The sequence below is a fragment of the Sarcophilus harrisii genome, chromosome 1 (assembly GCF_902635505.1).
Source record: "Sarcophilus harrisii chromosome 1, mSarHar1.11, whole genome shotgun sequence".
Taxonomy (NCBI): domain Eukaryota; kingdom Metazoa; phylum Chordata; class Mammalia; order Dasyuromorphia; family Dasyuridae; genus Sarcophilus; species Sarcophilus harrisii.
In genome coordinates, this window is record NC_045426.1 from 89,832,193 (window position 1) to 89,956,252 (window position 124,060).

The 124,060-nt window shown below is 40.9% G+C and overlaps 1 protein-coding gene across 1 annotated transcript; it reads left to right on the top strand.

The window, feature by feature from the left end:
* The first annotated feature begins 57,611 nt into the window (after window positions 1-57,611).
* On the top strand, window positions 57,612-117,533 carry PTH1R (parathyroid hormone 1 receptor). Its single transcript, XM_023497997.2, has 15 exons — window positions 57,612-57,753; window positions 59,679-59,786; window positions 85,832-85,934; window positions 89,952-90,074; window positions 93,733-93,843; window positions 94,956-95,074; window positions 99,428-99,522; window positions 105,130-105,316; window positions 105,744-105,897; window positions 110,023-110,083; window positions 110,395-110,461; window positions 113,355-113,449; window positions 113,645-113,786; window positions 116,658-116,699; window positions 117,363-117,533. Exons 2-15 carry the CDS (start codon window positions 59,712-59,714, stop codon window positions 117,531-117,533), a joined length of 1,545 nt encoding a protein of 514 aa, XP_023353765.2. The 5' UTR covers window positions 57,612-57,753; window positions 59,679-59,711.
* The last annotated feature ends 6,527 nt before the right edge of the window (window positions 117,534-124,060 follow it).

The following is a 124,060-nucleotide window of genomic DNA, read 5'->3' on the forward strand; positions in this document are numbered from 1 at the left end:
GCTATCTGAATGCAGAGAGAGAATTATGGAGACTGACTATGGATCCAAGCATAGTATTTTCACCTTGTTGTTATTGTTGTTGTTGTTTACTTATTTGCTTGTTTTCTTTCTCATATTTTTCCCCTTTTGTTTTGATTGTTCTTGAACAGCATGATGAATATAGAAATATGTTTAGAAGCATTTCACATGTTTAAGCTATATTGAATTGCTTGATATCTTGGGGAGAGGGAAGGAGGAGAGAGAGGGGAAAAAACTGAAACACAAAGTTTTCCAAGGGTGAATGTTGAAAACCCTTGCATGTATTTAGAAAAATAAAATGCTATTTTTAAAAAATAAAAAGAATTGCCTTGCTGAAGTGAGAGACTCATTGAGACTAGATAACAATTCTTTATGATAGATTCCCATCAACACAACTATGTAACTTCTAATACAGTTCAGTGGCACATGACTAGGAACAGAGGAGAAAGATGGAGGAGGTAAATCAGTGTTAGAGTTCAGCAAGGTATGAGTGGTAATCAACAGGAGAAGAAGTAAGGAATTTGAGAATAGAGAATGGTCTAAAGTTGAAGTAGGTATATATAGGGCCAAAAATGTCAAGGGCAAAAACTGAGACAAGAGTAGGAATGATGGCCTCAGAGAATACTAAGCTATGATAGATATGATAAGAACCAAAAAATGGGCTTAGGAAGAGTAAGGTATAGGAAAATATGTAATGGTATAAGGTTATAGCTGGATAGAGGAATTTAATATTGCTTGTTCATGGAAGTAGAAGCTCTATGGGGCAATGGTGAGCTCAATGATGTGACCACTCCTGTGTATAGTTAAGGTAGAGTGAAGGTTAAAGTGAAAGGAAGTAAGGAAGCTTGGTGAGTCTGGAGTATTTGGAAGGACATCAACATATAGAATAACGTCACAAAGTAAAAGGGTAGAGTTTGGGTTGGAAATGAAGCCTGTGAGCCAGATACTGAGCTTGAAGAAAGGGGACTACTAGAGGATAGGAAGGCAATCTGTTTTGCCACTAGACTTTGACAAATTTAAAAGAAAGTAAGGCATTAAAATCCAATTTATGGGAAAATCATGATATCACCTTCCTGATGTCATGGGGTCTCTTCAAGAATTTAAGGTTGAACAATAACAAGGAGATAATTTTCACCAGGTCCTAGATAAGGTAATCCTCTGAAGAGACTTTGTAGTATGATAACATCAGAGATATGTCTGAAAAAGACCTCTTCCAGTGTGTTGGGGCCAAGACAAGTCAAGTCAAGAAATATTTATTACATAACTGCTAAATGCCAAGACAAGGCAAGTCAAGACTGCTAAGTGCCAGGCACTGTGTTCAACACTGGGGACCCAAAGAAAGGCAAAAACACAGTCGCTGCCCTTGAGGAGTTTACAATGTAATGGGGAAGACAATGTGGAAACAACTGTGTATAAATAGGATATATACAGGATAAATTGGATGTATTCTTGGAGTGACAGCACTAGCATTAAGGACAGAAAATATATCCATTGCTAGAAAGGATAGTCATGGATATAATGTCTTCTAGCAGAGACCCATCAGGGTCTCCATAAATTACACAAAATGGAAATAGCTGGAGTAGAAGTCTTAAATACTTTAAAGGCAGCTTGTCAATTATAGAAAGGAAGTCCCAGAGATCACAATGGAAGAGATGAGTAGCGCTGGATTCAGGACTGGTAATAGTAGGGCTGACTTGGGTAGGTAGGAGAACTAGAGAAATGATAGTAAAAGTGTAGCCTTGATAGCTGGGGATTCTGTATCACATGGACTGGAAGAGGAAGGAGTTTGCTCACCATAGAAAAGGAATAGAGAACTTTTGACTGATGATTTAACTCTTTTATTATCCTTTTTTAACAATAGCTTTTTATTTTTCTCCCTTCCCCCACCCCTCCCTTACACATCAAATAATCCAATATATGTTAAACAGGTGCAATTCTTCTTTCACAATTATGCTGCACAAGAAAAATCAGATCAAAAGAGAGAAAATGAGAAATAAAACAACATGGAAGCAAACAACAACAAAAAAGGTGAAAATACTATGTCATGGTCCACATTCAGTCCCCACAATCCTTTCTCTGGGTACAAATGGCTCTCTTCATTACAAGATCATTGGAACTGGCCTGAATCCCCTCGTTGAAAAGAGCCACACCCATCAGAGTTGATCATCACATAATCTTGTTTTTGCTATGTACAATATTCTCTTGGTCCTGCTCATTTCACTCAACATCAGTTCATGTAAGTCTCCCCTTCTGAAATCATACTGTTGGTCATTTCTTACAGAACAATTGTATTCTATAACATTCATATACCATAATTTATTCGGCCATTCCCCAGCTGATGGGCAGCCACTCAGTTTCCAGTTTCTAGCCACTACAAAAAGGGCTGCCACAAACATTTTTGCACAGGTTCATTTCCCTTTTTAATGATCTCTTTGAGGATACAGACCCAGTAGAGACTCTGCTGCATGAAAGGATATGCACAGATTGATAGCCCTTTGGGCATAGTTCCAAATTGTTTGGAGATTCCATTCTTGAGAATCTTAGCATTGGAAGAAGGTATTGTAAAGTTCAAGAGAAGAGACTGAGTTTGGGGTCTGGGGTCCTTCCTGAAAGTGAAGGGAAAAGAAGGGATGGGAGGAAGGGGAGAGAAGAAACAGAAGACAATAGAGGAGAGAGGAAGGAAAGGAGAAAGAACCCTGAACTTGGAATAAGGTGACTCATTTAACTGAATTTAGAGTAAGAAGGCAGGTTGAGTCATTAGCTGTGTAATTGATCTTGGCAAGACATTTTTCCATCTCTAAACATCAGCTTCCTCATCTGTAAAGTAGATATTGTCATACTTGCAGTACTTACCTATCACAGGGTGGCTGTAAGGAAAGTACTTCAGAAGAATAAAATACCATAGCATTGGTAGCTATCACACTAATTATTTGGAAGGAAAGTAATGGGACCCCCATGCTTTGGAGCTAGGGATAAGAGAAGGGGGCTGCCAGCCTCTATTTTCAACCTCCCCCTGGGAGCACTGGGAAGGGATTGCTGATTTTCTAATTTATAGCCCTGAGCTGGGCCAAAATAAATGTTTCCCTTCCCTAAAGTTGGTGGAGGAGGGGAATGGGGCTTGGTAATCCCCCACTCAACCCACATCAAGGGCTTGGGAGCCCCAGCTCAGCCCAAGATAGAGTGGAGACTGAGCACTGGGGAAGGAGTGCTGGGGCTCCCCTGTCCCTATCCCCTGCAATGGCTAGGTGGGATTTGGGCTGGGCCCCAACCTCAGTTACATCTTTCCATACCCTTGGAGTTCAGTCCAATGGCCTGGCTTTCTGCCAGTGTCCTTGTTCACCTCCTCTTACAGAGGCCATGGAATATCTGATCTTCATCACAGTCTGTAGAGCTAGAGAGACCCTGAGGACCATCTCAACCAATTCCTCCCATTTTACAGATGTAGAAACTAAGGTCCAGAGAGTAGAAGCAATGTGTCCAAAGTTACCCAGCTAATAAATGGAAGAGCAGGGACTCAAACCCAACCCCAGCCCCATTTCTGCTTATAACACTGATTTGTCCTCATTATGTTTGGGTTTCAAAAGAAATGTTCTGAGGATTAGACTAGGGTCCCTCCTTCCATGAGTCTCCAGTCTGAAGAGAGAAATGTGGCTCCTGCCTTCAGAGACATAAACCACACTCAAGGGCTAGTATTCAGAGATGGAGTCAGAACAGGGGCTGCCCTGGAGGTTTCAGCGTCAGTCTAAAGTAACTGGCCAAGTTCTTCCCATTCTCTGAAGTTCAGATGCCTCACCTGTAAAGTGAATGGATTGGATCATTTACCTCTGTTTATTTGCTTCTGACATTCTTTGTTGTTTATTCTCAAGTACTTTCCAGTTCTAATACTTCATATTCTAGATTCCAAGGTTCTTAATTCTCCTAGCTCTCATATCTTATGTTCTAAGATTCCCTCCTTTTCCTACATTTTAAGCTTGCTTCCAGCTCTTTCATGCTATGTTCTAGGGGCTAATGTCCTTTGTAGAGCTACGGTTCCATGAAGGAGATAGACTTTGGAGGAAAGGAAAATGCCCCAATGGTCCAGTTGGGCTATAGTGGGAAACCAAGGAAAGAGGGCTGACTGGGTTCGTTGAGGGGGGTGGGGAGAAGGTATTATTCTTTCTTTGCTCTCATTTCCCCCAGTAATTCTAGTTCTGACCTCCTGGAGAGAAAGCTGGTATTGTTCTCTCCACTCAAATGAGCCTTCTGTGGTTATGTTCAGGCTGAGCTGGAAAATCGATTTGGAATAAATAAGTGAGCTCCCCAGGGTGGGAATAAATCATGAGCTTCTAGGATCTCACTGTGGGTTGCCCCTAACTTTAGCCTCAACTGAAACTTGAATGTCTTCCAGGGCTAAGGAAAAGATGGGAAATTATGGAGAAGCACCAAGAATTGATGTCCTGGGATGAGTTTGGTGATCTTTGACCAGAAGTTGTTCTATTCCCCTATTGAGCAACCTCAGTCTATACCACCTCCCTTAATTGTCAGTAAAGGGAAAGGGAGAGAAAATGGAAGTAGAAAGGGAAGACAAGACAAGAAAAATAAGACTGAGGCTGAATTGTCCTTGAGTTAGACAGTAGCTATATCTCCAGAAGGCTCCAATGCCCATCTGAAGGTACATCTTTACAAAGTGAAGGATATTCCTATCAGCAAATCCCATTAGCGCATGAGCATGGACCAGTTTGTCATTTTGGAAGAGGGAACCAAGCCCTAAGAAAAAGACAACCATTCCTCTTTTAATAATCATTTCTCTTCCAACCAAGAGTTGGTTAAGGAAACATTTCATCTGTTAGGGCAGCCCTTTTCAAAGTAGAATGCCATGGACCCTTGGCAGAATCCAACACTCTTTCAAGGCTCCACAAGATCTAAACTTAATCTTCATAATGATATTGATGTTTTCATTCCCAATCCAATAGATATTGATAAATACAACTCATATAAACAAAAGTTCTTTGGAGGGTCCTCAATAATTTTTAAAAATCTTAAAAGAGTCCTGAGACCAAAAAGTTTTGGGATATATAGCCTTGCCCTCAGGGAGCCCTCATTCTGAGCAGGGAGAGCAGGTCAAACAGGAAAAAGAGAGAAAGATAGTATACAATTTGAAAGAAATGTCAGGATGTAGTAAAGCAGGTAAAATGTACTTTTTTTTCTTAGGGAGGGGGAGAGAGGAGGATAGCTTCCTGAGAATATGTAGGACTTCTCAAAAGTTAGTCTTTAAAGAGTGAGCTTAGGGCCCACTGTATGGGATGGGCAAATAATGATGACAGCAAGATAAGAGGAAGTAAGGGGTACTTGAAGACAATGAAAGGCAGCTACCTGGGGTTGGGGGTAAGAGGATGTGGCAAGGGAATTGCTGGCCTCAGCAGTACTGCATGGTGAAAAGAAAACTTTAAGTGGATTTGGAATCATCAGACATGAGTCCGAATAGCATTTGGTCACTTAGCTGTAATTTAATGTGTCTGGCTCTCAGCTTCCCTATCTGTAAAATGAAAGAGTTAGACTCGATTAATTCTAAAGTTCCTTCTGATTCTAAATTTAGGAAAGGATTCTATTACTAGTCTGTACCCAATCATCTGCCTTGCCTCAGACCAATCTAGAATCAGGCCAACTTGGGTTCATATCCCACTTCAGATACTTATTGGCTGTGGGAATCTAGGCAGGTCACTTAACCTTGGTGCCTCAGTGTCCTCATCTGTAAAAATGGGAATAATCAAAGTACCTACCTCCCAGGTTTGTAAAGATTGAAAGATAAAAACAATTTTCTCCCCACTAATTGTACATATGGGGAAACTGATAGAAAGGACTTGAACAAGTGTCAGCAGAAGGACTTGAACTCAGTTCTCCTGAGTCGAGTACAATTAGAGAAACAAAATGTACTAGTAGATGGTGTTGGGGGTGAGGGAAGCATTCCCCGGGAGCTGTAGGACCTCTTCTGTAAAAAGGGAATAATAACCCCTGCCCTGTTGTGAGGAAGTGAGTTGTAAATTGTTAAGTGCCAGAGAAACAGGAGCTATTATTATTATTACAGACTGCTGGCCCCAGCATGGCATCTGTCTCACCAGAGGCTTGTTCACCTCCCTCCTCATTCCCTAACCCTGGCTTCCACCCCCCACTCCCCATGCTAGAACTGACTCCTCCCCAAACCTGTCTAATTTTAGCTCTCCTGTCCCCCCCCCTTCCCACACACACTCTCCGGAAGGGGGGAGTGCAGGAATTCCGGAACCGCTTTGGAAAGCTGGGAGGAATGTCATAAATCAGAGAATGTTAAAGTAGAGAGGGACTTCAGAGAGAAGGAGCCTGTCACAGCCAAAGAGGTGCTACAATGAGGCCTGAGAGTCAGCCAAGCCAGGCTTGTGCTTTGCCAATGACTGATTCACAGAGTGACCAGGAGCAAGGGGTGGATGGCCCCATTCTGAATCTCAGTTTCCCCATTTGTCAAATTAATAGATTGAACTAGTTAGGTCCCTTCCAGGGCCTAGAAGACTAGTCTATGGAAAAGCCTTGGTATAGGAAATACAGTGAGTCCCAGTTTACCCTCAGTTGTGTCACTTTTACCCTTGTTGGGACTCAATTTTCCCATCTGTATAATAGGGGCAGAAGCAACTCAATAATCTTTACAGTCTATGACTCTATGATCTATTCCCACTTTAAGTAACTTGATCAAAGGTGCACAGTGAGTTAAAGGCAGAGGCAAGATCTCTATCCTTCTTAGCTAGGATTCTGACAATGGGAAACAGGCTTTCTCATTCCTCCTCTCCCTCTAGATTCCCTCCGGGATCTCCTTGTTCCAACAGCCTTCTTTGTTCTCAACTTCTAAGTCACTTTCTGGATGAAGGAGAAAAAGGGAAAGTGTTAGGGAGAGACAGATGTAACCAACCCTTGAAAAATCCCTCAAAGTTCTTGGTCATCAGACCATGGGGAACTTCCTTGAAAAGCAAACTAACCAACAGAGAAATAGAGCATGTGGCCAACATTAAAGTGTGTTATGGTACAATGAAGACTAGAGCCTGAGAATCTAGGCTCAAATCCTGGCTCTTCAACTAGTTTGCTTCTTGACTTAAAGCAAGACCCTTTTTCTCTCAAGACCTCAATTTCCTTCCATATAGAATGAAACTATTAGAATTCATAGAAATATGGTTTTTGAGGTCCCTCCGAACTTTTGAATCTGATGCCAAACATTTCAAGATCCCTTTCAGCTCTTGCATCCTAAGGCACATTGCCTCCTAAAAGCGAGAGGAACTAAGTAGTGTCAGAAGGTCTGCTTCTTCGACCCAGCCTGGTTCCAGCACGCAAGCTTGCCTTCTGGAAAGTGGGTGAACCATTCTGAATTTCCGTTTCTTTACCTAGAAAATGGGCTTTCTTACACTAGCCCTCTCTGTTCAGCAAATTCCTTGGGTCCGTATTGCTCAGGAAGGACTAAGGAGGTCAGACAGAGTCTAGAAGCAAAGAATCAACTTTTACAGCTGCCTTCAGAAAAGATACTACAGGGATGGAAGGCAGACGAAAAGAGCAATAATGGCCTATTCTATCCTTTCTAGGGCTGGCTAGGTTGAGATTGGGGTGCAGTACTTTGCAAGGAGGGAGCCCTAGGCAGGCTATAAATCCCTAGCTACTTTGGGCTATAATAAGCAGCTGTCCTGTTTTCCCTGGAGCTCTTCATAGTTTGTCCTGACGTAGCCCCCTGCTCCACCCTGCTCCAATCTTGTCCTGTCACCCATCCTGTCATTCAAGTCACCATCCATGGGCACTTCCATTTTCTTCAAAGCACGATTGGACTCACCAGGAAACTGAGCTGAGATTTACAGAATTCTAATCCTGGCTTAATTGCCTAATTCACCCTGACCTTTAGCAATCCACTCTTCTTTGACCCTCTCTCTCTGGTCAGAGCCCCAGTTCTAGGCTCAGAGGACTTGTGTTCAAGTCCCAGCTCTTGCCTTTATGACACTGAATCTCTCTGGACCTGAATTTCTTCACTTGTCAAATGAAGGGATTCAATTAGAATATCTTTATGGCCGTTATCTACCTCTACAATCTCTCCTACCCCAAATTCTATGATACTCTTTCATTCTCACTATATTTTGCCCCAATTTAAGCTCATAGGGCTGCCAGCAAGAGAAACAAGACTCAGGGAGGCTGGGTAGCTCCTCTGAGGACCCACAGCACCCCAGGGGCCCACTATTCTATTCTCTGTTCTAGGCATCCCTCTCATTCTGAGATCTCCATGGCCCCATTCTCCTTACTCCACCTCCTGAGATCAGTAGGTATACCCCAGAGGCAGCCAAGGACAAGAATCTTGCCAATTCTGCTCCCTCTCTCGTCCCTCCTCACCCCACTCTATCCCCTCCTCTCCAAACCACAGGACCCAACCTGACGGCTGAATAGCCAGCCCAGGGTTCTCTGCTGTGTCCGATATTTTGAGCTTAAGAAAACTTTCCAGCAGGGCCAGAGCTCTTAAAGGTTATAAATAGCAGCATCCCGAAGGGGCGTAGGAAACGCGTGGCAAAGGATGCTGTGGGGGGTGGATCTGGGCTGCTTGGCCCTGCTTCCCTCCCACTATTCTGTTCACCTAGGGTACCCATTTGGCTGTGGGGGGGAATTTTAAAATGAGCCAGGAAATCACACCCCTGCCTGCAAGGAGTCTGGGAAACAGGCCCTCTCCTTGTCCTGCTAACATTTTCAGCAAGATGAACAGAATGGCTTGGGGAGATGAGAGCTCTGGATCTCTTTGGCCCCTAAACTGCACCAAAAAAAAAAGGCATGCTCCCAAGTGTGGAAATCAAGCTTTAATCTGTTTGCATCAAAGATTTTTTCTTCTATACCCTCTCCTCAACACTATTTCCTTCTCTTAGAGCCTTCATGTATCTAGCCTGGCTGACCACTGATACTCATCCTATCCCAAAATTATAACATGAATTATATCAGACCCAAAGAACATAAAATATCACAATTGATGGGGACAGGGAAAGGAATTAGAGATGGATCTTAGAACATAATAAATATCAAGAATTTTCTATATCGTCCAAACCCTTTCATTTTATAGATGGGTAAATTGAGACCCAAAAAGAGAAAAATGAGTTTATCCAAATCATACAAGCAGTGAGTTTCAAAGCTGGGACCTGAACTTCCAAGCCTCCTGATTCTCATTATTCCTTCCACTACACCAGGTTGTATCCCCTCCTCCCTTCTCCTCAGACAACTTGGCTCTCCTTCTCCTTCTCTCTTGGAAAGAGAATGATGAACTGTCATTCCTACTGAGGTGAAAATGGCTAAATATGCCAGGGATAGTCTGCCATTGAGAAGGTAGCCAAAGAGATTTCCAGCATGACAGAAGAGAAACTGGCCTTCTCTTCTTATAAACAAGATGTCCCCATTTTGCCATTAATCTATGTACAAAACCAACAGGTCATCCCTGATTGTCCTTCATCTTTTATGCTGAGTCATATTGGTTCTACCTATACAGAGCCTCTCAAATCCATCTCCTTCTTTTTCTTTTTTTAAAAAAAAATTTATAATAGCTTTTTACTTTCAAAATATCTGCAAAAACAAGATAATTGTATAAATATGTGTACATATATTGGATTTGACATATATTTTAACATATTTAACATTATTAGATTACCTGCCATTTAGGGGAAGGAGTGAGGGGAAGGAGGGGAAAATTTGGAACACAATATACACAATACCTCTACTACAACTCTTATTAACTGTGTGACCCTAAACAAGTCACTTTGCTAAAATATTAAAAAAAAAAATAAACTGCCTCAGTTTCCCCATCTGTAAAATAGGATCATAACAGCCCAGCAGATGTTATGCAAAAGGTGCTTAACAAGCCTCAAAGCATTTTTTTTCATTTTAGACTACTTCTTTCAAGGTGAGGCTCAAATATCACCTCTTACAAAAAGCTTTTCCAAATTCCTGTAAATGTTAGTGTTTTCTCCCCTCAAACTACCTCGTATTTATTTAGGATGGCAGGATCTGAGACAAAAAGTTAGAAGGGAGCTTTATGGTCATCAAGTCATGGAATGTTCTTAGGATCGTACACCTAGAGCTAGAAACAACCTCAGAATTCAAGACCCTCATTTCATAGAAGAGGAGACCAAGTCCAGAGAGGGTCATTGAATTCACCAAGACATTTGTCGTTCAGTCGTTTTTCAGCTGCACCTGACTCTTCGCCACTCCATTTAGAGTTTTCTTGGTCAAGACAATAGAGTAGTTGGCCATTTACTTCTCCATCCCATTTTACAGAGGAGAAAACTGAGGCAGTGTGACTTGCCTAGGATTGCACAGTTAGTAAGTGCCTGAGGCTGGATTTGAACTCCTGAAGATGAATCTTTTATGCACTACAGTGTCTCCTACCTGCCCTGCTCAAAGATAGACAGGTGGAATTCGAACCCTGTCCTCTAATTGCTAAATCAGTCATCTTTGAGGAAATTGGATTCTTGGGGGGTTAAGTGGCCAAGACTGCAGAGCTCAGAAATAATAGAGCTGGGATGCAAACCCTTGTCCCCTGCCTGAAAATAGTGTATCCCTCCAGGAGAACATAAACTCTGTAAAAGCAGGGATTGCCCTAGTAGTCTGTGTCCCTGTGGCTTGTACAGACAGCGTGGTGTCAAGTCCATAGAAAGTCAGTTTCAAAGTCAGAAAGACCCGAATTCAAGTCCTGTTTCTGTCCCATAATGATTCTGTGATCCTGGGCAAATCACTCAACCCCTTGTGTTCTAGGTAACTTTCTGAAACCATAAAGAAGTTGAAAGTAAGATGTTAACTAGAAATGGTAGAGAATTTCCTGTGGCGATTAAATCAGAGTCCACTCTCTCTCCCTAGCTCCAGTGGATAGTCCAGTGCCCTGTGCAGAAGACAGCAATATGAGCTGGAACTGATGTGATACCCAGTCCTTCCTCTGAGGCACCCTATCCAACAGGATGTTGGTTTGGGGTTTCCAATCTCATTCCTAGGGTGAGCTAGCCCCCTCCCACCCAGCCCATTGGGAGCAAAGAATAAAAAGAAAAGTAATTTCCCTGAGTCTTGGCAGTCCCAACGATTTCTTGCAACATCTGGGTTGGTTTTGAATGCTGTCCAGAGTGACCACCCCAAGTCCAGGATAGAACATTTCATTTGGGCCTCAGACTTAGATTATAGGCTTCAGAGCTGGAAAGGACATTAGAGATCATGTCATCTAGTCCCCTCATTTGTCCTTTTCAAGGCAAAAGAATTTAATGCAATAGCATGGTAAGAAAAGCATAAATAAGGCATTTCTTCCATAAACTCAGGGTACGCTTTCCCATAAATATTCATGTCTTTATAGGAAAAATTGGGTAAACTTAGGGGATACAAATGGAAAGGTATCCCATATAGAACGTATACGGCTAGAGTATATAAGTGTGAGACATAATGTAAAGAACATGTGACTAGGACCCATATGGAGAGGCAAGTCACGGCTCTGTTACTGAAGATCTGGTGAAGTTACACAGCTGCTCCTGCCAGGTCCTTCCTGGTCCTCCCTGTCTCCAGATTGTCTTCCCTACCAGATGAGGTTCAGAGACAGTCCTTCTCCTCTCTCTGTTTGCCCAGGGGAAGCACAGTGCCTGGCACATAATAGCTGCTTAATTAGTGCTTTTATTAATAAATAATTATTATAATATTAGATAATATTTATATTATATGTAATAATATTCAAATATAAATAAATAATAATTAATTAAGTGATGCTTATTGACTGACACAGACTCTACAGTAAGCTGCTTCATCAGATACTTCTCTAAATTCATTGTGTCCACTCCAAGAAAGTCTCCACAGGACATAGGGCATGAGACTTTAAAGTTTCTTTCTGTTCTATCTTCTGGTTTCAGTGGGTCTTCAGTGCTGGACAAAAGAATGGATTCTGCATTGCTCTTTTTGTTCAAAGGTTGTCCTTTTATAACTCTTTTAGAAAAGTAGTGACTCCCAACATAGACGCCTCATGTTATAAATGAAGAAATTCAGGATCCAGAGATAGAGGGAAAGGGTCCTTCAGAGGGTCACACAAGTAGTGAGAGCAGAGTTTTTATTCAAATCCACGGTTTCTTTCCAATATCATGCTTTATCTCTGAACTGCTCTGCCATAAGGTGGGCCTCAGAACCGAGGGAAGAGAGGACATTATCCAGAGAGTCAAATTACTGATGTTCCCACCTTAATAGTACAGAGCTCATAGGGTCTCTCTGTGCCTCTCTCTGTGTGTCTCTCTCTTTCTCCGTCTCTGTCTCTGTCTCTCTATCTCCCTCTCTGTCTCTGACTTTCTTTCTCTCTTGCACTCCAACTCTTTCTTCTCTTCCTCCCCCCCCCCCCACACACAAATGTCCCTCCTCTTGGCCTTCAACTGGTCTGAGGAGGGTCAATAGTCTGTCCCTTCACAGAGTCTCAGGTCTGCAGGAGTCTGGAGAATAGAGAACACACATATACCTATGCTCACACCTAGGACCCAGGGATATGTGAGTGGCTTAGGGACCCCTCTGAGCTATACACTAATTAATGCTGATTGAAGTGTCCAGAGCCCTGCAGAGTTATAATCAACCGAGTCTTCCTAAAAGATATGTGACTTCATCAAAGTTTTGAGGGGGATGGGAAAGACAAATATGGGAAACTGGGAGCCACTTCAGAGCACAGGAACAGAGAGGTGAACCAGAACTAGAGTGGAATATGGAATTTATTATGGGACATAAGCATGGCCAAGCAGAAAGCTCTCTGACTATGAATCAGGTTTAATCCTGACCTAGATACTTCCTTGCTGGGTGATTCAGGGCAAATCACATAACCTCTCTAAATTTATTTTTTCCTTTTCTAAATAAAGACTATAATCCTTGTGTTATTTACTTCTCCGGGTTGTTAGTAGGAAAACATTTTTCAGACATTATAGTATTATGGAAATCTATCTGTAAATATATATTTTATTTCCACAGGCTTTCTATCCCCTCTCCTTCAGGCCTACCAGGTTCTTCTCTTCCTAATTTATGTATTCTTTTTGCTTCTTCTTTCTTACTTTCCTTTCTTCCTTCCTTCTTTTCTTCCTTCTTTCCTTCCTTCCTTCCTTCTTTTCTTCCTTCTTTCCTTACTTCCTTCCTTCTTTCCTTCCTTCCTTCCTTCCTTCTTTTCTTCCTTCTTTCCTTCCTTCTTTCTTACTTTCCTTCCTTCCTTCCTTCTTTCTTACTTTCCTTCTTTCCTTCCTTCTTTCTTACCTTCCTTCCTTCCTTCCTTTCTGTCTGGTAAATTTGGCTTTTTTAATTAGAGTTCTCTTAAAACAAGATACATCTGCACAAAATCCCACTAAACAATAAAAAGTCAGAATTAAAGTTTGATCCAATGAAAACTATCCGACATTTCTTTCAAAGCACATATGGAAACCCAGGATGTTCAGTGTCTGGCACTTGCATATTGATGCCCTTACTTTTCTTAGGAAAGTTTCATGAGTTACCAAGGATGGGAAAACTTGTTCCTTGATGGCCAAACTTTTAAGGAAGATTCTCTGTATATTTAGATACAGGTGGATGAAAAGTCCATCACTGACCCATACTCAAAGTCTTTCCGAACCTGGTAAATGATGTCACAGTTTTCAATCTACTGGAAGAGCTAAGGATTATTTTTACACCATGGTGAGATATTGGAGAAGAATTGCAAGAAAAAACATGGCCAAGAGCTCACTTGTCCTTCAAGGTAAACACTTTGGAAGCTGCTGAATAAGCACTCCCCTTTCTCACCTGGCAGGCCTAAAGGGAAGCAGGTACTTTGAGCTGTGTTCCCAAACCTTCCTGCTATTGAAGGTATTAAGAGGTCCCTCCCAAAATGAAGGGAAAAGGAGAGGTCCTAAAGGTAAAAGATCTTTGCTGGCTGTCACGACTTTATCCAGATCCTAGACATGACCATCTGACTCTGTGAGGACAACTTGGTCTTTGCCATCTTAGGACCATAGGGACCTTCCATCCTGCTGAATCTTCTATATATGTTGTCTTCTCCATTTCAAATGTGAGTTCTTTGAGAGCATGGCTTGTCTTTCCTATTTGTATCTCAAAAATTTAACATGGCGAAAGCATCTAATAAGTGCCTTTTCTATTCATTCATTCATACATACAGAACTTGTACTATCGTAGCAATTAGTAATGATACCTACTATGGTTAAAAAGGTCTAGATCTTCAACCTCAGGTGAAGTGCCTTCTGTCTAGCTATGGGGGTCACCTTAGTCATCCTCATCCTTTTAGAAACCTACCAACCAGGAAATGTCTCTAGAAGGCTACTGTCCAATTCTCAAACTCAGGAAAGCAAGCTATGAAATGGGAAGGGCCTGGGAAAACCATTCTTAGGCTCTCTCCTCTAGGGTCTAGTGAAAACATGTCCACTGCTGCCATGTGCTTCTGCAGGAGCTATAACAATGGACCAGTTTCTGCCTTATCTTGGGCAATGAAAACCTACTCTCAGGAACTTTAATCAGACCCACAATTCTCAGAAAAGAGGAAACAGGAAGTGAGAAGGAATACAGGAACTTGAAGGTTCACTTCTCAGGCAACTTAAGCTTGGCTTGGGTTTTTTCTAACTATCATTAACTAGTTGTTCAAAGTGGGAAGCAGGAAACTGAGGGAGAAATCAGCTTTTCCCTCTACCCAGAATGAAAGTCTACTGTTACCTTTAGGAAAAATTGACTGAACTGTTATCTTGGATAAAGTATTCCCTGTTTTCCACCCCTGCCCCCAGCTAAAAATGATCTCATTCTGCACAAATGACCCTACAACACTTTGCCTTTATCATTCTTTTGACCATCATTCCCTACCTTATATAATGCAAATTTGTGAGTGTGCCTTATTCTTCTCCCCATTGGCTCCTTAAGTTTTCCGAAGGCAGAAAGCCTCTATTGATTTTTCTTTTCCATTTTTATGTTATTGACAATCCACAAAGGATCTGGCACATAGTAACGATTTAATGAATATTTGTTGTATTGAATTTAACTGAAAATAACAATAGTTTGGGAGTCAGAAGAACCAGGCTTGAACCTTAGCTGTGCCACTGAATGGCTGGGTAACCTAGGGGTTATTTTTCCCTCTCAGTTTCTTCACCAAAATGAAAGAATTGGTCTAGATGACCCTCAAACTCTTAAAATCAAAGAACTATCCATGAACTATAAAGTGAAGTAGATTGATTTGGAGTTGAATTGTTGACAAAGGCCTTATTACCAAGATGCAGGATCCACACCCACGCGCCAGCCACTGTCTCGGGATCCCTTTACCCAGGAGCCCTTCTCCCAGGGATGCCTTCTTCTCAAACTCCTTGGAGGCAAAGATCGGCCTTTCTGTGGGGCAGACCACCCACTCCCCACTCATGACTGCTCCCGATGTTGGACGGTGAGTGATCTTTGCAGTTGTTGCTGTTAACCCCCTCACCAAACAATCAGTCCCTGAAACAAGATCTCTTAGTTACTTCCATCTGGATTTGACTATCATTGTTGCCGTTAAATCATTTTTCAGACATGAGAATGTCTTTATGATTCCATTTGGGGTTTTATTGGAAAAAATACTGAAGCAGGTTCACTATTTCCTTCTGCAGTTAATTTACAGATAAGGAAACTGAGGCAAACAGAGTGGAGTGACATGTCCAGAGTTACACAGCTAGGAAGTGACAGGCTGGATATGAATTCAGATTTCCCTCCCTTGACTATCATACAATTGTTTTTCTTCTATGTAGCAAACCTAAACATTCTTTCCACAGGATCAGAGAATCAGAGAATTCAGAGCTAAAAGGGATCATCCAGATCTCTTCTCTAATGTCTTTACTTTATCAGTGAGAAAAATGAAGCTCATGTAGGATAAATGGCTTACTTTAAATAATTACCACAACAAATTCAAACCCCCTGACACCAAACCCAGTGGCTCTTGTCACAACACTAGATATAAATTATAATTATTGGAAAACACAATATGATAAAGATGATACAGTCACTGAGCATATCTATCTTATCAAGATTATAATATTGAGGACTATGGGATCATAGACTGGATTTGGAATGGGGAATCATGGGTTCAGTCCTGGCTCTCCCACTTCCTAGTTATGTGCGTCTGGACAACTTATTTTTCTTCTCTATAGTTTCTACATCTGCAAAATAGGGGTAAAAATTTTCATGCCACATTCCTACTGGGATGGTTATTAAGAAAAGTCCTTTATAAACTTAAGGCTCTATAGAAATATGAACTCCATTGATGAGAATAAAAAATGGTGGGAAAGTTTATTTTCAAGCTTGTTTTCCCTGCAAATCAATCTTTAAAAAAAACATGAAATTAGCCACGATTTTTAACTTAGAATCCACAAGTTATAGGCTATAAGGTTCTAAATATGGCACTGCCTCTCTACCTCCTTCCTGGAGCCATGCCTTCCCCTCCCTGCTTCAGGACAGTCCAGACAGGGGTCTATACTGGGTCCTTCCTGTCCCCTCTAACCTAAACCAAAGGGGTGTGTGTGTGTGTGTGTGTGTGTGTTGGGGGCAGGGGAGACGGCTGTCCTTGGGTAAACCAGCATTTCAGGAATCTTTCCCAAGCTTGGGGAGGGGTTTATAGGGCTTGCCCAGATGAATAGGATCCTTCAGCTTGGGAGAAGGCTAGAGAAGCTATAAACAGGACTAAGTCTGAGCCACGTTTCTCTCTCCCACTTCAGTGGGACCAAGGGACCTGACATACAATTTCCTGGCTCCAGCCCATGTTTGCTCATGTCTCTGCCCTGTCCATCCATCTGTGTGTCCATCTGTCTACTCTCTCGACGCCCACCGCCTTGACTTGTCTTGGGAACTATTAAAACTCCAGCCTTGTGGGGTAAGGCAGACATGCCATTGAGTGGTCAGATGTTTTCGTGGGGTAGAGTCCTGGATTGGGTATTGGAGTTGTGGTAGGGAGGAGGAAATATTTAATCCAGCTCCACCAAAATTGCTTAAGGACTTAATATATTTGAGGCCTTTGGGGGATATAGATAAATAAAATAAAGAGGACACAGGCTCTGCTTCCAAGGTAGAAGAAATAATGAGATGGACTACAGGGGTAGAATGACTGATCTTTTCAGACATGACTCATGTGTTCCAGTGGAAAGAGATAGGCAGGGATAGTGGATGGTGATAAAGATACCTTTTAAAAAAGGAAAAAGAGAAAGAAAAGAACGACAGCAAAACATTTTAAATATGAAGGAGAAAAAGTAAAGAAGGGGACACAAACTGGACAATTTTGTTACTACAATGTAAAATTTCATATATATGAAAGAGTAACAAAATTGCTCTGCATACATAATATGTTTATACATATTAACACGTATAAACATATTGTGTTCACAGTTTTATTTATAATCAGTTTGTTTTTTATAAATTGAAATATTTCCATTTGCTAATAGTTATTAGGCTTAAAATAAATAAAGAAGACAGTGAAAGACACATGCACACGTAACTCTAATACAAAGGAGTGTGAATGCACACCAATGGGAGACATCAGTACAATGAAGTGAATGAGAAATCCAAGGTTGGATTCACATTCAAGATGGAGAAGCTGACTCTGAAGACTGGACTTAGAAGGAAAATAGAAACTGCTTTGTCAGGGAGATCTCAGTTTTCTAATCCAAAAGACAAAAGAAAGACAAAAACTCCTGCTTTCCTCCCTTTGGGTTGTTGTGAGGTTTTAAAGAGATCCTGCAGGAATAAAGGGTGTTGGTCTAGGGAGCTATTCACATCAGCATTATCTTGTCCATCAGTTGCATGATCTCAAATTGAGATCAGATGGTCAATTTTTTATCATTGTTGTTTAGTTGTGTCTGACTCTGTTATCCTATTTGAGATTTTCTTGACAAAGATACTGGAGTGGTTTACCATTTCTTTCTCCAGGTCTTTACAGATGAGAAAACTAAGATAAACAAAATTAAATGACTTGCCCAGGTTCATAACTGGTAACTGAGTAAATAACTGAGGTTAGATTTGAACTCAGAAAGATGAGTCTTCTTGATTCCAAGCCCGACACACTATCCACTGTATCACTAACCATCCCAGTTTTTCATTACAAGGCCTGAATCCCTATCTGATGAAATTATTCCCAAGAGGTGTACCCCAGCACCTATCTCAGAGAATGCAGGGAATCCCTTCTGCTGAAAACTCTGGTTCTCAGTCACTGGAACTCTCAGTGACTGGAAGTGCCTTCAAATGAAATAGATTTGTAGCTGGAAGAAACCCTGAGGTCATCCAACTGCCTTCATTTCACTGATAAGGAAAGAGTGCAAAAATTTTTTTAAAAAGCTTAATGAGCTAAATAACTTACCTAGCTTGAGGTCAGGGGTGATTTGAAGCCAGCTCTTGCTGACTCCAAGGCCAGTAATCTATTCCCTGCACTGTGTTGCATAAGCTTGGAAATGATGTTTTCTAGAGTGTTGAGGGCAGGTCTCTAGTGTCACAGGGAAATCAGGGATCCAATCTAGAAAACTCCTCAGAAAAGAATCCACATCCCCTGAGTCAGTAGAAATCTGGTTAGTTGCCCAACTAAATGGCTGTAGTACAGTACTAGGTGGGCCTCCCAGAAAAAAAAAGTATTATAAAGTTGCAAGACAAGAGCCACCTGCCAGTGGCTGCTGGAGGTCTAACTCAGACTCATAAAATGGATCTCTTCATGTGAGACAATGATAATGATGATGATGATGATGATATAAGGAGACTAAGAGGCAGTTGTGTTCTCTGACCTCTCTCTGTGACGTCCGGATTAGCTCCCTGTTGACCTCAGGATCAGCCAGAGTCAGGATCAGCAAAAGTCCTTGGTCTTTAGGAGGAGAAGTAAATGAGATAGACGAAACTGCCACAAGCTCTTCACCTACCCACCTCCCTTCTCCTAGTCCTCCTCCAAAGTGACTCATCTGGCTTGTCTTACTCCACCCCTAATCTCTCCTACAATTATCTGTATACACCAAAAGATAGAGCCAGTATGGAATAAGGAGAAGGGCCATTTTTTCCAAGCATATGCTAATAGAGTATTGTCCAATAGGTAATTAGCCTTAAGTGCTCAGTTGACTGATTCCAGTGCCCCCAGTTAGAGTTTCAGCCCTTTATATCTCTCCTCTTCTTTTTTGCCTCCAATTTATTTCATTCCCAATCCAAAAGGAACATCTGCAAAGGCTGCTTTGTAATTCCTTCAAGTTTATGATTCACAACTGTGGAGGCTCTGGGAGAACTGACCTGCCCCTTCACCTAAGCACAATCCTTAACAATGTAGTATAACTATTTCAAAGTCTGACTCTTTTTATACAGCAAAATAACTGTTTGGACATGCATACATATATTGTATTTAACTTATACTTTAACATATTTAACATATATTAGTCTATCTGCCATCTGGGGGAGGAGATGGGGAGAAGAAGGGAAAAAGTTGAAACAAAAGGATTTACAACTTTAAATGCTGAAAAATTACCTATGCATATATCTTGTAAATAAAAAGCTATAATAATAATAAAAAAGGAGAAAAAAAACAATGTAGTATAGCAGTAAGAGGTCCATTTTAATATTTGTGTAAAGCCTGATGGTAGGGAATGCTGAAATCATACATTGAGAATGATTTCAAAGCCAGACGGGAAGGATGGAGGCAAATGCCAACTTTCTTAACCATTATCTGAATGGTTAACCTCCATGTTTCTTAGCCTTTCCAGCTCTGATACTCTATGTTCCCATGCAAGTTTAAACTCTAATACTCCTTGTTCTATAATCTAAGATCTCTCCTAGTTCTGGGATCCTATTATTTCTCTATTATGATTCCTCTTGACTCCCCTAGTGATCATTTGCTTTCTGCCATGCCCCTCGTAGTCCTTCCCCCTCCAGGATGAACTTTTCTAGAGCCTGTCCTATTTTGTCTCCCGAATCCAGGGAAGCAGAAAACCCCATCTGGTCCCCCATGGCTGCCAAATTCTCCAAACCCTGGGAAGCAGCCAATCTGTCATAATACCCCCACAGCTCCATGCTCTCTTTAACTGTAATCTGTTAACTGCTATATACTCCCCACCCCATGCCTGTTTTTACCTTTGAGTTATTGTTTACTATGGCCTAAGGCCATCTAGTCAGTTCTGGCCCTGCCAGAAAAGCATCCCTCAATTATCCATTAGTGATTTGTGGACTGCCTCATTTACTAGCCCTCTGGAAGATATCAGCATAATTACATATTGGCATAATTGTTCAACAAATTTATCAGTGACTTGGAGGGGGGAAAATTGTGCAGGTTTATCTGATTTGTAGTTAACCCAAAGTTGTGGAGGTCCTGGAAAACATAGATTCCAAAACGTTCTGGTTCCAGAGCTGAAAGATTTGGATTTAAACCCTTCTCTTCTTCCTCCTCCAAAATGCCTTTGTGATCTTGGACAAATCACTTAAAACACATAGGTCTCCATTTCCTTATTAATAAAGTGAGAAGTTGGTCTAAGCGACCTTATTGTTCCGGATCTAAGATAATGAAATCTTTTAGAAATAATTGCAAAGTGCTCTAATTATATTTTTAAATCAGCTATACAATTATAAGTAGGGAGAAGTAAGGCTAGATAGCATTTCATATAAAAAGGACTAAAGGCTCAATGCAAGTCTGAATATAATATAGGCACAAAAAATCTAACAGAAGCATAGAATTGGAATTTACTCCAACTCCAGTTAAATAACACTTGTTGGAACCATATTTTAAGAAAGACATCAACAATTGTTGGAAGAGAAATCTTAGCAGTCACATCTTCTGCCCTATAAGTTCTCAATCTTACCTTCCTTCCTCAGACAGGTAAAGCATTTACATGCCTCCTGTAGCTCAACCTCAGCAAGGACAGACAAGTTAATATGGTGGCCAATCTGATGGAGAAGAATGATAGCTAATAATAGGCAACTACTCAGGGAAGGGGAGCAGACAGAGAGTTTAAGATGAAGGGGCGAAAATTAACATAAGAAGGGGGTCTTCTTTAAGTTCAATGGGAACTATGCCCTTTGTCTTGGGGTGGTGGAGAACAAGATTGATGGGTAGACCTAGGTGGACCTTTTCCTATGAAGGAGAAGAAAAGGAAGCCTCAAGCTTCATGGGAAGTTCTGAGTTGCTTACTATTAGGTGACTTTGGGCAAGTCAATTATAACTCTTTGACTTACCATTTTACCCTCTTTAAAATGAGACAGTTGAACTTTTGAGGTTCTTTCCAGCTCTAGATCTGGGCCATGTGACTTGAAACAATTCCTCACCATGGAAGAATGGGGCTAGAATCAGAGGAAAAGGTAAACTATGGGGTACTTGGCCTTCTGTTCACCTACTCTCTTGGCTGTCTTACCTATTGGAGGACACTGAAGTCCATGCTACCTCTCCAACTGACCTGCCTTCAGGCCAAGGGCACCGGTTAGTTCTGGGCTATTGGTCTCACATGCTTCCTGTGGCTGAATATCTCCAGGAATCATTACCACTTGCCCTCCCCCAATCTCCAGGCCTATGGGGACTTTTCTGCCTATAAAATTCAGCTCCAAACCAGTCTTAGGCAGGAGAGGCCAGGCTGCCCTCCTAACCTTCCCCAATGTCTTTTTTTCTATTTTGTTTCTATTCTCAGAATAGAGGTTAATCAATCCCTGAATTCATAATGAGGAAAGAATCAGAAATGACATCAGAAGGGTAGGGTCAGGGCAGGTGTATGCTGGTAACTGTTTAACAACCATCTCCCTGGAAAAGAAGAAATAGGTGGTTCAGATCACACAATTTTTTGTTTAATTTACATTATTAACATTTTCTCTATGATTTTCTCAAGTCTAATCATCAACAAAACATAAATCAGATTCTGATTTGTAGCTTTTGCCAATGACCAAGAACTAAGTGTTCACCTAGATAATTTAACTATTGACTCTCAAGAGCCAGTTCAAGGGATAAAAGGTAGCTGCCAGATTAGAAGGGATCACCTGGCTTTTGTTTAATTTATCATAGACTGTCCAAGCTGGAAGGTTTTTTAGAACACAGAAAATATCATTCAAAAGTGGAAATGACCCTTAGAGATGATCTAGTCCAATATCCCCATTTTATAGATGAAGTAATAGAGGTTCAGCCAAAAGAAGAACTTTATACAACATTATCTAATCCAGGCATCTCAATTTTCAACTGGTTCTGTTTCTTCTGGAAATAGTGGCCCATTTAATTCAATTAGAATTTGAATACCACAGATATTGTAAGATTCATTTCAACAAGTTGATATTAAGTGCCTCCTATGTGTTGTTCTGATGCTAGGAAGGCAAAAGAGGAGAATTAGTCCCTCCTCTGAAGGTAAAGATGGAGAATTAGTCTGGAGAATCATTCTATTTTCAGCTTCAGCAGGAGCCCTTAATTGCTATTTCTTCCTCAAAGAATAAGAAAGTTCTGAAATAATCTTGTCCTAGTAAGATAGGGTAAGTTTCTCGATTTTAGCTCAATTAGAAAAACAAAAACATTAATATACCCTGTCATTGAACTAGCAAGAAAATATTCTTCTCAGCTTTCCCCCACCACCACCTCAATTAGAGGTCTGCTTCTCAAAGCGTTCCCTAAGAGGGGTTTTTCTCTCCAGAAGAGCCTTCATTCCCAAAGACGGAGCTCTTTAGGAAGCAGAGCAGGATTACTCCTGCCCAGCTAATGTTATCAGACTTAATTCTACTTTTTAAATTATATTTCCTGGTCACTAAGGCTTGAGTTTCTGCCAAATAAAATATTCTCTAGTTAGGATTAGAAAATCTTTGTAGCTTCTTGTTTAATTCCTCTTATAGAAACCTGTGTCTGCAACCCATCTGGGAGTGAACCCTGTCAAAGAAACAAAGGGTAGTCTAATCCCTTATCATCTTTGGAGCTCCAACATATTACCTCTACTGTTCAGATAAATCTAAATAAGTTCAAAAGCTAAGCTGGGGGAGTAGGGATGAGGACAAAGGTTATAGTTTCTTACCTAGCCACATTCCTAGCCTCTTATATATAGAACACCAGCAAATTCTTTTCAGATTTTGAGATCTCTTTATGTGAGAGAAACAAGGAGCAAAATCAGGGAATTAGAAATAAGTAGGGTGTGGTAGAGAGAAGGAGGGGGAAAAAAAGAAAATAGGTCTGGCTGAGATGGAGAGGAAGGAGATAGTATCCCCACGTATCCCCACCAATAGTTTCTCTGGACAATTGAATAAATATGGGAAGTGTCAGATGTGGCCCTGAAGAGACTCTCATTTTGATAGGCAGGCAATCAGAGGATGATGGGATGGTGGATTTAGAGATGGAAAGGATTCTCCTCCTTTGTCATGCTGCCTCAATGAGTTGTCTTGTTTCATGAGAGTTTGATGGAAGGCTTCTCAGCTGACCTAAGCCAGGTGTCATCAAGGTAGGTAGCTCTATCTAAGGCTCCAAAAACTGAAAGGTATAAAATACATACCATCCCAGAGGGAGACCAGACTCCAGAGGTCATTTTCTTCAACCCAAACTTCAGTAGAAACCTATAAAATGGAAAGACTGGGACTAGGTCATCTCTAAGTTTCTTTCCATTTCTGAATGATATTTTCTGTGTTCCAAGGGACCTTTCACCTCTGACCATTTACAACTTTTGTCAGTGGGATGGAGATCTTCAAGAGGAGACTGACTGACCCCTTATTGGGGATGTTGTACACTGGAGTCCTACTGGGACCATTCATTGAGGCAGCATGACAAAGAAGGATAGTGCTGGACTTGGAATTAAGAAAATCTAGGTTCAAATGCCGTCTATGTTGCTTATTAATTGAGTTTCTCAGGACAACTCTTTTTCTTCTTATCTTTGCTCTGAGAAGTCAGTGATCTGACTACACACAGATGGCTAATTCTGCTCTCCGGACAGTTGTGTTGGTTAGCAAGTTTCTCCCTACATACATGGAACAAAAATTTACCTTCAGCTTTGATGTCACAGTTCAAGAAGATGAAAAGGGTCTAGAAGAGAGAACCCAGGATGGTGGATGGCCTTGAATCCATGTCATAATAGGATGAGTTGAAAGAATCGGGAATAGTAAAAAGGAGATCCAGAGAGAAAAAAAATGGATGTCTTCAAGTAATTTAAAGGATTCTTAGACCTTTAAAAACAGAAGAAATTGGGGTTTCTTCTGCTTTGCCCCAGAGGACAGAATCAGGAGCAATGTATAGAAGTTGCAAAGAAGCTAATTTAATTTTCATATTAAAAAAACAAACTTCCTAACAATTTGAGCAGTTTACATGTATGAAACAAAAGCTCAGAAAGTGTTAACAAGTTTAGACCTATGGAAAGCAATAGAAAAGAGTAGGCTAGGGAACATCCTTCAAAATCAAAATATTCAGGCTGCTTCAGAGGTGGTAGGCTCCTTCTCACTGAATATCCTTAAGAAGCTTAATGACCACTTGTCAAATGTGTTATGATTCTTATAGGGTGTGAGTTGGACTAGAAGACTGCTCCAAAACCTTCTAATTCCTAAATTTTATGATTCTTCTCTTTGCTCCTGATTCTGTCTTCTGGGATCTACAGAACAAGTCTCTTCCATATAACAGTTCCTCAAATATTTGAATATAGCAATCAGGCCTCTTTTCTATATTAAATATCCTCATTTCCTTGAGATGAAGAGAAGTGTAGTCAATAGAACATTTGACCTGAAGGTAAGAAGACTTGGGCTGAAATCCTGTTTCAAGTTCTCATTAGCTGTGTGACCCTGTGTGACCAACATTTAATCACAATGGATCTTAGTTTCTTCATCTGTAAAATGAAGGTGTTAGATTTAATACTTAATATCTATTCTAACTAAATCTATGATCCTTATAAAATGATCAATCACCCAACAGTTTAATATTCTGGCAACTTTCTCTTGTCCAATTAAGGAACATCTTTAAATATTATTTCTTTATAACTATGCCAAAAAATGCTTCTCTCATAATCCATGTGGACTGGTTTTTATAAGAAGTCAAATGCATGGGAATAAGTATAAAATCAAATTCAACAAATACGTATTAAGTATCTACAACATGTAAAGTGAGGCACCTGGTAGCTCAGTAGATAGAGCACTGGGCCTGGAATCAGGAAGACCTGAATTCAAATCTAGCTTTAGGCACTTGCCGAGCTATGGGACGTGGGCAAGTCATTTAATCTCTGATTGCCTGACAAAATGGATTCATTGGATCCACAGAGAAGGAAATAGCAAATCACTCCAATATCTTTGTCAAGAAAACTCCAAATGGAATCATTAAGGGTTGGAAATCACTTCAAATGACTGAAAAACAAAAGCAAACATGTAAAGGACTATGTCATCTTAGCCAGTCTGAGAGTTGTCCCTACAGAGATAATTTTAAAAAACAATCTATAATTCCATAATATCTCAAAGTTGGTAAGGTACTTTTCTTGCAACAACACTAGGAATATTGTTATTTTCATTTTTCAGATGAGAAAGCTGAGTATAAAAGAGGGAATGTCAATGTCACACAGCAAGTAAGCATCAGATTTAAAATATGAACCTTGGGCTCCTGATGGGTACTGAATTCTTTGGTCTTGACAGCCTTTGAAACAAAAAATATATATATAAAATGGTCCTTCTACTTCTGCAGTAATGGTGACCAAGTAGCAGAAAAGGTAGAGGAGATTCTATGAATCACACCACTTTTAGATTATCTTAATTTGATTTAGTCCTTAACTTGATTTAGTCCTCTAAATGTGAAATCCCTGGCCAATAACCAATGATAAGTAGATATACTGCTGGAAAAACAAAATTGTGTTAACCTTGACATTCTTGCCATAAACAGATGAAAAACCCTGAGTAAAGCAATATTTGACTTATTTCCCAGAGAGAGATGGTGGCCAAATCCAACATTATTACAAATCCATAAAATTTTGTGAAAATGAGTCATGAATGATAATGAACAATATTGTCTTATAAATGAGAGAATTTTTAGCTAAATGGGGTATGGTTCACAAATATTCTTAGGTAGGGAAAACAAAGGAGTCAACAGAGTTGGTTTTTAATATTCCCAAATGAAACAAGAAATATTATTTTATTTGAGATGTGATCATATTATTGTATTCATGATTCAAATTTGAAAAAAATGAAAATAATTGCAGCTTATATGCTGCAACATTCATTGTTGTTGTTGTTTTTTAATTTAATAGCCTTTTATTTACAGGATATATACATGGGTAACTTTACAGCATTAACAATTGCCAAACCTCTTGTTCCAATTTTTCACCTCTTACCCCCCCCCCCTCTCCTAGGCAGGATGACCAGTAGATGTTAAATATATTAAAATATAAATTAGATACACAATAAGTATACCTGACCAAAACGTTATTTTGCTGTAGAAAAAGAATCAGACTCTGAAATATTGTACAATTAGCTTGTGAAGGAAATCAAAAATGCAGGTGTGCATAAATATAGGGATTGGGAATTCAATGTAATGGTTTTTAGTCATCTCCCAGAGTTCTTTCTCTGGGCGGAGCTGGTTCAGTTCATTACTGCTCCACTGGAAATGATTTGGTTGATCTCGTGCAACATTCATTGTAAAGGGTAGCAAAGTAAAGAAATTATATGGGTTACTCAGTAAAGCTCTTCAAATTGAATCAATGTACACTCTGCTATTCAATAATTTTAACACGAAAGTGGAAAAAAGTTGAGAATGGTAAGAAACAAATTGGAAAATTGTTCAGGAAGGAAAGAAGAAGGAGGAGGAGGAGGAGAATGAGGAGGAAGAAGAGGAAGAAGAGGAGAAGGAGACAGAGGAGGAGGAGGAGGAGGAGAAGGAGGGGGAAGAGGAGGAAGAGGAAGAGGAGCAGGAAGAGGAGGACAATAACAACAACTTCTGGATTTGGTTAGCATCAAATGTCACTTCTCTCCCCCCAAAAAATGGATTAAATTTTAATGGACAGAAAAAATACTTGTGATGTGAAAATTAACCATCTATGTGCAGTCAGACCATTGACTTATTAGAGCAAAAAAAAATTTTTTAAAGATATGCTATACAATTAAAACAATGGGATAGGTTGAAAAACCTGGAAATGCTTAGCATGGAGAGCTACTAAAACAATTTAATACTAATTAAATCTAGTAGGAAAAGATGGAGAAAGTCCACTTAAAATTACTACAGAATGCATAAAATATTTGTGGAAGTCTATCTCCCAAAATATACAAAAGAACTTTATAAATACAAGTAAAACTCACTTTATTTACATAAATGAAGACAGGCCTAAATAATTAGAAAAATGTTAATTTCTCATGGGTGAGATGAACCAGTATAATAAAAATTGGCTTACTTTTTGAGGCAAAAAAGATGGCACTCAAAAGTTCACTAGCTATCAAACACTGTGATAAATATTGAAGATACCCTCTCCAAAAAAAAGGCAAAAGATAGTCCCTGCCCTCAAGAAGTTCACAATTTAATGAAGAAGATAATAAACAAATGTATTCAAAAATGATGTGTACAGGATAAATGGGAAATAACTAAGAGACAAAAGATATTGGAATTAAGAGAGATTGGGAAAAACTTCTATAGAATGGAATTTTAATTGGTACTTAATAGAAACCAATAGGGAAAGATGAGGAAGAAAAGTGTTCTAAGTATGGAAGATAGCTAGGGAAAATGCCTAGAGTCAAATGATGGAATATCTTGTTAGTGGAACGGCAAGGAAGCTATTTTATTGGATCAAAGAGTGTATGGTAGGGAGTAAGGTATAAGAGTACTGAAAGTGGGAAAGGGTTAGATTATGAAGTGATTTGAATACCAAGGAAACTATTTTGTATTTGATTTTGAGTGAAATGGTCATCTCTGGGCTTTAGAAGAATCATGTTAGTGGTTGAATGGAGGGTGAATTGGAGTGGGGAGAGACTTGAGGTAGGCAGACCCACCAGCAAGCTATTTCAGTAATGCAGGTATGAAGTGATGAGGGACTGCATCTCAGTGAGAGATGTTGCAAAGGTAAAATCAGAGGATCTTGGCAAATGATTGGAATCCAACACCATTACAAATTCTTTTTTTTTTTAATCTTAGAAGAAGAGTAATAAATGATTATAAACAATGACATCTCATAAAGCAGATAGAAACAATAAAGGACAAAACCAGTTTAAAGAACGTATAATCAGAGACTCAGCTAAGCAAAGTCATCCCAAAGGCATTTAAGGATAAAAATGGAAAGACAACAACTAAACCAAAAAGAGAAAAAAGCTAAAAAGATTACTATGACAAACTTTTTTTCACCATGAAGGAAATGGAACTGACACTTGTACTCTACAATACAGTCCTAGATGTGCTTGTAGGAGAGGTAAAAATAGTACTAAAGAAAACAAAAATGGGAAAAACAATCATATTAAAACAAGTTTATAAAAAGGATATCCATGCTGGAGGTGACGCCTTTGGAGGGTATGGAAGGGTTGATATGCAAGATATCTGAAGATACCAAAGGCATGGAAAAAACTTGGCTGTTATTCCATTGTGTCCAACCTTTTGTGACCCCATTTAGGATTTTCTTGGCACACATACTAGTCATTTGCCATTTGCTTCTCCGGTTCATTTTACAGATGAGGAAACTGAAGAAAACAGGATTAAGTGGCTTGTCCAGAGCTACAGAGTTTCTAAGTGTCTGAGGCTGGATTTGAACTCAGGTCTTCTTGACTCCAGGAATGGTGTCACCTAGTTGCCCAGCAACATTTATGAGGGTTTGAAAGGGCTGGTCTCTGAAGGATAGAAAGATATCAAAGTTATGGGGAAAATCTAAGACTTTGTTAATATTGAAAAAAAAGCAACTGAGAAGACATCACAAACTTCTGACCTACATCGCTACTATCCCATCTATACAAAATTTTTATGAGCATCATCTATATGTAGAGAGCATCTTTACTAAGTGTTTTAGTAAGGAACAAGCAGGCTTCTACGATTCATATTTTTAAATGGACCAGATCTTTTCTATTTTATAATTGACTAAAAGATGAAGAAAATATAGAATTCCAATGTCCGTATTGTTAGTTGACTATGAAAAAGCATTTGAGTCAATAGGGCAAAATACTGATTTAAAAGCTCTTTTCTAGTTCAATTCTTTCCCCTCCATATGTAAAGATTCCTTTAAAAAGATATATATGTATGTATGTGTGTTTATATACATATATATGTAACAATTAAAATAGCTCTGTTCAACAACCCCAAAATCATGAATTATAAGGCAATATATTTATATATAATTATATATTAACTTTTAATTACATTATGAATTATAAAATAGGAAGGCATATATTCATTAAAGATGCTCAACACTATGAGAGTGATAATACACTAAGTGCCTCTACTTGCAGATGACTGCATGCTTACAGAAAGTCCCATGCATGCATGGAAGATAATCTGCAATCATTCAAAATAATTTTGCCTGACGATTCACACAGGAGAGACAAAGTGAATGGATTATGTTCATTGACTAGATTATGGTGTACATTTAAATAGAAAGCCTATAGAATTTGTTCATATGTTTATTCTAGGTTTATTAAAGTGATGGATTAAGTTAGATTATATTCTAGGACAGACAGTAGATAAATAAATCCTAGAGCGTATATTATATTCTAAATTCTACACAGTCAGTATATTATATTCTGGAACAGACAGTAGATAAAGAAATCCTAGAGAACCAACCAAAAAGCTAGTTGAAGTAATTAACAACTTCAGCAAAGTTTCAGGACATGAAATAAACCCATGCAAATCATCAGCATTTCTATATATTACCAACAAAGTCCAAAAGAAAGTGATAGAAAAAAGAAATTTTATTTAAAACAATTGTAGACAATATAAAATACTTTGGAGTCTACTTGCCAAGACCAAACTCAAAAACTAAATAAACACAATTATAAAACATTTTTCACAGAAAAAAAGACAGACTAAATATTTGGAAAAATATTAATTGCTCATAGGGAGACCGAGACAATATAATAAAAGTGACATTTTTACCTAAATTAATTTACTTATTCAGTACCATCCAATCAAATTATCAACAATTATTTTATAGAGCTCAAAAAATAAACTTCATATAGAAAAAGATGGTCAAGAATATCAAGAAAATTAATTTTTTAAAATTGTGAAGAAAGGTGACCTAGTCATGAGATCTGAAAGTACATTAGAAAGTGGTAATCATCAGAGCACTTTGATATTGGCTAAGAAATAGAGTTGTGAATCAGTGGAATACATAAGGGATGCAAGACACAGTAGTAAATGACTCTAATAATCTACTGTTTGATAAACACAAAGATCCAAACTTTTAGAACAAAGATTCACTATTTGTTTAAAAAAAAATTACTGGGAAAACTGGAAAGTGACTTGGCAAAAACCAGGTATAGATCAACATCTCACACAATAAGAAAAGACAAAATCAAAATGGGTATATGATTCAGACATAAAGGGCAACATCATAAGCAAAGTTTTATCTGCCAATTTTGGATAAGGGAAGAATTTAATTTTTTTTGATAGTATTTTATTTTTCCAAATACATGTAAATATAGTTTTCAGCATTTGTTTTTATAAGACGTTGTATTACAAATTTTTCTCCCTTCCTCACTGGCCGTTCCCCTTCCCAAGATAGCAAGCAATTTGACATAGGTTAAACATGTACAATTAAGGGAAGAATTTATGACCAAACAAGAGATGAAAGAGGATCATAGGATATAAAATAGATCATTTTGATTATATCAAATGTAAAAGCTTTTGCATAAACAAAACCAAAGCAGCCAAAATTAAAAGAAAAATGGGAAACTGGGTGGGGGGAGGGAATTATAGCAAATTTTTCTGATAAAGTCCTCATTTCTTAAATATATAGGGAACTGAGTCAAATTTGTGAAATGGTAGTCATGCCCCAATTGATAAATGGTCAACGAATATGAGCAAGCAATTTTCAGAAAAGGAATATTATAAATGTTGGAGGGGAAACGGATTCTGGGAAGATGGCAGAATAGGTTGGTAAATTTCAAGCTCTCCCAATTTTCCCTATCAATAGAACAAATTTATACCTCAGGGAGAACATAGATTGATGAAAAATCTAGAAGACTTGGGTCAGAATAGGAATCCACGATACAACTGGAGAGGATCTGAAGAAATATCAGGGGCAGGATTAGCTCCTGCAAAACGAACTCTTGGTTTCTGATCAGCAGAGAGAGTTGAAGTAAGGCCAGAGTACCATTCCCCCACCCCAAAATTAGAGATGCTTACACTAATACTTCTTTAAAAAAAAAAAAAAAAAGAACCAGCAGAGAAGAAAGAATCTCACCATAGAAACATACATACTATAGGAACAGGGAAGACTGGGGTTCATCTTCTGAGGAGGACACTGAAGTAAAAAAAATCTTCTACCCCAAAGAGTAGAAATGGCTCCCTGCCCAAAGAGAACTTATAATAGAATTCAAAAAAGAATTTAAAAATCAAATGAGAGACTTTGTAGAAAAACTAAAAAAAAATTAAAACCATCCAAGATTATAAAAAAAAATTAATCAACTAGAAAAGGAAATACAGAGTCTCAAAGATGAAAATATCTCTTTGAAAATTAGAATCAACCAAGGGGAAGCCGGTGAAGGTGTGTTAAAGACCACAAAATAACAAAACAGATTATAAAGAATGAAAAAATAGGACCAAAGAATAACTAGAGAATATTATGAAAGGCAAAATGGACAACTTTGATTATATTAAATTAAAAAGGTTTTACACAAACAAAACCAGCAGAAACAAGATGAAAAGGGAAGTACAAAGCTTGGGGGGGGGGGAATTTTTATAGTCAGTGTTTCTGATAAAGGTCTCATTTCTAAAATATATAAAGAACTGCATCAAATTTATCAGAATACAAGTCATTCCCAATTGATAAATGGTCAAAGGATATGAACAGACAATTTTCAGATGATGAAATTAAAGCCATCTCTAATCATGAGAAAAAATGCTCTAATTCACTATTGATTAAAGAAATGCAAATTAAAACAACTCTGAGGTACCATATCATACCTCTCAGATTGGTTAAGATGACAGGAAAGAATAATGATAAATGTTGGTGGAGTTGTGAAATGATCCAACCTTTCTGGAGAAAAATATGAAACTATGCCCAAAGGACTATTAAACTGTGCATATTCTTTGACCCAGCAGTGCCATTACTAAATTAATTTACTTACTATCCCAAGGAAATCTTAAAGGAGGGAAAAAGACCTACATGTACAAAAATGTTTATTTCAGCTTTTTTTTGTAATAGCAAAGAACTGGAAAATGAGTGGATGCCCATAAATTGAGGAATGACTGAATAAGTTGTGGTATATTAAGGGAATGGAATATTATTATTCTATAAAAAAAATGATGAATAAGTTGATTTTAGAAAGCCTGGAAAGATTTACAAGAACTGATGCTGAGCAAAATAAGCAGACCAGGAATACATTGTACATAATAACAGCAAGATTGTGCATGGATCAACTATGAAAGACTTGGCTCTTCTCAGTGTACAATCCCAATAGACTTTGAATAGAAAATGACATCTACATCCAGAGAGAGAACTATGAATATTGAATGTAATAGAAATCAAGATATTTTATGTTCATTTCTTTTTTCTATTTTTTTCCTTGCCTTCAAAATGGATGGGGAGAGATGAGTGGTAGGGAGAGAATTTGGAAATGAAAAAAAAATTTAATGACTTAAAAATATAATAATCTTTTTAAATAAAGAAAGAGTTGAGTCTAAAATTCAAAAAGAATAAATTTCTTTTACAGGAAGCTTTTCTCAATCCCTCTTCATCCTAGTATCTTCTTTCTGTTGCTTATTTCCTATTTAACCTGTCAATAACTTGTTTGTATGCTATCTTCCTAATTAGATTATAAACTTATCAAGAGTAGAAATTGTTTACTGCCTTTCATTTTGGGGGGTTATATATTTTTGTATCCCCGGTACTTACTACAGTACCTGGCACACTAGGAGTTTACACATATTTTTTGCCCTTAAAAAATTGCAATCCCTTCATGATTCCAAGCTTCCCCAAGAAACAAAGGTCTCGCTGTAATCATAAAAGAAAGGAAAGGATCCACAAAATGTTTGTAGCAGCTCTTTTTGTAGTGGCAAGGAATTGGAAATTGAATGAATACCCATCAGTTGGAGAATGGCTGAATAATTATGGCACATTGATGCAATGGAATATTTTTGTTCTATAAGAAATGATGAGCAGGCTTATTTCAGAAAAGTCTAGAAAGACTTACATGAAATGATGCTGAATGAAGTGAGCAGAACCAGGAGAACACTGTACACAGTAACAGCAATGTTATGATCAATTATGATAGATTTGACTCTTCTCGGCAATGCAGTGATTCAAGACAATTCCAATAGACTTTTGGAAAATGGCTTCTGCATCCAGAGAGAGAACTATGGAGACTGAATGTGGATTCACCTTTTTTGTTTGCTTGCTTTTTCTTTCTCATGGTTTTTTTCCCCATTGGTCTGATTTTTCTTGCACAACATAACAGATGTGGAAATGTATTTAAAAGAATTACATATGTTTAATCTATATCAAATTGCTTGCTATCTTGGGAAGAGGGGAGGTAAGGGAAGGGGGAAGAAAATTTTGTAACACAAAGTCTTACACAAATGAATGTTGAAAATTATCTTTCCATGTATTTGGGGGAAAAAATAAAATGCTATTGAGAATCTTTTTTAATTACAACATTCTACTAGTGTCATGTTAATGATTCATAAAATAAAGATACTCCAAAAAATATAAAAATGAATCTCACATAAAGGACAATGGAGAGGCTCATTGTGATCATGAGCATGTTATAGCATATCACCACTGAGGAACACTGAAGAACAGGTGTAAAAGGAGGGAAAGGAGGGAAAAAAGAAGGGAGGGAGAGAGAAAATAATGGAGGGAGGGAGGAAATAATGAAGGGAGGAAGGGAGGGAAGAAAGGAGTGAAAGAGGGAGAGAGGAAGGAGGGAAGAAAGGGAGAGAGGTAAAGAGGAAGGAAGGGCTTCCCTATATAATTTTAGGCCATGAGATCCACTCTTTCTATGAACCTTCTGAAACCTTGTTCTCCCAAATTCAGGATATATGTCAGATTATGCCAATTTACCTTCCCTTTTCTACCACTAATCCAAAAATTCAGTTCTACATTTCAGTCCCCATAGTCCCCATTATTTCTATTCCTAAAATCATTTTATCTTAATTGTTGACATTCAGATCCCTTGTTGGTTCCTAAATCTTTGGAAAGGTTGAATTCCATTCATTCAAGTCATGAAATGGTTGCTAGTTACTCTACTTTTCTTGAAGACAAATAATGGAAGGTGGGAAAGGCAATTTGCAGGGTGTTGTGAGGTAAGACTTAGGATTGTTTTGATTTATATTTCTCTTGTTAATAGTGATTTGGAGTCTTCTTTCATGTGATTATAAATACTTTTCTGTTCTTCTTTTGAGAACTGTTTGTTCATATATTTTGACCATTTATCAATTGGGAAATGGCTATTAATCTTTATACCTATTTATTCACTGTTTATATATCCTGAATATCAAACCCTTATCAGGAATATTTGATACAAAGATTTTTTCCCCATTCAACCACTTCCTTTCTTATCCTAGATACTTTAATCTTGTCTGTACAGAATCTTTTCAGTTTCAAGTAGTCAAAGTGGGGTTTTTTTTGCAATTGCCTTTATTTTTTGTTTGGTAAAGAATACATTTCCTACCCATAAGTATGAGAGGCATATGATCTGTTTCTCTTCTAATATTTTTATAATGCGATCTTAATATGACCCTGACTTTTTTGATAATATCCTTTATCACTTCAAAGGTAATATTTTTTGTTGGTTGTATGAGAAAGACTATTTTTGCCACTATGTCCAACCATTGCCCTTCGGGAAACTCATAACTTTAATTCTATAGAAACTGTTGGGGTATGGATTTGTAGCCATGTAGCCATGGAAGAATAGTTTTATATTCTTTCATTTATTTTCCCAGTTATGTCAAGACAATTTTTAGCACCCATTTTTACAAGATTTTGAATTCCAAATTGTTCTCCTTCCCTTCCTCCTTCCTTTCTTCTTAAAATGGTAGGCAATTTGATAAAGGTTATACATATACTATCATGTAGAATATATTTTCATAATAGTCACAGCTATGAAAGAAGAAACAGATCAAAATGAAAAAACATGCAAAACAATAAAGTAAGTGAAAAAGATTGCTTTGATCTCCATTCAGAGTCCATCAGCTGCATTTTCCTTCATGAGTTCTTTGTATTTGTCCTGGATCATTAATGTTGCTGAGAAGAGCTGAGTCATTCATAGTTGATTACCATACAATATTCCTAAAACTGTATACAATGTTTTCCTAATCTGCTCATTTCACTTTCCTTCAGTTCATAAATCTTTGCAGACTTTTCTGAAATATGCTTGTTCATCATATCTTATTGCACAATAGTATTCCATTACATTCCTATACCACATCTTGTTTAGTCATTCCCCATTTGATGATCATCCCCTCAATTTGCAATATTTTGCTACCACAAAAGGAGTTGCTTTAATTGTACATGTAAGTCTTTTCCTCTATTTTATGATATCTTTGGGATATAGATCTAATAGTGGTATTGCTCGATGATAGGTTAAACACAGTTTGGTTTCCCTTTGGACATAGTTCCAAATGGCTTTCCAGAATAGTTAGACCAGAATAGGTACAGCTCTACCAACAATGCATCAGTGTCCTAGTTTTCCCACATCTCCTCCAACATTTATCTTTATTGTTAAGGAGTTGGTTTTAATTGATTTTAAAGTTTTCTTCCAACTCTGTTATCTGTTGAAATTTTTTAATAGTATTTTAGTTTCCCCCCCCCAAAAAAAAATGCATGTCAAGACAACTTGGAGCATTCACTTTTACAAGATTCTGAGTTTTAAATTTTTCCCTCCTTCCCTTTCCCTCTTCCTAAAATGGCAGGTAATTTGGTACAATTTATATATGTGTTATAGAACATATTTCCATATTAGTCATAGTTGTGTTATAAGGAACAGATCAAAAGGAAACAAAACACAAAAAAAGAATAAAGTAAATGAAAAAGTATGCTTCATTATGAATTCAGAATCCATCAGTTTTTTCTCTAGATGTGGATAACATTTTCCTTTGTGAGATCTTTGTACTTGTCTTGAATTACTGTGTTGCTAATCATTCATAGTTGATCATTACATATGTTTTTGATACTGTATACAATGTTTTTCACTTTGTACCAATTACTACAAGTCTCTCCAGGTTTTTCTGAAATCTACCTGTTCATCATTTGTTTCACCATTTTCTAATTGATGGTCATCCCTTCAGTTTCCAATATTTTACCATCATGAAAAGTGTCCCTATAAATATTTTTGCACCTGTAGGTCCTTTCCTCTTTTCTTATATCTTTTTGGGATACCGACCTAGTAGTGTTATTGCTGGATTAAAAAGTGTGCACAATTTGGCGTAGTTCCAAATTGCTCTACAGAATACTTGAACCAGTTCCCAAATCTGCCAACAGTGAATTATTGTCCCAATTTCTCTACATCCTTGCCACATTTGTTATTTTCCTTTTTTTTTTTTATCATATTAGCCAATCTGATAGATGTAAGGTACTACCTCAGAGCTGTTTTAATTTGCATTTCTCTAATCAAAAGTGATTTAGAGTACTTCTTCATATGCCTATAAATAGCTTTGGTTCTTCATCTGAAAACTGCCTGCTCATTTCCTTTGACCATTTACCAATTGGGGAATGGATTATAGTCTTCTAAATTTAACTTAGTTCTCTATATATTTTAGAAATGAGGCCTTTATCAGAAACACCTGCTGTAAAGGTTTTTCCTCAGCTTTCTGCTTTCCATGGTTGCACTGATTTTGTTTGTGCAAAAGTTGTTTAATATAATCAGAAGTATCTATTTTACATTCTGAAATCTCTCTATCTCTTGTTTGGTCATGAATTCTTCCCTTATCCATAGATTTGACAGATAGACCATTACTTGTTCTTCTAATTTGTTTATGATGTCATCCTTTTATCCAAATTATGTGCCCATTTTGACCTTATCTTGGCATAGGATTTGAGATGTTGGTCTATACCTAATTTGTGCCCTGTTGCTTTCCAGTTTTCCCAATAGTTTTTGTCAAATAGTGCATTCTTATCCCAAAGGTTGAGGCTTTTAGGTTTATCAAACACTGGGTTACTGTGGCCATTTACTATCATGTCTTGTGTAACTAATCTATTTCACTGTTCCATCACTCTATTTTTTTAGCCAGTACCAGATAATTTCAAAGATTACTACTTTATAATAGTTTGAGATCTGGTATTGCTAGGCCACCTTCCTTTGTATTTTTCCCCTTAATTTTCTTGACCTTTTGCTTCTTCAGGTGATTTTTTATTAATTTTTTCTAATCCTTTAAAATAATTTTTGATAGTGTGACTGGTATGGCACTGAATAAGTAAATTAATTTGGATAGGATTGTCATTTTTATTATATTGACTCAGCCTCTCTATAAGCAATTCTATTTCCTTCTATTTCTTTTTTCTTTCATTGCTATAAGTTACATTTCTAGTACTATATTGAATAATGGTGATGATAACGGGCATCTTTGTTTCACTTCTGATCTTACTAGAAAAACTTCTAATATCAATGTTTAAAAAAATGATGGTCTTTTGTTTCAAGGAGAAGTTTAGGAATATTAAAAGCAATCTTCAGTTACCCACATGCAAAGCATTCTGCTCTGTTTCCTAATCAATTCTTGGCCCAGTTCATTGTCCATCTGCAATATCTGTCTAAAATATATGTACTGATGAGCTATGTAATTTAATTCATTTCAACAAGCATTTATTGAGTGCTTATTATATGCCAGACACTAAAGATAGAGAAGTACAACTAAAATATTCCCTGTTTTCAAGGACCTCACATGCTACTGGAGATAAATAGCATGTATAGAGAAAAGTTGATACAAAATATTAAAAAAAAAAAAAAAAAGCAAAGCAATTTCAGGAGGAAGAAGAGTAGTCCTGGCAGGGGAGGAGGGGAGGAGAAAGGGTAAACGGGGTTATCCAGGGGAAGACTCATGTAAGTTATAGCCATTGAACTAAGTCCTGAAAGAAGCTGGAAAATTCCAGAAGCAGCTATAATAAGGGAAAGCATTCCATATCTGGGAAACAGTCCATACAAAGGTATAGGAATAAAATGTGTCATTCTATGTAAAAGAAACAACAAATAAGTCAATTTGACTGGAATGTAAAGTATTTGAGGGGGAGTAATGTGAAATAAGCCTGGAAAGATAAGATGAAGTCAGACTATGGAGGTCTCCACATGTCAAGGAGAGGAGTTTCTAGTCTATCTTAGGAGTGATAGGAAGTCTTTGGAACTTTTGAAGCAAGGAAGTGACGTGATCAAGCTTGTGCTTGAGAAATATCAATTTGACAGCTGAGTTGAGGATAGATAAATTTGGGAAAGGACTTAAATTAGGGAAAACAATTAGGAGGAAATATCAATAGTCCATATGAGAAGAACTGAGGGCCTGAACTAGCTTGGTGGAGGTATCAGAGGAGAGAAGGGCAACAATGTGAGAAATGTTGTAGAGGTATAATTGACAAGACAATAACTGATTAGGTGTGAGATATGAATGAGAATGAAGAATTGATAATGACTCTTTTTTGAATCTAGGTGACTGGAAAGGCTCTGGTGTCCTTGACAGAAATAGAAAAGTTAGGAAAAGGTATGAGTTTTGAGTGGAAGATAATGAGTTACCTTTTAGATTGTATGTTAGTTGCTTATGACACATCTTGACTAATGTCAAAAAGTTTAGAAGAATGCTCCTGTTCTGTATTGTGGATTTATAGAACTTGTTAAAAAAAAAAGTTGAACAGGGTAAGAAAGCATGAATGTATTGCAAAATGTTGTCATCAGCGAAAGTATTCACATCAGTTTCACAGATGCATTGAAATACTGAAGGGTCAAAGTACTAGGCAGGCAGATCAAGAGAATGTTGTAAAAATAGCCTATCCAGATTTCTTTTTAAAAACATTAAACAAAATCTTTCATGATATTCTTGTAAAAAAAAAAGACAAGGAAATATAAGCAATAGTGTAGCTAAATAGGTTCAAAATTTCTTAAATGGCCAGAGCCAAAGAGTTACCTTTAACATCTTGATATCAGCTTGGAAGTAAAATTGCAATGGAGTGCCCCAGATGCCTATCCTAGATTCTATGTTTTATAGCTTTATCAATGGCTTAGACAGGATGCTTAATAATTCATACAATTATTTGTGCTTATAATGATTGTTGTTGAGTCATTTTAGCTGTGTCCAACTCTTCATGACTCCATTTGGGATTTTCTTGGCAAAGGTACTGGAATGGTTTGCCATTTACTTCTCCAACTCATTTTACAGATGGAGGCAACTGAGGCAAAGATAGATAAAAGGTCACACAGTTAATAAGTGTCTGAGACTGGATTTTGAACTCAGGAAAATTAGTTTCCTAACTCCAGGCCCAACATTCTATCTACTGTTTTTTTGTTTTTGTTTTTGTTTTTGATAGTTGAAGTCTTCAAATATTTCTAAGTCTTCATATCTCCAAGATAAATATCCCAAATTGCTTCAATGACTCTTCATATGTCTTGGTCTTTAGGCTCCTCTCTATCCTGATCAAACTAAATTTAATCAGTTCAACAAACATTTAATAAGAGCTTACTGTATGCTAGATATTTAGAATAGGAGAAAAAAGGCATATGGTGGGAGTAACTTATGGATGGGGTTGGGCTAATCATGAGTCATGACAGGACAAAAAGGCAAGAAATTCAAGGGTAGAAAATAATATATTGTTGAATCAGTTAACTTTAGAGTCAAGATTGTAAAAGGAGGCAAGGTAAACCAAAGCAGGGATGAGAGAACAAGGAAAACAGAATGATTGGAGGTAGTAATGAGGACAAAGAAGAAGTTTATGAAGAATTGAGGCAGAAGGCAAGATGGAAGAGCAGGAGGTTGTGATAAGAGAGAGGGATCTCAGAGGTTTATATCACAGAAATGATATCACCATGAGTGATGGTGAGATCAAGGTTTGAGCAGCCCTGTCTGTGGCTGAAATGAAATAAAGATAAAAGTCATAAGAGTAGAGAAATTTAGTGAACTTGGAGATCAGGGTATTTGAAGGGACATTAATATGCATACTGAAGTCTCTTCTTATAAGGGCAAAGGATGTGAACCAAATCCTAAATTCCTTGAGAAAGAAAAGGAAACAAAAAAAGCCATAGACGATGGTAACTAGGCTTTAGATGCACTGAGAGAAATGAATGGAGTAAATTTCAAAGGAGAGGACAGTTGTTTAGTGATAGGAACATTAGGAAAGTTCAGAAGTAGCAGTAAAAACGTAAGGACTATGTCTACTCACTTTCCAGTGTCGATGCATTAGGAATTATAAAAAAGGCATGCTCTCAAGAGAAATATAAAAAAGATAAAAAGAAAAGAACTCTTGAGAATTTTATTTCTGTTATGGGTATGTATAAAGAGTATATGTATAATTTGATTTTACTGTTATAATATAAAAAAGAAACTAGAGGTGGAAAGGGGATTGTACTGGAAAAAAGGGAAAGTGGAAGTAAAATTAGGAAAATTACATCTCAGGAAGAGGGAAAGTCTATTATAAATGAGGGAAAGAAGGGAGGAGGATGAACAGTGTATGAATCTTACTCTCATCAGATTTGCTTAAGAGAAAATATTAGATATATTTGGTTTCACCGAGAAACTTCTCTCACCTTATAGAAAAGTGTAAAGGGAAAGGTGAAAAGGGAAGGGGTAGGCTAAATAGAAGGGAAAACAGAAATAGTAAGGGGAAAGTATAAGAAATGGGGAGAGACGCTAAAGGGGGAGGGCTGCTTGAGGCAAGTGGTGCTTATAAGTAAAACACTGGGGAGGAGGGAAAGAAAAAAATGAAAGAGAACAGTATAATTTGGGATTAATAAAATGGCAGGAAATACAGAATTAATAGTTTTAATGTGAATGTGAATGTGAATGTGAATGGAGTGAACTCTCCCATAAAGTGGAAGCTAATAGCAGACTGGATTAAAAGCCAGAATCCTACAATATGTTGTTTTTAAGAAATGCATTTAAAGCAGAGCAATACATACAGAGTAAAGGTAAAAGAATAGAGCAAAATCTATTATGCCTCGGATGAAGTTAAAAAAAAAAAAAAGCAGGAGTAGCCATCCTGATTTCAGATCAAGCAAAAGCAAACATTGATCTAATTAAAAAAGATAAGGAAGGAAACTATGTCTTACTAAATGGTACCATAGATAATAAAGCAATAGCAATACTAAACATACATGCATCAAGTGGTTTAGCATGGAAATTCCTAAAGGAGAAGTTAAGAGAGCTGCAAGAAGAAACTATAACAGTGGGAGATCTCAACCTTGCTATGTCAAAACTAGATAAATCAAACCACAAAATAAATAAGAAAGAAGTCAAAGATGTAAAAAGAAGACTAGAAAAGTTAGGTATGATAGATCTTTGGAGAAAACTGAATGGAGACAGAAAGGAGTACACTTTCTTCTCGGCAGTTCATGGAACCTCATGGTTCCTACGAGGAACCTATAAGGGAAAATAGACCAAAAAGTAACTGGAAACTAAAGAATGAAGGTAAAATAGCAAATCATAAATACAATTAATAATTTCATCCAAGAGAATGACAATAATGAAACAACATACCAAAATTTGTGGGATACAGCCAAAGCTGTAATAAGGGAAAATTTTATATCTCTAGATGCTTACTTCCATAAAATAGAGAAAGAGAAGATCAATGAATTGGGCTTGCAACTTAAAAAGCTAGAAAAAGAGCAAATTAACCCCCCCCCCCGCATCAAAAACCAAACTTGAAATTCTAAAAATAAAAGGAAAGATTAATAAAATTGAAAGTAAAAAAAAATTTTGAATTAATAAATAAAACTAAGAATTGGTTTCATAAAAAATCCAACAAAATAGATAAACCTTTAGTTTATTTGATTAAAAAAAGGAAAGAGGAAAATCAAATTGTTAGTCTCAAAAATGAAAAGGGAGAACTTTCCACCAATGAAGAAGAAATTAGAGTAATAATTAGAAATTACTTTGTCCAACTTTATGCCAATAAATTTGAGAAACTGAGTGAAATGGAGGAATACTTACAAAAATATAGATTGCCCATATAAATAGAAGAGGAAATAAATTAATAGTCCCATTTTAGAAAAAGAAATAGAACAAGCTATTAATCAACTCCCTAAGAAAAAACTCCAGGACCACATGGATTTATGTGTGAATTCTACCAAACATTTCAAGAACAATTAAGTCCAATACTATATAAACTATTTGAAAAAATAGGAAACTAAACAGTCCTACCAAATTCCTTTTATGACACAGACATGGTACTAATACCTAAACCAGGTAGAACGGAAACAGAGAAAGAAAATTATAGACCAATCTTCCTAATGAATATTGATACAAAAATCTTAAATAAAATATTAGCAAAGAGATTATAGAAAATCAACCCCCAGATAATACACCATAACCAAGTAAGATTTATATCAGGAATGCAGGGTTGGTTCAATATTGGGAAAACTTTTAGCATAATTGACTATATCAATAACCAAATTAACAAAAAACATATGATCATCTCAATAAATGCAGGAAAAGCATTTGATAAAATCCAAAACCCATTCCTATTAAAATATTAGACAGTATAGGAATAAATGGACTTTTCATTAAAATAGTCAGTAGAATCCATTTAAAACCATTAGCAACTATCATATGTAATGGGGATAAACTAATTCCCAGTAAGATCAGGGGTGAAACAAGGTTGCCCACTATCACCATAACTATTCAATATTGTATTAGATATTCTAGCTGTGTCAATAAGAGAAGAAAAAGAGATGAAAGGAATTAAATTAGATAATGAGGAAACCAGATTATCACTCTTTGCAGATGATATGATAGTATACTTAGAGAACCCAAGAGAATTAACCAAAAAACTATTAGAAATAATCCACAATTTTAGCAAACTTGCAGGATACAAAATAAATCCACACAAATCATCAGCATTTTTATGCATCACTAACAAAATCCAACAGCAAGAGATGTAAAAAGAAATTCCATTTAAAACAACTGCTGATAGTATAAAATATTTAGGAATCTATCTCTCAAGAGAAAGTTAGGAACTATATGAGCAAAACTATAAAACATTTTTCACACAAATAGTCAGATCTAAATAACTGAAAAAATTATTAAGTGTTCTTGGATAGGTCGAGCAAATATAATAAAGATGACAAGACTACCTAAACTAATTTATTTAGTGCTATACCAATCAAATTCCCAAGAAACTATTCTACTGTCCTAAAAAAAAAAAAGTAATAACAAAATTCATCTGGAAGAACAAAAGGTTAAGAATTTCAAAGGAATTAATGAAAAAAAAAGCAAATGAAGGTGGCCTAGCTGTACCAGATCTAAAACTATATTATAAAGCAATGGATATCAAAATCATTTGGTACTGGTTAAGAAATAGACTAGTTGATCAGTAGAATAGGTTAGGTTCATAGGACAAAACAGTCAACAGATAGCTATAGCAATCTAGTGCTTGACAAACCCAAAGACCCTAGCTTTTGGGATAAGAATTCACTATTTGACAAAAACTGCTAAGAAAATTGGAAGCTAGTCTCACAGAAACTAGGCATTGACCCACACTCAACACTGTACACCAAGATAAGGTCAAAATGGATTCATGATCTAGACATAAAGAATGATATTATAGAGGCAGCTAGGTAGTACAGTGGCTAGAGCATCAACCCTGAAAATCAGGAGGACCTGAATTCAAATCTGGTCTCAGACACTTAACACCTCCTAGCTGTGTGACTCTGGGCAAGTCACTTAATCTCAATTGCCTGGAGGGTGGGTAGAAAGAATGTTATTATAAACAAACTAGAAGAACATAGGATAGTTTACCTGTGGAGGAGGAAGGAATTTGTGACCAAAGAAGAACTAGAGAGCATTATTAATCACAAATAGATAACGTTAATTATATTAAGTTTAAAAGTTTTTGTACAAACAAAACTAATGCAGACAAGACTAGAAGGGAAGCAATAAACTGGGAAAACATTTTTACATTCAAAAGTTCTGATAAAGGTCTCATTTCTAAAATATATAGAGAATTGACTCAAAATTATAGGAAATCAAGCCATTCTCCATCTGATAAATGGTCAAAGTATATGAACACACAATTTTCAGATGAAGAAATTGAAACTGTTTCTAGTCATATGAATAGGTGCTCTAAATCACTATTGATCAGAGAAATGCAAATTAAGACTACTGTGAGATACCACTATACACCTGTCAGATTGTCTAAGATGACAGGAAAAGATAATGGTAGATGTGGGAAAACTGAGACACTGATGCATTGTTGGTGGAGTTGTGAACAGAGCCAACCATTCTGGAGAGCAATTTGGAACTATGCTCAAAAAGTTATCAAACTGTACATACCCTTTGACCAGAACACAGTGTTACTATTTGGGCTTTATCCCAAAGAAATCTTAAAGAAGTGCCAAAATATTTGTGGCAGTCCTTTTTGTGGTAGCTAGAAACTGGAAACTGAATGGATGCCCATAAGTTGGAGAATGGCTGAATAAATCATGATATATGAATGTTATGGAATATTATTGTTTTGTAAGAAACGACCAACAGGATGATTTCAGAGAGGCTTGGAGAGACTTACGTGAACTGATGCTGAGTGAAATGAGCAGGACCAGGAGATCATTGTACATGGCAACAACCAAACTATATAATGATCAATTCTGATGGTTATGGCTCTCTTCAACAATGAAATGATTCAAACCAGTTCCAGTTGTTCAGTGATGAAGAGAGCCATCTACACCCAGAGAGAGGACTGTGGGAACTGAGTATGGAACAGAACATAGCATTCTCACTCTCTCTGTTATTTGCTTGCATTTTATTTTCTTTCTCAGATTTTTTTTCCCTTCTTGATCCAATTTTTTCTTGTACAGCAAGATAACTGTATAAATATGTATATATATATATATATATATATATATATATATATATTGGATTTAACATATATTTTAGCATATTTAACATGTATTGGACTACCTGCCAACTAGGGGAGGGGGTAGGATGAAGGAGAGGAAAATTTGGAATAGAAGGTTTTGCAAGGGTCAATGTTGAAAAATTACCCATGCATATGTTTTGTAAATAAAAAGCTTTAATAAAAATGTTTTTTTAAAGGCACGCTGATATTGGCCAGGGATAGTGTCTTCTGGACCCTCAGGTTTCCATGAGTGCAAAGAGATATGAAAGGAGGTGTCCTAAAGTAAAAAGAAATCTGTTTATAATAGGATGGAACACAAAAGAGTGCAATAAAATGTTTAATCAATACTTATTAAGTACTTGCTATGCATTAAGAACTGTGCTCAACTCTGGGGGTACAAAAAGTCCTTGCCCTCAAGGAGTTTATGATCTAATGGTGGGGTCCACATACAAAGCAAGCAAATAATATATAAGATGAATGGGAAATAATTTTTAAAAGGAAATTCCTAGAATCAAGAAGGGTTGGGGAAGACTCCCTGTAGAGATGGAATTTTAGCTGGTATTTAAAGAAAGCCAGAGGTCAGCAGTCCGAATGGAGGAGGGGAAAGCATATCTAGAGATGAAGAACCTTGTTCACAAAACAACTAGGAGGTTAGTATCATTGGATTAAAGAGTATGGGTTGAGGAGTGGGATATAAAGAGAATGGAAAAGTAAGAGAGTACTGGGGGAGAAGGCAGGGCTCAGGAGTAGTACCAAGCTCAAAGAGGAGTGCTAGGGGAAGGAAGATTTTTATTTAGGCAGCTGGTGACTAGGAATCACAGTGATTAAGGAGGAAAAGGATGGAATTTAGAAGCTATAACCCTAGAAATACCAATTTACAAGGCTCTCACATTCAGGAGGACTATGATAAAAGAAGAAAACAACAGGAAAATGGGAAACAGGTAAAACATCCTAGTCACCAAATATCTGCTAATGGACTTTCCAGAGACCTGACTGAAGTTACCCCAAAAGAAGATCGTATAACTTGGCTCCTTCTCTTTGGTGGTTCTCCGGCCCTGCTGAGTTCCAGGAAAGCTTCTTGGAGGAGATCCCACCTGGGCTGAGCTTCTCCAGGAAGCACTCCAGTTTGTCAAGGTTCTTCCTAAAACGTAGCTTTCAGGATTGAACACAATATTCTAAAATAGGATTTGACTGGGGTATCGGCCAGTAGCACCATCACCTCCTTTATTCTGTATATTATATTTCTATTAATGCACGCTAAGATTAATTTAGCAACACTACCATGATGCAGTGTTAACTCATTGTCAACTACACCAAAAACCCCAGATTTTTTTTCCAGATAAACTGTTACCTTGGCACTCTTCCCCTATTCTATACTTGTGTAAATATTTGTTAAATTTCTTTTATTTTTATTTATTATTCTTTTTACTTTTGCAAAGACAATTGCGAGTAAGTGACTTGCCCAGGGTCACACAGCTACCAAGTGTTAAGTGTCTGAGACCAGATTTGAACTCAGGTCCTCCTTACTTCAGGGCTGGTGCTCTATCCACTGCACCAACTAGCTGCCCCATTTTTATTTATTATTAATTTTTTAAAGACAAATATGAGAATTTACATTTATCCTATTAGATTTTTATCCACTGTTCTAATTTTTCGGATCTTTTTGGATCCTGGTTCTGTTGTCCAGCATATTTGCTATCATTCCCAAGACTTTGTCATTTGATAAGATTGACATCTCTATCTTTATCCTAGTCATTGAGAACAATGTTATCAAATGTAAGCAAAACACAAAATAGGAATATAAAGTATGAGAGTACTGAAACAGAAGTAGGGAGAGAGAGACAGACACACAGGCAGAAAAACGGACAAATATAGTGTGAGAAAAACACAGTGAGATAGAGAAATGCACAGAGACAAAATAAAGAGTCAGGAGCAGACACAGAGAGAATCGGAGTCCATGCTTGTTAAACCTGAAATTTAAAAGAAAAACAGGCAGAGAGAGATGAACAGAGACAGGAGCTGAGAGAGAAAAAGAAGGGGGGGGGGGGAGGGAGGAAGAAAGGGAGAGGAGAATGCATTGGACACTATGCCAGCCTGACCTTTGCCTTGGTGCTACACCAGTAGTCAGGAGAGCAAAGTTCCCCAGCAGATACGTGCCTCACAAAAAATTAATTAAAATTGTTGTGTTGTTTTTTTTTAAACCTCTGGCTCAGACCTTCTTCTCCTCCATGCCCTTCTGTCCTCCCCCTCCCCCTTCTTCCTCCTCCCTGCCCATCCCCATCCTCCTCCTCCTCTCCTGCTAGGCAGGACCCGGTGCCTCAGAGGCTGCTGCTTATCGTTAACTCCTGGTGTCCCCCAATCCCGGCACAGCCATCTGGTTGCTAGACAGGGGCCAGCCCATTGAGCTGGCACACCAGCTTCTGGGTAAGTCTGGGGAATTGAGATTTATTTAAGCCTTGAATGTTTTGAAAAAATCATAGGTCAAGGCCCCCTGGCCAGGCTTTCTGGGGCCAGGCCTCATGTCCCAAAGAAGGACTATTTCTCCTTCCTTCTGGCATGGCTAAAATAAGACAAAGGGGACGGACAGGGGTCACATTATAGAAATACCTTGGTTTCTCTGTGAGCATGTGGGGCTAGGAGGGTCCCTCTATATTTCAAAGTCAGTGAGAACATTTTGCTTTATTACATGTTGTGTGGAGACTGTCCAGTATTTATTGGGTGGGTGGTATTAAAGGTAGGGCTTTGGATTCTTGACTGGGGATGATTGCACCCAGTTTTGAATGACCTGGACTCTCATTTCTCTTGTACTGATACTGATTATAGAGAAGTGACTGTCATGTTTCAGGGAAGAAGGGTTTGACGTTGAGCTGGAGATGGAGCAGAAATGAAGGGCATTTAGGAAACTGAAGGGTGGGAAGAGGTTTGGATTCGGGTCTTGGCTCTCTGAGTATCATTAATCTTCACCAGGCCTTTGTAAAAGGAGACATTTGATAAGATAATTTTAAGGCCCCTTCGAGCTCTAGCTCATCCCTACCGCTCTATAACTTGTATGTTCACTTCCATTCCTTAAAGAGAGACAGAGTATGGTGTGTGGTGTGTGGTGTGTGGTGTGTGGTGTGTGTGTGTGTGTGTGTGTGTGTGTGTGTCTGGCCCAGCCGCTCTGCAGGAGCTTCAGAGGAGGCAGGGGAGAGGGGAGAAGGGGTGTGAGCTGCAAGCCCTCTCCCACCCCCAACTCCTTGCTCACTCCTCACTCAGCAAATACCATCCTTCCCAGGGATATGAGGCATGTGACCAGGGTTTAGGGCTCCTTCTGTAACTGAGGTCAGTGCTCAGTCTGTGTCCAGGATTAAGGCTCAATCTGTAACCAGGGTTAGGGTTCAGTCTGGGCCTGGAATTAGGGACCCGTCTGTGACGAGGGTCTGGGCTCAGGACACAATGGGTCTCTTCCAGAATGAGGCAATCAAACTTTTCCCGTCCAAGAAGGGGTGTAGGTGCGCAATCCCTAGAGAAAAGGGGATGGGTAGATGAGCCACTTGGGTCGGTGGGCACATGACTGCAGAGTCCAGTGAGCAAAGCCAGTGGTTTTCCTGTTTGCTACTCACGCTGGGTCCTGGCTCGGGGCAGCCCTGTGTACCTTGGCTGGTGCCTTACACACAGGGGCTGAGGATGATGGAGCCAGCAAGGGGTCAGAGCCAAATTCTCTACCTCCCTTCCATTTTCCCATACTGGCTCTAAGCCAGTAGCCCCAGTCTCCCTTGGCCTCCAGTCTCTAATCCCCAAAGCCCTGGCTGTGAGCCCTAGAAGGAGAGAAATGGGATGAGGGAGGGAAAGGAGTGGACAATTCACTTCAGAGGTAGGGAGTATTCAATCCCATTCCATTAAAAATTCAATCTGGTTTAAAATGCAATTCAGTTCAATTCAACTCAAAAACCTCAATGTGTCATGTTTAAATGGTTACCCAAAGACAGATCTCTTAAAATCATCAAACCTCTCATCAGACACAGTCCTCTATTTATAGAGTACCCCCCTTGCTTCAGGATATCATTTCTTTCCGGAGATCCCTGTTAAAAAAAAACAAAACAAAACAAAAAAACCTGTCAGGATCCCCTGACTCCAGTCCTGACTCTAGCAATTACTGGTTGTGTGACGCGAAGCAAGTCATTGTCCTAAACCTCAGTTTCCCCACCTTACAGTTAGGAATAATTGCATCCTTTACAGGGTGATTATGAGCAAAGTATGTTCCTTAGAACATTAGAGAAATGTGAACTGCAATTATTATTGCTCTCCCCTCCAACCCCACCCCTTCCCTTCTCAAAAACTGACCTGCCTTGCATTCCATCCCCTCCGGGCTCTATACTTGCCTAATTTGGTTAACTAATTCCGGCTAATGGATCAGTGGGTGCTAACAGGTTAATGTATCACTTTCAAGGTAACATAATTGCATCTTTACCGGGACCTTGAGGGTAGGGGGTGGGAGGGAATAGTTTGCCTCAAGCAAAAGCAATAAATAGTTAATGGTAGGATTATAGTAGGGAAATGGAGGGTAGCGGGGTGCAGAGGTGGGTTTATCCCTCCCCCTTCCCCCAGTGGACAAACCCTCAAAACAAAAATAGAATTTTAGAACTTTTGAACAGGAAGGGACCTTGGATCATCCCTCGAGCCAGATTCTTGTTTTACAAGGAAAATAACTGAGACCCAGTGGGGAGAATTCAATTTGTCAAACATTTATTAGGCGCTTCCAAAGGTTTCATCATTCCATCTTCTGGGGATACAAAGCTGAGACAGAAACAGAAAGGTTCCAGTCCCTGCCCTCAAGGTGCTGCCTTTTTACTCTGGGATGCAATTCATGCTGACTTTTTACTGTAGGATGCAATTACTACACAGAAAAGAAGGAATAGGATAAATTGGGAAGGAACCTGGCACTGGGAAGAAGTACCTTCTCACCCCTGAGCTGAATCTTGAAGCAAGAGAATTCTGAGAATCAGAGATAAGGAGGGGAATACATTCTTTATCTAATGGAGAATTCCCTAGGATCATAGACAAAAAACTAGAAAGTTTCCCCCAACCTCTCTTGTTTCACAGAAAAAGATATCCAGAGAGGCCAATTGTCACAGAAGTAGTAAAAGGATTTGAACCCAGGTCCTTACAGTCCAAATCCAGCACTCGTTCCACCCTGTGCCAAAAAAGTGACTTGACCAAGATTGTCAAGTAGGACATATATTAGCTAATTATATTAATAATCATTGATTGTTTTAAGGATAACCCACATTTTTACAGCCTACTTTCCTCACAATACTTCTGAGAGGGAAGAAATCCAGTGTGATCTCCCCCATTTAACAGAAGAGGAAACTGGGGGAGAAGGGGGATGAATTGCTTGAAGTCCCATAATTGGAAATTATCCTGGTTCTTTCCACTAACTACGCTGACTCTAGCCAGCTACAGACATTCTGCAGTCAGACTTTATTCCTCTAGGGACCTCAGTCTCAAACAGAGTTTTCATGGATAAGCCCACAATCCCCTCTGACCATATTTTGACTTCTTTGTATCCCTGGGTCTAGTATAGTACCTGGTACATAGTAGGCACTTAATATATGTTGACTGACTCACAACCAGAGCCTAACTATACAAGTTCCCAACTCTAGAGAGTTATTTGGAGCTGGGACAAGCCTTGGCAGGGACCTTCTTCTCTAGGGTCCCGTTGAATGTCTGGATATATTTGCTTAACCCTCAAGTATTTATATATTCATAGACAGAAGCCTGCCTGTTTCCAAATCCAGCCAAGGCTTCCAGGTTTTAGGGCTAAGAAACAGACTGACTATAGGTCATATTTTGCTCTATTAGATGACTTCTCCATTCTCCAAGGTTTCTCCTCCCTGTGAAAGAAGGAATAGCAAGGGGCCCTGTATATTAATCCCCTCCCACCCTCACCCCTATTCCCATGCATAATCACTACAAGATATCATAAAACAGAATGTTCATGCTGGATGGGACTTTAAAAGTCATCGATCCAAACCCTTTACTTTGCAGATGAGGAAACTGAAGACCAGAGAGAGGAAGAAATGAACTGCTTTGGTAGGTAATGAGTTCCCCATCACTGGAGTTCTTCAAATAGAAGCTAGATGAGAATTTACCAGGAGTGTTATAAAGGGGATTCCTGATAAGAACAAGTTGAACTAGATGTCCATTGGGGTTCCTTCCAACTCAAAGATCCTAATAAACACATGTTCTCTCTGAAGTCTACTCACCCTGACCTTCCCCTAACCCCATTCTCTCTGTCTCAAACACTCCAATGTTACTATCCCAAGGTCCAACTTGCTCAGAACCCCCAAACAGGACCTTAACTTAGGGCACAGGATGATATGTTGTAAAGATGTGGTCAGGACACCAGGATAGAAATAGAGAACCAGAAAGAAACACTAAAGAAATCATAAGCCAAATTCATAAATTGACCATGCCTCTACAGATCAAGTTATTTCAAGAAGAAAAAATCTTTTCTCTGGTTCCAGTATCAACTCTAGTCATTGATCAGCTCCTAATTCTGGTCACAGATGGAGCTCTAACACTGATCTAATCTTTAGCCCTGATAACTGATCCCTAACTTTAGTCACTAAACTCTAAGTCGAGGCACAGATCAACTTTTAAGTCCCTCTCACCTTATTAGTCTTCTCTTGTCCAGCTATCATTCCTCCATATACCATGTCTCATCTATTCATTCCCATTTATCCAAATCTTACCCATCCTGCAAGATGCAGCTCAAGACCTATTTATTGTCTTATCTTTCTCCTGACAATCCACCCTGCATACCCTATCATTTGAACTTCCCAAAGCAAAATCCTCCATCAGGAATCCTTTCTCAGTCACTCCAAGCCATGTGATTTTTTTTTTCTCTAATCATTCTGCAATTCTTTTCAGAATTTCCACAGCAATTATTATCAATAATATCTGAGCTTTTAATTCCTTACTGCTACACTGTTCTCTAATTGTTTCATAAAATCATAGGCTCTTAGTGTTGGGAGGAACCTCAAGGGATCAACAAGATTAACACCTGCTAAAACAGGAACCCTTTGACAACATCTTTGACCAATGGCCATCCAGGTTCTGTTGGAAGAATTCCAGGGATATGGGGCTCACTACTGTTCCATTTCAAGACAGCTGTCATTTTTAGGAAATTTGACCTGATACTCTTAGCACAGTGTCTTGCACAAAGCAGTCACTTAATAAATGTTTGTGAAATTGAACTTTATTGAACCAAAATCTACTTCTCTGTTACTTCTATCATTAATCCTAGTTTTTACCTCTGAGACCAAACAGATTAAGTCTCTATATGACAAGCCTTCAAATATTTTAAATTTGTGACCTTCCCCTAATAATGAAATTGACACTTATAAAGAGGAAGAGACTTGTCCAAGGTCACACCGGTAGGAAAGTAAGCCAAGTCTCAAATTCAGGTCTTCTGACTTCCAGTTCAGCACACTTTCTGTTGTATATCACAGCACTCAACTATTTTGCTTCTCTTATATCTATCAAGAAGAATTATCTTCAGACTAAAAAAGAGCAAATAAAAATGGCTATGAGAGATCTGACCATCACAGATTCTAGAGTGAAATGGACTCATCGCCAGTACTTTCATTGTGTTCATTAAAGTGGCCAGATCTTTGTTGGTCAGAATTAAGACCAGAATATCAGGTCCCATCAATACTTCTGAAAGATAAAAACAATTTCTATCACTTTCTTCAAGGAGATTATCATAGATTTGTATGTTATTTGCTCAGTTATATGCTAAGGTCTCTGAGAACAAGTATTATATCCTTACCTATCTTCCTTCTTTTCAAATTGGATTATAATCAAAACCATTCAAAAATCTAACCAAGCTGTGGGAGAGAGAGAATGAAGATCTGAAAAGAAAATTTAATTTAAAAAATTTGTCACAGTTGAATAAAACTTCTAACAGACATTTAGGTAATAGTTCCTCTTCATTATTTGCCTCTGTGCAATTTCTATGGACTATCAGGAAAGCATCATCCATAGACTCCATCTGATTAAGCAATCTGTATTATATACTGTTTCTGTTTCTTCTATCTCCTTTTATCTTCACCCAAACGCTATCCCAGTATGCTTCTCAAGTTCACTGAGTTCCACACATATGTGTACACACACGCATACATTCTCATACATACACATATGTATACATTCTCTTTCTCATATACATACACCCACACACCACCTCTCTCTCTCTCTCTCTCTCTCTCTCTCTCTCTCTCTCTCTCTCTCTCTCTCAAAAATTTAAAAAGGTGACTGACTTAATGTCATACAATTAGTTGGTAATAGAGCTAAGATTTAAACCTAGGTCTTTTGACTCCAGTGCATTTAGCAAATATAACATTTTCCCTCTCCTCAATTTCTTATCTAGTCTGAGCATTCCCTACCTGCTAATAATGGTTTCTAATAATCAGAACTTGTTTAAAATGGAATGGGCTAAATGAGGTGAGCTCCCTATCACTGGTATACTTCAACCTGTACAACTTATGTTATGGATTATTATATGGATACTTCTCTGGATTATGTGGTTCTTCTCCTTACATAATAGGATATGGATTTTTAGTTCAAGTATAAATTGAAATTGATGACATCTAGCTCTAATTCTTTGATAATACACCACAAAAATCCTCCAAATGGGGATGGGCTCAGGTATGGTCTTGAGAGCAAATCACCTCTGTCTTTAGGGTCATTCCTATCCAATTCAATTCAACAAACACCAAGTCCTCCACTAGAATTCTCCTCCTTTATTCGCTTTACTGTGAAAGAGACAGTGAACAATCTAGTACAGTCAAAGAATTTCTGAAGTTGGAGTTAGAAAACCTACTTTTCAAATCTTGGCTCTGTCAGTAAGTAGCCATATTACTATGATCAAGTGCCTTCCCCTCTCTGGACCTCAGCTTCTTTCTCTGTACGTGGAGGGAGTTGTGTTAGATAAATTGTAAGTTGCTTCCAGTTTTAAATCCTATGATCTTGTGACTGATCATAGATCTAGTAAGTTCTACCTAGTATGAAAATTTCAAGCAGAAGCCCAAAGATTGGTTGAATATGCCCTCAGAAAACCAGTAGAGCTGAGTAAAGAGATTCAACAGTAGCAGGTTAGCCACTGGGAATACACTAGGACTCAAACTTCATTTGGCCACAGTAACTTATGCATATTGTCTAATGCTAGAAGGATTCAAATCCTATGTTGTCAGAGAGGACTCACACGAAGAATTCACAGATCCTTGGAGTCTTGATCTTGATAGTTGTCTTGCTCCTCAATCAGAGACCTAATCTGGAGAACTGAACTTTTTTAGTTCTTGAAGCTTCACACTGGGGCACTGATGTCCTGATTGGTTAGGACTTCAAATAGCTCATCACATCTAAGCAGGACTTCATTTAGCCATGCTTTATTTGACTCCCTGGTCATTTTCTCTCCAGCTGTCTTGTTTCCCTTCCAGTTCTCAAACCATAATCAAATTAATGCTGTCTTTGCCAATGGAAAGTATGTATGATCCACTCTCCTATGGCTCCACTCATCATCCCTGAAATTTTCCAAGCCAAAATATCCTTCCCTGGCCACCACTCCCCTAACATATTGTCTTCTATAGAGGCTAAGCTCCTTGTGTGTGGCAATTGTCTTTGCCTTCATATTTTTATCCACACATTTTAGCCCAGGGCTTAGAACTTAGTAAATGCTTAATAAATGCTTGTTCATTCATTTGAAGCCCATAGCACCAACTATGTGCAAGGTATTGGTTCATTTTGTGGACTGCATACTACATATGTAGATACAGCTTCATGATGTGGCTATAAATGTGTATTAGAAATATGATCCCCAGACTTATCATAACTTGAGGTATATTTAATAGCTTATCCCCAATATCAGGAATACCCAAAAGTTATCATACAAGGACATGTCCAGCTATAGGGAGGCAAGGCAGGGTTTCCTGGATAAATTTTTGGATCATAACAGCAACTGATATTTATAAAGTATTTTGTGGTTCATAAAATACTTTTAAGTACATAATCTCATTTGATCCACATTCTAGGCAAGGGAGGTCTAACCCTATTAATATCCTTATTATAGATAAAGAAACTGAGATTTGGGACAGTTAAAGGATTACACATGATCAAATAGTAACTATTAAGAGCAGAATTCTCACCATAAGCTCTTCTGCCCCAAGTTTGCACACTTGCCATAATACCATGCTCAATTATTACAAGGTACGGTACCTAAAAGTTCACCTATTCTAGCCCCCTGATTTTATAGATTAACAAACAGGCTTAGAGAGAAGGATCTTGAGCAAGGTCATACAGGCAATATGTATAAGAGCTAAGAAGGAAACCTAGATCTTCTATCTCCAAATCTGATGCCCTTTAAAATTAACTATATTATAGATTCCAATAGGAGGTGAGAGAGAAAAATGGAAACTCTATCCTCTCTGGGTAATGGGTCTTGACTACATTCTTGATCAGGTATGTCCTAATAAAAGGCTGATATTTCTTTCTTCCAAACCCCTTTGTGAAATTTATCTCCTCCATTTTTACTTTATCAATGGTAGAACAAGATAGTATACCAGACTTCTCCCCCATACCCATAAAATTAAGTTAGTCCTCTTTTCCTCCAGTAAGCTTTCATCTCTTTCACTGGTTATATATCCTTTCCACTCAATCCATATTCCTTCAGTGAGCACCCATATTCCTCAAAGAGTCCATCTCTGGTCCTTCATCCTAGATGAAATACAAAGAGCCTCAATCTAAGAATCAGAAAACCTGAGTTCTAGTTCCAGTTCTCTTATGAATTAGATATATGACTTCCTCTTTCCAGGCTTTGGTTTTCTAATTCTTAAATGAATGGAGAAACAGAACAGGGAGGGATGGGAGGAAATTGTACCAGCTCATCTCTAAGTCAGCTCTGAAGGTTTCAAATTCTCCCCTCTCCTTTATTATCCCTGTCTTTACCCCCCAAATCCACAGGATTTTGTATCTTTTCTCTTTTTCTACCTATCAGAGGTATCTCAGTGGAGTGAAATGAGGAAAGAAGCTTTCAAATAATACAACAGAGTTCTCTGCACTCAAGGACACAGTCCTCCAGTTTCCTGCCTTTTCAATGGTTATTGTTTGATGACCTAAACTGAAAAAGAAGTGAAGAGAGCCAAGCTTTCTTTGTCCTGCTATATACCTACCTCGCAGATCCCATAACCTGTCTGCCCAAATAAGCTACCTAAGTTGGTCTTGCAGACAAAGGAAAACAGAGAGATAGAAAGAAGAAAGAAAATGAGAGATGGGAAGAGAAGAGGGTGTGTGGCAAGAAGAGAGAAAGTAAGGGAGATAAAGGCAAGCAAGGGGAAGAGAGCCATAAAAGAAGAAGAGAAGAGAGAAAAGAGGGAAAGGAATGCAGAAAGGACAGAGAAGAGAGAGAGAAGGAAGGAGAAAAAGAGAGAAGAGAGATATAAATAGAAAGGGAGAGAGAGAGACAGATATAAATAGAAAGGGAGAGAGAAAAAGAAAGAGAGAGGGAGAGAGGGAGAGGGAGAAGGAGAGAGAGAGAGAGAGAGAGAGAGAGAGAGAGAGAGAGAGAGAGAGAGAGAGAGAGAGAGAGAGAGATCGCATCCAAAGAGAGGGAGGTTTTCTGGCTTTACCAGGAAACCTTGCTCTGGCCCTGGAAAGAGGGGCCTTTTCATGAAGGAACTGAAGGCACCTATTCAGACGCTGAGGGGCTGTTGCAATTAGAAGGGAAAAAAATTAACCCAATAGCAATTTCATGGGAAAAAAATAATAAAGTGGATCGTCTGGAGCCCCCACCTTCAGGGTGAACTGGGGAAGGACTGAAAGAGAGACTAATGAAGGGACTGATGGACTCACTAAGAACCACTGACACGCAGCCCCATTCTCTGGAGCCACGTAGCCCCTGGAACGGGGGCGTAATTGCTCTGTGTTCCACCTACCTTTCCCCTACCCATGTATCTTCTCATGTACCCAAAATCTGAAGTGGGAGGCATGAGGTGGAGGAAAGAAAAGAAAAATATCAGCCCCCCTCTCTCCGAAACTAATCCCGGGGCATATGAATGAACCGGTCCAGCGGGGATGGTGGGACGAACCCTGGACCCCACCAGCATCCAGCACACACTAACTTAGTAAAGGACTCCGGTCTGGGTTTAGGAGGTTATTGAGGTGGGGGTGGGGGGCTCGTAGCGTCCCCCTCCCTGCCCTATAACCTGGGACTTCAGGACTCCTCCCCCAATTCAAAAGTCCTCCTTCTCTCCCTCCTCCTCCTCCTCCTCCTCCTCCTCTCCCCCCTCCCCTCCCTGTAAACACTGTCAGTGTCGTGTTCCGGGCCGGAGTAGCTGGGTAGCGAAGGAGGGAACCAGAGGGAAGGATAGAAAGCGAGGCAGAGAGAAAAAGGAAAGGAGCAAAAACAGACGGGGAAAAAATTAGGGAGAGAGCCAGCCTGGAAAGAGAGAAAGGAGGCCGAGGACCAGGGGTGGGGGGTGGACGAGGTGGGGAGGAGCAGGAGGAGGGCGGGGGCAGGGAGGGGGGTAGGAAGGGGCCCCGGCGCCCGATGAAGTCCCCCCGGGATCGCGGACGGGGCGCTGTCCTCGGGGGGCCGTCGGGGGGTCCCCGACATCCATGGCAAAGCGGGGCCCGAGGCTACCGGCTCAGAGTAAGTGTTAGTATATGTGTATTTGTGTGTAATGTGCTTGTAAAGTGAGGGTGGAGTGGATGTGCTGGAAGCTCGGAGTTAGGACAGATGGGGAACTGAGCAGGCCGGGGGTCCTGTACCTTTCCTTTCCTATGACGCTGTCTCGGGGCAGACTGCTAGTATAGCAGCCCCAGGGCCCAAAGCCCGCCCTTCTCCCGCTTGGCTTTGGGGCTTTTTTGGAAACTTGCAAATATTTTCGGGGATGGGGGTGGGGGCGAGACGTAGAGAAGAGAGCGACGGGCATCAGAGCCACAGACTGAAAGAGAAAGAGACAGAATAATAGAGGCAGAGACTGAGAAGAGACAGATGGAGAGAGACAGCTACAAAAAGAGAAGGGTAGAGGGGAGGTAAGGAGAGACAGCCACTGAGAGAGCCCCAAAGGGAGGGGAAGGGGAAGCCTGGAGGAAAACAGAAAAAGCCGGAGGAAAAAAAAAGGTCTGGGAAGACTGGGAGGGAAACAGACTGCAAGAGAGTCCGAAAGAGCAGTAGACTGCAACGGAAGAAAAAAAGGAAGAGAGAGGGAGAGACAGAGACTGAGCTGGACAGGCAGACACTTCCAGGGGGCCGGGGGAAGGAGGGGAAGCAGATCCTGGGCCCAAAGACTGAAAATGAGGGAATGAGAGGGAAGCCGCCGGGTCGGCGGGCCAGGCCTGGGAGGGGAGGGAAGGGAGGGAAAGGGATGGGAGGAGAAGGGGCCGGGGCTGGGGACGGGAGCTGGCGGCCGCCAGCCTCCGACTACTGTAGGTTTGAGTGTTATTGCAAAGTTAAACAAGACTTTCTCCCCCCACACCCAGGCGCTGTTTAAGTTGCAGAAAAACGCGTCCCCACAACCCCCATCCTTCCCCTCCCCTTCACTGTCTCCTTCGGCGCTTTCCTTCCCCCCCTTCCTAGAAACCTGGAAAAGATAAAATTACCAGATCTAAAAATACACCCGGACTTGGGCGACCACCCCTCACCCAGCCCCGCCCACTCCCCCTCTGGGCCCGGACCACTCCCCTTCCCCAGCCCACCTCCCCTTTTCCCCCAGTCTAAACCACTCCTTCTCCCCCACCTCCGCCTGACCACTCCCCTTCCCCAGCCCGTCTCATCCCCCTACTACCCCTTTCCCAATCCATTCCTTAATCCCATCCCACCCACCCCCTCCCTCCTCATCCCCACCTCTTTACCACTCCCCATCTCACTCTTACCCCAGCCCCCTTTTCACCCCCTCTACACCCCCACGTGCCGGCTCCCACACCCCCTAGCCTCCACCCCTCCCCACCCAGGGAGACCGGCATCCACACACTCCCAGCCTCCATAGCCCACATCGCCCCAGGCCCCTCTCCCACGTAGCCCCCCAGGATTCCACCCCCCTGCAGCCTCTACACCCCCCCAGGCCACACCCCCGCTTTAGCTACCCCCACCCCACCCCTAGAGCGTTGGACAAAACCACCACTCGAACTTCCCATTAAGGGGAGGGGGGAGTTGGGGGCGGGGCTGGGAGGGGGAGAAGAGCGGCTCTGACATATGGATGTGATTTCCCTGCTCCGAGGCAGATACCCAGCGAGCTAACCGAGCGCAGTGCGCTCTTCTCGCCCTCTCCTCCAGCTCTCTGACTCGGGCTTGCTCTCCCAGCACATGGAGCCAGCGCCGGGCTCTGGGGCTGCCCAGAGCCTCGGGTGGGGACGTCCAGAGCCCCGGGGCGGTAGCCTCTGCCTCCGCCTTTTTCTTGCAGCCTAGGTCTGGGAACGAACCCCCGGAGAGCCAGAGGAAAGAGGGCAAAGGGAGAGAGGGGGGCGAGGGGGTGGAAGACGCCTCCTGGCCCCCTCGGCTAACCCGCAGGCCTTCCTTTCTCTCATCGCCATCATCACCCCCCTCCCTCCCGGTCCGGCCCATTCTGTCCCCAGCCCCGCTGGACTCGGCCCTAGGGAACGGTGGCGATGGGAGAGCCCCGGATCTCGCACAGCCTTGCCTTGCTCCTCTGCTGCTCCGTGCTCAGCTCCGTCTACGCACTGGTAAGTCCTTCTGTAGCTCCCTCAGCCTTTCCGACTATGTTCTCCTTCCGTGAGCGGGATGGGGGGGTAGGGGGAGAGCAGGACTTCTAGGGAAGGGGTCTTCTGTTTCTCCACTGTGCTGAGATTTACAGACACCTTCCATCCTTACCCGGAGACATAGCGGTGGGAGAAGGGAACCTAAGGCAAACGTGAAGGGAAAAGGTGGGGGACATTGTAGGGTGAAGAGGTCGCCTCCTAGGAAGAGCTGGACTGGAGAGGGAAATGGAAAAAGAATTGGGGGATGAAGAAAGTCAAAAGGTTCCTTCAGAGGAACTTGATGACTTTGCATTAAGACCCCCTTTTCTTGGCAGCTAAATATTTTAGGGTTCCCGAAAAGTTCTTTGAGCTCTAGGATGTCCCTCTCAGAAGGGAAGGGCTATTTTGAGGACTTCCCCAAGGAGTCCTTGGTAGATCTGTGTCTAAAGGGTCTCTCCCAGGGGCTGTTGGTGGCCTTGTTTTTAGACATTCTCCTAGGTATCTTTAGTTTAACAATGTTTAGGGATCGACTCCAGGAATTCTTGATGGATCTGTTTTTAAGGGTTGCCTCAGAAGCCTTTGATCATTTTATGTTTGGGGTTCCTATTCCCATGCACTCTTGTTAGCTCCATGCCTAAAGGGTCTCCTCAGGGGTTCTTGGCAGATCTGGGTTAAAATCTCCTCCCTAAAGATCTTTGGCAGATCTGTGTTCAGGTTTCCCTCCCCAAAGGAGTTTGTGTTCTCTGTATTTAGGGGTCCCCGTTCCAGTATTTCTGGATAACTGTCTAAATTTCCTCAGCACTCCGTGGCAGCTCTGCATTTGGAGGTGGACCACCGTTGTCTTTAGCTATATGTTTAGCAGTTCCCCCAGGAATCCTTGCTTACTGTTTAGAAATCCTCCTTCCAGAAGTCCCTTGGGGTCTCCTGTGTCTAAGGGATCCTCACCAGCATTCTTAGCATCAGTGTGTTTAGATCTTCCTAAACACATTTGATGGATTTGTGTGGAGGATTCTCCCCTCTCAGGGGTCCTATGTTAGAGATTCCCTTCAACTGGTCCCTGGTCACTTTGTAATTTAAGCATTTCTCCACACATATGTTATCCCAAGTCCTTGGATTGTTTTGTACTTACCAGTACTCTAAGGATTCTTGGCAGCCTTGTTATATGGAGGTTCCTTGAAATCTTCAGGAGGTCATCTTCTCCCATCAAGACTATAATCCCACTCAGCAAGAATATGGGATGTTGGGATGAGTAAGAGGCTGGAGATATTGCTTCTCCTTCCTGGCACAGTACTCAAAGAGGTAAACTATGAGTGTCATCAGCAGCATGGGAGCGAATATTCTTCAAAAGGAACAGGATATCATCTCCAAGATCCCTTAACTGGTTTATGAGACCTGCTTGCTCTAAATGGGAACTCCAGGAAGTGAGGTGACAATTCTCAAGGGGAGGATTAATGCCTTTAGAGAAAGAGAAACAGGTTGAAATTGAAGGAGATAAGGGGATGGAGAAGAAAGGGATGAAGATAAAATTAAACAGAGAAAGGTACAGAAGTTTAAAAAAAAGGACAAGAAGAGAGATTGAAGAGAGAGACAGAGGAGATCAATATAGGGAAGGAGAGACGAAGAAGAGAGAGATCAGGAAAAGAGGAAAAGATAGGGAAAGGCAGAGGGATAGTAGCAGAGAGGAAAGGGGAGAAAATAGAAAGGAAATGAAAACAAATCTTTAGAGGGAAAAAAACTAGATCACAAACAACCTCTAACTCTCTTCAGAAAAAAAGAATGGAGAGAAATGTGTAAAAAGAATTCCTGCTAAGATAGTATACACAATCTAGCAGAAAAGAGGGTACTAGACTAGCTGATTATCTGACTAGTTGATATCTGTTAAGGAAACTGAGGCTAACTGAAGGGAAAAAACTGGCCAAATACTACACACTAAGTTTCCAAGCAGGGTTTCCCTCCCCCAATACCTTCTTCATCAAGACTGCCTAGTGGTCCACCTTCTCCCCATTTCACAGCTACACTTCACATTACTACAAGAAATTCTTCCTCTTCTCCCCATTCCAAGATGTACCCTAACCCAGTTAGTCTCCACACTTCCTGCCCCAATGTATTCCAGTCTCTCAGGATGCTGTTCTCTGACCCAGATAAGTCCTGATTGACTAAACTTTTTGCTAACAATATTCATAATTGTAATAATTCATAGATTGTTAGAACTTGGGGACTGGAATCATCATCAGTGAAAGAAACGGGCTTCTGAAGAAAACATTTCCTGTAATAGGAAGATCGATAGATTTGGAGCCAACAGACCTGGGTCCGAGGGCCTCCAAAGCAAAATTTGCCAATAACTAGTCTCACCACAAGAAAATTACCTCTTTTCTATGAACCTCAGTTTCTTCATCTGAAAAATGATAGTGAATGATAAGATAATCTTTAAGGTACTCTCCAGTTCAGAGATTCTATCATTCTGTGATTTCACTGATAGTGACTTTTTTTCCCTCTTCGGTTTCAAATGATACATATATAATTTCACATTAAATATACAATTATGTATGTATCAAAATACTTTCAGCTCTGTGTATTATCTGTAATAATAGCTTACATTAAATTGCTCTCCCTTACCCTGCTGGTGAGCCAGAAACACAGCTGGCCCCTGGAGAGCATCTGGACTTGAGAACTGGGGCGTGGTCTTCTATTGCTCCTTGGGCTTGCTAGAGGAGGTAGAAGTCAGATTCTCATTGGGAAGAATATGGCCCCAGCCCCAGCCTGTCTGTCCCTCTGACAAACAAGCCTGGCGTCTGGTTAAGACAAAAGAATAGTCGAGCCATCTTTGAGTTCCAGACATCTCATCCGGACCTAGAATCTGAGCCAAGCCCTACCTGGTTTTTCTCTCAGTCCCAAGAGGCTGACATGTAGTCTATGTTGGATTTCATACCTTTAGAGGGAAGCTACGTTTATTGGGACCAGCAGGAAGAAGAGCTTTGTTGATCTGAAGCGAGGATTCTGAGAGTGTGAGTGCTGGATGTAATGATATGAAGGTATATAAGTGTATATGTACATTAGATACACATATACACGTGTGTGCACATATGTGTATAAGTGTGAGTAGGCATTACATGCCCATGTTTGTAAGTGTATATATCTCTAACAATAAAAAAGTATATGTCTATGCAAGAGTATGAATGAAATGTGGGTATATATATATATATCCATATGTATATATGTCTTCAATGGTTTGTTAGAGAATATAGTGTGTCAAAATTTATATGGTGGGTGCAGATGTGGAAATATAAGCTCTTGGTTTTGTGCATGAGACAGAGAGATGAAGTGAAGAAAGAATATGGAGAGAGAGACAGAAAGAGAGATAGAGACAGACAGACAGAGAGACAGAGAAAGAGAGAGGCAGACAGAGAGAGAGAGAGAGAGATGAAGTGAAGAAAGAATATGGAGAGACAGATAGACAGAGAAAGAGAGAGAGAGAGAGAGACAGAGAGAGATGAAGTAAAAAAAGAATAGAGAGAGAGAGAGATTTGGAGGGATCAACATTCAGTGTCTGGATAAAGTTACAGGACCATGTACTACGGTGCTTAGAAATAAATGGAGAAAATATGTAAATTCTGGGATTAGTAGTTTTTGACATGAGTGAAAATTTGTATTTAGATGGAAATTATTCCAAAGAGCAATTTTAAATCTCTCCAGCAGTATAGATAGGAGTCTAAGAGGAAACAAAACTAGAATGTTTGAAGATCTGAGATCCAGGAAAGAATGAATGGTAAATAGGAATTGTATGCTGGTTTGGAGTTATCATTCGTAGGTTCTTATTAAAATCTTCCCATTTCGTACCTGTGTTACTTCAGGCACGTTACTTAACTTATTTGGGGAAATGAAGGGATTAGGACTAGGTTTTCTCTAAGGTTCCTTCCATTCTAAGGAATGTCCATAAAGTGGCACTTTAAGATTCATATTCTATGAGGAAACAGAAAGGTCTTGAGCCCTCAGTACCCTCCCTAATTGCCAATAATAACAACTGACTTTTATGCAATGTTTTCCATATGTTATCTTATCTCAGATCATTATTCCATTTATCTTCTTCATTTTACAAATGAGGAAAGGTGATAAGATTCTTAGATTCTAAAAGGTAAAAGTTTAATGTTAGGGCTTTATGATGAGACAGTAGGAGCTCAGTGAGTGGGTTGGAGAGTCAGTGAGGGAAGACAAGCTGGAGCTCAAGAATTTGATCAAGGAGTCTGTGAAAAGAGGTTGAATTTATGTTAAAGGATGGGGGCCCAATGATGGGAATAAAGAGAATAGTGCTTAGTGATGAGAAAAATACTCTAGTTAAGGAATGAGAGCTCCATGAAGAGATGAGGAGCTCAGTGAAGAAATAGGAGCTCCATTAATAAAGAATTCAGTATAAGGATTAGGAGATACTGTCTATCCACACTGTTGGTTTTCGATGCCCAAAAAGATCTCCTTTCCTCTTTCTTTCCCCTAGTTCATCTGCTATCACCTCATCCATTTCTGGCCATTTACCAGGGGTCTGAACCCTGAGTGAGAGTCTGGCCAACTTCCAACTTTGCTCTTGCTGAGCTCAGTCTGTACCATCCTTCCCATGTCAGGGATCAATCAAGATATTTTCTCTACAATGGACCCATCAGCCTTGTACAAGTCACAAACACTGATGGATCATTTAGCCCTGCAGCCAAGACTAGAGCTGCTCATCAGCTGGGGCAGAGTGGAGACAGGAGATACAAAAACCTGCCACTAGACGCCACTCTGCCTCCTCTCCCCTTCCCATCAGCGGAACTTGGCTGTTGCAATGAGGGTGGGTCACAGAGTCATCTGCACTTTCACTCCTAGTCTCCCTTGGAACTCATTCAGTTCCTGAGGTTTTTGAGATAAGTAGTAGGGCTAAGGCACATTTTGTGACTGGGATTAAGACTTGGTTTATGTTTAGGTTAGAGCTCATTCTGACTAGATTAAGTACAAAAAACAGTTCCCGCTCTCAAGAAGTTCCTGATCTGACTAGGACAGCAAGTCCGGCATCTTGGATACAAAAATAAAAAAATTTTCAATCCAAACTCCCGTCCAGTGTAAAGGAGTTATTTGCTCACTTAGGGTATTTCTAGGCTGTGTTCCCTAGATGGAACAGAGTTTGGTGGGTTCCATTAAGGAAGTCTTCTTGGAGGGAGTGTTCTGTGAGATGGTTTTGGACTTTCAAAGGATGAAAAATATTATGTAAGAGTGAGAACTTGTATTTAGTTCATGACTAAAGAATCATATTTTCTTTCCTAGATCAGAGAATCAATGTGGAGTGAAGAGAGATGGGGATGGGAGGGTAAGGAGTGCTTTCCATCCTATTTTTCAGGACAGCCATATGATGCTTTCTTAGTTAATATGGGGCATCATAGCAGAAATAGCATTGACTTGGAAACCTTAAACCTGTTCTTAATTTACTGTATGATCTTAGACAAGTCCTTTTCCAGACTTAAGTTTCCTTCATTTTATAAAAGAGCTGGGTAAGATGATGTCTTTTTGTGGTTCACTTTTTTTTTTAAACTTCTATTTCTATAGAGTTTAAAAGTTTGCAACAACCCTGGACAACAGTTCTGGTCTTGGACCATTTTACTTACATGTCAGGCAAATTTGGCTTAGAGAGGATTAGATGTCTTCCCCAAGATCACACAACTTGTATTACATCTGGGAATCCAACCCAAATCTCCTGATGCCAAGTCCAGGGCTTTATCCCCTTCGGCCGTGTGTTAAGACTCAGTCCACAACTCTCCCTAGTGTGCCAGAACCAGATTAAAATGTAATTGGAAAATATTTAATGACATAACCAAATGTAATAAAACATAGATAACATTACATTTTAAAACAAAGTCAATATGCTGCCCAGAGGGATGTATAGTTCAGTGCCCCTCAACTCTTCTATCTGAGTTTGATATCACTGCTCTACACCTCATTGCTTCTCATATTCTGCCCCAAGCAATTCAATGCACAGAGGGCATATCTTTATAATCAGCTGAATAATTTATGTTACATATTTTTTAAAACTCTGTTCAATCAATACATATTTATTCAGTGAATCCTTATGACATACCCAGCCTTGGACTCGTTTGCTTGTGTTTGTTGTCATTGTTATTGGGAAGAGGGGTAAGGAGGGAGGAAAAAGAAAAGCCAGCATTTGGGGAGCTCCCAATCTGATTAAAAAGACATGCAGATGCCAAAATAACCTACAATCCCAGATTCAGTTATCCAATGTGTGGTATATAGTATACCCAACACCAACGCTTCAGGAGCTAAGAGGAAAGTGTAGGATAATGTGAGTTTGGGAGTGTAGGATAATGGAGTTGAAGATTGGGGAGGGGTCAGAGAAGGCTTCCTGAAGAGGTGAGACTAAATTTTGTCCTTTTGGTGGAGAACTTGGTAAGGGAAAGAGGAAGAGAGAGGGCATTTGGGGCAGGAGCTCTGTATAATGCAGGAATGACCACAGTGGGTGATTTAAGGAATATAAGAGAAAATTTCTGAGGCAGAAATCCCCACTACAGTAGATACCTTTCCATGTAAGGTTTACAAAGAGTTTTCCGTCACATAGGGTAGGTAATGTAAATATTCTTATTTTATAGATGACTAAGCTGAGGCTCAGAAGGATTCAGAATTGACTTGGCCATGGTCAAGTGGCAAAATTGGAATTTGAATCCAGCTTTTTTTCTCTAAGATTATAATACTTCTCACTATAAAAAGATTAACTTTGCCAATATTACTAATAATATTGTTCTTGGACAGCACAACTCTTTATTCTTCCTTAAAGGGATAACAAAAGTTTTGGGTGGTGGAAAAGAAAGTCATCCCTTTAAATAGCGCTTTCTCTGAAAGGCAGAGATTGATGGAGAAAGGAGTTGTACTGGAGAATTTTTTTGAAGGAATTTTTTAAAGGAAGCTATGAATGAACTTTCAGGAATCAGGATTGATTCATTATATTTTCCTCTTCTTTCCCTATATTAAGAATTTTCACAGGATCATTCTTTTTATATGTATCTTCAGGTCCTAGTATCATACATGGCATATAATAGATACTTAATGAATATTTGTTGATTGGTTGGTTGCCTGTTTAAAGACAGCTCTTGGCCCTGACTAAAAGTTCTGGGAAGGAACAATTTATATTAAGAGTAGATGTGCTCCTAAGGGTGCTGGGAGATCCTATCCCATTCTAGAAAAATTAAGATACAGGGCCTAAAATCGCATATATACATATGCGTATGTCTCAATGAGATGTTATATTCCAACTTTTATGCAATATAAGCCTATTAGGAAGATTTTGGGAGGGAAGAAAACCATTCTATATTTATCCGTACTCATCAGCTTCAGTGTGTCAGGATGGAGCATGAACTGTTAGAGTTTAAAAAGATATTAAAATCTTTCATGGGTCATTTTACAAATGGGCAACTTGGAGCCATGAGACATTAAGTGATTTATCAAGGACATACAGTTTGTAAGTTGAAACTAATTCCTAGCTTAGAATCCTTAGGTCACCAGCCTTTTCTGAGGTTGGGGAAGAAGAATCAGCTGATAGAAGGGCAGTATATTATATGGGGCACAATCTCTCAGACTGGTTGAATCTGTTTCCTAGGACATCTAGATCCTCATGACTATCTGCTGTCCAGAATGAAAAAGCTGGAAGGGTGCAGGCAGGAAAAGAAGTCAAAGAAGTAGAGAAGTATGAGATATGTTTGCATCAGATTCCCTAACCCATTTCATTTCATCCTGTCCTCTGGTCAAAGGGCTCAGCTTTCACACTGAGATATATGATAGCCTTTCCATGCTGATGATCCGCAAGCATGTATTTTTTGCTATCTGCCTTTTCAATAACTATTGATCTCTTTACTCCCTGAATCTAGGCCAGGCTTCTAGCCCAAGCAAGCAATGACTCTTACCTCAAGAGCAAAAAACACATTCAGGGGCAATAATCATAGTGGTGAAGTTATTGCTATTCTGGATGTGGCCACTAGTATCTTGCTTGATGATATCAGAGAAAGTGGAGCTCCAAGATGCTGCTTTTTTCACCATACATCACTACCACCATAGTATCATTACCATCACCATCACCACCCTCCCCTTCTATATCATCATCACTACCCTTTTCATCACCACCCTCCCCTTCTATATCATCATCACTGCCCTTTCTATCACCATCCTCACTTTCCGAATTATCACTTCCTTCTCTATCACCATCACTGTCAGCACCCTATCCTTATCACGACCCTCTCTACCACCATCACTACGGTCTTTTTCCCCTTCTTCATCACTACCCTATCCCCATCTTCCTTATCACCCTTTCTAACATTATCAATTATTGTATTCATCACTCTCACTAGCTCTCTATCTCTGTCACTACCAACTGTTATTACCATCATCACCATCTTGACACTCAATTATTATCACCATCATTACCCTAACACCATTAACCATCATCCCATCCCCACTTTCTCTATCACCGTCATCATTCTCTATTACCTCCATCATCCCTATCACATGTGAATCTCTCACTCAGTGAGGGAATGAGATTATTGCTAGGGATGGACAATCTTTTGATCTAGGATAATTTTCTATGGGAAGCAGGGTCAAATGATGAGGACCATTTGGAGGATTATTGGCAGGCAACTAAGGGCATCCAGGCTTAGGCTACTGTGTGAAAGCAGGACTAAATTACCCGAGGCAAGAGGGATGAGGGGAGGAAAAGAATTTGAACTTCAAGAACTTTGTGTAGGAGGCACAAAGGAAAGCAGATGGCCTCTGTGAAGTTTGGGGGCAGAATCTCCATTTGCTTGATTCTGTTTTCCTTCTTTCTCTTTCAATAATAATAGTAATAATTTTCATTTCTATAAAAATTTGAAGCATTAAAAGAAATTTTTATACTAGCCCTGCAAGTTGCACAGTATTTTATTCCCATTTTACAGAGGAGAAAACTGTGGCTTAGAGAAGGTAGCTTACCAACAACACATAGAAAGTAAGTCAGAGAGCTAAAACATATACTCAGAAGTGTTTCCCAATTCCAGTTCTAATGCTCTTTCCATCAAACCCTGCTGCCTTCAGGAAGTCTTTCCATATGGAAAGGATCTAGGCAGAGAGTGGGGGAAAAAAAGGAAAAGTCAAAGAAGTGAAACTTGTCTTTCTTAGTGTCTCCTCAACGTTGTAACAAGTCATCTTAGAGAAAAGGTGAAAAAATACTCACTGAATTTAGACCTGGATTCAAATCATGAAACTATCTCTTAACAGAGATGTCACCCTGAGCAAGTCACTTCCCTAAGATTATAGATTTAGAACCAGAAAAGAGTTTAGAGGTCATCTAATCTCTCTCTCTCTCTCTCTCTCTCTCTCTCTCTCTCTCTCTCCAAAGAGACTGTGAACCATGAAGGTTCAACAGTCAAGAAAAAGCAACAGGGAAGAGATTTGAACCCAAGCTACTAACTCCAATTTTACTGCACTCTGCTATTTCTATCTCCCTGAGCCTCACTTTCTTCCCCTGCAAAAGTGAGGGGTTGGAATAAATTATCTCTAGTGTCCTTTCCGGCACTCAATCCCTCCATCCTGAGAAATTCCAATCTATTTAGAAATAGGTTCTGTCAGTCTTTTTCCTGAATGTGCCCGGCACTCCCCCTAGGGGTAGATTAGAGAGAGAAAGAACTCAAAAGCTTTCAGCAAGAATTTAGGATAGACCTGAAGAAGAACTGCCTAATGAAGAGAATGAGGAACCTCATGGAGTCTCCTTTCCCATTCACCGCCCCCCCCCCAATCCTAGAGTCGAGCATAGGTGCCTCTATTCCCCAGAGAAAGCTGATTTATCTGGAGGCAAAATTTATCTTGAAGTGTGATAACCTCAAGAAATGAATTCCCAGGGCCCAGATCCCTAGAATGAGGGGCAAGTAAGAAGTGTGGGGAAGCTGAGAAAGGGGTCTCTTTCATGATTCCTGAAGTTTTCTTCAGAGCTTGAGAATTCAGCACCTTCCTGGGAGCTGAGACAGGAATGATGTGGAATTTGGCAGTGGAGTTTAAGAGAAGGGGAGGTTAGGGAAAGTCAGCTTTCCTTCTGCGAGATCTCAGAGCTTTTCCTACATCTCAGCTGCCATCATTTCCTACTGCCACTATCCTTTACCCCCCAAAAAAAACCATCATTTCTTATCATTTAACACCAATACTACATTGACAGTACTACCTGACATGGCAATACCACTGACCATAACAATATCACCTACCATAATAATATCACCTACCATGATCATTATCACCCACTGTAATATTCTCTCTAAAATGTAATGTTCTCTGTTGAGGTTTTCTTGGGGTCTCTGGGAGCAGCCTTCGTTTCAATTCAGTAATCATCACAAGTACAGCCAGGTGTTAAAGTCCAAATCCTTTATTGTCTCTTTCAAAGTCTTGTCTCCTTTTCTGGGGCTGGGTTAGCTTTCTTAGAGGCCTATCCTTCTTCTTGGTTCCAAGAGCTTAAGCTCTCACTTGTCTTCTCTGGCTTCTGGAATCTCCCGGAATTCAAAGGTTTGTGCTTCTGCCTGCAGCCACCACAAAGGTGGATGATGGAATGAATCTGTCTCTGCCTCTGAGAACTTCTGGTATGCTTGTCCTTTTTTGGGTCTGAGACTTCTAACTTATATGCTCCACACTAAGTATACACCAATCTTTATATCACTAGGAACCCATTATTTGTTGTAGGATTAAATCAATGCTAAACTAGATTTAACCACTGTCTTCTCAATTCCACTTAAGTACCTTGTTTCAAGTTCTGGCTCATAACAACCTACCATGACCATATCACCTACAATATCACCTAGCATAATAATATCATGTACCATGATCATATCACCTACCATAACAATATCACCTACTATAACAATATCACCTACCATAATATCACCTGCCATAACAATATCACCTACCTTGACAATATCACTTACCATGACAATATCACCTAGCATAATAATATCACCTGCCATAACAATATCACCTAGCATAATAATATCACCTGCCATAACAATATCACCTACCTAGACAATATCACTTACCATGACAATATCACCTAGCATAATAATATCACCTGCCATAACAATATTACCTAGCATAATATCACCTGCCATAACAATATCACCTACCTTGACAATATCACCTACCATGATAATATCACTAACCATAATAATGTCACCTACCATGACAATATCACCTACCATGACAATTTCATCTACTATGACAATATCACTTACCATAACAATATCACCCACCATAACTATAGCATCTACCTTGACAATATCACCTACCATGATAATATTATCTACCACAATAATATCACTTACCATGATAATATCACCTATCTTGACCATATCACTTACCTTGACAATACCATTGACAATATTTAGCATGGAATACAATGTTTCCTTCTCTTATCACTATCATGACCTTACCAAGGCATCACCTGCAATCATCAATACCAGGGATACCAGAAGACACCTGATTCAAAACTTTCCTCTAACACTTTTCAGTTGTAATGTCATGAGCTAGCTACATTTCCTATCTAAGCCTCAGTTTCCTTATCTGCTACATAGGTAATACCAGTAGGTCCTGGCTCACAGAATTTTTAAGAGGTTCAAGTGAAAATCAAAGCTAGAGATGTCAGCTATTGTTATCATCACTGTCTCCTACCAGCATTTCTCCCAAATACTTTCTATTTCTACAGCATTAAAAGGTTTACAAAGCTGCTTCCTCACAACCATTATGTTGAGGTAATAGCACAAGTCAATCAATCCACAATTATTTATTAAGTACTTACTATTATCTTCTCCCATTTTACCAATGAGCAACATCATGCTGAGATGTTAGTTATCTAGGGCAAGATTTGAACCTAGACAAGGGGTATGCTGACAAATGTTTAACAATTAACTCTCTAGAGAGAATAATTCACATATGATATACTTGCATGTTTAAACTGCATCATTTATATTTTTCTCCATCACTTTCCTAAGTCCAGACAATCAACAAAATAATAAATCAAGCCCTGGCTTGCAGTGTAAACTGATTTCCCAGGTGTAAATGCTCACACTAAAAATTTAACAATTAGGCTATCAATTAGCTGACTGCAGCATATGGGGACCCAGTTCTCCTGACTCCAAAGCTAGTGGAATAAGTATTCCCCTGTACCACACTGATTCAGAACTAAACCACAGCTGGACCTAGAATCAGAAAGACCTGAGTAAGGGCCTCGGTCACTTCCCAGCCATGTGACCAAGATCAGTTTCCTCATCTTTAAAATGAAGATACTTATTGTTAAGGATTAAATGAGGATGTATATTAAAGCACCATGTTAGGCATTATTACTACTTATTTATCCCCAGTCCCACTTAGTGCTCTCATCTACTAGCTGAACGTTGTCATCCCACCCTCATCCTCCACAGAGGCTCAGTCACTCCAGGCTCTGGGGGAAGAGGCAAAGGAGCCAGTGCTTTATTCCTTCTTTCCTCTCTCCAATATTCAGGAGGCCTGATGCTGGTATCAGCCCTGAGCCTCCTCCCTACAGATCTCTATCTTCCTTGGACAGATCTCTCCTGAGATACTAAGCAGTTGGTTCCACTTTTCTCCTTCCCTCCCTCCACCTTCTCTCTTTCCCTCTTCCCTCCTCACCCTTACCTCCTTCAACTCAACCCTGCAGAACCTCAGGCAGGGGGAAAAGGGAAGTCGGGGAGAGCAGATGAGTCCACAGAGGAAGGAGTCAGGGAGGGAGGGTTGTTTGTTTGTGTTGGGTGGCAGGACCTTTCACAAACACCAATCTTCCCACTCCTCCGAGGGGAGACAGAGCTAGAACGTGGAGCTTGGGCTCCAGCAAGGGGGGAGAATGCGGTGGGCAGTGAGGGCTTAGCTCATATTACTGGGAAGGAAAAATCAGAGTCATTTCCCCTCACCAACACCCACGACCCTTTCTACCACCATCATCATACCATTACCCCACCCTTTGATTCTTATGGCTGAAGGTTATTCCATAATATGATGGAAAGGTCTTTGGGTGTAGAGTCAGGAGACAACTGAGCTTAAAACTTACTTCTGATACTTACTAACTTAACCTCCATGGACCTCAGTTTTTTTTATTTGTAAAATGGGGATAATAACATCTGTACTAATTACTCTATTTTGCTGTACAGAAGACACCTCTGCAAACTTGTAAATGGCTCTCCCTTTCCCTGGGCCCCCTTCATCTTTCTCTATGGAACTCCATAAGGGTAGGAACCATGTCACCCCACAGAGATGAGGGGCTCCCTAATGAGAAGTAAGCTCCCAAATCCTGCCAGCTCACAGAGACTGCAATGTGTTCTCCTTCATGTCACTCAATTCTCTGTCTTATCCTTTCAATCAAGAGAGAAAAGTAGTGATGTTGTACACAAAGGTAGAGATTGGCTGCTGTGACCTCCAGACAGATCCTAGCTTTCTTTCCCCTCCCCAAAGCCTACCTCAAGGGGAGTGAGGCTGAGAGCTATAGTCAGAGCTAAAAGACTTTAGGCATTATGTCATCCAACCCCATCATTTTACAGTAGGTAAATTACTTCCCCTGAAACCCACAGGCAACAATTCAAATAACCCATATTACTTAAAATGCAAACTTTAAGGTCTACAAAGCACCTTCCTGAAAACACCCCTGTTATCATCAAGGCTTGTTGTTTCCATTTTAGAGGAAGAAATTTAGGATTAGAAAGCCATCAAGGTCAGGGAATTAGTAAGCATCAAAGCCAGACTCTCTCCTGATTCCATGCCTAACAACCTTCCCATAGCAGATCTGGGATTCAAATCCAGAGGCCTCAGATCCTAGGAACAACTTCAGGCCAGGACCCCCTTCTTTACTAGTTTCAGATCTGCCTTAGCAGAAGGGAATTTGTGAAGGGGAAGGTGGAGCCAGGCCTCTGAGAGAAGAGGTAATGGGAGCAGGCAGTGAAGGGAAGATGTCGATATCTATCCTTTCTGAATCTGTCAGCATTTTTTCTGCTTCCCTCCCAAGAGATAAGACTCTTCCTTGTGGGAAGTATGGCGGGAAAGCCCAGAAAGAGTCTGATAAGCATAATCAACCACCAGAGGAATGGACAACAAACCCTTGATCCTGGGCCAATCTAAAGCCAGAAATAAGCTAGGGAGGTGAGGAAAGATGGAAAGAAGGAAGCGACTGTGAAATAAAGAAAAGTATAATCCTTCTAAACCAGAGGGTTCTTAACTTGGGTCCACAAATATTTTTTAAAATATACTTTGGTAACTTTATTTCAATATAAATAGTTTCCTTTGTAATTTCATGTATTTATAAACATCTTAAATTATTTTGAGAAGGGACTCACAGGTTTCAATAGATTCCTGAAAGGGGTCTATAACACCCTCCCCCCAAAATTGTTAAGAACTTCAGGTCTAGCATAATTCTGCCACCTGGGATCACCAGCTATTTAGAAGTCTCCATTAATTGGTTGATGTTTTTCTGTTTTGTATTATTTTTAATCTCCACTCACCAATAAGATCAAAGAATCATATGTTGTGGATGATGGTGACCCCTCAATACTGTCCCTATCCAGTCAACAGGGGCATAATGTTGTATATAGGGAAAAGAATGATGGTCATATTCAGTTGTTCAAGCCTAAATATTCCCAAGGCCAGAATGGTGATCCAGGATGAGGAAAGAGCTGCCCCAACAGAGAACTTCCTGAGGGGCAGATACATGTTCTCCCTGCCTAACATTTTGCCTTTACATTGATTCTGGCATTATCTGTGATCTCCTGAGCCAAGAACCAGTTGGTGGTAGTTAAGTTCTGGATACCTCTTCTCCCATAGAATGCTGGCCAACAAGGTACCTAAAGATACTTCCAGAAATCATCTCCTCCCACCCTTTTAATGCTATATTGTCAAAGGAGAACCAATAGTCCTATTAAAGATCTAGAGGGAAGGGAACCCTTTATTCACTCATTAATTATTCACTCTCATTGGATCATTCATTCATTTACTCATTTGTTGATTCACAAATCATTCATTTACTCACTATTCATTCATTCATTCACCAGAATTTACTTATTCATTCACTCATCCAACCATTTATCCAGTAAATTCTTATTAAGTTCTTCTTTATTCACTCCAGTGCTAGAGATTATTAGAGGAAGAAAAGAGAAGCAAAATTCCCTGCCCTCAGTGAATCACTAGTTTGATCAAGGGAAATAGACCTAAAAGTAAGAACCAGAGATGATATAAAGTGGGCTATAACAAATGTTAGAGTGCTGCAGATAGTCAGGCTTGTAGAAACTCAGAAGAGCAAGAGATTAGTATGCATAGTCAAGGAAGACTTCTTGGAGGAGACAAGACTTGAGTTGAGCTTTGAAGAACTGGAAAGACTCTGAAGAGGCAGAAAGAAAAGGAGGACACTCCAGCCAGGAGGGAAAGCCTGAGCAAATACAGAGGCAGGAAAGACACTGGCTTGTTAAGGAATGTCGGGATTGTACCTGCTTCTGGTCTAACCCTGACTTCTCTTGCTGTGGCTCAACAACCACTTTCTCATCCCAACGTCAGTGAACGGGGACCCATCCTTGGTGGGTTCCAGATGCATCTGTTGCCTGATATAGGGAACCAAAGGAACTAAGGTAGGAATTGGGGGGCCAAAGAATTGGGTCTCTTATTCAGGTCTTAGGTCTTATGGAGGTTCTCTTACACCTTGGTACCTCTTCCATGCTATTGTTTCTTATCTAGAACAGCATTTCTGTGGGTCTAGCCTGAATCTTTCTTCATTGAATAGCAGGTTAAGGCAGTAGAGATTGGGAATGTTCTCATAATCAAACATCCCCTGCCTGCAAAACAGTAATCTCAGACCAGCTCTCCTAGCCCTCCTTTCCCCATTCTGACCTCAGAAATGGGACTCCAAAAGGAAAGGTGGGTGAGATGGAATCTTCTGAATGAGGGGTGCAAGCTGGGCTGGGAGCCAAGTGAGAGGAGAATGACAACAGCTGGTTGGCAATATCTGGAGACATCTAAGCTAGAGAATGAGAAGAGCAGAAGACCTGACTCAAGGAGACACACACAGAGAAATCTACCACACGTGCAAATCCATAATGATGCCTCTAGGACAAACACAACGATTTAGAGAACACACTCAACACAGAGACAAAACACACAGACATAAATGCAGTCAAGATTCAGGGCTTGTCTGTGCCCAGGATTATGGCTCAGTTGGAACTTATGTTCAGAATAGACAGAGGACTATGTAGATGATATAACTTGCTACATGAACATGTGTTGTTACTCAGTATCAGCAAATCTCAGCTCTGGAGGGGGCTCCAAATCCAGGCCAACCTGAACAAGAATCCCCAACAAGTTGGCCAAATAAACAACATAGAAGTCATCTACATCTTCATCCCAAATTTCATAACAGAATACAATTGTATAACTAAGTATCATTATTGTTGCTTGTGGAGCACATAGCCAAGGGGACAGATAGCTACAATCTGAACTAGGATTTGTCTCCTCTCAGAATATTTAGCCTTGGCCCTAGTCCCAGCTCTCTGGCAGGGTGGCAAAAAAAAAAGAGACTGGAAACCCCCAGAGATTATTGAATCTGTCATTTGGTCAATCAGCTTTCTGGTTAATTGATTGGCATGGAAGCCATCAAGTCAGCTAGAATGTCCAACTATAGGTTTTTCAGTCAATTATACAATCAGTGAATCATTCAATCATTGGTTGGCCATCCAAGCCATCAATCACCTGGTCAGTCATCAGTCAGCTGTTCAATCAATCAGTCATTCTATTCATCAGTCAACTTATCAGTTGTTCAGATGATAATTCAGCTGACCCATATCCACATACCAGAATTCAGAACTCTCCTCTCTGCTCCAGGAGGATATGTACCCTACATTCTGAGTGGGGAGATCCACCTGGAAAGAAAGGTCCATTCCTTCACCAGTGTCACTATATCAATGATGGAGAGCAGATCCTTATCCCCATCTCCACGATTACTTTTTTCCCAAGGAAACTGGAGTCTAGAGGAGGCAAGAGTGACATTTCTCTAAGTCAATAATGAATATTTTGAATGCACAGAAAAGCGTAAACACCTCATCTTGATGATATAAGGAAAAGGAAAAAAATGATGACATGATTATGATGGTGATGAGGGGTGACAGGCATAAGGATGGGGAAAATAATGATAATAGTGAGAATGATGGTGGAGATAGCAATAGAAATGGTGGGATTAGTGATGAAGATAGAATGGTGGGGGTGATTGGCATTAAAAATGGTGGTAGTGATGGTGATCAGGACAGAGAAAATAATGGTGAAAATGGCAATGATGAAAATGGAATGGAAAAGTGTGTCTTTATTAAGTGCTTACTATATGTCACGCACTGTTCTAAGTCCTGGGGATGTGAACAGAAAATTTCTCATGGAATTCCAATTATTTGGGGAAGACAACATGTAAAGGATAATTCATATTCATGATCAGTCAGGAAGTCCAAATAACATTTGGATTATGGTGATGGTGATGGTGATGGTGATAGTGATGATGGCAGTAGAATGGTAATGGTAAATATAAAAATGGTGATGGCAATAATGATGGTAGTAATTTTAAGAGATGAGGCCCCTCCTCTCAAAGAGTCCCCAAAAAAGGCACAAAATAGATCAGTGACAACATCTCAACAAATGCAAGTAATTATGATCCAAATGGAGACCTTCATGGTATATGGATGTCAACTAAAGAAATTATCAAAATAGGGTTATGAAAGAAGGCTTCATGGAGAAGACTGGACAAAAACCACCCTAGAATTAGAAACCCCAAATAGCCAGTGAGTGAGTCCAGAGATCATGTCCTCTTTCCATCTCCTTTTCCCATAAACATATTTTCAGCAGCTTCTCCCAGCTAGCCACTCCCCCTCCCTGTGGTCCTCAGTGCCCAGCCTTTATCATCTCCCAGTTCTACATCTCCTGCCTCACTGTTTAGTTGCCTTTTTCTGCCCTAAACCTACCTCCTCCCTATATCTCCAGACCTTTAGTCCCTGCTGGTAACTTGGGAAGGGGGAATTGAAAAGAAATAAAAGTAGACTCAGTCCCTAGGGGGCTGAGGAATGCTGTGGGTAGATGTGTCACGCCATGTTGGCTGGGCAAGAGCCAAGGCAAGTGGCGGGGCTTGGGGAGCTTGTGGTTGGGCCCTAAGCCCTCGGGAAAGCCGGGAGGAGAAGGCGGGGAACAGGCATTTGGTTCCAATTGAAGGAAGTCTGGAGCCAAGCCTGCTGTGAGGGAGCCCCTCCACCCAGGCCCTCTCTTCCTCTCACACACAGAGCCATAGGCCCTCGGACACATATAGAGATGCATATAGGCAGGCACACACAGGCATAGTTATGAATTCAGAAACAGAAACATACACATTTAGACAGATCTATGTATTTTATACTCAGAACAGGAAGAAAAATACACACACACAGGCTCTCATATTCCCAGATGTTGAGTATTCCCAATGGACATATATACACACAGAAGACATTTGAAATTCAGATACAACAAACATACCTGCACTGGCCCTCGAACAGAAATGAATGCACTCATAGACATTTATCCACAAATGTATTCACCTGCCCAGGTATCCACATACAAAGACATGCAAACATATCAACGTGCACAGATATGCAGAGATATACATGTACACAGACATCGAGAACTCATACAGACACACGCACAGTTAACTGAAACCAGGAGGAATCAACTCTCTCTAGAGCCAATTGAATCATCATTGGTCCTGGAAGCCTTTACTGCCAGAGAGATGTGGTCAATTAACTTCTCCCGCCAGCTCCTGACTCCCCCTTCTCCTCTCAACTCTCACTCCTAGCTCCCGTCTCTCACTCCTATATCACTTGCTCTCCCTCCCTCTCAAAGGAATCTTTGGCTGGGTAGCCATTCTTGACTCTGTGTCTTCAGCAGCCTGCAGCCTACTAGGAAGCCTTAGAAATCTGAAAATCTCATTTCTCCTTCAAACATCTAGAAGTTGAGGGTCTCACTCTCAGCAACTTTATGTGGCCTTTCTCTGCTCAAGGTTCCATAGTTGTCTAAGAGATGCTATATGATCAGGGGAGAAAAGGTAGATGAAGAAAACTTCCAAACTTTGCACTGTTTGCCGAGTCTCTGCCTTCTTAATCACATTTTTTTATCAATTCTGGGAATTCTCAGATACCCCTATTCCAATCCCACTTCAACCTGCTTGGCTAAGGCTGTTACTATCTGCTTGGACTACTGCAATAATCATTAAATTATAGAATATTAGATCATAACATGGCTCTGTTCAACAATGAAGTGATTCAGGTCAATTCCAATAGATTTGTGATGGAGAGTGCCATCTGCATCCAAAGAGAGGACTGTGGGAACTGAATGTGGATCACAAGATAGTATTTTCACCTTTTTTGTTGTTGCCATTGCTTGCTTATTTCTTTCCCTTTTTGATCTGATTTTTCTAGTACAGCAGGATAAATGTAGAAATATGTTTAGAAGAATTGTATATGTTTAACCTATATTGGATTATTTGGATTAGAGGAGAGGAGGGAGGGAGGAGAGAGGAAGAAAAATTTGGAACCAAGGTTTTGCAAGGACGAAAGTTGAAAACTATCTTTGCATGTATTTTGAAAAATAAAAAGTTCTTATAAAAATATTAGACCACAAAGGAAGAAGGCATAAAGATTCATTTCCCTTATTTTAACAAGAGGAAAGGGGAGCTCAAGGCATGTAAGTGATTTTCCCAAGATCACATAATTAGTGAAAGTTAAAACCAATATTCATATGTGGGTGACTTTAAAATGAATGGGGTTCCCCTCCCCAAAAATCACAAGCTATGTCTTAGGAAGTCTCTTGTCTCCACTTTTTATCTCTTCCCAGTCATTCTTCACATATTACCAGACATGGTATATATAATCTATATTTTATAGATATACATTGAGAGAGAGACAGAGACAGAGACAGAGACAGAAACAGAGAGAGAGAGACAGAGAGAAAGGAGAGTGGAAGGGCTTGATCTTGATCTAACTAGGCATTTCATTCTGCTTGGAAATCTTCAGTGGTTCCCAGTTGTCTCCTAAGTAAATTTCAACCACCATTGTCTAACATTCAAAGACCTACATAAACTAATAGTCTTTACTTTTCAATCTGCACCCAGTAGGAGTTTTGTAAAATGTTTGATTTGATTTGGATAGGATTGGCTTGGATTGAATTTACATTCCAAAACTATATAACTATAGTTTTCTTAATGCTTCCTTGTGTAAAGGAAGAAGATTGATAGACATTCTTAGAGCATATTGCAAACAGATTAAAAACTTACAGAAATACATTTCGAATAAGCAGTTATCACTTCACATAGCAATAGTAAATGTTAATAACAGGTGCATACCACAAGATTTGCTGAATGTAGCCAGAAGTAGTTTACCTCAGGAAGAAGCCTATGAAATGGCTGAGCTCCAAGAGTGGAATCGGAGTAATACCCACATGCACTAAGCCAACAGCAGGTTGACATGAAGTATATAACCAATGACTGAGTCCTGCAAAGTTGTTTATGGAAAGAGGGGTTTATGCTGGTAATTCAGGACCAGATCATTGTCAACGAAATTATAGAAGGATTATGTTTAAGGAGTACAAACTTGGTGATCAATGAAGATGATTCAAAGAAATAGCAGATTCTGCGCAACTCCATTGAAAACTGTAAATATTTAGGGCTGTCATATCTAGCAAGATAATCTGGTGGCTAGAACTATATAATCCTAGACTGACTGGGATACTAATCTGCATTCTAGAAATAAAGATCTCAAATTACCTGGAGAACTCAATCACTAGAGTGTATTGAAACCAGATCATTATCATAGTATTGTTACCAGAACCTAATAGGTTTAAAAAATACTTTTGATAGTTGTCTCCATCCAAAATATACATGACATCCAAATGTCATGAAATAAAACATTTTCAAAATATAGAGACAGGGTGTAAGAAAATCATCCTGTTATGGGAACAGGATGAGGTACATACCATTCTCATAATACTGACTGCTACTGAATTTTACAAAAGATGTTTTCCACAAGGATGGCCTGACATTCAAATATATTTATTCATTTACAAAAAGCAGCTATTTTATCCACTTATATAATAGTCTTCAGCACATTGAGTAGAAAGAAATAATAATAGCAAGATAGCTGCTAAGTCCAGGATTGCTTCTATCTAAACTCCATCAAACAAGATGAGAAAATTTTATCTGAAGAGAAGAAGAGGAAAAAGACAATGGCAACAACTAATTTTGTCATTATTATTGGCTACCCAGAAGATTTTGAGTCTGGACTTGACCTTCTAGCCAGCTGTCTGCCCTACATTTTAGACCTCCTTTTCCCATGCCCTCAGGTCATCTGAAGAGCCAGAGAAAGGGGTTTCATGACAGGTGTGAGATCTGGGGCCTTGGTGAGGGGAAGCTCTGGAATATTAACAGGCAGCAGCATTAACCCTTTGGTTCCCAAGATTGTGAGTCAAATGAATGAAGACAGGTTTCCAGAGCCCCAGTCCTAACTTCTCCTAGAGGAGGATTACTCAGGTCAGACTACAAATATGACTTTCCTTTCAATTTTGTTAGATGATGTAGTTCTCTGAATCTCATGTAGGGTGATACACTCTCTCCACTTAAAATGAGATCATTGGTCCAGGAAGAGGGGAGGGAAGGGGAAATTATGTTGAGGTTCTAAACTAGAGAAAATGCTGTGAATGTATCACTCTGGCCTGTTCCCACAGCTGGATGGCTTCATTGTTTTTTGATATGGAAAGACACCAGCAGAGAGAGTAGTATAATGTAAAGGCACCAGAAATACTCTTCACACACAAGCCTCCAAATAGATCCCTCATTGGCTTGTCATGCTGTCACCTTCAGGTCATCCTTCTTAGACACAGAGAATGTTAGAACTGCAGAATGTAAGCTCTTTGAGGGTGGGAACTGTTCTTTTTGCTTCTAGGCACTTAACTGTGCTTCACAGATAGGAAGTGCTTAATAAACGTTTGTTACCCATCTACCCACTGAGAAGACTCTTAGAACATAGAATGTTAGAGCTTGGGAAAGCCTTTAGAATACAGAATATCAGAGTTAGAAGGAACCTTAGAACAATCGTAGAACAGAAACCATTTGATCCAAATGATCTTTAAATATCCAGCTCCTGGATTTAAATTTAAATATCCAACCCAACTGGTCTTTAAATAACTAATATTTTCATTATTGGATTTTTAATTATTTATTTATTTAATTTGTTTCTTTATTTAATTATTGGATATTTAAATATCCAATCCAAGGAAGAGAATGATAAGGGGAAACAAGAAAGATCTAAAGATAGATAAAAAACAACCAAACCTCAGACCATCCCTATTCTGTCACTCCTCAGGATAGCCCTGAAGTTCCCACGACCTTTGCCAAAGACTGTGGGTGGCTAGGTGGCTCAGTACATGGAACATTGGACTTGGAGCTGTGAGTTCGAATGTGGACTTCGAACTTTCACTAGCTGTGTGACCCTGGGCAAGCCATTTTAGCCTGTTTGCCTCAGTTTCCTCCTCTGTAAAATGAACTGGAGAAGGAAATGGCAAACTACTTAGTTTCCCTGCCAAGAAAACTCCAAATGGGGTCACTAAGATTTGGACGCTACTGAAATAACTAAACAACAACATATGTGTAGCACTTTGTCCCTGGTTTCCAGGGTTTCTCTGGAACCATAGTGACTGTCACCAGTTTCTCAGGGAGGGGCCAAGGAAATGAATGGAATGTCCCCAGGCTTTAGGGATTGGATCCCCTTGGGCTGAAAGAGTCTCTTTCCTGATCGTTGGATGTCTGCTGGGGCTGGACAGGAACTAGGCTCCTCCAGGGAATGAGGGCAAGGAGAATGTGGGAGGAGATAGTGAACATAGAGACCAGAGATGAAAGCTGGCAGGAATTTGGGCTCCTTCATAGTCTCATCTTAGATCATCAGAGCTGGAGGTCATAGGACTTAGAGGTCATCTGGTCCCATGACTTTATTTTTTAGGAGGGAAGGTAACTAGAGATCCTGCCCAAGTTCACATTGACAGTAAGTAGCAAAATAAGGAAAGCAATTCCAGAAAGTGCTCCTTCCACTGAGCCACCTAGCTACACATATAGTCTTCAGCAAAGGGTCATGAGGAACTCAGGACTACCCTGAGGAGTGAAGGAATAGAGATGGTCTGTTATTATCTAACGTTGAAACTTCCTTGTCCTGCTTATCATTCCTCTCAGCCCCATCAACCCTCCATTCCACTCACTCCTCAACATCCACCTCCCCCAGTAAATAGAGGCATCCAAGACTGAACAACAACAACGATATCTAGATTATCAATCTTACAGGGGTTTTGTGAGGATTCAATGAGATGACCATAGACAAAATACTGTATCAACTTTGAAATTCACAGATATCAGCTAACACTATGATTTCCATCCATCTTTGTGTACAAAGGAGCTCAGACAGAAATAATCCTGGAACAAGGTGCTATTCTGCCATTATTCTTCTATATGTGGTTAAATGGATAGAGCACTGGAGGACCCAGGAAGAACTGAGTTCAAATCTAGCCTCAGATATCTATACAACTGTACCCCAGAGCAAGTTATTTAACTCTGGTCTGCCTCAGTTTCCTCATCTCTTAAGCTGAGATAATAATGCTAGCTACTTTCCAGGATTGTTAGGAAGATCAAATGAGATATTTATAAGGTACTTTACAAACCTTAACACTCTATATAAATGTTAGTTATTATTATTTAGCTATGGGACTGTTGCATAAGTAGATAAAAGTGATTGAATTTTTAAAATACTTGAATAAAAGTACTAGGACACAGTACTAGAAAAGCTGAAAGCATCCTTGGGATCTCTCCAGCAGTAGATAGTATTATGGACATGTTTGATATTTTCCTCGTCCCAGTCCCTCATGGGTTTGAAGATTAGATCTCTGTATTTTGAGAACTCTTTACTTCACGTAGTTTGGAGATTATTCTTTTTCATCATAGCAGCATCTATTAAACGAAGCTGATTTTGAAATTTCTTTGGCTTAGTATCATATTTGAAGAGATTTAGGAGAGATCATTTTGTCTCTGATTATACTTCAGTTTCAGTAGTTTATATGGAGATTTCTCAAGGCTAATTTGAGATTGACATTTGCAGTAGAGTTGTATTAGTTCAGAAAGAAAAGGAAGTAGAGCCCCTGGTGAATTATATAAGTTCCTGAATTTTGAGAGTCTTGCTAGGTAGCTAATTAGTAAAACTACACTTTTGAAACCAGCCATGATAGGCTGAACAGTTTCTATTTCCTTGCAAAGTCTGCAACAATAAATAAGTCTGGACTCCTTAAGAATGAGCTTTCTGTAGTTTCTAATTGTAATGACCTGATTTACATTGCTCTCCTGCAAGTCTTCTTGACTCCAAATCCAATATTTTACCTATTGCACAACCTTGATGCCTCTTGGGGAAATGGATAGAAAGAATTGGGAGGCTATCCAGAGGAGTCCTCCAGGATTGATTGCCAATAATAGAACAGAGGGAGATTTTTCCCTCTCCCTCCCTTAGACTCCTTAAGGCACATTTGAAAGACAGTAGGGTTATCATGAGATAGTGGGGAAATGTCTGCATAAGAGTCAGAAGACCAAGATGTTAGCTATATATGATCTTGGATAAGTCATAGAATATATAATCATTGAACATTTAGAGGTCATCTAGTTTGACAATTTTATCTTTTTCTAAACATTTTCCTCCTCTAAAATGGAGATAATCTTCTTTGCATTTACCTCTTATCCAGTTACTGTAAGCCTTAGAGTGTCGATGTCACCTAGTTATTGAAAATAAAGACTTCTAGAGACTATGGTTCTTAACATTTTTTGTGTCCTGGACCCCTTGTGTAATCTGGTAAAGGCTAGGTAATTCTTCTCTGAATAATGTTGTTAAATGCATAAAACAGATTACAAATTGAAAATCACCAAAATAATTTTAATTTTAAAAATTACATGGACCTCAGGTCAAGAAAGCTTTAATCCAACTCCCTTTATTTTACACAGAGGGAAATTGAGGCTCAGAAAGGAGAAAATATTGGCCTAAGGCTTTCCAGTTAATAGGTGGTAAAAGTCAGAAATTAAACCTAAATAGCTCAGTGGATAGTGACTTGGGGCTAAAGTCGGGACCACCTGAATTCAAATGAAGCCTTAGACATTTACTAGCTTTATAATCCTAGATAAGTCATTTGGCCTCTGTTTATCTCAATTTCCTCAATTGTAAATTGACCCTCCCAAGATTATTGTGAGGATCGAGTGAAATAACATTTTATTTTATAATAGCTTTTTATTTTTCAAAATAAATGCAAAGATAGTTTTCAATATTCATACTTGCAAAACAATGTATTCCAATTTCTCTCCCTCCTTCCTTCCCTATCTCTCCCCTCGCCCCAATATAGGTTAAACATGTGCAGTTCTTCTAAACATTGAAATACTATTTTGTAAAGCATTAGCACAATGTCTGGTACACAGTAGGTGCTATATAAATGTTTATTCCCTTCTCTAAATTTAACATTTTTAATTTAACACAGAAAGGTAATACCACAGAATAGAAAAAAAATTACGACGGAGCCTTAGAAAATGAAACATAATGAATAGAGCCGGAAGGGATCTTGAGGATCATTTAGGCTACTACTGCAATTCTGTTTCTCATTTGACAGGCAAGAAAACTAAGGCTCTTAGGAGTGACAGGGATTGCCAAGTTCATACAGTGATGTGTCAAAGCTAGGACCTGAACCGTGTTTTCTGACTCAAGACTAATTCCATTATAACAAGCCTCCCAAACCATAGAGGCTTTGAAAGCTCTACAGAAACTGTCTGCTGAAGAAGGGAGAGAGCAGGGAGTCATCAGTAAACACCAGAGAAGGGATCTGCTCCTTCTCTACTCAGAAACCCTGCCTGCGATCTAACCTAACCCACTCTTCTTTCTCCTTCCTTGCCACAGGTGGATGCCGATGATGTCATAACCAAGGAGGAGCAGATCATCCTTCTGCGCAATGCCCAAGCCCAGTGTGAGCAGCGAGTGAAGGAGGTCCTCAGGGTCTCTGGTGAGTTAAGAGTTTCCCAGCATGCAGCGTGACATCAGATTTCCCTTACTTTAGAATCCATGATGAGACTAGCTCTTTCCCTGTGTGTCTCACTTCTGAGGCTGCTGAATGGGAGGGAGGAGAAAGAAAGCAAAAGGAGAAGCCCCTTCCCAGCCTGGACTTTCTCTCTTCAGTCCCCCTCCAGATCCCTGCCTTTAGTGGGATGGGACAGGACTTGAAGCCTGTTCAGGGCATCTCTCCCTCATTATTCTTCTGTGTGCATGTTATATGGTTGCATATTTAGTTGTAGGTAGGGAGAGTTGCATATAAGTGTGTGCCTGTTTGTGCATTGTATTTGGTTGTTGTGTTGTGTCTGAGACCAGATTTGAACCCAGGTCCTCCTGACTCCAGGACCAGTGCTTTATCCACTGTGGCATCTAGCTGCTCTAGGCTGCATACTTTCAATGGTTGATGGAGGAGGCATAGAATATTATTTATCCCATATTACAGTTGAGAAAACTGAGAAACGAGGATGTGAGCACTTTGGCCATAGCTGCACATCTTGTAGGTGCAGAGCAGAAACTCACTCTCAGGTCTTCTGGTAGTAAGTCCCTGGGGAGGATGGCACTGGAATCCAGTTCCATGGAAAGACCCCCCCAGACTTGGCAAGGATATTTCCATTTCATACTGTTGCTGGGACCCTTTCCTGCAGCCAAGTAAGTCTATTCCTGGACAGTGGAATCTAGAATCTTAGCATCTTAAAAGATTCCAGAAGGAATCATAGGGATTTAGGTCAACCCAGTATGGGAATCACCTTTATAGATTCTGTGAGAAAGAGATCCTTCCGCTTTTACTTGGAGTCTTCCTTTGACAGGGAGCTTAGCACCTCGGAAAGCAGCTCAGTATACTCTCATCACTTTGTTAGGCTGCTGTGTATACACTGAGCTGAAATCAGCCTCCCCATAACTTCTACATACTTGGCCCTAGATTTGTCCTCCGTAGCCCCTCCAAATAAGCATCAAAAGATTGTCTTCCTGTCTTCACACTCAGTGAACTGCTGATAATTTGAAAACCTTGTCCTTCATTAACTTTAGTACAAACATCCGCTATCCTAGATGGGCTGAATCTCATCCCAAATCAGTAACTTCTAGCAAGGGATCCCTGAAGACAGGAGCCTAATCTTCCCTTTCAGTCCAGAGGTTCCTGTGGGGAAAGGCTTTGTCTCTTCCCTCAGACAAGGGCTCCCAGAGTGGCTGCTCCCCTCTTGAGCTCCAGTCCGTTTAACTCTTCTTCCCCTCCCCTTTCTCTGCTCCCTAAGGGCTCCAGACTACAATTCCAGGAAGCAGTGATTGGGGCTAATTAAGCACCATTAAAACCACCAGTTCATGTCTCTCTAATATTATTAGTGGTGGCCAAGCCACCAAACAGAAGACAGACACAATTATTTCTTCTCCTCCATCCCCAGTCCCCCAAGAATTGGTTGGGGAGGAGGTAGTAGAAGGTAATGGGGACAGTCAGAATGTCCCAATGTCCCTGTCGCCTGAAGGTGAGACACTTCCACAGCAAGAATGCATTTTCCATTATGGGAGGCTTGTGGCTCACTCTAGCTGTAGGGTTTTCTCCCTGAGTCTCGGCTGTCCAGCCAAGAATTAATCATTCTTTCAGTTTTTATAATGTTCAGGGAGCCCCTGGTCAGTGGAAGAGACAAATCTCTCATTCTCTGGGAGTCTCTCCCCTACTGAGGGGAAGCTCAAAATGAACCCTAAGTATGAAGAGAGAGCACAACTTTTACCCTAAGGGAGCCCTGGTCTTGGGGGGAGACAGTACCAGTCTCTACTTTCAGGGTAATCTTAACTTGACAGTATATGGTAAGCACTAAGATTCTCCTTTCCTACAGTAGGATCTTGGATCTATTCTGTTGCAGATGGGTTATGGAGATTATCCTAAAATGAAGTTAAGATGAAGTTCATGTATGATGGCTGGGTTGGGCTCCAGCAGATCTAGCTCCTTCCCTGGCTACCTCTCCTTTTTCTTCCCTCTTCCTCCCTTTACCGAGGTTCCAATGGGAGGGATGTGGATGTTAAGTTGTGAGAGAAGGGAAATGCTCTAAGAAAGATGTCCGGCTCCAAGAGTCAATGGGACGAAGTCAATGGCTTAGGAGGGACTGACTGTCAGCACTCTATCTTTGACCAAGGTCAAGGGCTGGAGTCAGGGATCAGTCTGGGGCCGGGAAACTTGTTATTCAGAGATGGATCCTTGACTCTCTCCTCTTCCACCATGACTTCTCAGCGGCAGATCATCATCTTGACTGAACACACAAACCCACAGCAAGACACATCTTGACACATATGAGCCCTACACACAGACAAATCTCTTCGGGTGCCTTCCTCTCCCTCCTTCTGGCCTTGTGTGTTTCTGTTCTTTGCTCTTTATTTTTGTCTATCTTTCTCTCTCTTCCTTACCTCACACTCCTCCCCCTATTTTCCTCCTTCCCCACCCACTCCAGTTTCCTCAGTTCTTCTACAAATACGGTTTCCAACCAAAGGCCCTCCTCCTCTCATTCCTATCCTAGCCAGTCCGCCCGCTGCTGCACTTTTTACCCATCTTCTTCCCTTTCCAAATGTCCTCCTCAACTCTCTTTTGTCCCTCCCCCAAAACAACTACTCAGGGATTCCCTGAAACACCCACCCCTCTCCCCCCTGCTGATTTTAATGTGTTCCCCACCTGGCCCAAGGCAGAAGGAAAGAAGGAACAATAATAGAAGCTTAAAAATACTACAAGCCCGTCTAGACAGACTCTCCCTGTGTGCGTCCCTCCCCCCCTCCCTCTCTCCCCCACTCCCTCCTCTCTCTCTCCTTCTCTCTTTCCCTCTCTCTTTCTCTTTTTATCTCTCTGTCTCTGTGTCTCTCTTTTTCTTCCCTACCTCTCTCCTTCTCTCTCCCTATTCCTCTATCCCTCTTTCTTTCTTCCCCTCCCTTCCTTTTACCTCTTCTCTTCCCTTCTCTCCTCCTCTCCCAATCCCTCTCTTCCCCCTCCTGCTTCCCTTTGTGGCCAGGCTCTAGCCAATCCAACGGCATCCCAGCCATCCCAATGGTTTCCAGATATTGGAGGCCCAGCAAGAGGAACCAGACTTGACACTGCAGTGAGAAGGATTTGAGTCAGATGTGAGGAAGTCCTTTCCAAGCAGGAGAGACACTGGGAATCTTCCATGCAGAGGGGTGGGGAAAGAGAACCTTAAGCATCCCTGGGTACAGACCCTTCTGGGAGCAGTCGTCTTGGTTAAGGAGTCCCTTCCACAGAGGTACGGGGCCAATTTTTTTATTTGACAACCATCTGAGAGCAAGACTTATTTCTGATGCACTGGGATTGAATTGACATGAAACACATCTGCCCCTCCCCATCCCCATGCCCTCATAATTGAGGATCTGGAGGTTGGGGAATAAGGAAAAACTCTTCAGGTATGTTCTAGAACCCATTCCTGGAATCCTCTTCACCCTTTTTTTGCATTACACCTCTACAGAAGCTCCCTCCATTCTTGATGATAGACACAGTCTCTAACTTCACTTTTCTCTTTAACCTTTTCTTCCTTCCCTTTACTTTCACTATTTAGCTCCTTCCTTGTTGTCAGGATTCGGTTTAATTAAAATAATTGTGTGCTCAAGCAGTCTAAATAGTTTCTTTTTTTAAATGACACTTTATCTTTTTGACACAGAAATTTGGTTGACCTCATCATTGCCTCGTTTACTTTAGCTTTTCATTCCATCCCCATCGCTTTGCAACTAACCAGAAGGCCTTCTACAACCATAATGCTTAATGACCCACCCTTCGAGAGTATCAATCAGCAAATAGGATTACACTCAGCAAATAGGACTCACTTCTCCAAAGTGCTATGGGGTCATCTTGTGCAACCCTTTGCCTTTGGGAAGGTAGTCCTATGTCGATTAAATGGATGGAGCGCAGTGGGGTTTTCAGTAGAGGGAGGTGGAATCCAGTTAGAGTCTTTGTGCAGAATAATCACCCCTCTCATTTATCTGCCAGAACTTGCTGAATCAGCCAAAGACTGGATGTCAAGGTCTGGAAAGACAAAGAAGGAGAAACCTGCAGAAAAACTTTATTCCCAGGCAGAGGAGGCTGGGGAAGCTGAAGGGAGCCGGCTGCAAGGTACAATACAACTCCCAATGGCCACTGTCTCTTTGAGGCAGGTAGGCAAAGAGACTTTGGGAAAGCTTCATACTGGGGCACTCAGGTATTGACTCTTCCTTTTCTGCCTATTCTGCCTAACTCGAGGTCTGTTGTCTTGTTAGTACCCTCCCTTGGATCTTCATTTCCCCTTTTGTAAAATGTGTTCTGTTTACATGATCTTTTAAGGTCTCTCACAGATCTAAAATCCTAAGATGGAGAATTTAGTGTTTTCCTAGATTTGCTTTAAAATAGGTGAATAAATATGTTCTAAGTAAAGGAGGCTGAAGGCATTGGTGGAAGCCATCAGGCTCCATGGGATAAGAAAGGATCAGAATGGGGACTCCCAGAAATCCCCAGGGAAGACTTCTTGAAAGAGATGATACTTAAGCTCCAAAGGACAGAAAAAAGTTAAGGAAACAGAGAAGGTGAAGAGAGAGCTTCACAGACCTGTTAAATTTTTAGAGATAAAAGGCAGCTTGGCAATCATTGACCTCAACCCTCTTGGTTTATAGATGGGGACACTGAGCCCCAACTTACTTCCTTGAAGTCACACAGTCTCAGAGTCAGGATTCAGTCTAAGTAACCTGGCAGAACAGGGACACAGACTTAGTCCCCACACAGATAGGGGAAGAGGGAAAGGAAATAGCATAGAGACCAGATAAACAGATTTGTCTGAATAAGATCAAAACACAAATATTCAACAGAAGCATTGATTTTAAATGCATTTCAAGGATCTGCGCATTTAGGAACAAGGAAGGGGAAGAGAATCAGTCTTCAGAAGTTAGAAGTGTGGCCACTCTTCATGGGATTAATTCTGAAAGCCTCCTTGGAAGAAATCTTAGATTAGAAAGAGGTAGAAGAACAGCACTGAGACCATGAAGGACAGCTAGGGAAATTTTGACCTGGGTTGGAAAAAAGAAAAAGCCCAGAAGGGGACACAGTTCCAGGGGGAGGAGAGTGGGAAAGGGCTGAGGAAGCCCTGTTCCCAGCCAAGGCAGTTCCCTCCCTTCTACCCACAATCCAAAGAAAACAGACTGGGAGAAGGGGGAGATCACAGCCAGGAACCCTAAAAAATGCAAATTTGGGTTGAAGAAAAAGTGAGGAAAGCAAGAAATGTGGGAGAAAAAAGCAGAAAGGAGAGAGGGAAAGAAGTCAATATAAAGAGATAAGGAGAGAGAGGCTAAGTAAAAGCTGTAAGGGGGAGAAAGAGAAAATGAGGAAAATAGGTGAGAAAGCAAAAGATAGGGGAAAGAGAAAAGAAAGAAAGAAGGCAGCAAAGAAAGAGAGGAAAGAGAAGGAAAAAGAGAGAAGATGGAAGAAAGGAGGAAGGAGGAAAGGAAGGAAGGAAGGAAGGAAGAAAAAAGGAAGGAAGGAAGAGAAGAAGAAAAAAGAATGGAAAAGAGTGGGAGGAAGATGGGGGAAAAGAAAAGAACAAGACAGGTGAGGGAGAGATGACATAGAGAAAGCAGAACTCATAATCATTTGGTGCCTACTGGACTTTTGGAGCTAGATTCCAGCTGCAGCCACATCTGTGGAACAGTGGTTACCTGGGGTAGCTTCCCATCCTCCTGGCCCCCTCCCCAGGCCACAGGATCCCTCACATACTCTCCCCCTACAGGCCAAGGTTTGGGGGGGGGTATCAAGGAGACAAGGGGGTATTGTGGCATAAGGTATTTGGGAAGCAGGAGTTGGGGGGAGCCTTGGGAAGGGATGTGGCCAAGAGGATGGACCAGGTCTGGGACAGAGTCCCTTTTCATGGGGGCCGGCTGTGAAGGCCTCTTTCCAGGTTGGGGGGGGGGGGCAGGAGGGGGGAACAATCCAGTGGTTAGTATCCTGTGGTGGGAAGGAGAAGGAAAAATTGGAAATGGCTAGGAGAGGGGTCAGAGGCAATTCCTGGGGTGGGAGGACTCTCCCCAAAAGAAATGGAGCAAGCAAGATGATGGGTTCATGAGCCACTTGAGGTCACACTGCAGTTTTGTAACGTGATCAGCCTTGATACAGGTAGGAAAAGGCAACTATCTACTCTGGGCTGCGGGAAGTTCTCCAGGGAGACCTCTGACCCAAAAGAATCTCCCTCATCTGCCTGGCCCAGTGCCTGAATGCCCACCATTAGCATTTCCTTTTCTTGGGCTAAGGCATCCCCTTCTCTAGGGTCCCTTAGGAAAATAATAACGATGGCTTATTACTCATCATAGGAACTTTCCCGTCCAGCGCTCATTTCATCACAACTTTCTTATGGATGTCTTCTTTACCACTTGGTAGAAACTGAGGAAACAGTCTCAGAAAAGGAAAGGACTTATACAAAACTGCACAGCAAAGAGCTTAGCCTGGGCTGGAACCCTGATTCCTTTCTCCCAGCCAGGTCACTTCCTGCAGAGGCAGGGCAACCAGGTGACTTCCTGCAGAGGCAGGGCAGCCAGGTGGTCCGCAACAAGGAAATTGACTGGAGTTATGGCTCTGCTACTTACAGCAATAGAACCCTGAGCATGGTACTTTATCATCTGTAAAATGGGAATAATATTTGCCCAACCTACCTCAGTGACAACAAAAGAAGCTCTTTATAAGTCCTTAACATGCCATTAGAAATAGAAGTCACTATTCTAGCTACACGGGGGCCCTTGAGAAGGAAGTCTAATTCACTTGAACAACTCTCGGCCGTCAACTTAAGTGTACATTAATTTCTAGGATGTCTTGCTTTTCGTGGTAACTCCCTGAGAGCCAGGCTGGCAAGGGATAGAAAAGTTGCCAAGAAAAGTGGAAGAGAAGGGATTTGAGGGACTACTCTTCAGGTCTCTGAATGGGTTGAGGGGAAGTGTTTGTACTGGAGGAATGAGCCCTGGACTAGAATCTGGGAGACTTGGATTCTAGTCCTAGATCTACAAAAACCCCCTGTGTGACCCTGTAAGTCACCTCATAGCCCCATCAATCTCAGTTTTCCTAATTTGTAAAATGAGACAGTTGTAAAATGAGGCTCCTTCTGTTTTAACATTCTGGGTTCTAAGGTCCCTTTCAGCTCCAGCGTTCTGGGCTCTAGATTCTCATGTCCCTTATATACTTGATACCCTATGCTCTTTGGAGCTAGTTGATATAATGAATAGAGAATTGGACTTGAATTCAGCAATATCCAAGTTCAAACCCAGTCTCTTACTCTCTGACTGAGCAAGTTCCTCTCTGTGTCTGTTTCCTCATCCATAAAATAGAAATAATAAAAGCCTCTACTCCCCAAGGTTGTTGGGAGGATAAAATGAGATATTTGTAAATCGCTTTGCAAACCTTAAAGCATTAACTGTTCTTATTCTAAGGTCCTTTCTGGCTCTGACAATCTAGATCCTGTGTGTTGAGGTCCCTTCCTGTCCTAAACAGCCTTTTATTCTGAGGGCCCTTTCACCTGTGCCATGTCATGTTCTAAAATCCATTGCAACTCCAGTATTCCGTGTCTTTAGGTCCCTTCTAGCTCTGACATTCTGAGATTCTGAATTAAGCCACAGGTGAGGGGTGGGATGAGGATGAAACCCAAACTACATTATTTGACTTTGGGTAAGGCACGCAAGCAGCTCTGTCACCCACTGAAGGGCCTCTGGACGTCAGTCCCTCTGTCCGGCCGTGTGGGTCTCCAATGGTATCTATGCCCCCACAGATGGCTTCTGCCTACCCGAGTGGGATAACATTCTGTGCTGGCCTGCCGGAGTGCCAGGCAAGGTGGTGGCCGTGCCCTGTCCTGACTACATCTACGACTTCAACCACAAAGGTACGTCCACCTCAGCCCTGTTACCACCTCTACCAGAAGGGAGTATAAGAGGGCTGGGGGGGGGGGGATCTTTCCTGGTTCAAAGGTACAGAGTGACCTTATCTGGAACCTGGTTTCTTCAGTGACTTTCTCCCTTTCCTTTCCCTCTCACCCTTCTTTCCTCCTTCTCTCAGTACTTCTCTTCTTTCTCTCTTCTCTTCCCCTCACTCTTTCCTTTTTCTTCTGTTCTCTCATCTCCCTCCTTTTTCTTTTTAATCTTCTCTCCTCTGTCCTCTCATCTTCCCCTTCACCTCTCCCTCCAGTCTTCTTTTATCATATTATCCCTCTTCCCTTTCTCCTCTTCTCCCCACTCTTCCTCCAGCCTTCTCTCATCATGTCATATTTCTCCCATTTCTTACATTCCCCCTTAGTTCTCCCTTCAGTCTTTTTTCATCATGTCATCTTTCTTCTATTTCTCCTTTCCTCTCTATCCCTTTCCTCTTGTCTCATCCTTCTGTCCCTTCTTCAGCTTTTCTCCTCTTCCCTTTCCTCTCCCTTCAGTTCTTTCTTCACTATCTCTTCCCTCTCCTGCTTCTCTCATCATGTCATCCTTCTTCTATTTCTCCTCTTCCCTTTCAGTCTTCTTTCCTCTTATCTCATCCTTCTGGCCCTTCTTCAGTTTTTCTCCCTTCATTTCCTCTCCTTTCAGCCCTCTTCACCATTTCTTCCCTCTCTTCTGCCTCTTTTCTTTGACTTTCATTCTTATTGAGTTCTTCCAATTCTCTCTTTTGTCTTCATGGCATTTTCCCCCTCTGTCCCCTTTCCTTTCATCTGCTGCCTCTCTTGTTCTCTTCCTTCTCTCCTCTCTCACCTTAACTCTCCTTCAACCTTTCCTTGTTGTCCTTCCCACTACTCCCCATATTACCTGTCCCCATAACTGAGGTAGTTTCTGGAATCCCCCTTTTGTGTCTCACCAAGGAGGGGAGAGTGGGGAGCTGAGGAGGCAGTGTCAGTATGGGAAGGCTTTCTGGTGAAAGAATATTCCCCAGGAATGGGGAGGAATGGTTCCAGCTGCCTGTTGGCCCAACTCCTCACCCACAGGGCCTCCTGTCCCTTCTCCCTTCCTTGGCCAGGCCGAGCCTATCGGCGCTGTGACAGCAATGGCAGCTGGGAGCTGGTGCCTGGGAACAACCGGACATGGGCGAATTACAGCGAGTGTGTCAAGTTTCTGACCAACGAGACCCGGGAGCGGGTACGTGTTTATAATTTCATCCCCTGCCCTAAACTCTGACCCAGGACTATGGCACTTTCCCTCTTTGCCCAGTAGGGAACTTAGCTCTGAATTTGGGAGATTCCCCAATCATTTACTGACCCTTTCCCATAGTTTTCTCCAGGATTCTGACAACTACGTTGTTCCTCTGTTCCTCACCAACTGTGAACTAAATTTCCCAAAGGTCACTTAAGGTACAGAATCAAGAATGGACAGCTCAGTCTCTGAACCCAGGTCTCCCCTCACAGAGTGAAGAGAAATAGTTCTTGATCTCAGAGAGCCTCTAGCCTGAAGTAGAGACTTACAACTGACTCATTGGAGCCCTTAATCTAAAGAGGAAACATGCCCTCAAAGAACTTACAGCATAGAACTCATGTATATTAAACACATAACACAATATATGAACAACTGGGAAATTTTGTGGTTCTAAATGGAAAAGTGACAGGAACTTGAAGGAGGGAGCTCAGTGAGGATCAAAGTTTTTGGAGAAAGCTAAACAAATGCCAAAATGTCAAAGCTATGAGAGTCCTTGGAACGTGTCAAGATAAGAAGGGCTTTATTGGACATCAAGGCTGGAAGAAACCCTTTGGAAAGGGAGGAATTAAAAGTACAGAGAAAGAAATTACTTTGACCTATTCATGGTGCAAGTAAAGAGAGCAGCAGCTGAGTTGAAGTAAAGGGAAATGGAGAAAAGAGAAAAGGATGGATGGGAGGATTGGGGCCAGGTTATAGAAGGCCTGAAATGCTGAACTAAAAGATGGGGGAATCTATCCTTCTATGGGAAGCTATTGAAGGTTCTTAGAAGGGGAATGAGCTTAGTAAAAATTGAAGACAATCAAGTGAGAGGCTATTTAGAAGGCTTAAAGTATCCCAGACCAAGTTCTAATTCCATATCTACCTCTGCCCATATCCCCACAATCCTTCTCAAAATTATTTCTAGCCCTACCAACAAAAGATCAGAGTATTTGCTAAAGGAGACATCTGAAGACATTTTCATTTGCCTAGAAAACCAAGGGGGCTGCTCTGCTCCTCCATTTCTTCTCCCCAGCAAAGTAAAGCAGAGGTCAAAGTGAGATGACAGAGATTGTGGGAAAGGGAAGAATAAATTCTATCCCTTTGCATCAGAAAAAGAAATGATGTGCTACCCATCTACCCCTGGGAGATGAAAGTTTTTAGAGCTACAACTTCCTTTCTGAGACTGGCACTGCCCCTCAGAAAGAGCCCATGAGCTGGCCCTAAGAACCTGCCTTATTCCTCCCACTTTTCCTTCTCTGGGCTGACAAGTAGCCATCTCATCCATTTCTCTATTTTCCCATCAAAACCACAGCACATGTGACACAGCACGCTTGTGAACCTGGAGGGGACAGTGCTAGGGAATAGAGTCAGATCTCTTTATTCCTCCAGCTCTTCCAGAAATTGGTGAATTCACCATCATCATGACCACCACCACCCCCTTCATTTACCTCCCTGCCTAAACAAATTTTCTCTAAACATTAAGGCCTGACATTGTTCTAGGTACTGAGGGAAATAGAAAGTTTAGGTAAGAACATCATTGCTTTCATGGAGCTTGCAATCTAGTAGAAAGATAAGACAAACAGATAATTAAGATACACAGTATTCCCCAATAAGCATGTGAAGATTCTTCTTGGGGTCTAACTTCAATCCCTTAGCTTCCTGTCCTCTTGTTCAGCAAGAGGAATAAAATTATTATTAAATTATTAATTATGCTTACTTTGGGAAGGGGAACTATATATTCACATACAGAGCAGACCCATCTTTCCTCCCTCTCTTTCTGTCCTTAATAATACCTCACATTTCCTTTAGAACTTTTAGATTTATAAAGTGTCCTTACAGCAGTCCTTGTGAAACAAGGAGTAAAAGTATCATTATTCCTGACTCACAGAGGAGAAGCTAATCAGCCAAGCCAGGATCACAGAACTAGTAAACATCAGAGCTGATCCTGGACCTCCCCCCCCCCCCCATAAGTGCCAGATGTAGGGAGGAGGACTGCTCTAGGGGACTTCCAAGGTGATAACTAGCCAATATAATCCACACCTGTCCTCATGGGAGAGGGCTAGGGGAGCATACTCCAACCCGTCACGTCTGACACCCCTCCATGCCCCAGTCTGCAGAGCCCCATTGCCTGCCAAGAAACACACAATGGGGATTTTCATGTCCCTTGTGGAGGGGCCAGGGAAAAGTGGCTGAAATGAAATAAGCAGGGAAGAGGGGGATACAGGGCCTCCCCAGCCGGCTTCGGGGACCAGGACAGCAGACTCATTCCTCTCCTCCCAGTCTGTGGCTGGGCTTTGCCCCCCTCTTCTCGCCCTGACGGGAAGGCCCCGGTGGCCAGCTAGCAGGCGGGGCTGGGCCTCCTGCCTCTGATTTATTTCCGAGGGCTTGGGGCAGGGCAGCAGGCCAACAACAACAGCTTGGTTTTCCCTCCGCTCAGCATTCGGGCTGTGTCGTCCTTAATGAGCATCACACAGCTACCAGCCGCTGGCGTGGCCGGGCCTGCCCCACCTCCCCTGCTCTTCCCTGCCAACCCTTTGGCCCCTCCCTCCCTCTCCATCCCATTCCTTCCCCCTTTCAAACTCAGCGCTTTCCCGGCTATCTGGGCCCAATCTCTGTCTCTGTGTGTGTCTCCCTCTTTCCTGACTCGCTCTGTCTCTGTTTCCTTGGCTCTGTCCCTCCTTGTCTCTTCATCTATCTCGTCTCTCTCATTCTCTGCCTTTTTATGTCCCTGCTACTGTCTTTGTGTGGCTCCCAATTTCTCTCTCCCCATCCAGTCTTTCCATCTTAAAGTATACCTCAAGCCGGTTCAGGAAACATTTATCATGTGGTTGTGCTCTGCCTGGGGCTGGAGATACAAAAGATCAATCTAATACAGATTCTGCTCCAAGGGGAAAGAGATGGGGGGGAGGGCAAGAAGGATCACACACACACACACACACACACACACACACCCCAAAACAAAACAAAAACTCTATTAGAAGGGAGGCTGAGATAAGTGAAGACAAAAAGTCCCAGCAAAGCCCAGGACAGGGAATGGAGGCCAGATCACCTCCGGCAAGGGTTAGGCTGGGGGATGCAGGATGGACTGAAGGCTTCCTGGGGACCTATATGAGGAACTTTCTAGAAAGAGCCAGGATCTGAGCTGAAAGATCGGAAGGAGCAGGGTCATGACTTCAAGGCATGAGAGCAAATCTCAGCCAAAGCTATTTCTATCTCTCTTTCTCTCTCCCCATCAGAGGGGATCCAAGGTCTTCCCCATCCCCAGATCAAGGACACTAAACCAAGAAACCTGAAGGCCTGTGCCGAACTGGGTACCCTATCTGCCCCTTCTACCTTCTGGTTTATAGACCATATTCATCAGTGCCCCAGTACAACCTGGCCAGACTCCCATTCCCTCTTTCCCATCCCCTTGTGTTGGCACTGACCTGCCAGTGGTGAGATTTCCAGGAAGGCCTGCTTCGCTACCACTGGGCAGGGAGGTGGGGAGAGCCCTGGCTCATATGTGGTCCAGAACCTGAGATCAAGACGAATCATTGGGATCCCTGCCGGGTGACATCAGCCACCTCCTCTTCAGCTCTGGGCATCTGGTCAGCCTCTGAGAGGGGGCAACTGAACCCCAGGCTAGGAAATAGGGGTAACCCCCAAGCTCTGGCTCCCACCTTGATAAGGAGTTGGTCTTTGGCTCTTAAAGGTATCGGGGAAATACCAGGGGTCCCAGTCTGAGGCATTGCCTTCAGGGAGCCCCTTGTCTGAGGGGAAATAAGCATAAAACAAAAGTCCTGTTCAAAATTCTCCTCCTCCATGAAGCCTTTCCTGATTAATTCCCCTGCCTCTCATCTCCCCAAGACATTATGTATCTAGACTACACTCCCATCACCTTCCTATTAAGGATAATTTCACACAATATACATATATACTTTCTACATATATATATATATATTTAAATGTATAGCACATACATATATCATATATATATACACATATACACATTACATATGTAGGAAAATATATATATATACATATATACGCACACATATACTCGTATATGTATATGAATATAAATATACCATTATATGTCTACAATCTCTGTGTCTAGTCCTTTGTCCCCTCCCTTAGACAAGAGGCCCCTTGAGGACAGAATTTATGCCTCCCCTCCCCTCCTTAGCCAAAATGTTCCCTGAGGATAAGATTCTTATCTCTTTCCTTCCTTAATGCTGATCCTGATATGGCAGCAGCAGTTTCCCTAAGGGACCCTAAATATGTATTGGCAGAGCCCCTGATGATCTTCTTCCTACTGATTCTTTTTTGTTTGTCCTTCAGGAAGTCTTCGATCGCCTTGGAATGATTTATACTGTGGGCTACTCCATCTCTCTGGGCTCCCTCACCGTGGCTGTGCTGATCCTGGGTTATTTTAGGTAAGGTGCTAAAACCTTAGCTACTGAGATATGAGAGGTCCCCATTTCCCATTCCCTAGATGTCTGGAACCCAATTGAATGGTGACACAAAGAAACTTGGGAGCCAGGAACCCAGAGCAGAGAGTATTAGGGGGCACATCCTGAGAGCGTGACTATAAAAAATGCCTAGGAAATATGTATAGTGCCTGTTAAGAAATCACAATCCCATCCCCATCATTGCTCAGTAGGTTGTAGACAAATCACCAAATGGAGATTCTGGGGGAGAATAGACATTCTGGAAGCATTCTAGAAGCATTTATGGGCATTCTTCAGAGCTTCTCTTGTCCCCAAGGTGGATTTGCTTTGTAGAATTTTGGGCCCTGGGGTTCCAACTACCCTTTCTCTGATCTCTGAAAACTGCACTCCAAAAATATTAGGTTTTCATCAGAGTAGGCCTGGTTTTCCTTGCATTTATCACAGACTCTCAAATGGAGAGGTCATTTCCTCCTGAGGATGCCATAATTTCTTTTTTGGCAATAAATTTCCTCTTATTGGTCAGAATCAGGCTTGCAATAGCAGTCAGTTCTCTCCACCTTCAAAAAAGGGAAGAAAGAGAGGGAGAGAGGGAGAAAAGGAGGAAAGAAGGAAGGAAGGAAGGAAGGAAGGAAGGAAGGAAGGAAGGAAGGAAGGAAGGAAGGAAGGAAGGAAGGGAATTAGAGAGGGAAAAACATCAGTATGGCAAAGCAGTGGATCTTTTACATATAATACACACTCAATTCAATTCAGTCCTTTCTAGTTCTGACATTCTGCTCCTGTGATCCTATAAGAAGCTCAATTTGAGACATTTGGGGATGAAAAGGTCGTGGGATACCACAAGGAGATGAAAATTCAAAAAAGGGAAAGAATGTAAAACTCAACTGAATTCTGATTCAAGTCCATTGTTTTCTCTGCTGAATGTGGTTTGTACATTTAGACCCTTGAATTTATCTACATAATGGATGTTAAGTGCTTTGTTACTAAAGTGCTTTATAAATTCCAGTTGTTACTATTATTATCATTGTTATTAATAGAATTACTTGAATACCACAATATTTCCAAAGATCTGGGATTTCATCAGGATAGTCTTTTCCTCTGCCAACACAGTGTGGCATGGAGAAAAGAGCATTGGATTGAGAAACAGAGGACCTTGGCTTGAATCTCAGTTCTGTCATTCCCTGAAGGTCCTTGAGCATGTCACCCATACTTGCTAGGCCTCAGTTTCTTCATCTACAAAGTGAGGGGGGTTCATTGGATCACTGACTAAGTCTTGACCTTAGAGGCAGGAGTCATTTAATAGATGAAGAAATTGAATCGCAGAGAGATTGACACACAGCTAGTAATCCAAGGTGGGGGGGAAAGCTGGGTTTTCCTCTCTCCAAGTCCAGATGAATGCTAAGGTCTCTTTCAACTCCAATAATCCTATGAATCCATAATATACCTCCCAATCAATCCGTCAAAGCACATTTATTAAGTGTTTATTCACTGTGCTAAGTGCTGGGGATACAAAAAGAGACAAAAGACAATTCTTGCCCTCAATGAACTTATAATCTAATGGAGGAGACAGCATGCAAACAAATACATACAGAATGAGCTATATATAGGATAAATAAGAAATAATCAACAGAGGGAAGACACTGAAATTAAGAGAGACTGAATAAGATTTCAGCAAAAAATGGAATACTAGTTGTAACTTAAAAGAGGTCAGTAGTCAGGGTGGAGGAGGGAGAGCCTGCCAAGCCTGGGGAACAGCCAAAGAAAATGCCCAGTGCTGAGAGACGGAGGGTCTCTCAGGACCAGGAGGCCAATTCAGTGGATCAAAGAGTACATCTCATTAGACACATCTCATTAGACAATTATTCACTTCCTATGACCAAAATAAATCTTTTCCTGTGGTGATTGCCCTTCCCAAATTTAGCTAAACTGGTCCTTGAATGACAGACTCACACTTCATCCCCAGACTTGTCCTTGAAGCCTTTCCAAACTGGTAGGAATTAGCCATGCTTGTGCCCCACTGGCCCAACTTTGGCAGCTCAGGACTTGATGTCAACTTCATCAACCTGACGCCAACAACTTTAAATAATGCTGGACTCAGTGAGGCATAAGGGCAAGGACTTCGATGGAAGTTTACTGGAAGGCAAATAAGATAGATTGTGCAGATGGTATGGATGTGTTATCCCTACGCTATAGATGGTCCAGAACCGGTGCATTTTTTTTATTCTGGAATGCTAGCCATCATTTCCCTCAGTAGATTAATCTTTCTTTTTTTCTGGTTGGCTTGATCTATATGCTGAGGAGATGCTTCTGTAGAAAGGTACCTAAACAGTAGTCATAATCAATCAACAAGTCTTTATTATTGTGTGCCAGGCACTGGGAATGATACAAAGACAGAAGTGAAACAGTTGCTGCCTTCAAGGATCTTGCTTTGCCATCTAGTAGACAATGTGTACATTAAATAAGGATACACAAAATTAACCCAAAACAGATACAAGGTAATCTTCCCTAGGAACTAGGAAAAGTAAAAAAGACCTCATGAGAACATTGTTTGACCTGAAGCATGAAGGAAATAAAGACTTCGAAGAGGATGAAATCAGAAAGGGCTACTTCCTAAGCTTAAGAACTGGTCAATTCAAAGACACAGAGATGGGACAAATACAAAATAGCAAAATCCAAAGAGCATTTGGAAGGTGTGAGGATGTTTAAATGACCATAAAAAGTAGAGGAATTTATATTTGGTCCTAGAGATTCTAAAGCAACAGCAGGAGTTTATTGAATGGGGGGGGGGGGGGGGGAAAGGTCCATACAGTCTGAACTGCAGCCATATGAAGAGTGGGTTGAAGGTAGGAAAAAGCTTGAAGAAGGGAATCCAACTGGAAGAGTATTTCAATAGTTCCAAGCAAAAGGTGATGAGGGATTGAAATGGGGAGAGAATGTCTGAAATGGGGAGAGAAAAGGCCTTTGCCTTGAGACCCTTCATCATCCTGATAGCCCACTTCTAGATGCTTCAAAGCTTACTAGTATCCTTCCTTAAAAGTGTTATTGAACACTGAACATATCTTCATCAATTTGTACACAATGTCTTTTCTTAACACAGCTTAAGAGCACACTAGCTTTTCTGACTGCTTTACTGAGCTATTGGTTCCTGTTTAATTTGTAGACCACTAAAACCCCCAAGACTTTTTTCAAAGTAGTATGAATAGTAATCTAGGCACAAGTTCCTAAGTTTCTTCCACCCTTCCACTCATGAACTTAATTTTTAAAATTCATTAAATTAACCAGTTTTTCTGCTTCAAGTTTCCCCTCTCTCCAATCCATTCTGCAATGCTACTTTCCTCTCTTCTACCATGACTTCTAAAATGGAATATTCTTCCCCACTGCCCCCAGGTTTCCTTCATTTTTACTTTAACAACTTCTCCTTTGTTAGTGAGAATTAGATTCCTTTTGTTACTTCCTCAACCTTTGGAAAGATGAAATTAATTTTAAAGTAAGCCGAGGATTCATTCATTGTTTTCCTTTTAGCAAAGAGAGAGAGACTGACAGATGCACAGAGAGAGAGAGACAGACAGACAGACAGAGAGGAGAAAGCTCTAAACAGTTGAACTCTACAATCATTAGTATATCATCTCTCTGAACCAGCTTCCTGAATACATCATCCATTTCTTCCTTTTGTTCATGTGTTCTATTGCACAATACCACAAAAATATCACTTCTATTCCTCTTTCCATTAATCTTCAAAGAACTACTACTTTCTACCATTTATTCCTTTCTAGTTCCTAGATTTCCTCATATGAATAAATCATAATATACAATCTTACCTCACGTCTCTTCTTTTCTATTTTATTTCTTTTGCCTAGGCCATATTCCAGGCATGAATTCTATTCCACCAAATCTCAGGGGTCACCTGTAATTTCAAATTTGCCTTTTTTCTTGGAATCTCTAATTCACTCAACTATCATCTCATTTTTTTTTTGTATTTTTATTCCCAGTACTTAGTATAATGCCTGGCACATTTGGATATACCCATATGAAGCCATGGGTTTTATTGTTATTTTCTTTTGGAGGTTTTGTCCTTTGTGAATTAATAAATGTTCCCACTGCTTTTTCTTCTTTTTATGTCATAGCTATTCCATCATTTCTTCATTAATGGATATACATGTTCCCATCTCCCCTTCCTTTCCAATTGGATTAGATTTGCAAAACCTTGGGTGGGAGGTGTTTGTGTGTGTGCTTTCATTAAGTGCCAACAATCCTTGGCCAAGAGCCAATTATTCTCATATCTAAAGATGTGGTCCAGAAATCCAAATCCCATTTTCAGACTCCATCTTCTTAATCACTTGTTCATTTCCCCAATCTACATTTCTCTTCTGAATACCTGCCTTCAGTTGACGATGCCTGGAACACAATAAACAATCAATAAATTCTTGTTGACTGTTTACTGATAGTAGTAATAAAAATACCACCTGTTTTTAAGATCTTCCATTTCTTGCTCAGTACTTCATAACCCTCAGTGACACTTTCTTCTAGGTTCCTTCTGACAGAATCATTTGTCTCCACAGAAAGCAGCAGAAGCATGTGGCAGCCATTAGGTCTGACAAATCTTGATTACCTCTCCATTTTGTTGTGAGTACCTGTCCTAGGAAGGACAACAGACTTCATTATTGCTTGTGTCAGTTCAACCAAGAGCTGTCTTGATAGCCCTGAGCAGGAAGTCATCAATTTCTTTCTCATCACTACTCAATTGTCCTTCTCATCCCTAACTAGATATTCTCTCTGCTGATAAAACCTATAGATCCAAAGTATAGCATTACTCCTTGAAGTCATTCTTAGACACACTTACTCCTTCCTCTCCAGGAAGATAACACTTCCTTAACTCCAAGTGTTCAGTGGTCCTTCTCACTATCTTCTTTGGGTAACATCCTTCCACTTTCCAACCTCTTGACATAGTTCAGAATTCCCTTTTGCCTCTTCAGATCCACTTTCTTGATTTTCTTAACATCTAAGCCCTACTTCTATCTTTTTTTCAAGGAAGCTTTTCTGATAACCTGGACTGTTGAACAAAGTGCAAAGCACTCCAGATAGAAAATTAATTTTGATTCCCTGTTCTGCTATTTACTCCCTGTTTGGATGTGTGCCGATCACTTCTTTGGGCCTCAATTTCCTCATATATAAAATGAGGGAATTAGACTACATAACCTCTAAAGTCTCTTCCAGTCTAATGCTATGATCCTCTGGTCTTCCAGCCTTTTACTTTCTCTTCCAAGTCAACCAATCTTAACTTTGAAGATAAAAACAACTAGTTGGATTTCTTAAATCTCAGCTTTAAATTTGGGACCATGATTTTTTTTACAACAATGTCACAGAATTGATGAAGATAAAAAAGGATGTACATATTAAATCCTGAGAGACATAGGAGCTATTCTTTTCATTATTATGTTTACAGAAATAGTTTGTCCTTCCCTGAACTCATCAAAGACTTGAGCAGAAAGAAGAACAGGACAGGAAAGAGCAGGAAAGAGGTCAGCACTTCCTATGACTTGTAGATCACTGTAAGCATCTGCTAACCAGACTCCCTGTTCCTTTTGCCCCCTCCAGGAGGCTACATTGCACCCGGAACTACATTCATATGCACCTCTTTGTGTCCTTCATGCTCCGGGCTGTAAGCATCTTCATCAAGGATGCTGTGCTCTACTCGGGTATTTCCCCAGATGAAATCGAGCGCATCACTGAGGAGGAGCTGAGGGCCTTCACGGAGCCTCCCCCTGCTGATAAGGCGGGTTTTGTGAGTGTCCCAGGCTCTGGCCTATGTCCCATCCCTGATCCTCAGCCACTGCCCCTTTTGGACATTCCCTCTCTCTGTTTTTTCCACTTCAGTGTCGCTTTGCCTTACTCTCCCATTCCACAGAAAAATGTACCCCAGAAGCCTAAGCACCAACTTCACCCCCAACATATAAAAATACATAAAAATGCAAAGTAATTTATATACCAACATGGATGTACTCAAACATAAGGAAGTGGCTCAATCTTCTAGGTTGGAAGTAAAATATGGAGGAAAACCATATGCTTTCTCCCTTTTTGAATTGTCCATGGAGGACAAACTCCAATGTTAACAGAATGTTTCTCCACTTGGGACATGGAATAAGACAGGGTTCCCTGGGATCATTGCCAACTCCATCTAACTCCCTGCCCATTTTCTCTTCTCAATCCAGGTGGGCTGCAGAGTCGCTGTAACCGTCTTCCTTTACTTCCTGACCACCAACTACTACTGGATCCTGGTGGAAGGCCTGTACCTTCACAGCCTCATCTTCATGGCTTTTTTCTCTGAGAAAAAGTATCTCTGGGGTTTCACATTATTCGGCTGGGGTATGTCCACTGGGATCTTAAGGATCCATCTTCCTGTCTGTTCCATCATTCCCTTGGCAATGACCTAATACAGTTATCAGTGTGCATTTATGCCTGCTTGTTTCTGTGTGTGTGTGTGTGTGTGTGTGTGTGTGTGTGTGTTTGTGTGTGTGTATGTATGATGGAAGGTATGGGTATATTTGTGTTTGGTGGGCATGAACACATGTATTCATTCATATGTATCTGCATATGAACAAAAACATTTTGTTCACATTTTGTAGTTCCATGGATCAGTGTATGTATATACATTGTGTCTGCATGTGGCTGGATATGTTGTGTATGTGTGTGTTTATATAATTGCATTGTGAGAACTCCTTGTGCATGCATGTACCGCATTTTATCTGCCCTCAAAGGAAGACAGGAAAGGAAGGGAATTTTACACCAAGAAATTCCCCTTATACAAGGATGCACACTGTCTGTTCAGCCTCCACATACAGCACATGCCTTAGGCAATCACCCCCATAGAACTAGAATCAGTCAGCAGTGACACTTATGAGAATGAAATGACATCAGTGACAGAAAATGAATATGGGATCAGGGCCCACAACCCGGTCACTGCCACAGAAAGGACTCAAGTTCAGGGAGAGCCAGTTTACCTTGCAGCAACCAAAGCACTGAGTTTGGAATCAGGAATCTGCCCCAACTCTCAGGATGGCTTTAAGCAAATTCCTTTACTCTGAACCTCAGTTTCCTTACCTGTAAACAAGGGGTTGCACTCCCAAGTCTCTTCTAGCTCTGACCTCCCAATGTCACTTAATCTGTGACTAAGATCAGAACTCAGTCTGTAACCAGAGCCATCTGTTTAGCCCTGGATTAGACCCACTATTGTCCTGTTTCTGGCAGAAGATATTCCTGAAATTTGGAATGTTATCTCTTCTCTCAATACATCCATCTGACAGACTCTGATCAGGACCACTGGAATTCCCAGAGGAACCTCCTCAGCCCCATCCCTATAGGAATATACAGACTTTAGTAGCCTCTATACAAAATGGGTATCCTACTTTGCTCACTACACCCTGGTCCAACTCATTCTAAACAGGCAGCCCCAACAATGATGGGGATGTAGGGGGACAAAAAAACTTCATAGTAGAGGAGAAAGAGAAGTCTACTTTGGCTCAGGATCAGGACCTGGGCTCAAATCTCATCTCGGTTACATATTGGGTTTGTTGCTTTCTCTCTCTGAGGCTTGGTTTCCTCACTTGTGAGATTTAGAGTAGTCTTCCTTCAAGATTCTTTCTAGTCCTAAAAATTCTTTTATACTGTTATCTGGTGACATGACTGAGCAAGGATTTCCCCTCTCTCTCTCTTTCCCTCCCCACCATTATTACTACTCCTAATGGTTAGATCTTTACTGTAGGATGGTGGATTTGGCTGAATGTTTCTTTCTCCAAAATAAATATCTCGAGAAAGCTTTTCCCCCTACCACCTCCGCTCAGTTCAAGGAGAACAGTGGTCACACTAGATCTCAGGACAAAGTTCCCTGGCGAAAGCCTAGCCTTTGCCCATCAAAGAACATGTAAAGGTGTGATCTTCTGACCAAGACTGGCCAGTCCATTTTTCATTGATTGCACAGGGGAGCTAACAGCAATAGTCTTAAAGTTCAGACCAGAGAGTTTGCCTGAGACCCATTGGGCCACCAGGAATCAGCAAAGGTTCTTGAGAGGACATCTGATGGGAGGTCTCCAGTACTGTTGGGGGAGGGTGCTGGCTGTCATGTATAGGACTGGTTGGGTCAAGCTAGTCCAGGTGTGGGCCTTACTTGGTTGAGTGAGCCCACAGGGGCGAACCCTGAGGGGGGACACACCTGACTTTATAGAACCTGCATTGTACACACTGTGTGTTTTCACTACTATGCACAGCGCATACAATGTGGATACTATAAGAGTCACTGACGGCATCGGTGCCCACCCAGGGAACCATTTCTGTGCCCACAGGGGAGTAAGTGTGTGTATGTCCATCTGCATGCATACGGATGCGTATGTGCACATGCACGTGGCTCTGTATACGCATGTACGTGGGGTCTCCTGTGCACTGGGTGTGTGAATCTGTATGATGGGTGTGTTCATACCACATGTGTGTGTGCCTTTATGGTTGTATGTCTGTACTTGGGTGAGTTTATGTGTGAATTTTCAACTAGTTGTGGTCCCCAATGAAATTATTATCAACCGATGGTAGAGATCAGTTTGTCAGGGAAAAGATTGCTGCTGTGGGGTTAGAGAACGGAGGTACTTCTAGGAAAGAAGGCAGCTCAGGGACAGGGTGTGTGGGTCCATAGGCAGGACATGAAATTTAAACCTCTCATTTTACAGATGAGGAAACTGAGGTCCACAAGAGGAAACACTTTGCCCAAGACCATACAACTAGTTTATGGAACTGATTCCTTCTCCATGGCTTTTTATATCAAGCTGGTTTATCTTCCTGGTACCAAATTAGGATTTTTTTCCTATTTATATGAACCTGGCAGAGAACCAGTTAGGCTGCTTGTGCTAGAGGCTGGATAAGGGAGACCGGTCAATAACGGGGTAGTTTATGCTGAGAAAATAGCTTATAGAAAAACTTAGGAGTTCAGATGTTGGAAAGAGGGTGAAGAGTCTGGGAGAAAGACCAAAAGATAAGGAGAATTGAATAGAGAGTCATGTTTCTGGTTAGAAGAGAGGCAAGTGCAACAGAACAGCTGAGTGGGTCATCAAAAAGAGAGCCTGTTAAGCTGGAATCCACATGGATACAGCTTCTATCTGAAGCCAAGTGGGGGACCTGCAAGAACAGACAGAAAAGGTCCCTGTCTACCTCTTTGAAGAATCAAGGAAGGTGACTTTCTTCAGAAAGAGAGCATAACCTGGGCCTGCAGGTGAAAGGGTATACTGGCAAGACAATAACCCCCAAGGGCCATAGCCAGTAATTGAAAGAGGAATCAAAACAAGGAAATTCTGACAGAGAGCTGATGGAGTTTGTGCCCCTATACACTATTAAATATATTGTAGAAGTGAAAAGGAAGGGAGAAAAGGAAAGCAGAGGAGAAAAGAAAGCAAAGAAGAGGGAAAGGGGGCCAGAGAGTAGACAGATTTCCAATTCAATGGAATCCAACAAGCATTTACTAAGCACCTACTATGTGTAAGGTGGTCCTCGGGATACAAAATTAAAATGACTGCTACCTCCTCCTGGCCTTATGATCTACTAAGAGATACATAGAGTCATGTTCATATGAGCAGGGAGAGAAATGTAACAAGGGAACTTACTGTCCAGCAGAGATGGCACATGAACCTAATCTTGAAGAAAGCCAGAGCCTCTGTAAAGTGGGAGGGCATTGCAGGGATGGAGCTAAGTCAGTGCAAAAACCCAGTCATTGGAGACAAAATACTAACTGTTAGTTTAAGGAAGTTGGACATTCTCTGATTAGTCATCAAAATGGTCTTGATCCTGGAAACTGGCAGCTCCTAGAACTCTATATTTTGAGACTGGAGAGCAGCCACAACCCACAGTATTTGTACCTTTGGGAATCCCCACCCTAGTGACCAACTGTCCTCAGCCTAAGCCAAACTTTCACTCCCTCTCTTTCTCTACACTCACCACCGTCCATTTTTCACCCATCCCCTTCTTTCTCCCTCCCTTGTCTCACCTGCACCATTTTGGATTAGATAGTCACCATATTTTCCCTCTCCCATCCTCTTCTTTACATGTCTCTCCCTAAACTGGCCCTCTCTCACATCTTTTCTACCTCTCTTCAAATCTTAATTTGAACTTAACTTTCCTCTCTGATACTCTTTCTTCCCCTCACCCCATTTCCCTCTCTAGACATTCCTGTCTGTATTCAGAGAGGTAAATCAAGGCTCAGAGGCCAGGGAAAGGGAAGAAGGGAGGAAGGGGAGGGGGGGCTTTTCCATGAGCTGACTCACTATTGAAAGGTGGGAGGGTAGGAGAGCTGGAGCCTCATGCCTCCTCTCCTCTCCTCTGTCTCTTCTTTCCTCTGTCTCTCTTCTCCACCTCTTTTGCACCTTTCATTTCTTCTATATGTCTCCTCACTTCCTCTACATCTTTTCTCTCCTTTCTTTCCTCTTCTCTGTATTTCTCCTCTACTCTCCTCCCCAGGCCTCCCTGCCGTGTTTGTCGCTGTGTGGGTGACCGTGAGGGCCACACTGGCCAACACTGAGTAAGTCTGGGGCCTCCTTTGGGGTCTTTTGGGCCCTGGAGTTTTGGGGGGAGCCTCAGAACAGGGTTGTTTTGGGATGTCCAAGGCCCATCCATGATCTATGATACCAGCATCAGAAAACACAATTATGTCTCCTATGAAGGATACCACAGAGGGTGGTTTAATAGGGTGGGAGCTTCCAGGTATTTGCACATGCTACTTTAAGCATGAGAGCCTAGAGGAATGGTCTGAGGAAGAGCTGTGCCCAGGGTGGAGGGAACCCATCAGGAATGTCGTTGGGATCTGATAGTGGTGAACCCGTGTCTCCCCAGGTGCTGGGACCTGAGTTCGGGGAATAAGAAATGGATCATACAGGTGCCCATCCTGGCAGCTATTGTGGTGAGCAGACCTGGGGAATGGGGAGGAAGGGTCTAAGGAGGACATGTGGTTACTGCCTTCAAGGAGCCCCAACCAGTGTGGAAAAGATGTCCCAGCCTTCCAAGGCTGTTGAAACCATTGCACAAGTTGAACCCAATGGGATTCTTTTCACCTTTGATATGAATCACATAGATCTTCCCTCAAGGAGCTTCCATTTTGGATGGAGGGTCCAAGTTTTCTTGATGTGACGAGGAAACACAGGTCATGTCCTCAGGAAGAATAAATCACAGAGTTATAATTATAAGGGATCTCAGCATCCCACTGGGGGAAAGGATCCCTTCTACAAACCCACCCAACAAGTAGTCACCCAGCCTCTTTTTGAAAATCACCAGGGAGGAGAAGCACAACGCTTCCTGAGGCAGCTCATTCTACTTCTGGAAAACTGGTCTAATAGTGTGGAAGTTTTTCCTGAGGAGACACTTAAACTTGGTTTTTTTTGGCAACTTCCACTTGTGACACTAGTTCCATCCTCTGATCCCAAACATGATCAGTGAAATCACTCTTCAACATGGCAGCCTTTTGACATGTTTATCATGTTGTCCCACCCATCACTGAGCCTTCTCTCCTCTGGGGCAAACATCCCTGTTCCTCCAACCCATTCTCTATGGAATCAATTCAAAGTCCTTGACCATTCAAACTTCCTCCAGCTCATAAATGTTTTCTATAAAATGTGTTGCCCAGAGAACAGAATATTCTGGGATATAATCTGGTCATAGTAAAAAAACAACAGAACTAGCACCTCATCATTTGTGCAAACTGTTCTAATCTTAGAGCAACTTAAGATCACATTATCACATTATCACATGTAAATTTATATGGAGCTAAGTCCACTAAGAACCCCAAATGCTTCCTTCAAACAAACTGCTATTTAGCCCCGAGGTCTGTTAAGAACTTGATTTCTAATCAATCAATAGACATTTATTGAGTGCCTACTATGTGCTAAGCACTGGGGCACTGTGCTAAGTGCTAAAAGCAATCTTCAATTCTATTCCCTCCCCATTCTTGCCCACAAATATTCTGTCTTCCCCATATTTGTCTGTCAATAACCATTTATTAAGTGCCTACTGCATGCCAGGCTGTGCTAACACTGGAAATGAAAAGATAGGCAAAAAGACAAAGAGATTGTCTTTTTTTAATGAGGAAGACAACAAATAACTATGTATAATAACTTAAAGATGATCAACACACAAGGAAGGCACCAGTGGGCTGGGATGGTCAGGGCAGACTTTCTAGGGGAGCTGAGACTTTAGAGGACCCTTGAAGGAGAAGTAAGATTTGAACAGATTGAACCTTAGGCAGGAGAGAGGCACAGAATGGACCTTGGAGGGAGGAAGGAAGGAACAAGAATCTGATAATGAGGAGTCTGATCTGACTTGAATAAAGGGTTCAAGTTGGAGCCTAGGGGCACCAGAGATGTGCTGGAGCCAGCCAGTTCTTAAATTTTCAGTGGGAACATTTATTTACTTCTTAGAAATGAGAAAACTACAAATCAAGGCTTGATTTATTGTTTTATTGACTTGCTGACTTAATAAAGTGACATAGAATATATTAACGATGCAACTTGAGCTTAAAAGTATAGCTTCCAGATTTTTTTGAAAGTTATTAAACATTTACCAGCATATTCCTACTTTAAGACCTTGAATGCTGAGATCTGGGGAGTGGGGGTAGAAAAAGGGTCAAAGGGGGACATTTGGAAAGATGAAATCATAGGGGGTTTAGAATTATGCAGGGTCTTAGGAGCCATCTAGTACACATATCTACTTGTTAAAGATAATCAAAAGCTGATGTTTAAAGTTTCCAGGGAAATTTACAGAATTATTTCACTCAAGAGTATCTTGGTAGAATGGGCTGAACCCACTAAATGGAGAAGGCCATCTAGTCCAGGAGATTCAGTTAAAAATCTGTTGCAACAACTCTGCTGCCTACAGAAGACCTGACTGTCCTCATGCTAACCAGGCATCTAGATCTATTTATCCAACTATGAACAACCAGGTGGCACATTAGGGTAGAGCCCCAGACCTAGAGTTAAGGAAGACTCACTTTCATAAGTTCAAATCTGGTTTCAGACATTTTCTAGCTATGTGATCCGGATCAAGTCACTTAACCCTGTTTGCTTCAGTTTCCTCATCTGTAAATGAACTGGAGAAGGAAATAACAAACTCCTCCAATGTTTTTGCCAAGAAAACCCCAAATGGTGTCTCAAAGAGTCAGCCCCTCAGGTTTAAATCCTGCTATGGTATAAAGATGGATGGAATCCATCTTTAACCTCTCTACCTCTCTGAGACTCAGGCAGCAAGACTACAATGAATCCATGATCAACAAGTATTTAATAAGCATAATCAAGCTGAGTATTCCTACATCAACCAGCAGGTTTTTGATAAGTTGACATATTCTGGAAGGGTTTCATGGGAGATCTGATTGTTTGGACCCATAAAGAGACAATGCTTGGAGGATGGAATAAGTAGGAAGAAGGGCAGGAGACAATGTTCTTCCCTGGGAGTTCCTCATGCCTCACAGTATCACCAAATGTCAGGATCTGGAAGAAAATGTAGGCATTTTGTTTACACTTCTCATTCTTTATAGATAAAGGAATTGAAACCCAGAGAAGTTAAGTGATTTTCTTTGAAAGGTCACACAGCTCCTAAATGTCAACCCTGGAATTTGAACTCAGGTCTTCTGACTTTCAAGAAGCATTCTATTATATTGAAATCAGACTCCTGATACTCTCTCCAGAGGAAAGAGTCCACAGGGCTGGTCTATCATCCCTCACACACCCTCTTCCCCCAGCTACAGAAACCTCTGAAATTCCATGCCTTCTCCCTAAATTATTATTCTACTTTTTTCTCTCCCGCAGGTGAACTTTATTCTTTTTATCAATATAATCAGAGTACTGGCTACTAAACTCCGGGAGACCAATGCAGGGAGATGTGATACAAGGCAACAGTACAGGTCAGCCTCTTCCTTTGCCCCATATTTCATCTCCCCATTATAATAAGGACCCTCATCCAACTTCCAGTCTCATTCACTAAAATGCACCTCCCTGGAGGAGAATGTACTTAAAATGGCTCTTGAAAGATGAGCAAAGTTTCAGATGGAGAAGGAGGAAGGGTTGTTCTTGACCTTGACTACTGCTTCCTCTTGCAGAAAGCTGCTGAAGTCCACACTAGTGCTCATGCCTCTGTTTGGGGTGCACTACATCGTCTTCATGGCCACACCGTACACAGAAGTATCAGGGATTCTTTGGCAAGTCCAAATGCACTATGAAATGCTCTTCAATTCATTCCAGGTAGGTGTAGCCATCAGACCCTCAGACACTGTAGATCACTGACCTATGGGCAGATCACTGGCCTGTTGTCAGTTTGTTGTGCCCTTCTCTCCCCTCTCCCCATCAAAAAAGTTTAACAATTGTCTGTGGAAAATACGAGATACTTTAAAGCTTAACATTTTCTCTAGGCTGGACAATAAATCAAGCCCTGATCTGTAGCATTTACCAGTCTCCTAGATGCAAATACTCACAGCAAAAATTTAAAAATGGGTGCTAGCACATTCCTGCATGTACATTCAGCCAGAACTTTCACTTTACCATTCTTGTTTCCATAAATCCTCCTCCCCCTTATAATATAAATCTAATTAATCAGGCAGGACCTAAAGTCCTTTATAGGCTGAACTGAGGGACCAAGAGGAATCTGGGTATAACAAGCTGCCCACAACCTCCACACCTCCCACACTAACTACCCCTTAGTGCTATAAAGAATGTTTGGGCAGAGAGACCACAGAGGGGATATAGTAGTAAATAATTTTTCTGTTGGCTGCAGAAAAGGGGATCTGTTGGGTAAGCTGATAGATCTAAGACTATAAATATTCCACATCCAGTCCTGCTTAGCTATAGCCTATTTTTTTATCTTTCTATTCTGCAATAGCAAATAGCTTACAGAAACAATGGTTGGGGGTGGGGAAGGGAAAGTGATGGAAAAGTGTGTTAGAATTATATTATCAGACACAAAATACTAAAAAAAAATTGCTAAGCCCTAGGGACACAAAAACAAAAAAATTAAAATTAAACTGCTTTCAAGGAGCTTACATTTCATTTAGGGAGGGATCATCAGAGGCCTTATGAGAGAGGCTGGCACATGAAACTTAAGGGGGCTAGGAATTTTAAGAAGGAAGGTAAAAAAGGAGAAAATTCTGGGGAGGGGGAGAGCGGGAAGGCAACCAGCTCAGGTTGCTTAAACTCTCTAAGGGAATATTATTCCCAGTCTGGAAAGGTAGGTTGGAATCAGATTGTGAAGTTTTTAATGCCAAGATGATAAGGATTTTGTATTTTATCCTTGAGACAATAAAGAACCTCTAAAGTCTTTTTGGAGCAGGGAAGTGGGTAAGATGGTCAGATTTTTGAATTAGGGAGATTATTTTATGTAGAGGATGGATTGGAGTAGAACAGAAGGCCAATTAGTTCAGGTAATGAAGGCCTGGACAAGGGTTGGGATCTTTATGAGTGGAAAGAAAAAAAACCAGATATGGGAGATATTAAAGAAATAGAATCAACTTGGCAAATTATTGGACATGTTGGGTGAAGGAGACTGAAGAGTTGAGAATAACTACAAAGTTGCAAGTCTGGGTGACTGGAGCAGAAGTGGAAGACCAAGAAAAAATTTAGGGTTAGGGTTAGTGGTACCCTTGGTATTGACCCAAGCTGAAAACCTACCTGCCAAAGTAGGAAATCAGACCAGTGTCTGAAGTGGTCCCCTCATAGGAAACATCCTCAATCACAAGAATAAAGTTGTGACAAGTCGACAAGCATTTATTAAACACCTACTATATGCTTTACCTGTACTACTAAGCCCTGGGGTACAAAGAAAGGTAAAAACCACTTTCACCTCTCAAAGAAGCTCACAGTATAATGAGGGAAACCACATGAAAGCAACTATGTACAAACAAGATCTATTCAGGATTAATTGAAGATAATCACAGAGGAAAGGCATTAGAATTAAGGGGAATTGGGAAAAGCTGCTTACAAAAGGTCATTTTTTTTTTAGCTGGGATTTGAAGGAAGCCAAAGAAGTCAGGAGTCAAAAATGAGGAGAGAGAGCATTCCAGGCATTGAGACAATTGACAAAGTGCCCAAAGACAGCAAATGGAACGTCTTGTTCCAAGAATAGCAAAAGAGGCCCGTGTCACTGGATTGTAAAGCAGAACAGTAGGAATAAAATATAAGAAAGCTGAAAGGAAGACAGGATAAATTATAAAGGGATTTGAACACCAAATGCAGGGTTTTATATTTGATCCTGGAGGTACTCAAGAGTCACTGGAGTTTACTGACATGGTCAGACCTATAAATATGATGATCATTTTGACAGAGGAGAAGAGAATATACTAGAGTAGGAAGAGACCTGAGTTGGGGAGACCAACTTTCTCCCAGGCTACTGAGTCCTGCATAACTACCACAAAAGAACAAGAAACTGATATCTTTCTATTCTGCAATAACAAAGTTAAGCCTTTCACAAGTACCAGCAGCCTGTCAAAGATTCCTAGAGCCAATTAAACTAGTTGTTGTCAACTTTGAAATCTGCAAGCCATGATCTATCATTTTATAATGATTTCCACCCGTGAAAATGTCCACCCAACCAGTCGCACTCTTGTGCCCACCAGCTTTTACAATCTTAGTTTTATGGATAATGAAACTATAAACAATTCCCCCTAGTGATCGACATGTAATTTCATTTTCAAAGGAGGAAAGGGGCTGTAGTTGGGGAATAAATTTAATTCAATATGACAAATACAATTTGTGAATTATCTTATAAAGTGTCAGTAATTACACATGTCCCATTCTACTGTTGGAGACAGGACGAGAATTTCCTGCTGCCCACTCATATATTGAAATCTCAGCCGAGAGTGAAAAGGGAAAGAGGTGCTGAAATCTTCCTTCTCTGGAGAACTTTTTAAAATAGGGTGGACTTTGTACCCCTTCCATTCCCCAAGCTCTAGTTAAACCTGAGAAGGATGTTCTGGACATGAGGCTCTACTCCTCCATTCAACAGGGAGGTCTTCTTGGAAATAGAGGACTTTAGGGGGGGTGGGAGGTAGATCAGGCAGTAGAGATGCTAAGAAAACTATTCAAACCTTCTTTGACCTTTCTCTTGAATATCTTTTTCCCCAGGGATTTTTCGTTGCCATAATATACTGTTTCTGCAATGGAGAGGTGAGTGCGAACTCTGCCATATCCCTTCAATGTGCCCTCTGCTTAGCAAGTGGAAATAAAGATGAAATTAGATAATGGGACCATGTCCCTTGCCCTCAGGGAGCTGAGGGACCAGTCAGAGGAGTATAATATGTACATCACATATGACTTGAGGAAGAATGATAAGGAAGGAGGAAAGAAATAAATACTTATTAATCATCTACCATATGACAGGTACTACACTAAGTGCTTTACAAATATCTCTTCTGGTCCTCTCAAATCTGGCAGATAGGTGCTATTATTATCCCTATTTTACCGTTGAGGAAACTGAGGCAGTCAGCAGTTAAATAACTTTCTCAGGGTCATCCAAATGATTTAAGCTAGATTTGATCTGAGATCTTCCTGATTCAGTTCCAGCCCTGTATCCACTGAACTATTTAGTTTCAAAGCAGAGGTCCAGGCAAGGCACCCAATTTTAAGCTTTATGAGGTAAGTTAGGGAGCTCCCTTGACCCTCACCACTAGACTGTGTTTTATTAGCCCTATAAGAAGTTAAGTCTTTTGCCCATGGTCACCCACCTAATTCAGATTCGGGTCTCTCCTGACCCACAAGCCAACTTGTTTCCATACATGAGAACGGAGGGTCACTAAGGCTGACACTCCTGTCTCTCCTCCTTTCCTACAGGTACAAGCAGAGATCAAGAAGTCATGGAGCCGATGGACCCTGGCCTTAGACTTCAAGCGGAAGGCCCGCAGTGGCAGCAGCACCTACGTTAAGTCTTGCCCATGGTCACCCACCTATCAGATCGCGTCACCATGGACCCCAGTGCTCCTTTATCCATCAGCACTCGACTGAGGTCACTAGGGCTGGAGCCAGTGCCCTGGCCATCCACCAGTAGCCAGAGGTAGAAGTCATGGAGCCCATGGATTCCTGAGAACCATTGACCTTCATCTGGAAGCCCAGGCCTGGCCAGCACCACAGCATGGCCATGGGTCTCCACACGGCTCCAATGGGAATCCCGAGCAATGGTTGGGCTAGTCCCTCGCCCTGAGCTAGTCCGGGCTGAGAGGAAACAGTCATGTGACCACACCCAGCTATGCCAGGTATGGGAGATGCCCTGCTTAGAACTCTGAACTCATATGGCCTAGGCCTGCACCACTGTGACATTCAGGCCGGAATCTCCCAGAGCCACTGGAGGAGCAGCCACTCCGCTCCTGAGGAGGAGAGCCAAACAGCAGTGACCCTACTCGACTGAGCTATCCAGGGGCAGGACTTAACTGACTCCCAGGCCTGGCCCACTGTATCAGCAGCCTCACAGGGCCATGGCTGCCATTCTCAGGAACCAGAACAGATCCTGGGCTACCTGGGGATGGACAGCCCCACCTGAGCGAGGTGTATAGACTCAGTGGCAGGCCTCAGGACAGAACAATCTGGCCACCTGGATGAAGAACATGAGGAAAGAGTAGAAAAAAAAAAAAGGAAAGAAAGGAAAAGAAAAGGGATTGGAGTGGCTATTGTGTTTGTTTTGAGCTAAGTGATAGGGGAAAGGGGCAACTTGTGGATTGATCTTCATGTCACCCACGCCAGGACAGAGTGGGGGAAGAAAACTATTCTGGGAGGGCTAGAAGAAATCCTCAGGGGTAATCCTTGACCACTGGGGAAAGAATCTGAAGAGACAGGTCTAGTCTCCAAAAATATCAACCTTCAGGTCCCTCATCAGATCTGGGAGATCTTGGGGGAGAAGACCTGAGCTTGTTCTGGAGGGAAGTTCACAATAATCGTCAATACACAAGAAGCATTCATCTCCTAGACAGTATCCAACATGTCCACACTTTTGTATCTTTCATGAGCTCAGGGATAACAGAACCCCTATGTTTATTGCGTTCAATTTGAGAAAATTGTATTAAATGCCTACCATGTGTAAGGCATTGGGGCTACAAAAATACTTATAGTACACATTTCTATAACATTTTAATATTTACAGGCTTTTCCTTCACACCTACTCTCTACAATAATGTGAGACTTTCTTAGCTTTATTTTACAGATAAGGAAATGAAGGTTCAGATTGACTGACTTAACAGCATCATATAGATAATAATTCAATAAGACAATCACTTTCCCAACTTCAAGCCTCATTCACTTTCCCAACTCCAAGCCTCATACACAGTCTACAACTTGTTACTTCTGTTCTTATAGCAAAAGCATGAACACAAAGAACTGGATAAGAGAAGGGATTGAGCAATAAGTACGCAAGACGGGTCTGGGCAACATGCTGGAAGTGGGAGATTATGTCCAACTGGGGAGTCACCAGAGAAGTCCTCATGAGGGAAGTGACCCAAACAACATCAGGAGAGAAGGAACTTCAGTGGGTTGAGATAGTAGAGCAAGGTGGGGAAAAGAGTACATTGTTGATATGGAAAAAATCACACGAGCAAAGATATGAAGATGACACAGGGTAGAAGGAGAACTGCAAGTGAAGAAGTCATATGAGATAAGGATGAAAAGGTAATTTAAAATCAAATTCTACTGGGTTCTGAGTGCCAGCTAAACAGCTTACATTTTGTTCAATAAGCAAGGCAGATCCACTAAAGTTTTCTGAAGAGAAAAGTTACATGATCTTAGAGAGGTAATAAGAATACTCATTGTATATAAAGTTTGTATACAATGCATACAAAGTGTATTGGAGAGGGGAGAAGCTGGTGTAATAGGGACTATCACAATAGTCTGGACAAAAAAATAAAAGATGAAGATCTGGGTTAGGAAATGGACAGGAGCTGGAATAGGGTAATGGTTTGAGCAACTTGAGCCATATCGTGCCTATTTCAGTCCTCATCCCAATCACTGTCTGATACTATAGTCATGGTCTGTGAATGCTGGACAGCTCTTTGGGGTTGCCCAGCCAGAAGTTATGGTAAAGACATCATCAAAGAGGCTTTGAAGAGATGATGAAGATGAAAGTCACAGCTATAATCATAGCAATTGTAGCTAGCTAGCATTTATATATGTACCAGTCATTGTGCTAAGTGCTTTACAAATAGTAGCTCATTTGATCTTCACCACAACCCTTCAAGCTAGAGGAGGAATCAGATGCAAGTAGAGTTTAAGTGATGTGTCCAAGGTCACACAGCTACAAAGGTCTGAGGCTGGAGTTGAACTTGGGTCTTCCTCACTCCAGCTCTAGCCTACTATCCACTGCACTAAGTGACACAAAATGGGTGAAATACTGTGCTCTAAAGAAGCTAATGATTCCCCTAATGTCAGGTAGAGAGTCTAACTGGAACTTCCAGACCTAGAACCCAAATATCCTCACCCTAGTGAAACTCACCAAACATTTATTAAACTCCTACTATATCCCAGGCCCTTTGTCAGGCACTGGAGATACAAGAGTGAAAAGTTATATGGAGGTAATATCTTAAAGCACTTAGCATAGTACCTGACACATAAAAGGCACCTTACAAATGCTTGTTCCTTTCCTTTTTCCTATTGCCCTCCATCATATTATAATTTTAGAGGGAACTGTGACTGCCATACAATTAAGTGTGCCACGGTAGTATGTGATGAGAGTTAAGGATAGAACCTGTCAATGTGATCATTTGAAGAGGGGAGAGAGAGCAGTTTCAGGTAAGGGTGAGGAAAGACAGAAATCAAGGAAAGTTTCAGGAAAGAAGTAGCACCTTATTGAGGCATTGGAGAGAGAGACAGAGAGAAGCATTTTAATAAGGAGAAAAAGAGTGTTTCCTTATATAGTGTCTACATACCCAGAAATGGAAGAGGGGAGGATGAAATGGACACTAGTTGTCTAGAACATAGAATACCTACAGAGAAGTGAGAGAAATAAGAATGGGAAATAAGTTCGGAAAGGTCTTGGACAAAGAAGCCAGTTAGAAGGAATGAACTTAGAAAATGACCATGGCAGTAGAGACCAGGTAGATACAAGAATCATTGTAGAAGGAAAGTACAGCAGCTAGCAGAGTCTAATTTCTCTACAATACTTCCTATCCTGAAGTACTCCTAAACAACCAAAATTTGCCACCTGCCTCTTCAATGGCCTCTCTTCCAAGCTTCCCTAATTGTATCTTTTTCTACCTCCTTCTCAGTCCCTCAATTTATAATGAGCTACCCTGAAGCCAAATCCTAACACATGCTATAGTGAAATTTTACTAGATCATGAAAGGTCAGAAGAACTGAGTTCAAATCCTGCCCGGGTGGACTAGAGAGCCTCTGAAGTCTCTTCTAGGTTTAAGTATGTTCTAGGACCTAGGTCCCTGTGAGCTAGGTAGTACAAGAATTATGTTCATTTTGCAAATAAGAAAATAGGTTCAAAGAGCAGGCAATTCTGGAGGTCACATAACTACTAGGTGGCACAATGGATAGAGCATTAGGTTTGGAGTAAGAAAGCCCTAAATTCAAATCCAGCTGCAGACACTTAGTGATATGACCCTGAGCAAGTCAGTTAACCTCAGTTCTTCCTCTCAATTGATGCCAGGAGAGAGTGCTTCTATGTCCAGAAGGAAAGGGGTGACACCCTCCAGTGTGATGAACTGCTAGCTATGTCTTCATACAAGTCAGTGGTTGGAAGGAGTCTCTCAGGTCTCCATTCGAAGTTCAGAGAACCATGTGACATAGGTCACCCACAGAGCTGGCTTTTACAGTCAATCACAATTCCTTTTCTAGTCTGCCCTGATTTCTACTTCCATTCAAGTCAGAACTATTGCTCTTATCTCCTCTGCTCACTAAGGAAACAGGGCCCTCCCTCCCCTCTCATGCCAAGTTTCTTTATTCCAGGCCAAAACAGTTCTCTTTTCAGCCAAATGAATGTTCAGCTCAAGAGACATCTCTGGAGTCTGCCCACAGAACAACTTTGAATTAAACTCCTTTCTTGGGCATTGAGGCACTTGAATTGGGTACATTAACTTGCGTTCCCTTTTAAAGTGGTCTTTTAAAAAATACCTTTTTGATTCTGTAGATCCTCTAAAAGCAATTTTTGCTTTAAAAGTCAATTTAAAGTGTCAATTTTGACAGCCAGGTGACCCAAAAAATAGAGCCTTAGTCCTAAAATTAAGAAAACTTGAGTTCAAACACAGCCTCAGACACTTTCTAGTTTGTAACCTTGAGTTAGTCACCTAACAAATCTTCCTGCCTCAGTTTCCTCAACTGTAAAATGGAGATAATAACAGCACATTTTTTCAGGGCTATTGTGAAAATCAAATGGATTAATATTTGTAAAGCATTAAGCACAGTGCTGGAACATAGTAAATGCAATATAAATGCTTATTCTCTTCCCCAGTTTAAGCACCATGAATTAGGGATTTTCTTTATGCTGAGCACTAGAGAAGACACAGCATAAAAGCAAAAACAGCATTTGCTTTTATGAAGCTTCATTCCACTTACATTTAGACGAGTAAGCAAATGCAGTATAATTTGAGGAGAAACAGAGATAGAGTGTGGAGAGAGAGAGAACATGATAACAATTAGGACTATCAGGAAATTAGGAGATTCACATGAAGTGAGCCTTGAAGGAAATTAGGGCTCCTAAGAGGCAAGGCTGAAGAAGGGAGTGCTTTGGGGAGAGGGGAGACTTTATGTATGGAAGCATACAGAGATGGAATGCCAAATTCGAGGAACAGCAAATAGACCAGAACCTTAGGATGAAGGAAGAAAAGTAATGAAATCACAGCATTCTGGAATTGAAAAGGATTTTAGCAGTCCCACTGCTGACACATGACCCTGGTCAAATCAGTTGTCCTTTATGGACTTCAGTTTCCTCCTCTGTAAAATAGAGATAATAATTCTTACACTAATTCCATCAGAGTTGTGAGAAAAGTATACTTCGTAAATCCTACAGCAGCTAGCCAAATCTTGTCAAATTTCACATCCCCAGAGAATAGCATTTTCAATTGGGGGCCACTCAGTCTCTGGTTGAACATTTCTAGTTTTCAGGTTAGCCTATTCCAATAGAGAACAGCTCCCATAGGGACTGGATGTTGACCTGTATAGAATGTGAATGGGTTGAGGAAGGGACAAGGGCAAATGAATCTGGCTGGAGTGGGAATGTCAGCGTTAGAGAGAAGTCATATTCCTCCAACTTATAAAGAGATCAACAACACTTATTAATTGTAACTGGATCTTGGAGTGAGTGGAGTCTAAGGAAGGATTAAAGACAGGTTGGTTTTTACCCCATTTAATGGACTACATCCCCACAATATGACAAGCATAAAATCTAGCTGTGCAGGAGGAGGCAGAGAAAGGTCCTGCCTCCTTGCACATGGTCAAAAGTAGATTTCTCTCATCGTTGAGTTCATAGGCGTTAGAGCTGGTAGGTGCTTGGAGATCCTCTAGTCCAACTCCCTTGTTTTATGTTTGAGGCCAAAAGATGATAATCAATGTCTCCTAGAAGAAGCAGATCTTCCGTCTCCAACCCCAGGGTTCCGTGCCATGATGCTACCTCAGATGACCACCTTTAAAGACCCAGGAAGTATGACCTTGAAAAGAGGGGGCAGATGTGGTCACAGAGAATTAAGGTCCCAGAGCAATTCAGAATGAAAGGCACAAGCATGGTCCACAGAGAGAATGCCCCTAGACAGACTGTTACAGGGACAATAATGATAGCAGCACTCCAACCAACGTCTCCCTAAGAGCAAGAAATCCTCCACTTACTCACATTGTCTCTCTCAGAGTCCCCTAAATAGGAGTTTTCATGATACTTGAGGGTGTGTGTGTGTGTGTGTATGTGTGGGGGGGGGGCAGAAGAAAGTCCAGGACCTTTTTGTGTTTTATAAGACACAACTATTTCTCTTAGATAAGTCTGTGGACTTCTTCTTTGGAAGCAGGGGTATGGACAAAATAGTCTCCTGATCACTCACCAGAGCTTAGGAGGAATATGTTCAGAATGGACACCAAAAAACCCCAATCTTGTAGGAACTCTGTGGGCCATTCTAAGTCCTGGCTCTTTTCCTTCCACTTCCCAGTTATTGGGACATAATTCTTTGTCTAATGCTATTCATCTACCCTTACCCCAGGCACTGGGGCTGGAAAGAGAGGAGGGTTTGCTTTCTGACTCTCACTTCCCAGTCTCCCAACACTGTTCTTCAGGGCATTCAGGGAACTGTGACCATAGAAACCCTTGCAGATCAAAGGCTACCACTGAGTGGAACATCCCTTAGGGAGATTTGACTTCCTTCCCCCAGCATCTCACCCCCATGCAGCACTTCCGACCCCACTTGCTTCTATATCAAGAACACACGACTCTTTAAAAAGCCAGCAGACAGTATCTTCCCTCAAAGACTTGATCCAAGAAGACCACCATGGAAAGAAGTCAGTACCAGGAGGTGGGCATACAGAACAATCATGATAGAACAACAATAACAGCTCTTCCGTGATGC

What these genes read in the sequence shown, in the direction of transcription:
- PTH1R (XM_023497997.2), top strand. Translation starts at nt 59,712, where the DNA reads ATGGGAGAGCCCCGGATCTCGCACAGCCTTGCCTTGCTCCTCTGCTGC. An exon ending in GCCACACTGGCCAACACTGA is followed by an intron (nt 110,084 to 110,394) that starts GTAAGTCTGGGG and finishes GTGTCTCCCCAG; the next exon opens with GTGCTGGGACCTGAGTTCGG. An exon ending in GATACAAGGCAACAGTACAG is followed by an intron (nt 113,450 to 113,644) that starts GTCAGCCTCTTC and finishes TTCCTCTTGCAG; the next exon opens with AAAGCTGCTGAAGTCCACAC.